This window comes from Arvicola amphibius, chromosome 1, assembly GCF_903992535.2.
Source record: "Arvicola amphibius chromosome 1, mArvAmp1.2, whole genome shotgun sequence".
Taxonomy (NCBI): Eukaryota; Metazoa; Chordata; class Mammalia; order Rodentia; family Cricetidae; genus Arvicola; species Arvicola amphibius.
The window spans coordinates 13410953-13530073 of NC_052047.1; the positions used below are offsets into that span (position 1 = coordinate 13410953).

Consider the following 119121-nt stretch of genomic DNA (forward strand, 5'->3'; position numbering starts at 1 on the left):
AGACAAACAACAGTGACTTGAGAAGATCGTACCAACCAATTTCCCTAAAATTGAAAGTCGTAGCCATCCAAGCTCTAAGTTACAGTGCATGCCACCCCTGCCTCTTAGAGGAGACACAGGGAAAGCCCTCCTGGGATGGCCGTCCTAGCCCAGGTTTGGCCGGAATCCCAGGGCCCCATTATCTAATTGTACATAGTTCCGGGTGCTTTAGCTTCCTCTGAAGAAAATACTGTGAAAAGGAGTGAGGCTTGACAAGGTACTGACTTGGCTGTAACTCAATTAAGTTTTCCTGAGTGTGGCAGACACTGGACTCACCTGCAGGAACCTGCGAAGGGAGAGTGGATGGCCTCTCTGAAAGGTGTTTGAATACAGTCCATGAATAGAGTTGTGTGAGAATTCTGAGCACTTGTGAGCAAACCCCAAGCCTTGTGACCTCTGTTCCTTCTAACCATGGCTTTGTTCTTGGAATGTGCTTTCAGGCCCCTCAGGTGCAGCAGGACAGGGCTTCCATCAGATAAGCCACTATCTCACTTTGCTTTCTCGAAAGTGTTTCCAGGCACAGCCTGTCCCTGTTGTAGGAGGATGCTTATTTGTTCCCGGCTGCTCAGCCCTGAAATAATCACGCAAAAACCATATTATTTGCAATACTGTTTGGCCAATAGCTTAAGTGTATTTCTAGCTAACTCACATATCTTAATTTAACCCATCTCTATTAATCTGTGTATCACCACGAGGCTGTGGCTTACCAGGTAAAGTTTCGGTGTCTGTCTCTGGTGGGGCTACCTGGCTTCTCTCTGACCCTGCCTTTTTTCTCCCAGCATTCAGTTTAGTTTTCCCCACCTAACTCTACTCTTTTGCCCTATCACAGGCCAAGACAGTTTGGTTATTAACCAATGATATTCACAGCATACAGAGGGGAATCCCACATCATGTCCCTAAGTTTGTATACAGGTTGAAGTCATGTGAACTTTGCTCAGATGACCTTGGTGACCCTCAGACCATCAGAAATTGTCTGATGCTCTGAGTAGAGCTGGCAACTGCATGAGACTTTAGTCTGCCTCATTTTCAGGCTCTATTCTCCCAGGTCCCCCTGCCTCTGGAGCTGTGATTAAAGAAAGTGACTATCTTTTCAACTCTACTGAGAAACAAACGAGATTTTTCTAGAAGAGGATGAATTGCCTTGCGCTTGTGGCCTGGAGTCAGCTGGGGCCTAGACTTGGGAGAGTTCTGGAGACCTTTGTAGGGATGGGACCCCTCCAATACCTGGAAGCAATGTGGTCACGCTGAGCTTGGACTGGACACAGGGACCTTTGTACAATGCTACTCCACACGTCTGTGCCAAGCTTCCCACCAGTGACATCTGGGACAAGTCCCCTGCATGTACCCAACCCGTTCACATTAAGGATGTTCATTTTATGATTTTTTGGTTGAAATTCTCAATGTATATGCCCGATCTGAACTAGTCAAGCATTACGGTAATTTTCTAGTTGTTGCAATTCCCATTATTCATTAACAACCACTGCCCACCCACAGTGTCCTGAAACAATTCTTCATGCGTCACGAATAACCACAAAAGTGTGCTACCCAAACAGGAAGCAGCGACTTAGCCCTTAAAGAATGAGGTGTCAACCTGCAGGAGCCAGCTCGTCATATGTAAATGAGGGGCATCAGAACTACGTTTAATGTGCTAATCTTATACATATAAATACCTGTTCACATCCAGACCATCTGAAATCGCGGTTTCGAAGGCACTCAGATTCTCAGACACTCCGTTCTTCCTGGCCCTACCGGTAATATTCTTTCTGTCATAAATGACTTCATTTTATAAAACATATGGTTTCAAATTTAAGGATTCACCTCAGTAACATTTTAGCTCACTTTAGCTCAGTATTTTTTTGGTTCTTTAAATATTGTTCTATATGTTTTTATGTATTTATATTTTTAAATTTTTTATTTATTTGTCCATGTGGTTTGTTGTTACTCTGATAATTAGTCTAGGTTATATTAGGACTTTACAGTAGTTAACAACTAAAAGCAAATGTAGAACAGTCACAAAAACTCTCGACAAGATGGATTTTTTAAAAAAGATGGATTTTTTTAAAAAGATGCATTTTATTTTTGCTACTTGTATGAGAGTGCTGCTCTTACATGTATGTTGTGTGCCACATGCATGCCTGATGTCCAGGGACGTCAGAAGATAGTGCCGGTTCCCCTGGACCTGGAATTATAGACTGTTGTGAACCACAACATGTGGGTGCTGGGAACCGAACCTGGATCCTCTACAAGAGCATCAAAGGCTCTCAACACCTGAGCCATGTCCTCAGCCTGCACTTTGGTAATTTAAATTTGCATGAAAACTTAAAACATCAGAATGATATTTGTCAGAATACAGTAGAAAATGGAAAACTTTGACCTTATTTTTTCATGTATTTATTGATAAAATAGTCAACATCATTACATAGAGGGGCAGAAAGCTCTCATCCCCAGCCCACGGGGTGCTGTAAAAATCAGATGAAGTTAGCAAATGACAAATGTAGGATTCCAAGAATAGAAGTGACTGATGGTGAGCTTTTAAATTCATGGGGAAATATTCCTAATGGAGATTTAATATTTGTAGTGTGCTTGAATGATGCAGATCCTGAACTAGAAACACACAATACAGCTGGGCGATGGTGGTGTGCACCTTTAATCCCAGCATTCGGGAGTTAGTGGTAAGCAGATCTCTGTGAGTTCAAGGCCAGCCTGGTCCACAGAGTGAGTTCCAGGACAACCAAGGGCTACACAGAGAAACCCTGTCTCCAACAAACAAACAAACAGAAGAAACATGAATTACTCATTTTCTTTTTACATTTACTCATTGTGTGTGTGTGTGTGTGTGTGTGTGTGTCGGGGTTTGCTTGTACCACAGAGCATGTGTGGAGGAAGCCAGGAGCTGATTGTCTTCTTCCACCAAATGTGTTCCAGGGATTGAACTCAGGCTTTCGGGCTTGAGCCATCTCACCAGCACAAAACACATATCATTCTTAAGACAGCTGAGTCAGAATCTGTGTCTCAGGTGTGTAAAATCCTGCAGAATGTCCAAGTCTTTCATCTTTAACTCTGTGGTTCCCATTCCAGCGACTCCTGACCTGGCATTATACTTTGTACACGAGAAGTTTCTGCGTGTCTCTTCTTCCCTTTTATTTTATTTTGTTAGTTTTGTATGTATGTGTGTGTATGTTTTGCCTCAAGGCATTCTTTGTATCACATGCGTGCCTGGTGCCTGGTGAAGCCAGAAGAGGGCATCAGATTCCCTGGAGCTGGGCCACAGTCTCTGGGGAGGGTCTGGGTAGGTGCTGGGAACCTGGTTCTAGGCAAGGGCAGCCCATGCTCTTAATCACAGAATCATCTCTTTAGCCCCTCCACATTCCTTCCTTCCTCCCTCCCTTCCTTCCTTCCTTCCTTCCTTCCTTCCTTCCTTCCTTCCTTCCTTCCTTCCTTCCTCCTTCCTTCCTTCCTTCCTTCCTTCCTTCCTTCCTTCCTTCCTTCCTTCCTTCCTTTTTTCTCTCTTTCTTTTTCGGTTTTTTGAGTCAGGGTTTTTCTCTGTAGCTTTGGAGCCTGTTCTGGAACTTGCTCTATAGACCAGGTTGGGCTCGAGCTTACAGATATCCATCTGCCTCTGCTTCCCAAGTGCTTGCATAAAAGCATACACGCCACTATCTGGCAAAACATTTTATTCTTTTTCAATTCCCTTAAATTTCTTTTTCTTTCTTTTCTTTTTTCTTTTTTTGGTTTTTGTTTGTTTGTTTGTTTTTTGAGACGGGGTTTCCCTATGTAACAGCCCTGGCTGTCCTGGAACTATCCTTGAAGACCAGGCTGGCCTCAAGCTCACAGAGATCTGCCTCTGCCTTTTGGGTGCTGGGCTTAAAGGTGTGTGCCAGCACCACCCGCCTTCCACATTTCTTAACTACTTCTCTAGAGCTGGGCTTGCACACCTGCTGTCAGAAGGCAGACGCAGGAGGGAGGACCACAAGTTCCCTTCAGCCTGAGCTATACAGTGCAACCCAGTCTCAACTAACAACAATAATACATTTGCTTTACTTGTAGCTAAAGTTGGAAAATGAAGGTGATGATTCTGATGGTGTTCCTTATGCTCACAGGCTACTGCGTACCAGTAAGTAGCCTCTTAACGCCCACGGCTGCAAATAGGTTAATACAGACATTCGGAGTCTTTAGTCATTCTAAGTCCCGAGGAAAGGACAAAAGGTCACCCTGAGAGCAAAGCAGCACCTCCACTTTAGGAGTTTCTCTGGACCTATGTGTAAGTAGCTCTTCCGACCGATTTTGAAAGACTTTGCTGGGAAAAGAGAGATGTAGCCCATGGAAACAGGGTGCTCTCCTCAGGTCACAGGGATGGTTCATAATCTTGGCTGCCCTTGGGACTCCCTTGGGAAGCTTCAGAAAGTCCTGACCTCTGGGTACCACTCCCCTAAATCTGACTTCACTGCTCTGGGGTGTGTGCCAAATGTCAGGAGGTTCACAAGCTTCCAGGTGACTCTTCTGGAAGTCGGGCTGAGGACCAATGACAGAGGAAGAGGCACATTGAGTGATTGTCCTGCAGGGGAGAGAGCCTGAGGCAGGCCAATTAGCACCATGTTACTGCAGAAAATAAGAGAGCAAAGGTCACTCAGGGTCACAGGTGTGTCCAAGCAGAAACCTGCGGACCATGCATCTTAGGACAGCTAGGAAGAGAGCCCAGCACATTTGCAGATAAACTGTCAAAGGGCTGTAGTGTTAAATGGCTGGCCGTCCTAAGAGGATTATTTCTTATTCTTGATAAGACACTAGGAAGATTTATGACTGGGACTAAAGTATCTAGGATTTAGTCACTCATTCTGTGAACAGGTATCTTTTGAATAGGTACATGAGAAAGGCCGATCTTGCCCCTGACAGGATTGTTTCCCTAACAAAAGACAGCTCCTGCCTCCAAGGAGTCAAATTGAATTTCCCGGTTCTTGACCATGACTATCTATCATGGATGTCCTCAGTCTCCATGCTTTCTGCCTCTCCTTTTTCACAGGTATCAAGATTCCCTGGCAAGATTATTCTCAGTTATACTTTCTTAAACTGGAAGGTAAAATCCCCCCTTCCTCCCTCACTCCTTCCCTCCCTCTTTAGAAAGACACGATTTAGAGAGAAAATAGTTGGCATTTTCAAAAAAAAGTTGTATTACTATAATTAGATGTTTTTCTCCAAGGTAAGACCTAAACAGTTCCAGGTAAAATCAGGAACGCACTAGGATGGGATGGCTAGGGGTTCTGAGAGCAGTGGCTGCTGGTTGAGAACCCACTGGACAGATCTCCCCAGGGCTGCAGAAGTTACAGGCGGTGAACAACCTCTCTCAGCAGACAGCATGTTCCATTGCCTCTCTTTTGTAAATAGGGGGATAATATAAGCCATTCACAAATTTAGCCAGGAGTCTGAAGAAAGTGTTTAAGGCTATGGAAATGTTAATATTAATCATTACACAGTTATATGTATGTATCCAGTTACACCCCACTCCACAAACAAGTACGATGATCATGTGTCAAAAATCAACTAATAGGGGCTGGAGAGATGATGGCTCAGTCAGCAAAGTGCTTGCCATGGGAAGACCTGAGTTCAATCCCCAGAAACCATAAAAAGCCCTGCTAGGGTGGGGTGCACTTGTTACCCTAGTGCTGGGGAAACAGATTTGTGGGTCCCTGGGGCTCCCTGGTCAGTCAGTCTAGCCTGATTAGACAGCTCCAAGCCAATGAGAGAGTGCGTCTCAAAATGAGGTAGATAGCATTCCTGAGGAGTGACCATTGAGGTTGTGCCCTTCCCCCACAGGAACAGATTAATAAACAGAAGTCAATTGAGTATCTAATTAGTAAGAAAGTAATACAATGTTTTGTTTCATGTCTTTATTTTCTACCAGAGAGTGTTCCCCTCTCAGAAATCATGGCTAGCACACTGGTTTTGTTAGACACATCTATTATGGTATTCAAATCCCTGTTAAGTTGTACATAAAATGTGCCCTTTAGAGAACTTATGCCAATTGGTAAAGTTCTTGAAATTACCTGGTGTGAGTGAGAAAGAAACACGGAACACCCAACAAACCCACTTAGGAGTTTTATTGGGGTGTACAGGCCTGGTGAAGTTCGGTAAGAGAGAGAGAGAGAGAGAGAGAGAGAGAGAGAGGAGGGAGGGAGGGAGGGAGGGAGGGAGGGAGGGAGGGGAGGGGAGGGGAGGAGGGGAGGGAGGGAGGGGAGGGGAGGAGAGAAGAAGAGAAGAGAGAGGACCGAAGATGACGCCTCCAGCTTTTATGGGCTGCCTAGCTCATGCACACAGGGGGCATGGCATGGTTACATCATACCATACTCAGCTGACGGACCTCATGCATGTGCGCAAGGGCTCACGCAGCTGCATCATAGGTAGATAATGCAACCATGCTGCACGTTGGTCACGCGGGGTCCTTTAAGATTCCCGGGGCCATTAGGCACTTCTGCCTGAGGACTTGTCGGCACATGCGTGGCCCTGGAACCCGGAAGTGTCAACCATGTTGTTTGGCTGATCATTACAGTTCTTTTTTTCATTTTTTGTTAAGAAAGCTGACAGCCAACTCTGTATTTATTTAGTGGTTGTGTTTGACACAGATTTTGTCTGTGGACTCTTGATGTTTCTCCTGTTGCTTTACACCTTCTAAGGAAGCTTGGAATAGCATCTTGGCAAGCTCAGGTCTAGGCTTGGGGACAGCTGCCACGTGACTTTCATAGTTTGACTAGAAGAACAGAGAGAAGCATGGTGCATGGGTCTGTAATCCTAGCACTCAGGGAGGCTGAGGCTGGAAGACTGAAGTTCAAGGTCAACCTGGGCTGCCTTCTAGGCCAACTAGAGCCTGGGGTGGCAGATGAGGGCAAACCTTGGTGCTAGAAGACGTTCTCACAGTGCCTAAGGCCTCAGCCCCGCAGAGAGTAGAGGTGAGTGCAATATCCTCAGGTCCCCCACAGTTTTCACTGGGGTTGATATTAGGAGGGTTGTTTGCGTTGTTACCTAGTTACCTCCTAACCCCCTCCTCTTTTCTACCATAGTCCTGGAGCAGTTTGTGTAATTGCTTTCTTAAAAGGGCTTTCTTCAGAACGCAGAAAAATACACTTAAACTAGAGTTTCCTGACAATCCACTGAGCTGTGACTGGTCTCCTCTTTCCTTGCAGTCATGCCAGAGAGTCTGTGAAGCCTTAAAACTCTGTGTAAGTGTTTATTCTCAGATTTTACCATTACAATGCTTGGGGAAATAATGGGAAGGCAGGGTGAGAACCATTTGATGGCTCTATCACCACAGTACTGATATTCTTAGGACTCATATCGTCTTTCTAATAAAATTCTAAACCATCATTTATGAACTAAAATACTCCCTCAAGAAAGGAATTCTTGTACCATTTCTTGAAAATGCTAAAGGCAGTTTTCAACTATATTATCTATCAAAAGGATTTCTTTCTTTTTTTTTTTTTTAAAGAGAACGCTTGCTTAAGATTGTATAATTATGCCGGGCGGTGGTGGCGCACGCCTTTAATCCCAGCACTCGGGAGGCAGAGGCAGGCGGATCTCTGTGAGTTCGAGACCAGCCTGGTCTACAAGAGCTAGTTCCAGGACAGGCTCCAAAGCCACAGAGAAACCCTGTCTCGAAAAACCAAAAAAAAAAAAAGATTGTATAATTATAATTTTAAAAATATCTTTAAAACCATTTTTTCAAAAGTTCCTGTTTGGGACCTGGAGAACTGGCCCAGTGTTTATGTATACAGTGTTTGCCTGCATGTATGACTCCAGGCCAGAAGAGGGCACCAGATCTCATTCCAGATGGTTATGAGCCACCACGTGGTTGCTGGGAATTGAACTTGGGACGTCTGGAAGAGCAGTCAGTGCTCTTAGCCTCTGAGCCATCTCTCCAGTTCCTGGCCCAGTGTTTAAGAGCACTTGCCGCTCTTGCTGAGTTCAGCTCCCAGCACCCACGTGGTGGCCCATGACCACCCCTAACTCCAGGTCCAGATTGGATGCCTTCTTCTGACCATAATCATGGGGACCAGATGTTGGACCCCAGCACCTATATGACAAGCAAGGTGTCCCCACAGACCCGTACCCTCAGCACCGAGGTGGATGGAGACAGGACAATCTCTTACTGGCTTCCAGCCTACACAAGAAAATACAACTCTTGGGCTCCAGAAGCTAGGCAGAGAATATGAATGAAGGACCCCAATGGCCTCTTTGACAGCGTTCATGCATAGAGAAATTAAACATTTAGATTTGAGTACCACATACATGAGAAGTAGACGTTGGTAAGAAGGGAGCAAAACAAAAGAATATGTTTAGAAATCCTTCCTTGTTGAGAAATTCTCTCCACCTACTTCTACCACTTAAAAGTATTACTGCACACAATAGCTGTGTGATTTTTATGTTCATATGCTAGCTATCTGATTTTTAAATAAAAAGTAATTTCTTATGAGTGCATTTTTGTCTTGATTTTTGTGTTGTCAGAGGAGACCCTGAATCAACAGAACAACTCCTATGGTCCCATCATTTCCACCCACAACAGAAACTGACCTCTCCCCAATTGGGAGTCCCCCAACTCCTCTTACCCCTGTTAGGTGGGGAGATTCGATATAGTAAGGTTCCTTAGAGCCCAGAGAAACTCCCTACCCCACACATGGTTTATGCTGCAGCCAGATCACACTACCAGTTTACAGCTCCCGTACCACGATCTCTCCTTCCAGTATGATGCCACAATAAAAAGCTGGACATCTCATTGTTCATTATGTAATTGTTCTGGGCACTTTCCGTCAACTTGACACAAACCCACGCATACATGGAAAGAGGGAATCTAGCTGAGGAATTACCTCCATCAGATTGGCCTATTTCATGTCTGTGGGGTGTTTTCTTGATTGCTAAGTGATAGGGGAGGGCCCAGGCACTGTGGAGGGTGCTGTAGGGATAGATACAGGTGTAGCTGGGTTGTATAAAAAAGCTAGCTGAGCCAGCCAGGGCGAGTCAGCCAGGAAGAAGATTTCCTCTATGGTCTCTGCCTCAGTTCCTGCCTTGAGGTTCCTGCTTGACTTTCTGTCTTGGTGCCAGGCCTCCTTAGCCTTATTTCTCAGGGAAAGGTAAGTGCATTATCCGCTCATTCCACAGCCCCATGATGCAGGACAATCAGACACAATAGGGAGTCAAGTCAAAGCAGGAACTCAGTTTATTACTGTGAGCATCAGCTTATATAGGTTAAGTGATGCCGTGTGATGTGGGGGTACCTCCAGTTAATGAGAGACAGCCAAATCCTCCCTCTGGCTGGAGTTTCCTGTCTCATCCTACTCGGTAGCTTTGAGACTATCCTTCAAACTTGAGCCAGGCTTTTCTCTGCCCTATAGACCTTGAGGTACAGGCCCTGAGATAATTTTGGCCCAACACCTTGGCTTCTCTCAGTGACAGACTGTAATCTGTAAGCTAAATACAGATTCTTCCCCCAAGTTGGCTTTGTTCAGTGTTTTACCAGAGCAACAAAGAGCAAAGTTAAACAATAATATATATCTATCTATATTTGTCTATCTATGTATCTATCCATGTATCTATTTATCCATGTATGTATTATCTCTCTCTCTCTCTCTCTCTCTCTCTCTCTCTATCTATCTATCTCTATCTCCCACCATCTCCAGCTTTTTGAAGAGGAACTAGGAAAATAATGAAGTAACTAGGACATAGTTTTTCTTTCTTTTCTTTTTTCTTTTTTAATCAGAAGACAAGCTCAGAATCAGTGGTTCCATAACAGAAGAAAAGTAGGAATAACAACATGAGGAGGGCCACCTGCAGCCTCTGCTGTAGGATGATGACTCCAGGAACCCCAAACTTCCACATCTATTTCCTTGATGAACATACTTACATATGAAAGTATGCACGTGGATCTCGGGGTCAGTAAGTCCACAGGAAACATAACCCTGGATCACTTGCTCCTCTCATCTTGGACTCTGTGATCCATGTTGCCCTTTCTAGGAACTGTTCTTGATTTTTTCCCCTTCCTCCTCTATTCCCTGGGTATTTACAGTTTGAGTCCTATTAGCCCCACCCTCAGAATGCATCTCCATTCATACCGCTGTAGACACCTTTACCCTTACAACATAGTGTGGACCATGGCAATAACTTCTTACATTATCTCTTGACTTCCTTCATGACTCTGCCCCAGACAATTCTCAACAGAGGAGAGATGTAATCTGTGGACAGCAATATATCTAATATCTCTTGCGGCTTTCCATCCAACTCTGAACAATACGCAGTCTTCTTTCCAAAAATTACTAAGCACTAACTGTATATTTATTAATGCTTACTCTAAAATGTAAGTTAAGCACGGGACTTTGTTTTTTCCTCCACCACATCATCAGTGCTTAGAGCTGAATAAACCAGTAGGCTTTGCTTTGCTAGTGAAGATTAGTTCCGAGGAGCATTCCAAGGCCTGTCTCAGTCAGTGTCACCACAACCATGGTAGCTCTTAATAAGGAAAGCATGTAATTGGGGCTGGCTTACAGTTCAGATGTTTAGTCCGTTTCGGTCATGGCAGGGAGCATGGCAGCACGCAGCCAGTTGTGGTAGCTGGAAGTTCTACATCCGGATCCAAAGGCACTGGCCTGGTTTAGGCACTGGCAAACCAAAGCCCATCTCAGTGACACACTTCCTCCACCAAGGTCACACCTCTACATCCCTCTCAAGAAGTGCCCCTGCCTGATGACCAAGCATTCAAATATATGAGCGTAGGGTAGTCATTTCTATTCAAACTACCACAAGGCTCTAATCTAGTTGCAACAAAATGATGCAATTTGCATATCTGTTCTCCTATCAGCATAATTCCAGATAAGCAACAACCCATTAACTTGTGAGCTGGGACTCTGGACAGCACCTCTTTGAGAATAAAAACAGTTTCAGCAACCAGACTGCCAACATTCCAGAAAGTGTCAACATCACTCTGAAGGGTCAGTTGTTGTGAAGGGCTCGGCAGGGTCCCACTGCTGTGGAATAATCTTCTGTAGACCATGATGCATCACTCTGATTGGTTTAATATAAGGCTGAAAGGAATAGCTAGGCAGAATTTCTGGGCAGAGAGGATGCTGGGAAGGGGGAGATGCCAGCAGACACAGAACAAGCAGGATGGGAAATACAGAGAGGAGGTAATAAAACCATGAGGCAGGAAGTGAATCAACAGAAATGGGCTAGTTTAAGTTATAAGAGCGAGTTAGAAACAAGGCTAGGGCTGAGCTTTCATAATTAATAAGTCTCAGTGTTCTTATTGTGAGCTGGTGACTCCCCCTAAAAATATGACTGCATCCCACGTGAGGGGCTTTCATCATTGTCTTCGGAAAGAACAAGGCTCTGGGTTGACAGGTGATGAGGGTATAGGAAGGAACTGGCTACTTGATACAATCCGTAGTCATGGAGAGCGCTTGGTCAAGGGTATCGTGCTGGGCTCAGAATGGAATGGCAGCAGTAGCCTGGGAGAGGCAGGGGCGTGGGCACTCTTTAGGGTGCTCTGCTACATACAGTTATCTCCGTTTTTAGGACAGATGACTGCTTACTTCTCTTTCAAAAGTCTGTGCCCACTGGGGAACTGCATGAGTTATCTCTGTCCTCAGGACAAATGGTAGAAACTAGCGCCAGCCTTTGCTATCCTGGCCTTAAGGAAATCCCGCAAGCCCCTTTGATTCATTTTATATGTCCAGGTGTTCTGCCTGCATTCACGTCCGTGCACATGTGTGCCTGGTGCCCATGAAGGCCAGAGAGGATGCTGGAGACCCTGGAACTAGAGGGAGAGATTTGTAAGCTGCCATGTGCGTGCCATGAATGGAACTTGGGTCTGCTGGAAAGACAGCACTTAGCCAATCAGCCATCTCCCCAGCTGCCCCTACCCAGCTCCTTCCTAGAACTCGCTGTGTAGCACAGCGACCTACAGCTTGTGGCAAGCCTTCTTGCTTCAATCTCTTATATCTAGGAGCTACTGCACCCTGATGTATCTATTAATAATTGCTAGGAATTTCAGTCTGTATGTAAAAATATCCAGACTATCCTCCAGAATCCGACAGTAAACCCCAATTGCTGAAGACACCCCACACCTGAATCATAGAACATGGGAGAATCAAGTTGGTTCTGACCCGGAAGCCCCATCTTCACTGGCTAGCTTTCAGTGCTGGAATGTGTTGTACACATTACTGGAGGAGAAATGTAATCAATTTCACCCAGCTGTGAACTCAGCAAGCTATTATAATAAATGGCCTGGCAAGCTGTGGCAGTGGCACAAATATCATAGGAGTAACCACTTTTTGGTTGAACTTGAGGCTCCAGCAGATGAAACCCATACCTGGCACTGTTATTGGGCCCAGAAGCCCTAGGAGAGGCCCTGCTCCTCTTACCCTGCCAAGTGGACATAGTATTAAACCAACTCCTAATGAGTTAACATTAAACCCCAGAAAAGCTCAACCCTCAACTCTCATCAGAAAAGCTTCTACTTAACAATGATGGAAATTAATACAGAGACCCACACCGGCCAAGGTGCAGAGAATAGAATCTGGAACACTCAGCCCTACACAGGATGCTTGGATCGCACAACCCCTCTCTAAGACTCAGGATCATCGCATAAAAGGGAGCGAAAAGACTGCGAAAGCTGGGAGTGTCAAGGAGACAGTATAGCTGAACAGAGAAACTCACGGCAGCTTACAACATACACAAGAGGGTTAGTAAAAGCTCTTGTCAGACAAGATCCTAGCATGGAGAAGAGAGGGGAGCAGTAAGTCCCACTCCTAGCTGAGGAACTATTGACAACTTTGAGCTCCTGAGAGAGGGAGAGTCAATTTTCCTCAAGGTATAGCTCCCGATAGGCTTATGGTCTAGTGAGAGCCCCCCCCCAATAGTCAGGCTGATGGTCTAGTGAGAGCCCCCCAATAGGCTGATGATCTAGTGAAAGCCCCACAGGCAGGCTGATGGTCTAGTGAAAGCCCCCAATAGTCAGGCTGATGGTCTAGTGAGAGCCCCCAATAGTCAGGCTGATGGTCTAGTGAGAGCCCCCAATAGTCAGGCTGATGGTCTAGTGAGAGCCCCCAATAGTCAGGCTGATGGTCTAGTGAGAGACCCCCCAGTAGTCAGGCTGATGGTCTAGTGAAAGCCCCATAGGCAGGTTGATGGTCTAGTCCAGGATTTGGTGGGTGGAAAAGTTGGCTAGGTAGAGAAGGAGTTGTGGATCTTGATGGAGTTAGGGGAGGTAGGTAAATATGACCAAAACACATTGTACAGAATTCTCAAGGGACAATTAGAAACAAGAAGAGGGGGGAAAACCTGCCGTTGGCCATGCCAGAGGAGCAGCAAGTTGAAGTTCCAGTCCAGCCAGCAGAAGGGAATCCTGTGATGAGCCAATCTTGTTTAGGCAAGGCCATGGGACTGCAGACCCTGGAATGTCTTTTGCTTCTGCTGTGCCTCTACATGTTTGCTGCAGCTTTCTCTGGTATATTGCACGGTGTGAGTGGACATGGGATATCTCCACTGCCTGTAATATAGTATGTTTATCTCTTGGAAACATCCTGTTCTACTGGACATTTTTACCTGTGGATTGTCAAGAAGACGACCCCTCCCTAAGTTGTACTGTTTAATTTGATAACAATACTGATAGCTTATACATAGTTTTGATGAATAAAAATAAATACGATATGTTTCACAGCCAGGGCCTGCGAGTCTCACCTAAGGAATTGCATGGATTGTCACTCAAGATAGTGACTAACAATTGAGTTCCAGTGGCCCAGCTAATTTAAATTCTTTTAACCTTAACGTCAGGAGATGTGTTCACAGGGCTCAGAGCACATCACAGCTGAAACAAAGCTGTGAAAATAACAAAGTTAGACTAAGATGTTTTTGTTGAATAACTCTGAGCTGAAAAACCCAAGACCGTCTAAAGTTTCAGAAAGGCACATAGTTGAGTGCAGAACTCTTTAAGGTCAGGGAACAAGAACAAAGCTGCCCAATTATTACTGGCTGACGTGCTCTCCTTGCTAGGTTTGGTTGATGACCAAAGGTGATGATCAATTCCTTATACCTATTTCTGTCCTCAATCTTCTGATGTAAAAAACTATTAAGGAATGGATATGCACCCTAAACACTTAAAGTATAGCCGAGTGGTTCTTTTTCACATATAAAAGTTTAGGATTGTGATTTCTTTAAGATTCTTTCTAAGATTACCTTTTAAGATAAGTAATAAAATAATTGGTCCTTTCTTTGTAACTGCAAAATGCAGCCTGCCAGTAAGGACCTGACAAGAACACCTTGCTTGCCCACACAGTTAATCTATAACGAGCTGCTTGGGTATGAATGTATGTGGGTTCTTGGGATAGTTTGTTTTCACCTGGAATATATATAAAATGTTTAATCATGTGAGGGAGATGAAAACCATGTTTTTACCTATAATCATTCACTTGAGAAATGAAATAGAATCACTTTGACTCTTGTACTGCCTGGAAGATTCTGTTGGGGATAAAAGGTGGAAAAGAAGAGAGAGAGAGAGAGAGAGATCGGAGAGAGATCTATAGCTCTCTGCTTTGAGAGGTCGAATCTCAATAGCTCTCTCGCTCTCACTTGTCTAGCTCGCTTTCCCTTGTCTATCATGCTATGCTCGCTATCAGCGCTCTCCGCTTGCGCTGCTCTCTCTCTGTCTCTCTCGCTCTCACTCTCCTCTCTCCTCTCTCTCTCTCTCTCTCTCTATACTCGACTTCTCTCTATCGCTCTCGAGAGAGAATTCCTATCAAAGCCCTGTGTTGCTGGGAGACTGGCCCCAGACAGTGGTAAAAACCCAAACCCCAAGCTTCACTCTACATTGCCTCTTCCACTCTAGCAACTGCTTCCACTAGTCTCTCTCAATTTTTCAGAACCCTGGCCACTGGCTCTCCTGGTAAGACTGCTCCTGACAGAGAGAACTGTGGCGGTGTGAAAGAACGCCCCACAGACATGTGCATTTGAATGCTTAGTCACCAGGGAGCGGCACAGGATTAGAAGGACTGGGGGAGTGGTCATACGAGTGGCCCAGGGTCTCTCTGGGTCTGGATCAGGATGTAGCTCCATCTGCTGCTTTAGCGTCATGTGTGCTGCCATGCTCCCCGTCATGATGACAAAGCACTAAACCCCTCAAATTCTAAGCCAGTTCCCAATTAAATACTTTGTTTTGTAAGAGCTGCCTCGGTTATGGTGGCTCTTTACAGCAACAGGATAGTGACTAAGACGTCTCTTTAGCATTTCATTTACTTCTTATGAGGAACTAAATACTTCATTAAAATCGAAACAAAGGGAACCACGACAGGGATTAAGTGAACATAATATCTATTTTTATTATGAAAACATTAGACTTTGACACATTGCTTCATTTGCTTTTTAAAAATCTATTATCTGACTTACACCTATTCAGCAAAAATGCCAATAAATTATATAAATCATAGTTTGGGTATTTTTAAAACTAAGAACATGTTTTATGATAATCAAACAAAGCTAAATCCTGGCTGTGTGAACTGTTGACTATAATCTGTTTCCATCTTGAGCTTAGACAGAAAGAAAAGCAGCCAAGTTAATCCACTGTTGCAGTTTCTCCGAACACCTCTCCACGCTGGGGCACAGTCTTTCCTTTCTTCCGAAGGCAGAAAGTGGCCCTGTTGGATGGCAAACACTCCCTCTAAACTGCCCCACCCTGCTATTCTGAAAGGCACACTAGGGGTGGGTGGGTGATGGCACACACGACCCCTGAGCCCAGGCTATTTTGTCTTTAAGTAGAGTCCTTTTTTACAAGGAAATAATAAGGTGAGAACTCAAATGCTGATTTAGAAATAATTGGTTCCCATTCAATACACATTAAATCAAATGTGTTAAGACTGAAGTCACAGATTCTGAAAGCAACCAGTGAACCAATAAGGCCAACTGCATTGCCACCACGCCTAATGAGCCAATAAGGCTGCCTATATCGCCACCACGCACCTTCAAATAGTCTATTTTTGGAGCCTGATGCTCTTTGCAAATTATATTTTGGGAGAGTTCAGATGAACATAAATAAAACTTCCACATGAGGTTAGAGTTTTAAAGTTTCTCACATGGAAGGCATATTAAAAACAAACAATAATTTTATTAGTTAATTCTTTCTGCCTGGTTCTAAATCTTTGTTTTTTGTGGAGGCGGCAAACCAAAGCACTGTCTTAAGACTTGTTCAAAGCAATGACGTAATCTCTATCACTCCTAGATGTCCTGGTCCTGGTCACCATCGTCAGTTTCATCGTCATCATCATCTTGGTCTCCAGATTCATCTTCCTCTTCAACCTAAGGGGAAAATACAGATTTGTTCATATACACACATAATACATACAAATAATATGTGCCTGTTTAACACATATTAATTACTAATACTACTAGTCTGTCATAGTAGATCAGATTTCTTTGACTTCATAATGCTCAGGCTCCCTGTCATTTGTAACATGAATGGGTAATGCTAGTCAGCTAACTTTCACAATAAATGGCCACACTTTCCTATCTATGAGTCTGAACCCGCTGTGGTGAAATAATGATCACAGAACTCACCCGATGGTGGTCTTATCACCGAGGAGCAATGAAATCAACTATTTTCTAGGCTCAAGGTCTTCAAATACTTCAAAGAGAATTTGATTTTTCTCAGACCAACTCACTGAACAGTGAGAAAAACAGGTAATACTGTGTTCTCAACCCCACATTTCTAAGGCTAACATAGGACACAACTTTCCCATGAAGCATTACACTTAGGAACACACTTTACAAACACAGAACCCTTGTGGAAATATTTCAGGCTTACTGGGTGACCGAGGATCTTGAGTTTACTCTTCAGTGACAGAATTTTCTGATCCTGATCGGCCAACAGTACCAAGAGATCATCTTGTTCTTTCTTAGAATCTGTCACTTCTATGTCTAACTTGTCTTTCTCCATTTGTAGGATGGCGATGGTGCTGTTAGATGAATCCAGTTGCATTTTAATGGCAGTTTTCTCCTCAGACAGAGCTTTAATTTCATTCTAGAAGAAAAGCGGCAAGCAGTGATCTAAAGTCAGCACTCATTTCACTCATTTCCAAAGCTCACAATAGTTTCTGTCAATGACAAATCGTGGGTGATGGTTTAGGTGGGAGATACAGGTCACTAGTGGTGGGTCTTGAAGGTGACTATCTGCTTCTGGTTTGCCTGGAGCTGTCATTCTCTGATCTGCTAATGTTTGGCGACCTCACATTTCAGTCACCATGCTGTGAGGAGCCTTTGCACTCCCAGCTGTTAAGGACCGCGACATGTGAACCATGACCCAAGATGAACCTCAGCACCTCAAAGTTCTTCTCTCAGGATGTTTGCTCACAGGAAGGTGAGGGTAACTAGCATGTGACAACTGATCAACCTGAAGCTTGTTGTGGGAACTGAAGGTACATAAGTCTTAAAACATACACCCAGGGAATCTGCCAGCCTACTTAGCAAAGAAAGCCACAATGAACAAATAGAACGTCTAAACCTTAGCCATCCTCGCCCAAACCCTGAGATAACATTGTACAGAAGCTAGGTGGCACCAGAATTAGAAATCAAAACTCAAAGAAAAGTCCCATTTCATTCTGAGAATTAAATGGAAAGAATAGTTTCAAATAAAACCACAACATAAATAACTTAAACACAATCTAAAGAGTCTATTTCATCTTTCTCTTTCAAGATTTATGAATGTCCCGATTCTTTTCTTCATGTTACCTATTCTGACATGTCTGCCAGTATTTCTCAGCCCTAAGGAAGTCTGTATGTCATTCTGTTTTCTGAGGTAGTCTCATTGTGCATGCCTGGTTGGCCCGGAACTTATGGCCCTCTGCCTTGCCTCTGCCTCAGTACTAAGTAGGATTAAGGCTGTGCGCCAATATGTCTGGCTATATGTGGTTTTAGTATTACCCAAATTTGCTGCCTTCATTTTGGTGTGACTAAACACTGATGTTGGTAAGAAAACCTGCTGCGTGGTGGCAGCACAAACCTTTTAATCCCAGCACTTGGGAGGCAGAGGCAGGTGAATCTCTGCATTCAAGGGCAGTCTTGTCACTGAGAGAGTTCCAGAACAGTCAGGGCTACACAGAGAAACCATAGCTTGGAAAACAAAACAAAACAAGACAAAACCCTAGTTTCCAGTTTTCTTTCTAAGGCTATGAGGCTCAGACATGAAATGAAATAGCCAGGTTTTCCAGAATTTATCTCATATTATGTACGATAAATAGCAGTATTACCAAAACCAACCTTTAACTCTTTCGTCTCCTGCAGCAAGGCGGACAGCCTTCCTTCTACATCAGTAGTTCTAGCAGTGGTCACATTCTCACTCTCTCCCTCCACTGGGGCTGACTTTGCCTGAAAACACAAGTTTGAAAAAAAAAAGTCTCTTTAAGCTACAAAAGATACATATCTTGTGTGTATATCTTCTTGCTGTTTTGAAGGTTTATTTCAAATGACAGAAAACAAAGTTCCTTGTGTTTTTTTATACAAAAGCAACGAAATGGTCTGTGACCGACAAGCTGCCCCACTGTGGATAACATTAACCAAATCAGAGAGCAAGGAAGGCAAGTATCAAGGTCAGCCCAGCAAAGCACGACTGTTAACACCCCTGGCTGAGTCCACAACTGTCACCCAGGTGTGAAACCCACCCAAATGCCATTAGCTGGTGAGATACAAGCATTTTAAATGTTATATGAACCAAGACATTTTAGTGCCCATCTTTTCTCCATAAATACCAGAGAGTGGGTGTTGATTAAACAAATGCCTAGAAATGGGAAAGTGGCTTTGGAATAGGGTAATGAATGGGATTTTGGATGCACATCAGACAAAGCCTAAGTCACTTCGAAGAAATTGTTGATAGAAATATGAAGAGTAAAGGCAATTCTGAAAAGGATTTATTATTTTTAGCTTTGTGCACATACATTAGAGGTTGTTGGTAGAAGTATAAAAGCTAAATGTGCTTCTGGTGACGTCACAGAGAGAAATGGAAAGTACGTTATTGAGAATTAGAGGAAAGATAATCCCTGTTACGAGCAGCAAAGAACTTGGCAGGATTGTGACCTAGTATTTTGGGAGAACAGAGATCAATTGACCATTCAGTCTGTTGGTCCACATATCTGTGTTGGAATGTGTCTTGAACACTGCCCCAGCTGGGATCTAGCTCAGCCATCGCTATGCAAGGCACATGTGAGTAACTGAAACCTTACACAGCTGACACCCTAAACAAAGGACCACTGTGCAGTCCAGTCTCTGCAGCTAACAGGAGAATGTAGTGAGAGAAGAGAAATTACAAATGATCATGTAAGAATGAAGACTTAGAATTTTCAGACTACCCAGATTGCAAAATATGAGAAAGTATGTTCTGGAGAAAGGATGGGGGAGGGGGGAGTTGTGATCTCCTTTAAGTAAGTGATTACACGCGTGGGTGCAATCAACCCACTCGGCAGACACTGGAGATACTTGTGGGGGCTTTGCTGGGTGGTGGTTTGCCTCTGGTGAAGTGCATGGGATTCCGATAATTTTATAGCAGTAGGGAAGCTGTCAGCTTGATGAACAGTGATGGAAATGGATGCTACACCAGTAAAATAAACCATTCAGTAACTTAATGAATCCGTACAGTAATAAAAAGAAAACAGAAAAAGAAAGAGAGGAATAGAGAAAGGGAGGGAGGGAGGGAGGGAGGGAGGGAGGGAGAGAGAGAAAGAGAGAGAGAGAGAAAGAAAGAAAGAGGCTACCCTGAAGTCTCTGTCGCGGGAACTCTGGCTACTGGGTCATAAAGGTTGTGGCAGAGAAAGCAGCTTTGGAAGAGAGACAAAGATGACTCACCAAGGCCTCTGCTCTCTGTAGCAGCTCACGATTTTCTGCCTGGAGTCTGGAGATCTCCAGAGACTGTGAGTGTAGCTGGGCCTTCAGCGCTGTCAGTTCCTGAGAACAAGAAGAGCAGGACTGTGACAAAACAGAAAACGTCATTTACAGAGAAATCCTTCCCTGACCCCATCCTCAAAAAATGGTGATGTCCAAATTTTAAAATTTAATTCTAGAGAGCTACTCTTTATGTTAGGTTAAAGATGGAAAATGAAACACATTTGTTTATCTCTGTTGCCTTTTGAGACACTGTATGTTCTCCCCATGCCACCCCACCTCCAAAGAAAATCATAAAGGGAGGAACAGGGAAGAAAGGAAATCAGACAGGCAGATAGGCATAAAGACAGAAAATGAGCCTGGAGAATTTCAGAAGGAAATACACTGGGAAACTTGAAGGTTACCTTGACCACAAGAAAGCAAAGTTGGCCCCTGATTTACAAGGAATCTGTCATCTCCTGGTGCCGTTAGATGTCTTAAGAACAGTGAAAATGGGGCTTAACTGGGGGCTGGTTCAAAGTCTATTCATGAGAAAGCCATCAGATCCTGCCAGTGCTCATGTGTCTCACTACTTCTGGCTGAGGCCTATAGACTTAGCATTTGCAACTGCAGAGCTGGACAGCTCTAGGTTAGGGGCCACCAAACATGACAGCAGCAGTGCTACCATGAAAATGAGACAAGAAATTAGAGTTTATGTTGTTTAACTTTCTAATGTTTATTGCCCTCCTCCACCCAAGTACAATGCTAGAGAAGCAATTGAAATGGTAGCTCCCATGCAGTGGTGCTCCGTGCCCCTCAGGAGACGGGGCAGAGTCTGGAGATGTGTCTGCTGCTGAGCTACAGCACGTGATTAGTGATCGTCCTCTGTTCTGCCTCCTATGTCTATCCTGTACACACACACCTCTTCTGTAATTGCTTCCTACTACCAATTATCAAAATAATGGGCAGACAGTGATATTATGGATTGTTTCATTGTGTATATGATATGAGTGTGTGTGTGTGGGGGGGGATGCCGCCTTTAGCGCCTGTGTGGAGGCCAGAGGCACTGGGTATCCTCCTCTTGCTCTCCATTTATTTTCTGGCAGTCTCTCACTGAACCTGGAGCATGCTGTCATTCTGTTTTGTGTTTTGGCTAGACTGGCCCTCCCCCTAGCTAGGATTCCCCTGTCCTACAGGCACGTTACACCATGCCTGCCTTTCTCTTAAGTGGGTGCCGGGGATTCAAACTCAAGTTCTCATGCTTGTGTAGCAAACATTTTACCTACTGACTCATCTCCCCTGTTCCTATGCAGCAGCTTGTGAAATATAATAATTAAAACCCTATGTTGCTAAGCTGGGCAGTGGTGGCGCATGCCTTTAATCCCAGCACTTGGGAGGCAGAAGCAGAGGCAGGTGGATCTCTGAGTTCGAGGCCAGTCTGGTCCATAAGAGCTAGGTCCAGAACAGGCTCAAGGGCTACATCAAAACCCTGTCTTGAATCCTCCCCAAAACAAAACAAAACAAAACAAAAAAACCCAACAAAAAAATCCCTATGTTGCTATTAAACCCTATACAGCCATCATTTAAAAAATTGTGTATATGCTGGGCATGATGGTACACACCTTTAATTCCAGCACTTGGGAGGAAAAGGCAGGAGGATCTCTGTGAGCTTGAGGCCAGCCTGGTCTGAATAGTGAGCTATAGGACAGCCATGGCTACATAGAGAGACCCTGCCTTAAAACAACAACTAAACCCAAAAGCCACTGCACACACGTACTTATGCATGCAGGCATGCATACACTTACAAAGCCACTGCACACACGTACTTATGCATGCAGGCATGCATACACTTACAAAGGAAAACTGGGGAAAGTGAAAAAAGTAAAAGGCAATTTAAAAAAATATTCTATCAAAGTTTCATTGGGAAGTATAACTAAACTTTTTATTTGGAATTTCCAAAGTAAAGTGACATATTAATAACTTAATTTGTTCTAATTTAATATTTTAGTATTAGCAAACTCAGTAAAACCAAAATAGTACATTTACCTTGCCTACACAAGCAATACTGTGAACAAATGCTGGAGACCTAAAGACTGTAAATGACAACTGATTTGAAGATAAGGTCTGGGTAATTGGAGAGATGGCTCAGTAGCTGAGAGCACTCGCTGTTCTTGTAGAGCATTTGAGATTGGCTCCCAGCACCCACATGGTAGCTCCAGTTCCAGGGGATTGGATGCCCTCTTTGGGCCTCTGTGAACACTGCATGTATGTGGCACACATATGTTCACGCTCATGCATTTATGCAGGTAAAACATTGGTGCACATAACCTAAGCTCTGAGAAGTGTGAGATGCTGGTGACGTAAAGCACCTCAGGTCACCCCGCTCAGGCAGCTGTATCTGCGAGCGAGGCCAGCTGACCAGTGGAAGAGACAGTAGGCCGCACGGCAGCACAGCTTGACTTCTGGTCCTTTCTCTTTCCAAATAAGCATGCATTCCTTTATAACACAGAGAGAAAGAACAGAAAAGAGGGAGCAAAGAAGGAAACTTGGACGAGAAGCTGGGTTAGCCAGATGACTCAGTAGCTGACTTCCTGAAACCAAGCCTAGGACCCTCGTGGTAGAGGGAGAGAACCAACTCCTTCAAGCTGTCCTGACTTCCAGATGTGCATGTGCACACATTTATAGCGGAAAATAAATAAACGTAAAAAATTTAAAACCAGGGCTGGAGAGATGGCTCAGAGGTTAAGAGCACTGTCTGTTCTTCCAGAGGTCCTGAGTTCAATTCCCAGCAACCACATGGTGGCTCACAGCCATCTGTAATGAGATCTGGTGCCCTCTTCTGGCCAGCAAGGATACAGACAGACAGAACATTGTATACATAATAAATAAATAAATCTTTAAAAAAAAAATTTAAAACCAACCAATAAAGATGAAACAACATTCCTGTCAAGGTAAACATGCCTTCTGGGTTTTCAAAGCTGTCTGAATTACCAAATTTTATTACTCCTGGCAATGGAGTTCTAGAACAACACAACTGCAGGGTTGTACTCTACTGGAACTAAAATAAGACAGAACTGGGCTCAAACTAGAAAATTACCTGTTTTAATTCTATGACTTGCTCGGGATCTCTGGGTGAAGCTGCTGCTGACGCCTGTTCATTCCCAGCAGACACTTGTGAAGATCTCTACAATCAGCAGAGGAACAAACTGTGAACTAAGTTAGATCTGAAGAGAAAGGAAAGCCAAAGCAGAAGGACACACACAGCCAAGTCTCACAAAAGCTCACTAAAAGATTTCACATGAAGATTTAAAATTTTGTATGTAAGATTCTATTTCAGCACAGTGCTTGCTGACTGTCTATAGCTTCCCTCAGCTTCAGAAGTTACACTTACACCAAGTGAGTCATTACATCTAAACAAGTACCTGAAGTAGTAAGGGGTAAAAGCATAAAAAAAGATATTTCCTGAACTACTTCCTCATTAGCAAGAGCTATCTTGTTTTAAGTGTGAGAAGTCCGTGAGATGGCTCAGCATGCAAAGGTACTTGTCATCGAGCCTGACAATAAGACTTTGACTCCTGAGACCTACACAGTCAAAGGAGAGAATCAACTCCTGAAAACTGTCCCTTGAGTGCCCTTGCCTGAACACACACACACACACACACACACACACACACACACACACACACACATACATAGTCTCTAAACCACACCATCATTTTTAAAGAAATAATCCCCATCACTTACAAAAGAAAGAAAAAAAAGCAAGCCTTTAATCCTAGCAGAAGTAGTGGGTTCTGCCTGGTCTAGACAGCAAGTTCCAGAAAAAGCAGGGCTACACAGAGACGCTGTCTCCAGAGTAAATGAGCTTGTGCAGTGGCCCTCATGTTAATCTCAGCATCCAGGAGGCAGAGGCAGGAAGACCTCTGTGAACTCAAGGCTAACATGGCCTACACACAGTGAGTTTAGAAGCATCAAGCCAGGTTTGGAGACACACGTCTGTGATTCCAGCCCTTGGAAGGTGAAGGCAGGAGGATCAGGAATTCAAGATTAAGAACAGGGCTCGGAATGGTGGTACGTAATTTTCAATCTAGCTCTCAGGATTCCTGTGAGTTCGAGGCCGGCGTGGCCTATATAATGAGTTCCAGACCAGTCAGCGCTCCACAGTGAGCTCTGTCTCAAAACAAAACAAACACATAAACCCAAAAGCAAACAAAATGATGAGAATTACTCTTGATCTCATTTACATCTCTTTTTCAACATCTACTCACCAAATTTTCTATCAAAGAGTCCTTTTCGGCTAGTTGGCTTTGTAAGAGCCCCTGCTGACTTTTTAGCTCTTCCACTTCTTCCCTTAGCCGACTGACTTCTTCTGGCTGGATGCCATTCACCTGAGCCCCGTCACCGTGGGAACCTTGATGGTGATTGTCTTTTCCTGTTAAAGAGTCACAACATTGCTATCAAACAAGCTTTCTGTCGTTGGGACTAAAGACTGTAAATAAGATCACACAAGACTCCAGTGGATGTCTTTTTAGCCCAGGAAACCGGCAGGGCAATCACAGGTGTGCTTCCCTCTTGCCAAGTAAAGGAGGGTTTACAAGGTCAGGTCCAGACTCTAGCAGCACCCAAATGCCCATGTACAGCCACAGACAATAGCGACTTATACGAAAACCACCCTTTGAAAATGAGAGATGTGACTTCTTACCTATCTGCCTGGTACTGAACTAGAACTTTATAGAGAGAGGGTATTTCATTTAATTTTCAGCTGACACAAACACTGTTATTTCAACTTTGGAATTGAAGCACTGAAATACTCTATCAACCAATCTCAAATAGCCTATGGCTTAGGCTCACCTGGGGAGCTTGTAATCATGAGTCAAAACTGTGTCACCAGAGTCAACAGTCACTGGGTCAGACAATCAAGCAGGAAGCTAAAGATTGGACTTCAAACTGGAAAGATCTGGTCTTAGTTATTTTGTTTTTTCGAGATAGGGTCTCTCTGTCTTTAAGGGTCTTTCTGCATTAAGTTCTAACTTGAGAGTTCGTCACCGTGGTTACGGTTCAGGAACAACAGGTCCACAGAGACTCTATCTGTCCAGCTGAGTACAGAGTGACCTGGACACCTTCACTCACCCAGCTGGACTTTAAGGAGATTATACTGATCCTTGTGCTGCTGAATCTGAGATGCCTGCTGTGTGACTGCAGTCTGAAGCTGTTCGTTTTGACATTTCAATGTAGAAACTTGCTGCTTCAATTCTTCCAGCTGTAGGTCCTGTGAAACAAAATATAATCAGATATTCTCATTTCATACTAATTAACACTATGTACACAAATAAAATATACAAGCTTTTTAAGAAAAAAGACCAGTATGTTAGAACACCCAATGTTTCCAAAATCAACCAATAATTAAGCATTAGGACTTGAATACAAGTGCAAACCCAATCATCATCCAGAGGTTTCAAGCAAGGCTCCACTGGGGAGACCATGGCACAGCTTGCAATTTCACCGCTAGTATCTAAGAAAACCAAATGGAAAAAAACAAAGAAAAAACCAAAGCGCTCTCTCGCTGGGTCGCCTTCAGTCGCTGTCGCTCCAGCTTTTCCATCTCAGCCAACCGCTTTGCTTCCTCCCTCGCGTGCCACACATTCTCCCCACGCAGCGCAAGACTGACCCAGCCGTGCGCCTGCGCGCACCTGACTCGGTCCTCAAGCCGCAACGGCTCCATGGACCCTTCAGGTGTCCACCCCTCGGTGCGTCAGACCCCGACTTGGCCATCACCACTGCCACACCGGTCACCGGTCCCGGAGAGGCAGAGGTGGACCTATAGGGGGCGTGTGGGCCTCGCCCGCCACGCCGCTGCTACCTCCCTCAGCCACGGGTCCCGAAGCGACCGTCCCGTGGGTTCCGCACCTGTCAGCCACAGCCGCGGCCAAGGGCCAAGATGGAGCCCCAAGATGGGGCTGGAGAGTAAGTACCTGCCTGAACTCATGGCTGAGAAGGACTCCCTTGACCTGTCTTTCACTCACACCATGCAGCTCTTGCCCATAGAAATTGAGAAGATTCAGAAGGGAGAGTCAAAAAGAGACGACGAGGAGAATTATTTGGATTTGTTTTCTCATAAGTACATGAAACTGAAAAAAACAGGTACTGATACCCGTCAAGCAGGATCCAAAGTTCAATTTTGTGGAGAAGATTCTTGGGCCACAAGGAAATACAATCAAAAGACTCCAGAAAGAGATTGGTGCAAAGACCTCTGGTTCAGTGAGAGACAAAGCCAAGGAAGAAGAGCTTCACAAGGACAGAGACCCCAAACACGCCCATGTAAATGTGGATCTGCATGTCTTTGCTGAAGTCTCTGGGCCCCCCTGTGAGGCTTACTGCTCTTATGGCCCATGCCATGGAGGAAGTCAAGTAATTTCTAGTACCAGATATAATGGATGATGTCTTTCAGGAGCAGTTTCTAGAATTGTCCTACTTGAATGGAGTTCCTGAACCCTCTCGTGGTTGTGGGGTACCAGCGAGAGGACAGGGAGCTGCCTCACCTCCTCCACCTGTTCCCAGAGGTCGTGGTGTTGAGCCACCTCGAGGGGCCCCATTACCAGAGGTACCACTTGACTCAAGGAGTGCCACCCCACCCACTATGAGAGGTGCCCAACAACAAGAGCTCGGACAGCAGGCATCCAGAGAACACCTTTACCTCCAGCACCTGCAGCAGAAACCTAGGAAGGCTGTGGAGATGATGCTACAGATACAGGACAGAATGAGGAAGATAGGAAGGTCATTACAGCCAGAGCTGGGGAGTCACAATCGTATGACTGTGGACGTGGGGAGCTTCAAGATTCTTATGAAGCTTATGGACAAGATGACTGGAATGGGACCAGGCCATCACTTGAAGGACCCCCGGGTAGGCCAGTGAAGGGATGGATCGTACAGAGAACACCCATATGGATATTATTAAAAACAAACAGGAGGGGAAAACATCAGTTATGAGGAAAGTTGTTGCTGATTTCTTGTATCCCAGGATTCCTGTTGCTTTACCCACAACAGACCAGTAACTGTTTTCTTCGTGGTCCCATTCTTTCCCCCACCTTCCTCCATTCTTGACTCTGCATTCTGGCTTCTGTATGTAGTATTTTAAAATGAGTTAAAATAGATTTAGGATATCGAATTAATTTTTTAAGTGTGTAAATGCTCTTTTCTTTGTTGTTTAATTATAAACAGTGTACCTTTTATGATAAAAGAAAGTCGAGTAAAAACACACACACAAACATGTTAGTTTCAAAAGTGGCATTGCTTGCTTAAAGGTTCTGAAGCAAAGGTTTGTTAACTTTTTCTTAGTTTTGATTTGAGGCACCCCGTAAAGTCATCGTTGCAGAATCCCAAACTAGGTTACATTTCAAAATTCTGGCTGCTTACGATGTAAAATCACAATGTTGACGGCAGTAGGTGCCACCATGTAAAAGTGAGCTCAGACAGCTCTAAAAGTGTTTCCTTTAAAAGCACATGGTGCTTGAATCTTAAGGTTAAATTTTAATACGAAAGATTCTCATGAAATAAATAGTTGATGCAATTTTTAACATTAACTGACTTAAAACAACAACAAAATTAGGGTTGTAAAATTGACTTTTTCATTATGTGGGTTTTGAAACCTAGCCCCCCACATACAGTGTTGAGAGATACTTAATGGAGGAGGGGTGGAGACTGACTAAGAATGATGGGGGAGAGGAGCTGGCACCTAAATGGAATTTGATGGAGTACTTTTTAGCCACAATCTTTTCAGTAATAGTACTGATAATCAAATTTTCAGTATTTAAAATGTTGGAGGATTTTGTCCATCTGAGATTCTGCACTCCATGAAAAACTCACTTGGACACTGGGGTCAAAAGCTGATGATGTGATGATGTGCATTAAACTGACCTTTGCCAATTCTGAGCTGTTCCCAAGGAAGTCAAATATGTCTCAACACTAGCATGATAAAAAAAGGCACACTGCAGCTGAATGAAAATGGAATCGAAATCCACTTTGTACATAAGTTAAAGTCCTAATGGATTTGTACCGTCCTCCCATTTTGTTCTCAGAAGATTAAATGCTACATGTGTTAAGTCTGCGTAAATAGGTAGCTTAAACATGTCAAAATATCTGCAGCAGTTTGTCAATAAAGTTGAGTCCTTTTTTAAATAAAAACAACAACAACAAAAAAAAAAAACCCAAAACTCATTTTGAGGTCATGAACTAGGTAAGAAATGTATAGCAAACTACTTCAGAAACTTAGCAAATGAAGACATACATACGCGTCTGTATTATTAACTTGATAATGGATGTGTGAGGATACGTACATGGGCATGTGTGGAAGTCAGAGGAGAACGTAAAAAAGTCGGTTCTGTCTTTCCAGCATGACAGAAGGATCCCACACTTCTGATCTCTTTGGACATCTGCACTCATGTGCACATAACCCCCCTACTCATAATTTAAAATAATAAAAAGAAAAGAAATGGGGCACAAGCAGGTTTGAGCTCATGTTTTCTAAACTTGTCATAGTCAGTTCACATATGTTTGTAGAACACTTAGATAACTAATTTTCTATACTTACACTTATTTTCTTACTAATTTCTTACTACTATACAATTTTCACAATCATTTTTTTTTTTTTTGGTTTTTCAAGACAGGGTTTCTCTGCAGCTTTAGAGCCTGTCCTGAAAGTAGCTCTTGTAGACCAGGCTGGTCTCAAACTCACAGAGATCCGCCTGCCTCTGCCTCCCAAGTGCTGGGATTAAAGGTGTGCACCACCACCGCCCGGCCACAATCATATTTTTAAAAAACTATTTGTGTGTGCATCTATGTGCCTGTGCATGCACGTGTGCCTGTGTGTGTGTGTGCGTGCGCGTGTGCACGAGCATGTGTGTAGGCCACAATAGGCCCTCTATCATACTACACTTATTCTAGTGACACAGTCTCTCCCTGACTAGGGCTCATGTTTTCTTGACTAGGCTGAAAGCCAGCAAGTCCCAGTAATCCTTTTGATTTTGTTCTGCTCAAAGCTGGGGTTACAGGAGCACTAGGCACCTCGTCTGTTATGTGGGTGCTGACATCCCAGCCCTGGTCTTCTTGACTCATCTTTCCAGCTGTACAGCTACAATCTTAATGCTCACTTAATCAAGCAGATGTTATATAAATCACACCAAATTTTTATTTATTTTTTTCCATGGTATTTATTGAGCTCTACATTTTTCTCTGCTCCCCTCCCTGTCTCTTCCCTCCCCTCTTCAATCCTCACCCAAGGTCCCCACGCTCCCAATTTACTCAGGAGATCTTGTCTTTTTATACTTTCTACTCCCCGTGTAGATTATCATATCAAATGTTTTTAACACTGAAGTTAATTTCCACTTTTCACAATGATAAATTTTATTATGTAAGTATATCTGCTCATTTGACAGTTTTTTTGGGAATTTCCTTAGGATGAATTTTTAAATGTCATTCCAAGAATATAAACATTTTTATAGTTCTAGATGTTTATTAAGTCTAGCAGTATTTAAGTGGTGAGAATGTATAAAATGTTAATTTTATAAGTTAGTAATTATATCAAAAGACTCTTCTCTTTCTAAATCAACTGTATTAGTTCCAAATGTAAGCTATACACCACATTCCAAATATTTATCTTGTATTCTTCCAAAAATATTATACTCATAAACAAAAAATGACTGTATTTGAACTAAGACATAGATTGAAAATCCGTATGTAACTGGGATAGTTTGATGACTCAAATTTCGAGCAAAGATTGATTCTAGTTTATTGATTTGGTTGAACACTGAAAGGGTGAGAGCAAACACTTAAGCATACAACTCTATTATAACTCACAAATTTTCAATCTCAATATATATTGTGAGGAAGAAAAAACACATCATAGAGGTAAGAAGTAACCCTACCCACATGTGCTGTCACACTTCTTTCAATGACATTGGAATTGTAATGCCATCGTAATCTAATTTTCCAGATAATACTATAATCATTTACTATATATCATGATAAGAAATGAAATGACATTTTAAAGGGCATAACAGAGGCTTAAAGTGAGCAACAGAACGTGAGAAAGGACACCGACTAGCATTCTGAACGGGGTGAAATAGTGTTCTGATCGTCACCCACTCTGTGCTGCCTGTTTAATAGGACCACACTCGGCTGCCCACCACAGAAACCTGGGGATCACACTACCATTTCTGCAATTTAACACCTGCAGAGAAACATGACCAAGTCCTGCTAGGTTTTAACTTCAGTTTCCACACTTCTCAAGTCTGTCCCTGCCACGCCAGAGAGTATGAACTTTCCACTGTCACTAAGGCAGATGCACTCACATTCTGTTCTACAATTACTAAGGATTGCTGGGGGAATTTACTAAGTCACAGATTCCCCATTTATCCCAAAGCGAATATAGTTAGTCACTACTTACAGGGATGTTGTGAAGACGAAATGAAACAGTATTTAAAATAGATGCCGAGTTCACAGAATGCAGCAAACATCAACATCACTGCTATCACCAGTGTTCCAACTTCCTTCCTGGACTCCCTCCCTCTGCTAGCTTTCACCCTCAAACTTCTCCTTCACACAGCCAGGAGCCACAGCAGACTCACTGCGCTGTGCGCCATCTCCTGCCTCTCTTCTAGAACTATCTACACCCACGTTCCTCCAGAGCTCATCCCCACCCTTTATTAACTCCAGCACTAGGTTTAATCTGCTGTAGCATATATGCCACAATAATACAGACATGTGTTTTTCACCTGGAAATGACAAGAGAATCCATTTGATCCACATTTGGATCCATAACATCCTGCACAGTGCCTAGCACGTAGTAAGTGCTCAATTTAATGAACAGACGCTTTAAAAAATAATGAAGTTTACTCTCTGCATCCCTACCCCACTTGAAATGCTGGTACTTACTTGCTCACGAATCATATTTTTATAGTGAGTCACAATGTTGTCATGCTGTTCTAATGTTTTCTTTACCTCCTCTTCTTTCTTATCTTCTTCACTGGACTTATAAATAGCCTTAGTAATAACACCTGTAAAAGAAAACTTACTTAAACTCTGTACTGAATGGCTTTCTTGTGGTTTCTGCAGACTGAATTCAGAGCCCCACAAGAGTTAAGTACACTCTCTTTATAGCTAAATTTTAAGCATTGTAAACACAACTTAATTTTAAGGATCTAATGAGTAAACTAGTCCAACTCATGGTGGCCATGCAATACTTTCCAATCTTACAGAATCCAGTCTTTCCATGTGCTGCAGATGAACTTCCTGGCAACACACACACACACACACACACACACACACACACACACACACACGCGCATGCACACACAATGGCTTTGGGTCAGTGCAACCCTCACAGCTTACCTTCAAGTTCTTTCACCAGCTTTGTAAACTCATGATCAAATATCATGTATTCTGGACTCGGGAAGTTTGGCTGGGGTTTCTGGGATGCTCTGGAGTATAGCTCGTGTTTGCTAATAAATCCTAGTTTCTCTATGAAATTCTCTTTGCCAATCCTCTTCTCTATTAGTTGCTTTAGTTTCTCTCTACATAAATAAATATATGAGATGCTTAAAAAACTGCAAAGTCATAAGCTTGGTTTATTTATACTTTAGCAAAAAAAAAGTATCATTATCTCTGAATGATTAGAGGGCCATTATGCTCTTACTTACTTCATGTAGTTTTCTAGTGAATTATCATTGAAATAAATAGAAATGCCCAAAAGAAGGGCACATAAGCCTTGGACCAACTGTTCTTCCTCTCCGAGATTTTCTGCAATTTGTCCTGTAAGCTGACATCTTTGTTAAGGAGTTAATGATTTATAGTAATCTGAACTTAATACATAAAATTAAGATTCTCTACAAGAAATTATATATATATATATATATACATATGACACATACATACAGAGAGACAGAGACAGAGAGACAGAAGAAAGAGAGCAAGAGAGAGCGAGAACTTAAGCATGCATCATTATATATCCATAACATTTTCAAGTTTCAACAGAAGTTGAAGATGTAAGTTACTTACATGTACGACACCAAAACATAAAGGATACGAATGGAACGTTGGCTGAATTGTGAAGAAAGTGTGTTACTGCAATGGGACAGTTGCTCAGCCAGGTACAAAGCAACATTAATAACCCAACTCTTGTCTGTATTTTGCTTCCCTGCAAAATAAATTGCCAGAAACCACTTTGTATTTATTATTTTTTCAAATTCACAGTTGGCTTAAGATCCCTTCTCTTTCGTGAAAAAAGAACTGAAGCATTGTGAGATGTGTAAGGGAGTCAGGCTTAAAAACTGAACGAAAGAATACATTTTTGTGTCTACCACAAGCTGCACTTCCCCAAATAAACACAATGCAGAAATTAGAATTAATTTATATGCACCAATAGAAGTGGTTATTTAAAATAGCAGTGGTGGGTGGGCTGGGAATATTGTTCAGTTGGTACAGTGCTTGTCTAACATGTATGAAGCCCTGGTTCCATCCTCAGCATTGAGCAAACCCAGGTATGGTGGTACATGCCTGTAATCTTAGCACTTGGGAGATAAAGACAGGAGAATCACAAGCTCAAAGTCACCCTGGACTGCACAGTGAGTTCAAGGCCAGCCTGAGTTACCCGAGGATCTGTATAAATAAATAAATCGTAGTAGCAAAAGATGTTATAGTACGAACAAAATTATAATTTGGGAGCTTTAAAACACCAATCCCAAGACAAACAATCAAAAATAAATGTTTCACATACAGTTGAGTGGGTAAAGAGGTGGGAAGGATCTAGGAAGCCAGGGGAAGGAAAACATAATCAAAACATATTGGATGAAGCAATTTTTATTGCAAAATAAATAAAACAAAAAATAAATGTTCCAAATTAATATTTTAATTTTTTTTTAAATAAGCAAAATAGAAGAGATTTTATTGAGAAGTATAAGTGCAAGGTAGGCAGATCTACTGGAAGAGAACCTCAGTCAGAATTTTAAAAGCAAATTCTGATTAAAAAAATTAATTCTTCCTTCTTGAAAAAAAAAACAATGAAAAAAAGACACAAAAAAGTCATTTAGTCAAATTCCAAAAGAACGTATTACTCTCAATAAAAAAATGAAACCCCACACTGCAAACCTAGTGACAGCAGGCCAGAAGAGACATCTCAGACAGAACTAAGGAAGTGCGCTCACTAGCACCAAGAATGTCTTGAACATACTGACTGCCCTGCTGCCAAGATCAGGTAAATAATATTAAAAATCAGGTGTCCAACAAGAACACGGTTTTTGAAATTTAAATACAACATACATAAATCTCCACATATTTATAGCCTTATTTTTCTTTTTAAAGAACAAAATCTGAAATAAAATAATCAAAGTCAGAATAATAATGATTCATTTGGGGGAATTTTCAGAAATATACAAATTATAATTATTCAAAGAAATGAGGCAAGAAATAAATTAACTATCACTATGCTTTTCAAATGTGTGTTTTTTTTTTTTTTTTTTTTAAAAAAAAACATTTATGTTGGGCTGTGGTGGCACACTCCTTTAATCCCAGCACTCGGAAGGTGGATCTCTGACTTTGAGGCCAGCCTGGTCTATAGAGCTAGTTCCAGGACAGGCTCCAAAGCTACATAGAGAAACCCTGTTTTGAAAAAGCCAAAACCAAATCAAACCAAACCACATTTACTTATTTATACGTATGTGGGACACATGTCAGTGTGTGTGTGTGTGTGTGTGTGTGTGTGTGTAGGTCAGAGGACAGTTTGCTTCTCTTCTATCATGTGGGACCCAGCGACTGAACTCAGATCTTCAGGCTTTGTAGCAAGGGCTTACATCGTCTGAGCTATCTCTCTAGCCCCTCTTCAAATCCACCCAGATTATTCTAATTTCATAATCCTTGAGGTCTTGGTTTATTTATAATCTATTTTCAGGTGTTTTTAACATTGATTAATTTCAAACTACTTTAAATGATCTTCCAAGGAGGTATCAAAATGGATTTAGGTGGTTTTTTTTGTTGCTGTTGTTTTTTGTGACAGGGTTTCTCTGTATCTTTGGAACCTGCCCTGGAACTCGCTCTGTAAACTGGCTGGCCTCACACTCACAGAGATCTGCCTGTCTCTGCCTCCTGAACACCGGGATTAAATGTGTGTACCACATTGGCAAGGATAAATTTAGTTTTTAGGGCTGGAGAGATGGTTCAGTGGTTAAGAGCATTGTCTGCTCTTCCAAAGGTCCTGAGTTTAATTCCCAGCAACCACATGGTGGCTCACAACCATCTGATCTGTAATGAGGTCTGGTGCTCTCTTCTGGCCTGAAGGCATACAAGTAGACAGAATACTGTATACATAATAAATAAATATTAAAAAAGTCTTTACATGATGTGCTATTTTTCCTTCCTTACTTCCTTTCCTTCCTTCACACTGTAGCTTCCTGTTATTCACAGAAATTGGCCAGCTGAAAACATCTTTCTCAATTGAGTACATCGCTGTTTTGCCTAGCTCCTTGATTATAATTCCTTATAGTATTTATTGGGTTGACAACAGATTCATCTACACTGCATATAGAGAAGAATAACTCAAAAATACCAAAAGACAGATTTCTTCCTTTTTTCCCTCCTTTTAGTGCTGGAGAGTGACCTCAGGCCCTTATCCATGCAAAGGATGGGCTCTAATACTGATCTATACCTTAGGTCCTTGAAGAACTTTACTTTTGTAGAACTAAATAATCTGATTTTTAACATCATATGGAAAAATAAACTAGTGGAAATAATTAAGATGAAAGGTAGTATGAGGTGATACTAGGTCACGGAGAAAAATGAACAGAACCGAAGTCCAGAAATGGACTTGTACAAATGAGAATTTGTGTGTGGAGAAAGTACCACACAGCCATCAGTGTGTTCTAGATAGGCTAAAATACTGGATCAGCTAGATAGCTGCCTAGGAAAACCCCAGTGGGGACTAGCAAGATAGTTCAGGAGGTAGTAGTGCATACTGCCAAGCCTGACAACTTAAGTTCAACCCCCAGACTGCACGGTAGAAAGAGAGAACCTATTCCTGAAAGTTGTTTGTTATGGAATATTAATTGAAGATGTGTGACATTTGTTCCTGTGAAACATTTGTTTAATAATGATGCAAAGATGTGTTGTATTTTTTAAAAAATTTTTTTTTTAATTTTATGTGAATTGGTATTTTGCCATGGGTCCCCTTAGAACTGGAGTTACAGACAGTTGTGAACCACACCATGTAGGAGCTGGGAATTGAACCTCTGAAAGAGCAGTCAGTGCTCTTAGCCCCTGAGCCATCTCTCCAGCCCATGTGTTGTATGTATTCTTTTGTGTTGGATTTGTTTAACTCTGTGAAACTGTGTTACTTTGCCTGTCTAAAAAACCTGATTGGTCTAATAAAGAGCTGAACTGCAAATAACCAGGCAAGAGAGGGATAGACTAGGCTGGCAGGCAGAGAGAACAAACAAGAGGAGAAATCTGGGAGGAAAGATCAAGGAGCCAGAAAAGGAGGAGGATGACAGCAGGGACCAGCTGTCCAGCTACACAGCCAGCCAGAGTCAAAAGTAAAGAAAGGTATAATAGAATAGAGGAAGATAAAAGTCCAGAGGCAAAAGGTAGCTGGAATAATTTAAGTTAAAAGCTGGCTAGAAACAAGCCAAACTAACACTGGGCATTTCTAAGTAAGAATAAGCCTCTGTGTGATTTATCTGGGAGCTGGGTGGCAGCCCCCAAAGAGTAAAGAGTATGAGTAAGAAAAAACAAACAAACAAACAAACAAAACAAAACCTAACAGTTGTCCTCTGACCTCTGTACCAAGGCTAGAGAGCTGGCTCAGTGGTTAAAAGCACTTGTCAAAAGGAAAATGATATATGTTTGTGTGCATAAGCTATATCAAAAGATAACAAGCTCCTTAACTAGGTAGAGATTAGAAAATACAAAACAAGTACACACCTCTTGCCGGAGTCTACAGAATGTGAGCCATGGAGATGTGAAAATAAAAGGAGACTGAAGGTATTATTCTGGGCATTCTGAGGACTCAGCCATTAAAAACCATAGATTTGAAAGGATGAAAGAAAAGCCATAAACACACACACACACACACACACACGTTTTTCGTTTCTTATGAAAGAGAGAGAAAGGGAGAAGGTGGAGGAGGGGAATGAGAAGAGGAGGCGGAGACGTGTGTGTGTGTGTGTGTGTGTGTGTGTGTGTGTGTATGAACACACATGTACCAATGTGGTACACGGGTGTATAGAGGATGCTAAGATTCTTCCATGACTCTCTCCACATTCTCTTTTGAGTCAAGTGAGCCTGTCACTGGACCTGTAGCTCACCTTTTTGGCTACCCTTGGTGCGGGAGAATTGTCTGTATTTTGTCAATCATGTTTTAAATAAATGCTGACTGGCCAGGCAGGAAGTATAGGCGGGTCAACCAGACAGGAAGTAGAGGTGGGGTGATGAGAACAGGAGAATTCTAGGAAGGAGGAAACCCATTCCTCACAAGTCCAGCTGAGACCACCGAAGAAGTTAAGATGTGACCTACCCAGCTGAGAAAGGTACCGAGCCATGTGGCTAACATAGATAAGAATAATGGGTTAATATAAGCTACAAGAGCTAATAAGTAGCCTTGTAATGGGCCAATCAGTTTATAATCTTATAAACCTATGGAGTCCTCTGTGTGATTTTCTCTGGGACTAAATGGCTAGGGAACTGGGCAGGGCAGAAACCCAACAAGCCGGCCCCTCATGTTACATACCCTAGTTGGCTTGGGAGTCCCTGGGATCCACCTGCCTTTGACCCTGAGTGCTGGGGTTACAGGTGCACACCACCACACCTAGTTTCATGTCAGTACTGGAGATGAAAACGTAGGCCTCTTGTTTGTGAGGTAAGCACTTCACTCACCGAGCCATCTCAACAGCCCTTGTTTCTGTTTGAGACAGGGTCTGCATGTGCATCTCTGGCTGCTCTGAACCCGTTATTCATACCAGGTTGGCCTCACATATACACTGATCCTCCTGAGTCTGCCTCCACAGTGCTGAGCTTTAAGTTGTGTACCACCACACTCAGGAACAAATAAAATTTAAAGTTAACTCAAATAATCTTTAATATCAGCTATTATGCTTTTATAACTACGCTTTCTAAATAAAAACCCTGCTTATGCCTATTATGTTCATTCAAGTTAAACATTTTTGTATTGTTTACATTAACAAAAAGCTGTCACTTAAAATTTTTAAGTTTTTTTTTCTCATGAAAATAAGGTTCTAGAAGTTGGACATAGTAGGTCTACCTATAACCCTAGCACTGGGGAGGTAGAGGCAGGTTAGGTGTTCAAGGTCAACCTCAGTCACATAGTGAGTTCAAGGCTAGCTTGTGTTAAATGAGAGCTTGTCTCAAAACCATTCAAAACAAGTAGTTCTAGTGTCTTATGATCAGAATAATTTTTAGCGGTAGCTTCTAAGAACAAAGAATGAGAGTATTGATAAAATTACAAAAATAACTCTACAATTTGTGGTGAATGGTTAAAAAAAACAAGCCAATCAATTGAAAACATAATGTCTGTCTTTTAAATGATTGACATTTATACTACAAGACACATCCTAAATCAAAAATCCTGGGGCTGGAGGTGTGGCTCACTGGTAGAGCACTTGCCTAGCACATAGAAAGCCCTGAGTTTGATCCCCAGAACCACACAGGAAAACAGAGAAGCAGTACCTGCTGGCAGAAGTTGTCAAGTATGGGTGTATGAGTGTAGCTCCATGTTACACCACACTCACACGAAAGGGTAACTAGCTGGACCTCAGCTATTGCTGGTCGCACTGTATGACTAAAATACATGACTAGACAAGGATGTTAAGATATAAAAACTAAACCAAACTGAACATAAATAACACTCTCCCCCAGCATAGTAAAACCAATATGGTACCTGTAGCCTATAGATTATATGCAGAATAATCCGTAATACTACATTTAAAATTATAATTACAAAAATTTTATTATTGCACATTTTAGAAAGTCACGCATTTCTCCTTTACCTACTGATTAAAAGGCAGACTTTTATCCCTAAACTTGACTTTCTTTAAATTATTTTTAAGGGAAATAAAGAGACAAGCTTGGGGGAACCAAAATTGAGGAATCAGAGGACAGTGCAAGCAACCCTGGAAGAAGCCCAGGCCATAGGTTTAGTAGTCCCCATAGTCTTAGTAACCAGTCCAAGAGGGAATGGAGGAAACTAGAGCCACTTGTGACAGACAAACTTGCCAACACACGTAAGGTGAGTAGAACAGAACTTCAAACAAGCTGTTAAAAACCAACTGCAAAACCCAAGACAAGAAGCCCGTCAGAAGAAAAGGCCTCATCTTATCAAGTATACATACCCGTCTGTCGATCTTATCACCCTGCAAATTATACATCAAACATTATTCATAAACATTGCTTTAAATTACCTAAGTACAGAAAAATCCCTCAACTATGCTCTTAGTCTCTGCAATCTAAGCTGACAGATACTTAGTGGCAACAAAGCTCTAATCTTTGATAAACTTGGCACATAAGGTTAATTTCAGAGCCTTGTGATTACTTACAGGGGGTTAGACATCACCACTGTAAGTCTTCGTGTTACATAGACATTACAATTACAAAGGTAAGGTGTGCCTGTGGCCCATGACAGAGTTTTCACAACTTGACAACAGTTGTTTTCAACAGTGACGGTGAGCATCCAGCATTAAGTAAGTAAAGATTTGAAAATTTTAGTTTCTTTTTTAAATCATGAAGAGACAAGCGATGAATTGGCCACTGAAGTAAACCAATTCAAACAGCATTCAACTCTCTTCCCATTAGTTAATTTCTCCCCTAACTTCTATGAATAATGGTATTATTTCTTTAATAAAAATGCTCAAAAAAGGCCTGTGAACTGGGGGGATATAGCTCAATGGTAGGGGGTGTTTAGTAAGCATGAAGAAAAGAGTCTACTGCCCAGCAACAGCAACAACAAAAAGTTCAAAACAAAGAAACTGCAATGTGTGATGAAATTCCACAGTGCAGGCCACTGCAGTGCTGTGGGAACACGGAAGGGACCCTCCACTGCTAGACCAAGTAGAAAGAACAAGGGTTCATCCATAATTTAAGTCCTTCAGGACTTTGGCTTTAAAGTATGCTGAAGTATGTCTTCAACTGTTCAGAAGCAAGGCTAAGTGCACGTGGGCAAACCATGGAGTAAGAGAGGCACAGGCGCCCTGGCAAGCACCTTTCGCTTGTCCTCCACGACAGGCTGAAGGAACACACAGCCGTACCTGTGCTCATCTGTGTCTTGCTAGGCATATGAGAACTCAAACCCTGGAAATACACACTGCACATACTGTATATGGAATGGACTGCTACTGGGCTATTTTATTTGGGGGAGGGGAGAATCAACTGCTTCAGGAGAAAAGAGGGAGGCATATAACTATGATTTGCAGTTATTTTACTTTCTTTCCTTAACTGATCTGAACTCGCTGAGAAGAGAAAAAAGAAAGGGAAGAATCCCAGATAATTTAAGAAGAAAAGTAAAACTCAAAACAGCCCCGTGCCAAGAACTTGCGTTCTGTCATGCTGAAGCCCATATATCCACTTGGTAGAACTACTCCTGTACAAATAGTCTTCAGAGAGTGCTTTCTCTCCTTCTCCACCCCCGGTCACAGACATGACAACTCTGCGGCACCTCTCAGGAGCCGGTGGCCCTCACCTGGGAAAGGATGTTGGTACACTGCTGCAGCAGGGAAACCGGAGGGTTGCCAATGCTTGTGGCCAGCTGGACCCTGAGCAGCTGCTCCTTCTGGGTGGCGTTCCCCTGCAGCGCATGGGCGAGGGCCACAGCAGCACACCAGTTTGAAAGAGAATCTGTAGAAAACAGACCTCCGCAGAGCAGCTGACCAGCTGAGACCGAGTTACCTGTTGCTGCAAACAGATGGGAATGTTAGGCCCTGCGGAGTAACCCCACACTCACAAGCGTCGGAAGAACGTTTCCTACACCGGAACAGTACAAACACTACTGTGCACTATCTAAGACTTCAAACACAAAGGGACAGATGACAGAAAGGCGTCCCCTAAAAGGGTAGCTGCACAAAGAAATATAAGAACACGGCAGGCACCAGTCCGATGGTAACAACACAGAAAACTACCTTTATGGAAAACATCATTTCTAAAACAATCGGCACATTATTTCACTACCTCTAGCATTTTACTTTCATTTACAGAAAACATCTCTATGATAATATCCTTTACAAAAATTATTTTGGTAAAATACAATTAAATAGACTTAAATTTTTGTCTACCTCCTATATTTATGTAATTAAAATGAACTCACTAAAGTTTCCAATTATTTGTGTGAAATTGCTCTTACTATGAAAACAGCCATTTAAACACATCTCAAGTAAACTGAATACTGGAGAATCCATAAGTAATGGCTATACTCTGTTGTAGAATAGACCAAAATGTTGAGTGTTTCTAAGTGGGAGGATTTATCTTCATAGCACTGATTTGCTGGTGTTTATTACACACTAGGATTTGGGGTCACGGCTCTACCTGTGTAACTGCGTGTGTGTAATCTTCACAATTTTTCTAAAGGCATCATACCCATGTATGGACGAGTACCACATCCTCTCACATCTTAAGAAAGAGAGAGAAGTAGAAATTCTGCAATGCAGATCCAGGTGCAGTCTGACTTAGCTCTCCTCCAATCCAATCTAAGGCTTTCATCCGAGTTACTAGTACTTATGGCTAAAACATAAGCAAAGATTCAAATACAAGCTTGGAAAAAAAAAACTTTACTTGCCATCAATAGTGGAGGGTAGAAGTGTTGCCACGATTTCCCCTTGTCCTTTCTGGTTTTTATATAAAAAGCACTGGAAACAGTAGAGAACAGCACAGCGTAACACAAATGGCTGCCTTTCATTCACCATGGACATGAGAAGTACAACAATTGCTGGTCTGACAAGAGTGTAAAGAAAAGAATGAAACAGAGCATTAGAACCCAAATACATCAACTACCAGTCATTTTGTTGCTTGAAGTCCATAACCAGGACTCAAGTAACAGATATTTCCATCTTCATTTCAGAAAGAAGGGAGCTGAGGCTAAGAAAGTCCTGTGATTTGTGTCAACTGAAAGGCTGACAGCTGAACAAGTATTAGGTACCAATAGCATACAGTATTAATCACCAATATCCTTAAACAGAAGCATACAGTCTTAATTACCAACATCCTTATACAGAAGCATACAGTCTTAATTACCAATATCCTTAAACAGAAGCATAGTCTTAATTACCAATATCTTTATATTATTGGGCCATTCCACAACACACACTGACCTTTAAGCAGAGTAAGATGGGCACATAAGATCTACTAGCACCCAAACCTAAGTCTGACTTCCTCACAGGGACCTGGCATTTCCTGATTCTTACCTTGGGGGATTTGAAGGTGCATTCACAGAAGCAAAGTAGTCTTGGTTGACTTGGCATCCTCGGATAACTTCAGATACAGTATTTATGGTCTGTCAAGAATGAAAACAAAAGAACACTATGGAAAGTAAGTTAAGAGGGAAAAATCTATTTTCTAAGAAAATGTTACATCTTGCTTTTTTAAGTGTCAAAATTCAGACATGAAAAGATCAGTTAGAACATGATCATGCTGAAATGTTCTCTGGAGATCCTCCCAGGATGCTGGACACGGACACACGCCTGGAATCTCAGCACTGGGAGGCAAGAGGAAGGAAGAGCACAAGTTGAAGGCCAGCCCCATTTCCACAGCATGTCTGTGGGCTCCATGAGACCAGATCACAACTAAAACTAAAACCAAACAGAAGATTTGATTGCATGCAATTCGAAGCCTCATGGAATCTCAAATAATAATGTGCTGTAATAGGTGAGACTTATCCCCAGTCCCAACAAATCAGAGAAATGCTTAAAAATAAGATCAATGGACACACTTAAAATACAACAAACATAATGAACGTTCAATTTAAAGATTAAGTCGAAAACAACCTCCAAGAAAAGATAATGAAAAGAAAAACTATATTTCAGAGCAGTGTTGCACATAATAAACACGTCATCATTATCAACTAAAAATTCCTTTTAAAGATATCCGTAGGTTAAAAAATTTACAAATTTGTTAACAAAGTTCCAGGAGAACAGAAAAGATGTTATCAAGGAAGAGCAGCCACTGTCCTAGGTGAAGAAAGCGTGCCCACAGGAGGAAAGGGTCATCACTGCTGGGATGGGGACCAAACCCACAGTTAGCATCCGTAGTTTTCAGAAAACTAGAATTAAAGAAAAGATCCAAAAATAAAAAAGCAGACTGTAACGTCAGCACTCAAGAAGCTGAGGCAGGAGCACTATCTGGAGTTCATGGCTGGCCTAGGTAAGAGTGATATCCTGTCTCACAAATGTTTTATCTCTACATAAATCCTACTAACTTTAACATACATTTCAAAAAACAATCCTGGCATGACAGAAAGAAGCAAAATAAGAGAGCTGTGGGATTGGGGTAGCAGTTGGAGACAAGATGGACTTAAAGCAGAGAGAAAAGATGTGGGGCTCCCCTCTGTATGCTGTGAATACCACTGATTAATAAAGAAGCTGCTTTGGGCCTATAGAAAGGGTAGAATAGAGCTAGGCAGGGAAAACTAAACTGAATGCTGGGAGAAAGAAGGTGGAGTCAGAGAGATACCATGTAGCTGCCAGAGGGGGAAAGACGCGAGCTGCTAGCTGGAACCTTACTGGTAGGCCATGAACCTCATAAAATATAAAATAATGGAAATGGATTCATTCTAGATATAAGAGCTAGCCAATAAGAAACTAGAGGTAATGGGCCCAAGCAGTGATTTAATTAATACAGTTACTGAGTGATTATTTCAGGTCTGAATGAGTGAGTGGCCTCCTACAACAAACTGGCACACCAACATAGTCAACTATAACCATGTAAAACCTGAGAAAGCTTAAAAAAGAATTCTAGACATAAAAGAACAGAGTTAAGCACAGCTTCTTGGTAGCCAGCAATTATTTTTTTCAGATGGACTCTGATGGCAGCAAGTTTGAGAGAGGTCTTTCTGACTCAGCATTGGCAGCAAAAACTGTGCGGCTCCTTTAAGAAGGCTTCCTGGTTTGCCAGCACGAATGGCTCGCTATTTCGGGAGGTCCAGCTACAGAGCATTTAAGTGGGATCTATGAGCAAAGTGCTACAATTTGCTTAATGGCAACACAGACCTGTCGTGTGCCTAAAAATGGGGCAATGTACATGACTCTCAGAGGTAGCGAACATGCCTCTGCCATGCTGTACTAGGCAGAGCAAGCAGACAGGGCAGTGTTGGCCCTAGCCATGCCTGCTTAGCATTAAAAAAAAAAAAAGAGTGCTTTTGGTCAGAAAATAATTACAGATATACAGATACACAATAAAGACAGATTCAGATTAAAAAAAAAAGACCTCTAAATAGGTCACAGTGTTGGATAAATGTATGTAGGCTTGGGAGAGAGAAGAAAAAGAGTATAGGGAATTATAAAAAGAAGTAAATAGTATTTTTAAAAAAATAAAGCAAAGTTTTAAAAGAGTGACAGAGTACAGACAGTCACAGATTAAAAGGAATAAAGAAAAATAAGCCAAATAAAGATGGAAAATACACAGAGAGTCTGGATTTTGAATACTACTGTGTTTTCTTTGAATTTTTTGACTGTTGTGCTAAGTACAGAGAGACATTTCATTGTACAGGCTGCTAGGCTAAACCAACATATCTGTTTTAGAGGGATCTTGACTTCAAAATTTGGGTCTAAGGATAAGTTGTTTGGAAAAGAGGTTCTTCTTTTGTTTCCACAGAAGATGAGAACCTGTGGATTTCTTCCAGACTAGTGTGGTTTGATGGACCAAGAACCCCCCCAAAAGGTCGCTCTGAACACCTCCAAAAATTACTTCACCCAACAAAAAGCAGGAAGCAGTTTGGAGAGAACTATGTCCAAAATCCCAAAAATTGTTTATAAATGTTTGTTTATACTTAAAGGAGGATATGCTAGAGATATGAATACTTGTATTGGTATGAATCATGGTCAACTGACACAAATTTACAGTCAATGTTGTTATATGTATATGTCTGCTCTTAATTAAGGTATTGTGTTTATGCAGCTCATTTAAAAATATAATGTATCATTAAAAATGCAGAATAGTCTTCTATAATAGTCAAATTTTTAGTCATACTAGTTAGGTTTTCTAGATATAAAGAGATATATTTCAGTTATATAGGTATTCTTCAAATCTTTCAGAGACCTTCAGAATATAGCATTTAAAACATTTTAATAACTTAGGTCTTTTCATAACATTGAGATTCATCTGCTCCTGGCAGCATGAATCTACTTCAAGAGGAGGATGGGCATTGAAGAGGCTCCTTAAGTCGTTGGTTAGTCGTCTGGGCAAGAAACTCTTGCATGGACTTCTTGGTGTTATGCTGTGTGAACTGGACATGCAGGACCCAGAGACAAGTGACTGTTGAAGGTGAGACAGTCCTTTGGGGTTCCTGTTTCATGAAGGAGACTGCCAGACATTCTGCAGGACACAGAAGAAAGTGACTGACAAACTACCAATATAGGTGGAACTGTCTTTGAAATTTCCTGCTTCATGGAAAAGTCTGCCAGATACCATGGGCCTGTAGGCTTAAGATGGAAGTCCCAATGATACAGAAGAACTTTTAGGTGACTGTCCAGGAAGTGAGATGTCTGTCAATTTTAGAGTTTTGGAAGTTGCTTACAATGCACTTCCTGTTTACTTAGGTATTATTATATCCTTCTGGAGTCTTTGATGGAATTGAAGAATAGGCAGTTATAGTTTTCCTTAGTTTGACAAAAGATAAAGTAGATATAACATTGTAACTGTAATTCTTGCTTGTTACCTGTTTTGTTATACGTAATTTTACTATGTTAAAGTAAAAACTTTCCTTTTTATCTAGACAGAAAAGGGGAGGTGAGGTGGGGTTCCCCTCTGTATGCTGTGAATACCACTGGTAAATAAAAAAGCTGCTTTGGGCCTATAGAAAGGGCAGAATAGAGTTAGGAAGGAAAAACTAAACTGAATGCTGGGAGAAAGAAGGCAGAGTCAGCAAAAAGCCATGTAGCCCTGCCTGAGACAGATGCCAGATGGAACCTTGCCGGTAAACCACAGCCATGTGGTGATACACAGATTAATAGAAATGGGTTAATTTAAGATATAAGAATGAGCTAGAGCTGGGTGGTGGTGGCACATGCCTTTAATCTCAGCACTCGGGAGGCAGAGGCAGGTGGATCTCTATGAGTTCAAGGCCAGTCTGGTCTACAAGAGCTAGTTCCAGGACAGGCTCCAAAGCTACAGAGAAACCCTGCCTTGAAAAACCAAAACAACAACAACAACAACAACAACAACAAAAAACCAAAAACAAACAACAACAACAACCCAAACACTGACACACTGACAAAGCTGCCCAGGCCACTGAGGGTCACTGAACACCTGAAAGACGCCACTTTAGAGAAGCAATGTTTGGAGGGGGGAAAGATATTTATGCTGCACTTGGGAAGCAGAGGCAGGTGGATCTCCATGAGTTTGAGGCCAGCCTGGTCTACAGAGTGAGTTCCAGGACTAGCTCCGTAGCTACACAAATAAACCCTGTCTCAAAAAACAACCCCCCCCCTCAAAAAAATTAATGGAAAACATTTCCAGATGATCAGTGTGGTGGTTTGAACAGGAATGGCCCCCACAGACTCACATGTTTAAATGTTGGCATACAGGGAATGGCACTATTAGGAGTTGTGGCCTCGTTGGAGGACGTGTGTCACTGTGAAGGAGGGCTTTTGTACACGGATACTACACATTTGTTTCTCAGCTACTCAGCCCCGAATAATCACACAGAAACTATATTAATTACAATACTGTTTAGTGTATTTCTAGCTAGCTACAGAGAAAAATCCTGCCTAAAAAATAAAACAACAACAACAATAACAAAAAAGAGTTGAGAGCTGCTATGGTCATAGTGTCTCTGCATAGCAATAGAAACCCTAACTACGACAATCAGCTAAGTTTAACATTGTACATTATGGAACCTGAAGAAAAGAATATGCCTTTTGAAACTAACACTGCCATTATCATGTAGTATGTGAGGAAGCTATCATAAAAATGGTTAGCTGTTACCACGTTTCCTTCAATTAGTGTCTAATTCCTAGGATTCCCAACAGTGGCCTCTGTCTTTCCCTCGTTTACCTCGGTCAGGATATCAGCAGGAATTCCCGTAGCCATCAGAATGGTGCAAAGCTGCTGCAGTAACCCACACTGGAACATGGCCTTCTGACAGCTGCTGGTCGCACCAGGGGGGTTGGTAGGAGACACTAGTACTCGGACAAGCTGTGAACAAGATAAAATTTGGCTTTTAAAGATCTGCAGCAGGGCATGGTATTGCATACCGGGGAGGTGGAGGCAGGAGGAGACCCTGTCTCAAAAAATCATTTGTAGAGGCGTGAGACAAAGCTGACCCACGCGGATAGAACCATCTGTTGGGGTATTCCCTAATATGCTCACCATAGCTAAGCATGGCCCCTTTCTCCTATGGCAACAGTGTTAGTACTCTGCTATTTGCTTAATGCTGTCCCTTTCAGGTGATTTGAACTCTCACAGAACAGTATCTGCTTCAGTCATTTCTGGACTGAAACAACAAACACAGTATTTACAAATAAGACATATACAATATAAAATTGAATTCAGGTACAAGGTGGCAGACTCCTAGCAGAGAAAGTGGGAACTATCTAATGACAGAGTGGGTCTGAAACAGACGGCCTGAGTTCCATGACTTTCTCTAACCCTGGAGATAAAGAGGCTAAAACTAACAGCTGGAGGCCTGACAGAGACTCATGCACCAGGTGGGGCTGGTTTCATTATTAAATCCCTACAGTTTCATGCTTACTCTGAATCTTAACACTAAGTTTCAGAAACAAACCATTATTTAGGCCCAATTACATCTTCAAAATAACTAAATAATGGCTTATATTTTTACAAACTAGTCATATGATTTATATGAAAAAACGTTTTATACCTATTATAATATATATATGAGAAAACTAACTTAACAAAAGTGCCAGACAAATGTCATCCATGACTTTATTGCAGATATGCTGAAGAATTCAACTAAAACACTAACATCACTACAGACAGGACTATCACAGATTCTGTTTCCCTGATAAAGATGACTTTCTGGAGAGGGGCAGAGAGGCGATGAGATAATTAATGAAAAAAAAAATCTGAAAGTGGTGTTTTGCTAGGTGTAGTGAGTGGCACATCTTAAATCTCAGCACTCAGGGGACAGTCAGGCCAGGGCCACATAGTAAGAACCTATCAATAAAGAGCAAGCGAGAAGGAGAGAGAGGGGGGGGGGGGGGGAGGAGGAGAGGGGAGGGAGGGGAGAGCGAGCACCAGCCTTCCAGTTTTCAAAGGTTTAGGATTATAACTGTAACAATGAATATAATGAAACAGTTCCGTCAGTGCACAGCTATTCTAACGAAAACAATGGTGCACTTTCAGATGAGCAAACCTAAATAAAACTGGAGAGACACTGCAGATGCTCTAAAAAGACCAACTGCAGCTGCAAAGTCATGAACTCAACTACTCCTTCCCTGAGGTGGAGAAAATATTATGATGAACGAATCTCAGGTCCTTTGCCTTGAAGTCCATGGTCTTCACTAAGCATGTGACAGGGACATTTCAGTGAGGGAGGCAAGGCAGGTTTATCCACTTGTTTTATTTTTTGAGACAGGGTTTCTCTGTGTAGCCCTGGCTGTCCTGAACTCTCAAAGATCCACTCGCCTCTGCCTTCCTAGTGCTGGGATTAAAGGTGTGTGCCACCGCCCAGCTGTTGATCTACTTTTTTAAAGTTAAAAAACAAAATAAAACCCTATAACAAACCTGCATATAGATGTACTTTATAATACAGAGCATAAAATATACATATATATGTAGTTCATAATATATAGAACTATACTGCATTTCTCTGTTTACATGAACATGTACTTCAACTTTTTAGGCAGTAATATACTTGTCTTGGAACTCTGTAGACTAGGCTGGCTTTGAACTCAGAGATCCCCTTGAGCCTGCCTCCCAAGTACTGCGATTAAAGATGTGCACCACCACACCTAGCCAGTAATACAATTTTTAAACTAATCTTTCTTTAAAATAATTCTAAAATTTTCTTTTCTTTTGGTGTTAAGTAAGTTGGAAATAGGACTGAGATTCAGAGAGAGAGAGTGTTAAGATAAAATGTTCTTCAAGAGAAAGCTAACTCTTGTTTTTTGTTTTAATTTTTTTATTGGCACTGAGGACCCAACCCAGAGCCTTGTGCTTCCTAGTCAAGTACTCTACCTCTGAGCTAAATCCCCAAACCCTATTTTAAAAATTTTATTGTGTGTGTGCGTGTGTGTGGGGGAACTATATGAATGAATGAACAGGCCATGTGTTTGTTGGTGTGTGAAGAGGCCAGAAGAGGGCATCAGATCCCCGAAACTTGGAGTTCCCAGCAAATGTGTGCTCCCTAATATAAATGCTGGAACCAAGTCTGGGTCCTCTGGAAGAGCAGCGAATGTTTTTAACCACCGAGCCATCTCTTCAGTCCCTCAAAAAATTCTTTACATGGTCCTCTATGTCATAACACAGCTATACCGCTCCAGGTCCAAAGGACACAGAGACATCTGCATATCAGTCAGTGGTCACTTCAACACCATGCACAAGTTAAGTTAGGGAACCAACTTGAGTGTCCAACAGCAGATGATTACAAATTTGGAATATATACAAAACAGATTTCTCTCAACCATAAAGTGTGAAGGTGTGGTAACCAAGAGATAGTTCAGTGGTTAAGAGCACTTACTGCTCTTGCAGAGGACACAAGTTTGATTCTCAGCCCCTAAATCTGTGGTGACTCAAAATTCCCTGTTAACTCCAGCTTCAGGGTCTACAACACTCTATTTTGGCCTTCATGGGCACCCATACACAAGTGGCATACATATTCTCACACACACAGATATAAATAAAAATAAAATAAACTTTAAAAAAAAATGGTATTTATTTGTAGGAAAGTTAATCCAACTAGAGATACCCATGCTAAATGAATAAGCCTGTCATAGAAAAGAGAAACGTCAAACATTTTTTGTCATTTGTGGTTTTTGGACTTCTTTTTTAAAAATTTTTTAATGTGTAGCCCAGGCTGGCCTCGAACTCATGATCCTCCTGCCTCTGCCTCCTTCAGCAACTCCTACCGGTGTGTGCCGCCACAACCTGCGGTTTTTAGACTTTTTCATAAGCACTATCTATAGAACTGAGGAGATAACAACAGGGGAAAGGGTATGGCAGAGAGTAGGAGGGCACAGGACAAGCACGTGGTCAGCATAGAATATATACTTTTAGCTGACAGGGGAAAGGCTCCTGATAACCTGAGTTATAAATTACCCTGTGTGGGACTCACATGGTAGAAAAGACTGTTTCTCTCAAGTTGTCCTGACCTCCACACACAAGATGCAATAACATGCTCAGTCAGATACACTAATATGTTAATGAAAACGCTCTTGTATAACATATTACTGTACGTAATGAGTACATGAATCTAAAAAAAAAAAAAAAGATTTTACATCTCCCCTAAAACCAACTAAAAATCCTGTATTTGCAAATGGGAGTGATTTTCTTTTCACTGAAAAATATTCCTGACAAAATTTGATCACAGTGATGTCTAAAGACAACATACCTGCAGCATTAAATGTAGATTGGTCACTTTCTGTGCTGACCAACCAGAATTTTCATCTCCAACTTCAAACCAAGGTTTCATACGTTGAATATACGAGCCTTCTTTAAAAAAGTTTTGATTGGAATTGTTGTTTTTTAACAAGTTCTGAAGCAAAATCAAACAATCTTCTACTACTATACCTGGGGAAGAATGAAAAATGGCAGCATTAAGGCTAATGACATCTGAAGGAACTCAATCTAATGTTCTAAAGTGTGTATATCCATGGTCAGTACGGTACAGCAGCAGCCTGTTCTGACCCCGGCCTTCTGCCTGCCTCTGTGCGTTTTCTCAGCCCATAGCAACTTGTCTGTCCAACCCCCTACAGAAGCCATCTACCACATTCACACACAAGCTTAAATACCAAGTGCTCAGTACTGGGCAAGACTCAAGAACTAGTTAGAGCGTCACACACAACCTTCTAGAGACTTGTTCTTTCCACTACATTATAATCCACAACACAGAAGTTTATCAATGTCCTATATACCTCTGCATTCTTGGCAAGGACAAGAAAAAGACTTCAGATGTATATTAAATATTAACCATTTATTGACTGATTCCATCCCACTTTATATGATCTCTGAGACCATCTGACACTTGTCCCTGCCTATCCCTGGTGTTTTCCTCATCTGGCTGCTCAGGCTACTTCTCATGGCTCCTGTCTGCCACACCCTTCTATTTCTCTGCTTACAAATATCACTCTTGTGTGCAATTTCACCCACTCTATGGCCCCTGTTATTATCTCAGTGAAGACCTTCCCATTGACCTCTACCAAGTGTTAGAACAACCATGAGTTCCTGGTTCCTCTGTGAAGTACAGAGTGTTCAAGATGCTCACTGTTCTAGGCCTTAGTACACGCACACCTTTGGTCCTGCTAGATAAATGTACAGTGGGGTAAATGCACTTGCTGACAAGCCTGGTGACCTGAGTTCAACCCCCAGGACCCACGTGGTAGGAGAGGCACTCTTGCAAGCTGTCCTCTGATTCCCACACATGTGCTGTGACAGACAACGCACTAAATAAAGTAGATGTGAAAAACAATCTAAGCAACTGCCTCTTAGAGCAGGCTTATAGTCAGAGAACCAGGACAATCGGCACCTCCAGCTGCTCTCCTCCCGAGTTCCCTCACTGTCACCATCCATCAGTGTGAAGCAGTTACAAAGGATGCTCAAATGCTGGCAAAGTGCTGAAGATCACAGTTCACTCTTCACGCTGAAAAACTGAGTCTTGACAAATGTAGAATCTGAGAAGGTACCATTACAGTACCAAACACAACAGTCTCATCACAAAAACTGCCCTATATCCCCTTTCCCCCATCCAAATCCCAGAAGACTGCCTCTACAGCCTTTCCCAGAAAGCTGTTAAACTGGAATCACTCAACAGCATGCACTTAAGGTTCCCGACACCTTTCTGTAGCTTGACAACTTTTATTGCTGAGTAAGATCTAATTTTCTGAACCCATTAGCATTTATCCATTCACCCACTCAAGGACACCCTGATTACTTCCATGTTTTAGAAGTGGAAATAAAAAGCTTCTATGAACATCAAGTGTAGTTTTTCTGTGGATATAAGTTTTAATGTAATATGTATAAGTATGAAGCAGCATTACCATTAGATCACACAGCAAGATTGTGTTTAGCTTTGTAAGAAACTGTTACTGTCTTTCACACTGGCTGCACCCCTTTGAATTTCTATCAGCAATGCATTTCTGCTTTCTATACCCTCAAGAGCATCTAGCAGAATTAGAATTTTGGACTTTCATCACTGCAATTCTTTGCAATCGCCTAATGACATGATGCTGAGTGTTTATTTGTATGTTACTGCAAACTCCAATCTCTTCTTCAATGAAGAATCTGTTCAGATATTTTGACTGGTTTTAAATCTGCATTTCTTTTCACCATTATGTTTTTAAGTCCTCTTTCAGATACAAGTTTTAGTACTACTTTATCCCCACCCATGCTGTTACTGAATTCGCTTAATAGAGTCTTTTGTAGAACACAACTTTGCAATTTTGTTTTGTTTTTATGGTTTTTCAAGATAGGATTTCTCTGTGTAGCAGTCCTGGAACTCACTCTATAGAGGAGGCTGGGTTCGAACTCAGAGATCAGCCCGCCTCTGCCTCCCAAGTGCTGACATTAAAGACATGCAGCACTGTGTATGACTTGCACCTTTTCAGGTTTTTTAAAAAGATTTATTTATATAATTTATTTAGTATATAGTGTTTTGCCTGCATATACACCTGCACGTCAGAAGAGAGCACCAGATCTCATTGTAGCTGATTGTGAGCCACCATGTGGTTTTTGGAAACTGAACTCAGGACCTCTAGAAGAGCAGTTAATGCTCATAATCTCTGAACCATCTCTCCAGCCCCACACCTTTTCAGTTTTAATAAAGTCCCATTCATCAGTTTTTCCTCTTAAGGATCATGGTTTTGGTACTGTATCAGGGTCTGCTCTTTGTTTGACCACGCTATCTGCAATGATTATTTGCATGCATCACCCATGTCTGGCTCATTTAAACTATTTAAACTCAAAGGAAAGCAAATTTGGCTCCAGAATGTTCTATTTTGCTATTTTATGGTTTCCCTGAGACCTTCAAGTCTTCAACCAAATAATTTTCTCCCTTTTTAGAGATTTATTTTCTAACCTGTCTTCAGGACACACAGCTATAACCTTAGCACCTGGAGGCCAAGGCAAAATTACCAATAACTGAAGGGCAGTTTGAGTTGATAAGATATGAGTAAGATACTGATTAGAAATGTTTGAGATCAAGGTTGCTCCTGTCATAAGTTCCCCCATACTGTAAAGAACAGTACTGTGCCTTGACCAGAGAGACTTCATTTTAAAGCAGCCTTTGACTCAATTTTGAGGCTGGAAGGCCATTCTGCACGCAGGAGGACAGATGAACAATACCCTCTTTTTAGCTCCACCCGTAAGGCACAGCAGGAAGGGTCCCCATACATTTACTGGGGTGAACTGAGATGTATGGGGCACATGGCATATTAAGATCATATTAGGAAAACAAAGTCCAAGAACTCGTTAGGCGCTAGTGAGCTGGATGGCTCAGTGGGTACTAGCCTGGAGCCTGCCTTTACCCCTGGGTCCCACCTAAAGCTGCAAGAAGAGAAACTACTCCATAAAGTTGTCTTCTAACCTCCACACACAGATGCAGCCCCTCCTCCCCACTACCCACTGTACCACACACACATTTTTTCTTTAAGATTTATTTATTTATCATGTATGTTGTTCCGCCTGCACATATACCTGCACTGCAGGCCAGAGGAAGACACCGATCTCATTATAGGTGGTTGTGAGCTACCATGTAGTTGTTGGGAATTGAACTCAAGACCTTTGGAAAAGCAGCCAGTGCTCTTAACCTGAGCCATCTCTTCAGCCCCACACACGAAAAACTTTTAAAGAACTTAAGAACTCATCAGACACACCAAACCAAGGGAAGAGTCCAACTCCCTCGTATGATTCCCCATAAAGCAGTGGACACTCAGTACCAGGACAGGGATAATCCCACTCATCTGTCATCTGACCATCCAGTACGTGCCTCAAAGATGAACAGACAGAGAACTTCCAACTATCCCAGGGGCTTCAAGTCTACTTGGTCCCCGCTAATGTACTTGACAAACAAGCATTTGCTTGTTGTCCTGTCTGAAACCACTGTCCATTCATCTGCCCTTTTGTGCCTCTAGGGCCATCCTTCACCTTGCTCCTCCAGCTCAACTGACCCTGCATTCCACTCCAATGTTAACACCAGCAGCTGCAACCTGTAGCACGAATAGTAAGAACCCAGAGACAGATACTTGGGTCCAACCTGAAGGTCTGAAAAGAAAAGCAGCCAGCCACTGGCTCTTACCTCTACTTCAGACCAAAATGGCGATCCTGCCTCCACAAATCCTCAGACTGAGACTGATCTGAGACCTGACTCTTCCTGTTTTATACTCCTCTCTAGTACTGGGATTAAAGGCGTGCACCACCCTGCCCAGCCTCTATAGCTAACTAGCGTGGCTATGGGATTAAAGGTGTGTGCCACTGCTGCCTGGTCTGTAAGGCTGACCAGTGTGGCTGTTTTACTCTCTGATCTCTGGGCAAGCTTTATTTATTAAAATACAAATGAATTGCCTGCCACTACAGCAACTTCTCCGGTATTTTTGAGAAGCTCAGTTTAGTTCATTACATACTCATACAGACTCCATTGTTCTATCAGCTTCCCTGACTTCTGAAGACTCTTAACCCTGCTGTAGCCCCTTAGCTCTATGTAGTCCATATCTACACATATAATGATATACTTACTGAGGGATATATTCTTAGTTATTAAGATGTCAATAAAGAACTTGTGTTGGCAAAGTGGGAGTATCTGCAAGTTGCTGCTTCTGAAACCACGATGCCGTGGGAGCTGACTGTTCCTCAAGGAATTCTGACACCGCAGAAGACGCGAATGTGCTCTTCTGTGTTTTGCACAGCGCACTCACAATGCAGATAGACTCTTGTCTTTCCTCCCCACCTAGCTTAGATGTTCACAGAGCTACACTTCTTCTGTCTAAGCGATAACTTGCTGAGGGCTCCTGTCTCACTGACCATCCAGGCCTGTGTCCCAGAAAGGCTGAAATCATGTAGTCAAGCACATGTCCTGCTGTGAAACCATGGTGACCACCCCAAAAGAGTGAGTACCACGCTGCCTTCACAGCCTCTCCCTCTTACCTCCGTCACTGTTCCCCTCCTCTGTAATAATGTCCAGTAGCCTCTCAAAAGCATTTTCAAAAGCAACGATCTTCTGGATTGCTCCGTTGCCCCTTGTTAGCGCCTGCAGCAGTAAGACACCCTATGGGAAAGAAAGATGGCGTTTGCTTGAGCATGAACTTTACTGGGCACCTAAAATTACTTTAAAATCACAGAATCCTATAATAAACAGGATTTTACAAATCCAACTGTTTCACTCTATATATATGCAGAAAGATGTAGAGGGCAGAGAGAGTTTAACAATCTGCTTCTCTGAAGGTCACAGATCACAGAGGGATGGGGCCTTGGTAACCGTTCCCATCTAAGAGGTCTCTTTTTACCATATCTGGTAAAAACACAATGACTGCATACTCATCCATCACCATGTAGTTTCCATAAGCAGAGAGTGATCATTCTCAGACTTACTCTTCTTAAAATAACAATACAAATGACCAAATACCATCACATTCTAACAGAACTTCTACAGAGTTCAGGAATTCTTGCAAATACCTGGTCCCTGATTCTCACAGTTTGATTTTAAATCAACAGAAAAAGAAATGAAAATTCATGCCTCATGAATAGTATGCCCTCCAAAAAGTTTACAGAAGGTACTTGTGGTATGGCTTTTTGTCCCACAGCCTTTGTGCCCATCCTTTCTGAACTGGGGTGGGGAGAACAGCTGTCCTGCCACCAATGAGGCAGTAATCCAGGAATGCACTGTCAATTTTACAAGGACAGCCACGGTGTGGGCTTCAAGAAGCATGTCCATGGGCACTCAGAAAAATCCATAATTCGTCATGGAGGAGATGGGGCTCCAGGTGTTTGTGGGGACTCCAGATGCGCACATGGGGACTCGAGATTTATTTACTGATAAGAGCTCAACAAAGCTATCTGGGCCAAGGTAAAGGAATGTTCCACAGTATATAATGGTAACTTATGACCCTGTTAACACAATTCAAAATCTACAGTCAATATGGATGAGACTCCATTGCTGCTGAATGTCAAATAGAGCTGTGTAGCTGGCACACAAAGGAAAGGTTAAATTAAATAAGTCTTTGCCCTTTTATCTTTTTCCAGCTTATTAAGCTGCATAAGTTTATACATTTTGTCATTTACCATTAAAAAAACCTTATGTTACTGCTTCTTACTCATTTCTGTCTATGGATATGGGTGTTTTGCCTGCATATATACCTTATACTACTTGCATGCATTATGGTGGTCATAAGAGGGCATAGGACCCCTAGGAACTGGAATCACAGACAAATTATGAGCTGACATGTGTGTGCTGGGAACTGAATTCAGGTTCTCTGGAAGAGCAGTCACTATTCTGACTGATGAGCCATCTCTCCAGCCCTATTATTTCAGTATTACACTGCAAGTACTTATGAGTTCGTAGGTGGCCACATGGTTAAAGAGACAATAAATATCTCACGGGAAAAAGCACAGCTTCTACCTCAGAGGAAAAGGTTTGGCCCCATAGGGACCTCAAGCAAACAGGTTATCTGAGTCTCATGATAGCAGATGAGCAGTTGGCTATTACTGACGGGCAGCTAAGCTTCCGTACAAATTTGAGAATACCCACATCTTGTTGGACTCATTCTACATCTTTTCCTGGTTTTCAAATTTCAACACTAACATGAAAGAAAGTTAAAAAAGAATTTAGATGTCCAATTCTCCTGCCAACTTAATGCTGCCAAGTTGAATTAACTTGCCAAAAGACGAACACTAGTGCACACAAGATAGAGAAGAACTCTGAGTGTTAAAGTTGGGCACTAAAATAGCTGTTCTACGTACTAAGATGTCGTAATGTTAAGCCGCAAAATATACAATCCCATGCTTCCAGGATACTTATGTGAAAAACAGAACAATATCCTGAATCCTCTGTTGTAGATGGAGCGGCGGGCTGCGTCCCACCACCCGGCTAGCTTTACACCCGAAATAACAAAACACAAACTATACTCATTTAAACACTGCCTGGCCCATTAGTTTTAGTCTTTTATTGTCTAATTTTCACATCTTGCTTTAACCCATATTTAGTAATCTGTGTAGCACCACAAGGTGGTCGCTTACCAGGAGAGATCTTAACCTGCATCCATCTCAGAGAGGAGAAGCATGGCAACTGCTTATGGCGACTGCCTGAAGCATCTGCCTCACTGCCTTTTACCCAGCATTCTGTTCTGTCTACTCCGCCTACCTAATTTTCTATCCTCTTAAAGGGCCAAGGCAGTTTCTTTATTAATCAATGAAAGTAACACATAGACAGATGACTCTCCTCCATCACTCTGTCATGTTATTGTTTTAAATATCAAAGAGTCTTACTATGCAGGTGTGGCTTCTGTGGAACTCTCTGTATACATTAGATTGGCCTTAAACTCACAGAGATCCTCCTGCCTCTGTCTCCAAAGTGCTTGGGGCTAAAGGCATATTCTATCACACACAGATGCCATAGAATCTGAAAGACTGAAAGTAGGAAAACAACATCTACAGAGTTTACCATTTTAAAATCTCAATATTTATTAGTAGATTGTTTTCCTCTTATGCTAAATAGGTCAATTGAAACCAAGAAAATACAGGTATAAAACATAATACCAAGACATTAGATGCTACAACAAAAATAAAACAATTTCCATTAAAAAAAAATAACAGAAGTCAACAAAGACAATTATCTTACCTGTTGCAAATAAAAACCAAAGCCAAGAGTAAGAAAAAAGGCCAAAAGTCAGAGAAAAATAGACTTAAACCGTGATAAGGGTGGTGCCACAGAGGATACTGGGTAGAAAAGATTTGTGGAGGTTTGAAAGAAAATGGCCCCCATAGGGAGTGGTACCATTAGGAGGTGTGGCTTTGCTGGAGTAGGTGTGGCTTTGCTGGAGTAGATGTAGCTTGGAAGTGTGTCACTGTGGAAGGCAGACTTTGAGGTCTCACAGATGCTAAAGCCACACCATGTGACACAGTTGCTTCTCCTGCTTGCAGGTCGAGATAGATGATTTGCAGCTCCTCCTCCAGCACTATGTCTGCCTACACGCCACCATGAAGATAATGGACTAAACCTCCGACACTGTAAGCCAGTCCCAGTTAAATGTTTTCCTTTATAAGAGCTGCACTGGGCCTTGAGAGGAGATGGCTCAGGGGCTAAGAGTACTGGCAATTCTTCCAGAGGTCCTGAGTTCAACTCCCAGGAACCACATGGTGGCTCACAACCATCTATAATGAGACCTGGTGCCATCTTCTGGCATGCAGGTATACATGCAGGCAGAACACTATACATAATAAATAAATAAATTAAAAAAAAAAAGAATTGCTCATTTGACACAATTGGTCATGGTGTCTCTTCATAGCAACAGAAACTCTAAGAACAAAGCACCTGATAAAGTTACATAAAAATGTAAGTTTTATTTTGTACAATGAATATATGCTTGAAGAAGGAATTAAGGCTGTAAAAGAAAAATCAAGGTAGGCATATGTTAAAAACCAATTTTATATCTGAAAATCAAAACAAATTCTGATGACATCAACAAAGACTTAGGGAAGAAGAATTTCTTCATTTGATGATTCAAACAGCTTCTTATTTAAACTGGGGGCTGAAAAGAAACCTTGAGTTTAAGGTATACAGTTGTAGTTTATTTAACTTAAAAACTACTTATGTGACTAAGTATGTACGTGCCTGCTTGTCTATGTATGTACCACATCATACAAGTGCCTGTGGAGGCCATAAGACAGAATATGACTCATTGGAACCAGAGTAATAGGTATGATGAGCTTACTGATGTGGGGACTGGGAACCAAACCCTGGTCCTCTCTAACAGAAGCAAATATTCTTAACTGTTGAGCCATAGCTCTAGTCCCTATAGGCATATTTTAATTACGGAAAAAATCCCAAATTATTCCTGATAGATGCTCATTTAAATAATACAGTTTAAAAAATAAGATGTAATGTAGGTGCAGAGATTTATGTCTGTAATGCTAACACGCAGGAGGGAAGCTCAAATTTTAAGCCCAGCTTGGGCTAAAGAGTGAGATTCTGTGTCAAGACAAACAAACAAATTAAAAAACTGTAAAACTATTTAAATATTGATGAATAAAGATTTATTTTTTGTAAGTTTTATTATAGCATTTTATTATCTATAATACTGCTTTGCCATTCATATTACAAAATTTGTCTTTATTTTATGTGTGTGAGTGCATGTGTACCATGTACAAGAGTGGTGCCTGCAGAGGTGCCGAATGCCCTGGAACTGGGGTTACAGATGCATGTGAGCTGCCAACTGGTGCCAGGAACTAAAGCTGAATCCTATCCAAGAGTAGCAAGTGCTCTTAACTGAGCCATCTCTAGCCCCACTACAACAAAATTTTAAATGCTAAGCTTAAAAAATACACACACACACACACACACACACACAAAATCTATATCTATCTATCTATCTATCTATCTATCTATCTATCTATCTATCTATCTATCTGTCTATCAATCACATATTACATGGACCACAAGACAAGGGTTGGGTTTGGTTTAGTCCTGTTTCTGCTTTGCGTTAACCCGTTAGAAAATCATATGCAAATATTGAAGTACACACTAGAATGGAAGATGACCGCACAGCAGTCACACTCTGAAGTTAAAGAGATTCTCAGTGAACATCCTTTGGACACATATTCAGTGAAATAAGAATGGGGAAGTCAAGTGCAACATTTTGTAAACTTACATCATTTAATGTCTCAGAAGACAATTTCTGAGGTGAAATTCTTTATTTTTTTAAAAAAAGATTTATTTATTTATTATGTATACAGTGTTCTGCCTGCATGTAAGCCTGCAGGCCAGAAGAGGGCAACAGATCTCACTGAAGATGGTTGTGAGCCACAATGTAGTTGCTGGCGATTCAATTCAGGACCTCTGGAAGAGTAGTCAGTTCTTTTTAACCTCTGAGCCATCTCTTTGAGGTGGAATTCTACATCAATATTTAGAAAGCTTAAATATTACACAGAGAAACCCTGTCTCGAAAAGCCAAAAGGAAAGCTTAAACATATGGAAGTAGTAAATTTGAAGAGCAAATGGTTTATCTAACTCTAAATACTTGCTAGGCAGAAGACAAGAAAACAATACAAGTTTAAAAGGTCTAAACGATTGACCATCATCCCACCTTTCCTAAACTAACTTTTCTTAACTTAAAAAAAAAAAGATTTCATTCACAAAGAGAGAAAGTAAGCATCATGTGGGCTCCCCCACCCCAAATTGAACTTACATCATTACGTATAATTTCTCTGGAATCTGCCAGTAAGTCCATAAGTCTGGAAACACCTAGAACACAAGAACAACCATGAGGAACATACAGGCAGACTAAAAACGCAAACAGTGATTTAGATCACAATTTATTAAGGCATCACTTCACTCACTTCTAGAAAACGATCCTCATCTTCTTACTCAAAATTATACAGGCCAAGTCACTTACCCATGGGACTGACCAGGATAATCTGCTGCACAGGAGGCCCTAGTTGTTTTAAAAGAGAAGTCAAGAGTCTCACGCCAGGCCAGCGGACATGGAAATCAAATTCCTGCAATGGAAGAATGCCAGCTGTTTAACAACTGTAATCCCTATTTTCAAGAAAAACATTATTTTATTATTAATATTTATTAATAGTGCAATGAGAAGCTACAAGTAAAAAATAGAATTTCAGTGGACTTTACAAATGAATTTTAAGAAATAAAAAGCAGTATGAGTTAGTGTTAATTGATTAAATCAACTAAAATGTTAATGATAAAATACTTTGTAAAACTAGAAATAAGATGCATATTATTTTAATAAATTACATATTTCCCATAGCATGCACAAGGATCTCTCACATGCATTCAAAAAGCATGATACAACAAACTTTACTCCTTTGAAAGTATGTACATATTACATCCTCAGTAACATCCACAAAGCCAACAAAAGCAGCTTATTAACATGACAGGTCAGTGTTCCCTATTTACCTCCAACAAAGATAACAGGAGAGTGACATTTTCTGGCTGCTTAATGAAAATTTCTGTAAACTGGCTTCCCAAATCCTCACTCTGTTTTGTAGAATTTTCTTCTGTAATATTCAAAGAACAAAGTAGTTCAACATGATGCTGTGTTAAAGTATCCTTCCACTGAAGAGTTAAACAGAAATGGTCATTTTTCTGGAATATTAACAATTCAACAGTATGGCTGGTATTAGTTATACAATCATGAGTGAAAACTTTATTTGTGAACTCACTTTCAAGGCCAGTTAGATTTCATATTTCCTCAAAGACACCAGGTTAGACTTTTATTAGGATAAGGGAATTGTTTAAGGTGGTAGAAATATTCTGTCTTGAATATGGTTCTACCATTTTTTTCTTCAGTGCTGGGGTTTGGACCCAGGGCTTTGTTTATGGTGGCAAGCACTTAACCACAGTGCCACATCCCATCAAACACTACCGATTCTTTTGTCTAAACTTACAAGACTATACAACTTCTAGAAGCAAATTTTATTTTACATAAATTATATCTCTAAATCAATAAATCTCAAAACAGTATTCATTGCTGATTTTTATTTGTTAGTGTAATTTAATTATAAAATTAAACCAATCATCTTCAGAGCATCCAGTATTGTTTTCATATAGAACCAAGAACAGTATTTAGCAGAATTTAACACTGAATTTCTTTACAATATTAAGTACTAAAATGACTAACATTTTAAGGACCTATAATCCCAGCACGTATGAAGCTGAGGCAGGATGATGGCCTTGAGTGTGTCATAGCAACTGAATAAAACTAGAAAGAAAGTAAGTACTAGGAGTGGGATGCTGTGATAACACCAGCCATAGGCTTTGTGCCTTGGACTGGTTTTGTTAGAGGACTGTGGAATACTTCGGAACTTTAGGTTGGAAAGATCATCCAATTCTTAATAAGCCTTCATTCTTGCGGGAGCCTTGAAAGAAACCAACGCTGAAAGAAATGCAAACAGTGAGGCCTGTGTGGTTTCAAAGACTCTTAAAACAGTTTGTGACATTTTGGATTAAGAATCTATAGGGGCAAGAGATGCTCAGCAGCTAAGGGCATGGTTGCTGCTACAGAGGACCTGGATTCCATCCCCAGCACCCACATGGTGGCTTAGGACTATTCATAACTCCAGATCCCACGTTCCAGGGGATCCAAAGTCCTATGCTCACCCCTGTGAGCATCAGGCAAAATATTCATTCAGATATAATAAACATATCTCTTCCCCAAAGAGGAATCTATGTGTATTGATCCATTGGGCTGAAGAATCAGCTATGATTAACAAGAGATCAGAACCACTGTGCTTCACTGGGGCAATGGGATGCTGGTCTGCCGGGGCTGAAAGATCAGCTGTGATTGATAGAGATCAGCTTCACTGAGGCAAAGTCTGCTTCACTGGGACAACAGGAAAGTCTTTCCTTAGGGTCAGTGCTGGGAAGCTGTGGCCCAAGCCTGTATCTCACGATGACAGTAGAATGCAGCAAGGTCTAAGAGTCCCACCACGGTACTGGATTTGAAGGCATGAAAGATGAAAGATAGGAGTGGAGGGTTGAGGGAAGGTGTCACAGAGAACAGCTTAGGTCTGACACTCAGTCCACTGTGGCTGGCACTGTGTCCTGAGCAGGTGGTCCCAGGCTGTATTTAAGAAGCTAAGCATGAGCAGGAGCCAGCAAGCAGGACTCATCCCTAGTTTCTGCTTCAACTTCCCACCTCGACTTCCTTCAGTGATAAACTGTGACTCAGAAGGGAAAGCCAAATAAGTCCTTTCCTCCCCTAAGTGCTTTTGATTGTGGTGTTGTTACAGCAACAAAATAAACATATACAAAAGCCTAAATCATTTAAAAAAAGTTGATAAAAACTGATCTAATCAAATTCCAGTAGTCCTGAACTAGAAGTAACTGAATACCCTCTTAAAGTTGCATACTGGGGCTGTAGAGATGGCTCAGTGGTTAAAAACACTGGCTGCTCTTCCAGAGGACGCAGGCTCAATTCCCAGCACCCATATGTTGGCTCATAACTGCCTGTAACTCCAGTTCTAGGAGATCCTATGTCCTCTTCTGGCCTCAATAGGCACTAGGCATGTAAGTGGTATACAGACAAGCATGTAGACAAAACACTCATAAAATAAATAAAAACAAACTAAATAAATAAATATACATAAAATAAATAAGAACAAACTAAAGAAGTAAACTAGTCAAAGAAGGGAAAAAGTACCGATTTCAAGGACTCATCCTATAAAATATTTTTTGCTAATTTAAAAAGATGTATTTACCTTTTAACTTACATGCATGAGCATTCTGCCTGCATCTGCACCATGTGCGTGCTTAATGCCTTAAAACTATTGTAATGGATGGCTGTTAACCACCATAAGGGCTGGGAACCAAATTTGGGTCCTCCACAAAAGCAACAAATGCTCTTAACCCCTGAGCATCTATCTCTCCAGCCTGTGAGTTGCTTCTTCAAATACTGAACCATTTCTATGTAGGTAATTATAAACAATTAACCTATACTTTGAGCCTTGGTGAGCTTTTCAAAATATAGGATAGTGGGGCATTGTAACATGCATATGCTGAAAGCAAGAGCCTAGAGACACGTTTCTGACAAAAGAGTTGAACAGCTTCTCAGCGCTTATAATCCTGGTAGGAATTTTGTGGGGCCTCAGAGTGAAACAGGCTGGCCTTGAACTCAGAGATCCACCTGCCTCTGCCTCCTGAGTGCTGGGATCAAAGGAGTACACTACCACTGTCTTAAGCACTCTTAAATATTCCAGGACCACCTGCCCAGAAGTGGCACCACCACAATGGCTGGGCCCTCCCACAACAATTACCAGAACCATATCAATCACCTGTATTCTTGCCTACAGGCCAACCTTATGCAGCCATTTTCTAAATTAAGTTCATTCTTTCTAGATATGCCTAGGTTTATATCAACTTGACAAAACCAACCAGGACAACCATCAAGCTTTAAAAAAAAAAAAAAAAATCACAGCCCTAAGGCAGTACATCCAGGATTTATTTTTTTAAAGCATTTTATTTTAAATATTTTATTTATTTTGTGTGCATTGATGTTTTGCCTGCATGTATGTCAATATGAGGACACTAGATCTCCTGGAACTGGAGTTACAGGCTGTTGTGAGCTGCCATGTGGGTGCTGGGAATTGAACAAGGTCCTCTGGAAGAGCAGCCTGTGCTCTTAACAACAGAATCATCTTTCTAGGTCCAAGATTTATTTATTTTTATTTTATATGTATGGGTGTTTTCCCTGCTTGTATGCCTGAGTACCAAATGTATGCAGTGCCTGCAAAGACCAGAAAAGGGTATATATCCTCTGGGACAGGAGTTACAGAAGGTCAGGAGCCACCATCTGAGTGCTGGGAAAAGGAGCCTAGGGCCCTTTGGAAGAGCAGCCAGGGTTTTTAACCACTGACCCATCTCTCTGACCCCAGCACTTGCAAACTTTAATGAATGCCTCAAACTAGCTAAGCAATAGTACACAAAGCTTTTAGTGGTAAAGTAAAATTGTTAAAATTATTAAGTTAATTATATCTAAAGTTGTAAATTAAAACCACAGCCATAAGTAATTTTATCTAGCTTGGCATGGTGGTACACACTCAATCCCGACAATCTGGGAGGCAGAGGCAGGTGGATCTCTGTGAGTTCAAGGCCAGCCTGGTCTACATAGTAAGTTCCAGGTTAGCCAGAGCTATGTAGAAAAAGACCTTGTCTCAATAAGACAAAACAAAATTATTTCTATTATACATACAATGAGACAAATCATCTTGGCACACTGGCATACTTATATCACAGATGATTTTATCTCTCTAATTGTAGTTTATATATGATGTGCAACACTTTCTCTAACCTGTAAAAATAGGTGATCCATTAATGTAAATGGGAAAAATGTGATCTATTGTTAAAGCAAAGATAAACCTAAAACAGAAGAGTAAAATCAAAGACTAGATCTTAAGTCCATTTGTGTGTGTATATACATACCCCATATAAAATATATACATATATCCCACCATTTTCCAGATCTATTTATGCAATTAGCTTTTAACTAAACATACAGATATGTTGGTTCTTAAAATATATTTATATGGGTATGTTTTCCAGAAGTATAAACTGTTTAAAAAGCACTGTGGGACCTTTCAATGGAATTCCACACCAAGTTCACAATCTATACTCTAGAGAGAAAAATTGCCGCGTAGAAGGAGGTGATCTAAGGTAGAGCACGGTGGCATATGCCTGTAATCTCAGCACTCAGAAACAGAGACAGGAGGATCACTGCAAGTTCTGCAAGTTCTAAGTCAGGCTGACATACAAAATGAGTTCCAGAACAGCTGGGACCACATTACAAGACCCTATCTCAAAAATGTAAGACCCCCGCCTCCAGTCCCCTGAAAAAGAGAAGAAAAAGAGATATTCTAACTAAAGTAGTCCTAAGTAACAAAGCTAGAACATCAGGTAATCTTTTACAAATGTGGCCCAACAGTTAAGCAGGTATGCCTATTTTTAAATGCTTATCTGAATTTTCTATCAACCAATTATGTAAATTACACAATTCTAAGTTCTAGTTAGAATGTAAAATTGGCCACACTTTATTCAACTGAAAAATCCATGGATTATTTAAAAACAAGACAGGGCAGTGAGAGAGAAGACACTGCTTGTTAGCCATGTCACAGTGTATGAGGACAGTGGCAGGCGTTGGTTTGGTTACTCTGAGGGAAGAGAAACAACACTACCTGAGGCTGCTATGAGGCTTAAGTAAGATACTGACATGAAAGGACTCTGCACACTTTAAAGCTCTACACAAATATAAGAAAACAACAGTAGAAACAACAGCTCCTGATCTGTACCATTCCAAAGAAACAGTCAGACAAGAGTCATGGCAGTGTTCCGGGATTCTCTGATTTCAAGCAACAGACTTAAATGCCGTAAAAAGTAGAAATAGCATTTTAGTATGTTAGTTTTCTGTTAGGTATTGGCAACTGTTATTTTAAATCTAGTTTAGATAATATTTCATTCATTCTAAAAAGTATTTAGGAATATTAGTTAAACAAAATAAGAAAATTATTTTAATTACAAAGAAAAAAATTATGGTTAAAAGTTACTGGAAGTCAAACAGATCACAAGAAGATAAGTATCAGTGAACTCTAGAAACCGATGTAGAAGGTCAGTACCTGGAGCACAGCTGTGCACATGGCACTTTAAAGGGACAACATCAATATACGTGTATTCTCTGAACTGAGTGCTTCCCAGCTTACTCAGTTAAGTAGATATGTATGCATCTATGTGTATACATATTCAAATATTGCTTATAAATAATTTTCTTTCCAGAAAGTGTATACAAAACAAATTTTTTAAAAAAAATATTTATTTATTTATTATGTATACAGTGTTCTGTCTATGTGTATGCCTGAAGGCCAGAAGAGGGCACCAGATCTCATTACAGATGGTTGTAAGCCACCATGTGGTTGCTGGGAATTGGACTTAGGACCTTTGGAAGAGCAGGCAGTGCTCTTAACCACTGAGCCATCTCTCCAGCCCCTACAAAACAAATTTAAATAAAAGGAATCTGGGGAAATTTTTTATTTTATTAAAAGATACACTAGAATTGTTTCATGACATGGACAGCAGATTATTAAATATTCCTGTTTAATAACAGATCTGACACACTGAAATCAATGCCAGAGTTTTTAAAAGCCAGAAGAAACAGCATTTGACAGTGTCCTTTTATATTACCAGGTCTTAAGTCTAAAGCATCATGCATATGAAAATGCAAACCTTTACCTTCAACATCATCTGAAAAGGTAGATGAAAATAAATAAATGAGAAGCACATGACAAGGAAAGCTATTCATATCTATCTGTGTAAACACAGGAGCAGATCAAGTAAGCAGTGTGGTTCTTGGAAAACGAGATTCCATCATTTACGGCAAACAGCTGAGGAACATCCAAGACACATGGAACACACTATATTTTTAGGGCTATGAGACAGATTTATCACTAACGGGTTATAAAATATTCCCAAAATAAAGAACTCTAAATAGTTTTTAGGTCACTGGAGAATTACTTTGCAGTAAAGCATTAAAAAGAAGGAACTGAGAATATAACTCAAGAACACATTTCTTAATATCTAGTTTTTAAAAATTTACTCACTTAACTGAAGAAAAAGTCCCTAAAAATTACTCTGCTACCGTTTATCCAAAGTTGTTTTCCTATTTTATCAAATACTTTTGAATGACAAATTAAAAATAAAGAACACAGAAGCAGGCACTATGGCACATGCCTAAAATCCTAGCATCCAGGAAGCTGGCACACAAAGACTGGGTATGCAGGACCAGCTTGAGCTTTGTGGTGAGTTCATGCCTCAATAACACAGTGAAAATGTCTCAAAAAATGCAAGTAAGTAAAACGTAGTAATCCCAAATACACACAAGAGAAAAACACCTCCCATACTGAATATCTAAGAAATGGAGGGGTTTTAAGCCATTTTTTAACAAGTGTGCTGAGTGGCTGGGCATGGTTTGGCATGCCTTTAATCCCAGCATGTGAGAGGCAGAGGCAGGAAAATCTATGAGTTTGGAGTCAACCTGGTTTACAAAGTGAGTTCCAGGACAGCAGGACTACATAGACGCTTGCTGCAAACAACAAAAGGTATGTTGCATTTAATTTTCTCATCTGATAAACACTAGGAGAAGTAAGTACCTTTTCTTCAAGAAATAGTTTTGTGGAGCCAGGTGGTGGTGGCGCATGCCTTTAATCCCAGCACTCGGGAGGCAGAGGCAGGCGGATCTCTGAGTTCGAGGCCAGCCTGGTCTATAAGAGCTAGTTCCAGGACAGGCTCTAGAAACTACAGGGAAACCCTGTCTCAAAAAAAAAAAAAAAAAATTTTTGTGTGTATGTTTAAGTGGCTATGTGATCAATTTATTTTTCTACAGAAAATAAATTATGTTTACTAAATATTTTTGCCCCTTAAAAGTTAATAAACTTCTAAGCAAGGTATACCACAGAGAAATAAAATTATAAAAAAAGTGTACTTCATTCTATGGGACCATGACCACCCAACACGTCCCTCCAAACACTCACACTACCAGTACTCTGTGGGTTAACAAGCACATGCTTTTCTGCTCAACTGTTAACAAAATATGCACAAGGTCAATATTTATTTACAATTTTTGTTTTGTTATCTATCAGCATAAATTAGAATTATAAAACACATGAGTATGTCTGTTTTTTCCTCTAAAATACTGGAAACCCCCACTAATGTCTTACTGTAACCAAAGACTGGCTGTGTGGAATGTTTCTGCAGTAGCACTAGGAAATGTTACTCACTGAGGAAATTTTCACTACACAACAAAGGTACAGACATCCAACCAAGCCTCTCACGAAATAACAAAGAAAAAATAATTTTAAAAAACCTTCCTAAATTTAATAAATGGTTGCTCTTTACAATTAACAAAGTCTTAGGAAAATAACGGTTTAAGTATTAGGAGATGACTTCCCTAACTTGGCTTCTAACCCTTAACAGGCACAAGGGTAATAACACATACAGATATTAACCAACAATCAAAGAGATTATTGAACTCTGCGAGGCTAATAAGTATAGTGCTTAATTACAACACAAAGAGAAAACACTTAGGTTTAGGACCTGCAGTGTGGTGGCTCACCACGCCTGTAACACCAGCACTCACAAAGTAGAGGCAAGAGCATCTTGGGGTCAGCCTGGTCTATATATGATATCTAGGACAACCAGAGCTACACAGTGAGACCCCTGTCTAAAAAAACAACAACAACAAAACCCAAACACACAAAACAAAAAAAACAACAACAAAAGAAAGAGAACAGATCTGGGGGAGGTGAGTGAGGTGAAAGAGAATCTACTAAAACACCTTATTTCAAATGTCACAGTAAAATGAAGAATAAGCATTTAAAAGAAGGAAGGGGTGTAGGTGAGAAGTGGTGGAGCCTGTAATCCTAATGTTCTGGAAGCTCAGGAAGGAGAATGAACTTGGCTTAGCCCAGGCTGCATAGTCCCCTGATTTCAGGACAGAAACTCGCTCCACTTGTCATAATGCTCAGATCACATCACTGAGCTCTTATCCTCTCCACCGTAATGGCTCCGGATCACACACTGAGCTTCATCCTAGACACTGCTTGGGACTAAGGGTAGATCTTACTGTACTGACTAAGAGTAACTTAAAAAAGAAAACACCTATGAACAGTGAACAAGTTTATAAAATAATACACTCAACTTTAAAGCAAAATTGGCATAACCTAGTTTGACACATAGAAGCACAGTAAAATAACTGGAGACTTACCTACTTCTTCCTCTTCATCATCATTAGATATTATAATTATAGAGTGTGTCCAAAGCATAAGCTATTATTTCAGAATCCGAACTGAAAAAGAGAAATTATTATACTTACATGACTGCTGGTTGGATTTAAACTGCTGTGTTCAATTCTAGGTAGTTCCTCCAGAAGATCAACAAAATATTCATTCTTATCTACAAATCTAATCTAAGAAAGTGGTAGGAAAAAGGAATATGTACAGCTGAGATGTGGCTCCCACCTGTAACCTCAGTACTCATGAGGCAGAGGGAAGAGGATGGCTGTAAGTTACAGACCATGCTGGGGTTTACATAGTGAGACCTTTCTACATCATCATCATCTTCCATCAGACAATAAAATAGAGACTACATAAAGATTGATTGAGAATTATAAAAATTAGGGGGCTGGAGAGATGGCTCAGCGGCTAAGTGCAATGACTGCCTCTTCCAAATATCCTGAGTTCAATTCCTAGCAACCATATGGTGGCTCAAAACCAACTGTAATGAGATCTGGTGCCATCTTCTGGCCTGAAAGAACACATGCAGGTAGAACACTGTATACATAATAAATCTTTTTGTTGTGTTTTTTAAAAATATTTATTTATTATGTATACAATATATGTTCTGTCTGTGTGTATGCCTGCAGGCCAGTAGAGGGCACCAGAACCCATCACAGATGGCTGTGAGCCACCATGTGGTTGCTGGGAATTGAACTCAGACCTTTGGAAGAGCAAGGCAACGCTCTTAACCTCTGAGCCATCTCTCCAGCCCGTTTTTTTTTTTTTTTTTTTTTTTTTTTTTTCGAGACAGGGTTTTCGCTGTAGTTTTAGAGCCTGTCCTGGAACTTGCTCTTGTATACCAGGCTGGCCTCGAGCTCACAGAGATCCGTCTCCCTCTGCCTCCCAAGTGCTGGGATTAAAGGCATGTGCCACCACTGCCCGGCGTAAAAACAAATCGTTTTAAAAATTGTAAAAACTGCTGGGCAGTGGTAGCACATACCTTAAATCCCAGCACTTGGGAAGCAGAGAGCCAGCGGATTGAGTTCCAGGACAGACAGGTTATATAGAAAAACCCTGTCTTGAAAAAACCGAAACAACCAAAAAGAAAAACAAACAAACAACAGAAAGAACAGAATTGTAAAACTGAGAAATCAACACTTGTCTAGTTAAAAAATAACACACATAAGACACAGCAATGAAAAAGTATCTTAAAATAATATGTGCTGGTGGTTGTGGTGCAACGCCTCTAGTCCAAGCACTTGGAGGCAGAGCAGGTGAGTTTGAGGCCAGCGTGGTCTACAGAATAAGTTCCAGGGTAGCCAGGGATGTTACAACAGAGAAATCCTGCCTTTAAAACAAACAAACAAACAACCAAACAGACAGACAAACATCTCTCCCCCCACCCCGAAAAGAATATGTGACAGAATCCTAACACGGTGTCAAGTAGGAAAAAAAAAAACCCTAAGTTTAAAAAATGGACAGACAAAAGGGCTAGAGAGATAGTTTCAGAAGTTAAGATCATTGGTTGTTCTTCTAGATGAACGCTAGTTCAATTCCCAGCACCCATATGGTAGCACTCAAACTGTCCATAATTCCAGTCCCCAGGGGATCTAATGTCCTCTTCTGACCTCCATGGGCACCAGGCATGCCCATGATGCACAGAGACACGTACAGGCAAACACCCATATCCATAAAAAACTTTAAAAAAAACTAGATAGGATAATTCATTTAGCAACCATGAGTGTATATTTATGTGTATGTGTGCATGTGTTTATTTTTTTAGATGATACAGGGAATTCTTGTTTATAAATTTGATGAAACAATTGAGCCATATAGCTTAAATGCATTCAAAGACAAACATTGAACTAAGTGATTATGAGAAAAAGGTTTTAGGCTTGAGCCACCTGTTCCAATAGAAAGGGAAGGACTAATTCACCTACCGTGGAAGAAATGAACTAGGCTGCTGCATTCAGCTTTAATCCCCACTTATCTCTGCACAACTTCTTTTTTAAGACTCATCTAAAGGAACAATGTATGAAGTTAACTGTTTGACATTCCCAATCTAGAACGGTCCTGCATCCCACTGCTCCCCACCCCCACCCCCAGCAAAGACTTCTATGTTTGACATTTGCCATGTTGGAAATGACCCTCTAGCTAGGGCAAATACACTGGAGTTAGGATCAGAAGTGCATGTATTTATTAAAACAATCATATATTTATAAAGTAAACCAAACTTTAAAACTAGTGAGCAGAGAGCCAGTTAATTTTATGTACATGTCATTCATATATATGTAAAATAGTGTTGTCTGTAGTCCAACTTCTTCTATATTTTGTCTCCTCAAAAATAAATCCTTGCAGTAAATATGCAAATTTATATAATCAAGAAACACAAGATTTTATACTTGCTGACAAATTTCAAAATCTGTCAGATTTTCCCTCTTATGGAGGATTGTGTAAGAGCATCCAGAGAAAGAATGTCCCAAAGGTCCAAAGAGTCCCACGTGAGGAAAGACAAAGAGAACGTAGATGACAGCGCAGGTTATCAGAGATGGGAGTACTGAAGAAAAAAGGATTTTACACAATTATTCATGACTCTGTTTCTGAGAAATTTTGAAACACATCTTATAAGAGACAAATGAGAATCCCGAACCATAAGAGACTTTCTTTAACACGACCGGGGCTGCCCCTAAAAGCTCACAACTCAGGACTGGGTCTTCAACTCAGTGGTAGGACATCTGTGCAGCATGTGAAGGCCCTGACTTTAATCCCCAAGAAACCTGTGCTGGGGAGGGTGGCTCAGTGGGTAAAGGCCATTTCCTATGTGAACACGAGGACTTGAATCTGAATCCCCAGCACCCACATACACATCTATATGGTTTGTGTGTGCATGTGATCCAGTGTTGGAATAGAGACAAGTGGATCCTAGAGCTGATCATTTAAGTAATTCCAATGATAAGAATAAATAAAGTATTTGAATAGAATTTCCTAAAAAGGGTCTAAGATTTGTACTTGGAAAATACAAAATAGCCGGGTAGTGATGATATACTAGAGGGAGCAGATAGGTAGATCTCTGAGTTCAAGGCCAGCCTGGTCTACAGAGCAACCTCTAGAACAGTCAGGGCTTTACAGGGAAAATCTGCCTTAAAAAACAACAACAACAACAACAACACAACAACACACACACACACACCAATTAAAAAAATAAATTTGATTTTGGATTTCACACTACATTGAATTGGGTAAAACACGATAAAAGCATAGGTTACAAAGATATCAGAGGCAAAAAATACAGTTTAAAAAGGTGGTAGTATTTTTAGATGATGTCTAAAGCTCTCTGATGCAGCTCTCAGAAGTCAGAGGCTTAATGAGTCCACCCCTTACATGGGGGCAACTTATGTCCTCATTTCTGATGACTACAGTATGAGTGACCTGAGAGTAAGTAGCAGGAGTTGTACTGGCTGTCTCCTTGCTCCCTTGGACCACATGCTCCAGAGACATTCCAGAACCGTCTTCTATCAGAGTGCACTCAAGCAGGCTAAAGAAAGCAACATGGAGGAGTGCTGAGGACTCTGGGCAGCAGCCATGTGACTGAACCCTCCAGCACATCAAGCTGACTGCAGTAATCTGCTGATATTTCTACTACACTAAGAGGCCTTCAGTCAACTTATCTAAGTCACCCTCAATCCCCACCCAGAAACTCTGAAACAATAAATTTTGAAAAGAACTTTTTCATATCTGTAACACAGCAAAAAGCCAGGAAAATGATTTTAAGGGATGATAACTGAGGGGTTTGAAAACATGCTGTCTTTCTTTGGCTTACAGGGATGAATTCAGCAGGGAGCTTCTGGTTTTTAACACAAGAAAGGGTACTTTTGACTGGGATAAATTCAGAAGAAAACATAGCTGAAGTGGGTAGATAGGCAGGAGTGGGAGGACCAGGCAAGACTGTGGCCCTGAGATCTCCCCTGTCTCCTCCCTGCAGCAAAGAGCCATGTCAGCTTTTATGTGGGTGTTGGGAACATGTACAACAACAATTGTCTCCCCAGTCCTGATTCTGAATTTGAGGTCCTAAGTGGGATCGTCAGTGGAGTAGAAATGTGTGACAACAACTAACGCTCTATAGACATTTTGTCAGAGGCAAGATATAAAAACTATCTATGCACAAGCAATTAAAACAGAAAAATACAGACAAAATGTCCTAAAAACAAATAGGGCTGTTATCACTCTCTAAAAGACAATGCCAGATTTATAACCACTCTTGTGCATTTACTGTCCTAAAGGAAAAAGACTATTTAACTCACATACTGTAGCATATATTTCTGCAAATGAGTATCAGTATATCCATTTACCCAATACAATCAAAATCTTAAAGCCATTATAATTTACAAACATTAGCCACTCCCCGCCTTTTTTCCAAGACGGGATCACATGTAGCCTAGACTGGCCTAGAACTTGCTAGGAAGCTACGATGACCTTAAATCCTAACCCTCCTACCTGCACTTCTTAATGATTTGATTACAATGTGCTGCAACTACCACGTCTGGTTATTCTATCCTACTTTTATGTCTCAAACTGATGCTTAGCACTGTGCTTGTCCCTAGTATCCAATAAATGTTTACTGAAAAGAGAACCAGAGTAAGAAATGTAGTAGACTTAATGTTACTCATCTTCTGGAATGATGAATGGTTAACTACAGGAACAAATTAAAAGTTTCAAAAAAAAAAATTAGAAGAAAAAAAACCCAATACAAAACTTACCGATCCGTTGCAACACATGGATAAGATGTTCCATAGCTTGGATTCCCACTTCCACGGTATTTCTACTCAGAAAAACAGAAAGTGTTATTACTAATTATTACCAATGCACAACTGAAAAAAAAAAAAAAACCATAGTAATTTGGGGCTGTAGAGATGGCTCAGTAGTTCAGGGCACTGGGTAACGTCTTCCAAGTACCTGGGTTTGAATCCCAGCACCCACATAGCAGCTCACAACTTTCTGTAACTCCTCCACCCTCTTCAGGCCTCTGTTAGCACTACACATGCAAGTGATGCATACATTCCTGCAGACAAACAGCCATACACGGGGTGGGGAGGAAATAGTTTAGTGTTACAAACCTTAGATAATGACTTAAGAGCACGCACAGCATTCCTTCGGTCATCCAGTAAAGTAGATGAAGCTACTCGGTCACAGAGCTTTTGAATCTATCAATAAAAAATAAAACAGCATTACAAGAAAAAAAGGAAATCCAAGGTTCATACTTCCCAAAATTATAGCAGTTAATTCTGGAGAAAATCAGCAAATGGGACACTGAGGAAGTGGTTTTTCCCAGTCTATTTATTTAGATAGTATTATCAAATTACAGCGGTTTTCCTCTCCCTCAATACAAGAGACTTGAAAGTGGGAGGGGCAAGTGAGAAGGCACACAAGGAAGTCAAGGCAGCTGAGGAATGAAGAGAAGTCATTGGTGGGATTGGAGCTCTGTAACGTGCTTCTCAGGATGACTGCAACCAAGAGGGGTCAAATCCAGCAGGTTATGGTGCATTATTAACATGTCACTGTGCTACCCTCCATTGTGCAACTATGCACTGTGCTAAGAAAATGCAAAATGTGGACAGAAAGTTTTAACTTTTAAAAGCGTTTTAAAATTATTTTTTAATTTATCTGTATGAGTATTTGGTGTGCATGTGTGTCTGTGCACCACTCACCCACCTGGTACCCTAGGGAGACCTGAAGCAGGCATCAGATCTCCTGGAACTGGAGCTACAGACAGCTGTGAGCCGCCTTGTGAGTGCTGAGAATCAAACTTTGATTCCCTGGAAGAGTAGGAAGTGTCCTTAACTCCAAGCCATCTCTCCAGCCCCCAATTTTAAAGTTCTAAATAAGACAGAATATTTCTATTTTAAATAATTCGCAGGAATTAAATTCAAACTGAGCTTAAAAATAAACATCAGAGCACTAGATACAATGGAAAATGTTAAACAATTGTCTACTAAGTGAGGAAAAGTCAAATACATTGCGGTTATATTATTTGGTGAACCCAGTTGTAGCTGTTTCAAAAGAATCAACCGTACTGACATAAAAAAGAGCATCATGCAATAAAAAAAAAAGCCATAGAAGTAGTGGTAAATAACCCACAGAAGCAAAAGTATGTATGTAAGACAAATTCATTTTGTATGTACACATGTATATGTATGCATGCATGTGTATTTGTGTCAAAGTTAAGAGGATATGATCTGTGGAAAACCACTCTCTTCTTCCACCCTGTGGGTCTGAGGAATTGAACTAAGGGTCTTTAGGTTTGGTGGCAAGTGTCTTTACCAACAGAAACCAATCCTGCCTACCCACAAACATGTATTTTTAAATTGTACTGAAAAATTAGATATTCAAAATGACAAATATCCCATCCAAACCCCCAAATCCTGAAAAAAAATGTATCATTATAGAACTACAGAGCTTCTACAGAAAGCAGAGCAGACAACCTTTGCGAAGTTCAATTCATAATGGAAGTTTCAGACGTTTTGTTCCTGGGCTAGTGAGATACTTGATCAGGTAAAGGTGTCTGTCGATAAGCTTGCTGGTCTGAGAATTAACCCCACAAGTTGTCCCTGATTTCCACATGCACATCATGGCACATGCATACAAACATGCACATACACAGCTAAATAAAACACAAATTTAAAAACTGTTTTTTACATTGCATAAAATAGAATGTTAACTATCTTCAAGCTAGTGTTCTTCAAAAAAAGATAGAAATGTACTTTCATATGACATTTTTTAATTTTTCAAAGCTAGCTTAAAATTTCGCATATAATAAAGTCAGATAACTTTCAAATACTAGATATGCTATTATTCCTTATGTTGAAATAGAATATTTTTATGTCTTCAAATTTTAAATACTAAGTGATCTTTTTTCATTGTGTTTTTGTTTTCTGAAACAGGATTTCTCTGTGTAAGTCCTGGCTGTTCCGGAACTCACTTTGTAGACCATGCTGATCTAGAACTCACAAAGATCCACCTGCCTCTGCCTCCCAAGTGCCAGGATTAAAAGCAAGTGCCACCATCGACCAACAAAACTAAGTAATCTCAAGAATGCATCTTGTTTAGATACTTCCACTTATAGGTAATGAAGTGGACTTGGAACTCTACTTAGGACACATTGCATCCTTATCGGTTCCCTCATCTACACACTCACTAAAACATATCTGCAGCCACAAATCAATGACTGCAGTGCTTTCTTGCTCGTCTGAGGACAGTTGAGGACAGTGCAGAGCAGTAAAAAACAGACCTCCCAGACTCCACATCCAGACCTTTTCAGTGTAAATAAAATTCGTTCTATGCTCGGTGTAGTATTATAATTGTTGTGTTTTGTATTTGCTATTGGTGGTTTCTCTGTAACACACGCCTCCTGGGTGCTGTGTTTGAAGGCTTTTCCTATGCACAGGAAGGTGTCCGAAAGAAAAAATTAGGTTCCATTCAGCATGAGGTACTGCTGGCCTTGAGTTAAATAAAGACATGTTTTAAATGAAGCATCTTTAAAGAAAAACAATGGGGGGGCCGGGCGGTGGTGGCCGCCACGCCTTTAATCCCAGCACTCGGGAGGCAGAGGCAGAGGCGGATCTCTGTGAGTTCGAGGCCAGCCTGGCCTCCAAACAGGCTCCAAAGCCACAGAGAAACCCTGTCTCGAAAAACCCAAAAAAAAAAAAAAAAAAAAAAAAAACAAAAAAACAATGGGGCTATTTTGGTTGAGTGATTTTTGTTTCAATTTTCTTTAAACAAGATCTCACTCTGTAGCCCTGACTGGCCTTGAACTCACAGAGATCACTGCCTCTGCCTCTGAGTCCTGGGATTAGAGATGTCACTAGACCCTGGCTAAAACAAGGTTTTGTATGGACTGGTGTGACAAAATATGACCAGTGGCTCAAAGGAAGCTGACCTTGGGTTTTCCTTCAGAGGAGTACTTGAGGATGCATGCCAATTCTATGTCCATGGTGGCTTGCTAGAACACAACTGACCCAACAGGGACAGTTAAGCAAAGGATATGAAGCCAGCCATCAGTGTTAGATATGCAGAGTAAAAAGGAGGGTTTAATTGAGATTTCTTCATATTTTTTTTCTTATTGACTAGTGAAACAAAATAAATCTTGTAATAATTAAAATCAATGTATAGTCTACAATTGATGTCTTATGTTATGTCCCATTTCAGGAATAATCTCTTTTTTTCCCTTTTCTTTCTCCCCAATAAATATGTATATACAAAGGGATAGCTTTTCAAAAGTGAAACAATTACTCTAAGATTTGCTTTTTAAAATATGTAATAATAGATATTGGATACTTATTATCATCATCAATCTACTCAATGAAAATGATGGTTTGCCCCCCCCAAACAGAATATTTATCTCAGGATCAGGTGTGTGTGCACTTACACTAAGGATTGAGTCGACATGCTGAGCCTGTGCTTTCCCAGAGCTTGGGTTTGTGTTACTCATAGAATGAGGTATTTAACAGCAGTGGTTTAGCTTCTGTGAGCAAGGCTTGTAGGTAGACAGGCTTAAAGAAGAAAGAAGTTTCCCTTTGTCTAGTAAAAGTACAAGCTAGTTGGCAGCAGGGAACTTTGCCCCTCAGAGCCCTGAAGGGTCTAGCCATCACCTCCAGTACTATGCTAATTTGAACTGATGAGGTTTCTTTATTACTATCAAGTTCAAATTCCAGGCTGAGGACAAGTGGAAAGAGGAACGATAAAACACAGAGCTTCATTTAAAAACATGACCTTGAAGTTATAATTTGTTGAGCAGAATGTGATCACACTTGATACCATATTTCGAGGGAGTCTCAAAGTGCTCTGTGTGGGTAGCCATGCACAGATGCCATCAGGAAAGATGAGCAGCTGAGCACAATTACACAGCAGTGAAAAACACTTGGAGTCTTTGAGTTACAAAGTTCGAAATAGAAATTAAGCATATTTAATGCTACAAAAATAAAAAATGTAGACCTGTGTCTGAACAAAAATGGTCAAATCTTTATAGGATTTGAGTATGAGTAATGTGTTTTCTTTCATTTGGTTGTAGCTGTCAAAAGAGAGGCAGCATGACAACTTCCTTCTGGGAGGATGAGTCACAGTCACCCTGAATATGAGCAGCAGGTGATAAGGTCCTCCAACAGTGAAGGAAGAATTGCAAAGGTGAAGTGTTCAAATGTTAGCTGCTTGGGTCTCAAGTAGAGACAAACGGCAAACACTGAATGCTAGCATTGTGAACACGTCCTCCTGTGGTTCCTGAAGCTGTTTTCTCCTTTCAGCAATCAGCCGTGGTGGCTGGAGAGTCCCTACAGGTTCTCATTCAGCTCAGGCTAGCCTTGAACTCCTAAGTGCTGTGCTACCAAGTGTGCTACCTACAGAGTGCTGTGATGGAGTCTGCACCTACTACAGTTCAACCATGAGTGGTCCTCAAGCACTAAGTACTTCAAAAGAGAGAAATAGTCCTCGTCGGGAATCTTAATAGTGATGTCTTGTACTGAAATGACAGTTAAATACCCATAAATAATTCTTTCTTCCTTTAAATTTTTAAAAATAATTTGTGATTTTTGTACATTGGTGTTTGTCTGCATGTATGTCTGTGTGAGGGTGTCAGACACCCCCACCCCGGAACAGGAGTTATAGACAGTTTGTGAGCTGCCATGTGGGTGCTGGGAATGGATACCAGTCCTCTGTAGGAGAAGCAAGGACTTAGAGGCACTGAGTTATCTCTCCTCTAGCTCCACACTTTATTTATTGTTACTGCATGTGCAAGTATGTTTGTCAGAGGACAACTTGCAAGGCTCAGCCCCCTCCTTCCACCACTGTGAGACCCACTATTATGTATATCATCAGGATAACAATACTAACCCACAACTGTAGGCTATATCCTGACTCAGAGATGTATAAATGCTACTTAACCTGTATTGGTAAAATATGGTGAGCTGGATAGTTTTATGCCAACTAAACAAACTAAAGTCATCTGAGACAAAGGAACCTTAATTAAGAAAATGCCTCCATAGATCCACTGTAGGCAAGCCCATAGGGCATTTTCTTTATTAGTGACTGATGAGGGAAGGCCCAACCATTGTGGTGGTGCCATCCCTAGTGGTCCTGGTTCTATAAGAAAGCAGGCTAACAGCCATGGCGATAAAGTTCAGGAAGCAGCACTCCTTTATGGCCTCTGCATCAGTCCTGCCTCCAGTTCATGGCCCTGACTTCTTAAAGTAACTAGATGCACTTGTGCAAGCCAAATAAACACTTTCCTCCCCAGCTTGCTTTGGTCATGGTGTTTCTTCGCAGCAACAGAAAACTAAGACGCATGGTCACTGCAGTATTTACCGCATGCTAGATGGATCCTTAAATGCTTTTAAACTTACTTATCTTCATAAGTCCCAATTAAGACTGTCACTAGTCCACAATCCACCTCTTAGAGACAAAGTCATGGGCCCGCAGCTAGCAAACACAGAACATGAGTGAGTGGGGGCAGGAGGAAAGCAAAAGTTTTTGCAGACCATCTAAAACTGGCTCCCCGGCCTACATCCATGGCATTTCTGGCTACTGCTGAATGCCAGTTACCATCATTTAGCCTGGAGAGGTTGCCAGGGCTTCAGCTCTGGCCTCTGGGCTCTCCTCTGCCTTGCCAGCCTCGCTGGTGCTTTCACCTGCAATGAAGGTTTGTGGCTCTTATACGAAACAACAAAATGCTATACAATGGCAAGGATTTGTTTTTATTTTATGTGCACTGGTGTTTTACCTGCATGTAAGTCTGTGTGAGGGTGTCAGATTCCCTGGAACTGGAGATACAGACAGTTGGTGAACTGCCAGTGGGTGCCGGGAATTGAAAACACAGCTCCTCTGGAAGAGCAGCCAATGCTGTTAACTGTCTGAGCCATCTCTCCAGCCCCCCAAAAGTTTTAAAGAGAAAAACAATTTGAGTAAAATCTAACCCAGATGAGAAGATTTAATGCTTAATTAGTACAGGTTTATCTCTGGAAAGAGAGCTAACTAAATGCAGGAGATAGTCAAACAGAAGTAATGGTCACTGGTATTATTTGTATATGCACACACACAGCCAAGGTGTGGTGGCACACATCTGTGATCCAGCTACTCAGAACGCTGCAGCAGGAGGACTGAGTCGAGACCAGATGGGCTACAGACTGAAGGCCCCACCTCAAAAATAAAAAGTCTCATCAATAAAGCACTTGAATCATGAAATTAGCATGGGTGATTATTAGAATACCTTTTTGTTAATAATTGCACTTGAGACTCACAATTCCATTCAGCAAGTAACATGAAATAACCCACTAACAGGCAACTGAGACTACTCAGAACTGTAACTGAATGACCTGCTTATTAAAACTAAAAATGGGGGGGGGGCTTGTAATGTCATTTATTAATGCACAAATGAGACTAATCCCCCTCCCAAAAACAGCAATGGGGATAGCTGTGAGTAGGAAAGAAAACAGAAGGACATGAAAATGAAAGGCTGCCTGGAAAGATGGCTCAATGAGGAGGGAGCCTCGCCTCGACAAGCCGACAAAGCTGCCCTCCATACCTGTGCCATGGCACGCATGCTCCCCATAATAAAAAAAAATTTAAAAAAACAACAGAAACGAAAAGTTGTCAAAAGGCAAAAGGAGTACAGGGTCACATAAAAGTAGGATGAAGGTTAACTTAAATTTGCAAGACAGTGACATCACAGACTGAGAAATAGCTCATTTTAAATTAGAGCACTTGCTGCTCTTGCAGAGAGGTCCCAGCATCCACATGGTGATTCACAGCCATCTCTAATTCCAGTTTCAGGGGATCTGTCACCCTCTTTTGGCCTTCTTGGGCATCAGGCACACAGGCAATGCAATACCATACATCTTGGCAAAACATCGTCATACATATAAAAACAAATAAATATTTAAAAAAATCTTTAAAAAAACCCTCTATGTTCACTAACTTAACAAGACTTGTTTAACCACCTAGTAACAAGTTACTTTAATGCTTTCTGAAAGTTGAAACAGAGTTTGTACCTTCCTAAAAAAGAACTCCCAAGGAAGACTCTTCTTGGTAGGACTAAAATACTTCATGTGAACCACACAGTTAACTTATTTATTTATTTATTTATTTATTTGGTTTTTTCGAGACAGGGTTTCCCTGTAGTTTCTAGAGCCTGTCCTGGAACTAGCTCTTGTAGAACGGCTGGCCACAGTTACTTGTTAATAACGTAGTAATAGTATAAAAATGTTATGGTTAATCACTACAAGAGCAGGGATTTGTTTCCAATGCAGCTCTGTAACTTTGAAGATGAGAAAAATGAAAAAGGTAAGTTTTTCTCTTCTGATGACCTCAACTACAACACAGTCCATTTCTATCACAATCACACTGGAATCTGCAGACACACACACTTTATGTATTGTCCTTGCTTTCCCCACAAGTGAACTATTCCTAAAAGGAAAAAACCTTTTAACAAGACTATCATGAAATTTGTCTACCCAACAGCCTGTCTTAAATAACAGCATCTTTAAAAATCTAACAGTACAGGGCAAGAGAGATTGCTCAATGGTTAAGAGAGTCCCAGCACCAACATGGAAGTTCATAACTGTCTGAAACTCCAGTTCCAGGGATCCAAGACCTCTCTGGCCTCCATGGGCACTAGGCACACACACGTTTATAGGCAAAACAAACCCACACATATAAGTTTTCAAATTAAAGTTGATTAATACTTTATACAAGGAATGTGACAGTACTTCTCTGATATAAAAAAAAGATAACTTCCCCCATGACATTCGGAACAGCCAAAGAGTCAGCATAACATTTTTGTATAGCCGGTGCGGTGGTGGCACAATGCCTTTATCCCAGCACCTGAAGGCAGAAGCAGGCAGATCTCTGTGATTTGAAGCCAGATGTCTATAAAGAACACGTTCCAGGACAGGCTCCAAAGCTAAAAAGAAACCCTTCTCAAAAAACCAAACAAAACAAAATTTTCTGTACAGAGAATTTCCAGGCCAGGAATGGTAGTTTACGATCCCAGCATTAGAGCTGAAGCACTAGAATTCTAAGTTCAAGGCCAGCTTAGGTTACAAAACGAGACTCCGTCTCAAAAAACAAGCAAACAAACACAAGCCTCTAAAAATGAACTGTGTGTTCTCTAGGAGATAATCCAGTTCAGGATGAGTGTAATTACTTACCCCAAATCATACAGCTTCAACACTTATTCTTTAGGTACAGAGCAGCAGATCATGGAAGATTCTTGAAAAACAGGAACTAGATAAGCATATTATATACTTAGATCCCAGGTATAGACCTACTAGGACAATTTCCTTTGTACATTTCCCAGAATACTAGTAGATACACGAAGTTTACTGAAGCCACAATCAATATGTGGTGCACACTCAGGGACTAGACAGAAAACTATGAAAAAGCACCCTTTATAGCTCCATATAAGAAGGGTTTTCCTGTTTCATTTGTGACCATCAGACAATACACTTCTTTGGTAACAAACTGTTTTCTAGGACAATCACAAGGCTGTAAATAACATTCTCTGGACGCATCTTGGTAACGTTAGGGGCACGTAAATTTTAAGTGATTCTTTTTTTAAAGGCGCCTAAACCAATTTATGTAATTAAACTTCAAATCTAATACAACAAGTCAAAAAGGACACTTTTCCTGAACATAAAAGTCATCAGAGGCAAACTACTCTCTTGTCTCTGACATTGTTATTGCAAAGTCAAGCCAAGCGAGAAAACATTCCAATTAAGGCACCGACCTAGTTACTAGCGTAGAATATGTAGCAGCAACTCCAAGAGGAGTTTCAGAGCATACACCTTACACTAACACTATGATGTGCCTAATCACACACTCATCAAACCAAACTGAAAACTAAAACCTTTTTTAGTGTGTGTGTGTGTGTGTGACGAGAGAGAGGAGAGAGAGAGAGAGAGAGAGAGAGAGAGACAGACAGACATGCGTGGTGTGATCACACAGGTGTGCGTGCAGAGAGGTCAGAGGACAACTCTGTCAAGCAGGTTCTTTTCCCACCTTTCTGTGGTTCTGGAGACCTGAAGGCTGCCAGGCTTGCATGGCAAGTGACTTATCTGCTGAGCTAACCGGCCAATTCAAAACTGTGAATTTACGATCACGTTCGTCACTTAAGAATTTAATAAAAGAACGTACACCTGCATCTAGCTTGCTAGTCTTTCTGTTTTGAGTCAGTTCATTATCAACCCCCAAAGAGACGCCTACAGCAGAGCAGGAATTCTTAGCTTTCGGCTGTCAGCCACTTTCATGGCTCAGGATCTAACTTGAAAACAGAAGCATTCCAATGATTTATCATCAAATATATCACATCTCTATGGAATTTCAAGAACCCACCTTTTAAAAATGACAGGAGATGTAAAACTAAGAACGTGTGAGCAAGAGGTTACAGTCATCAGACATAGTGACTTTCTCTACCTCGAGCGGGGGAGGGGGGCATATTAAAAGGTAGTAGACTCTAAAATACAGAGTGGAAAATTAGAGACTAAAAATATCCCCTATTCCACAAACGTGCTCATGATCTGTGATACAAACACAGATCTTCACTACTTGGCTGGTTCTGAAGAACAAGTCCAAGTCCAAAGTCACTCTCAGCTGAGGCTAGGCATGGCACACACACATCCGGCAATACAGCGCTTCCACATTTAGAAGACACTCAGCATGGGCTCAATTTCTAGCACCCAAATCACCGCAGCCCCCATTCCCTTACACCCCACAAAAAAGGAAGAAAAAAGTATAGGCAGGAAACAGCTAACGCAAGCAGTATATTAGAAAACTCTCTAAGTAAAAGGTCTGATACAAGAGATTTTAGTTCAACTGGGGTCTCTAAAATAATAAAATGTCATTTATTTCTTTAAACCTAATATTTGAAAGTTGCTGACTGTAATGTCTGTTGTTTATTTGAAATAGTACTCTAAGTAATTCATTAGAAATGTTTGTTTTATGGAGAGGAATTGGGGATTTAGCTCAGTGAAGGCTGGAAAAAAATTTTATAGTGCTTATATTACTAGGGAAAAACCTGAAATACACCTGACCCTTGAACAAAAAAAGACACTGCAAAGGACGATAATATATGTGATAGGAAGACAGGGGCTGGGACGCATAGCAATGGTGGGAAGAACAAGACCTGTTTCCCAAGTTATAGAGCAATGGTTGTTTTGTGATGAAAGACATTATTTTGCAGTTTCTTGACAAAGAAGTTAGGGGTGCACACTAGAGAAAAAAATTAATGACAGAATCTGAAGAACAAAAAAAGAGGATTCAGATAAAAGAGACTTTCCACTGGGAAAAGCTATGAAAAGAAAGATGGAAAACCATTCTGAAGAAGATACAAGTCCATTTCAGAGATGGAGAATCTACATAATATACATGATGATACACAAGTTATGCAGTTCAAAGCCTTTTCAAGTCAAACATCTAGGGCAATCAAATATCTCCAATTAAAGCACTAATAATACTACACCGTGCACTCCTCTGATGCTCTATAAATCCTGAACTAGACACCCATGGGTCTTTGCTGTACTTCCTCAGAGAATCAGGGCCAGTTTTGAGCACACTGTAACTCAGTAAACTCACTCTCCTTAGAAAGCAAACACTTTTCCAGTTTGCGTGCACACGGAGTTGAGCAGCAACAAGACTCGTCGCTGTCTCTCCAGCTCACATCTCCTCATGGTGACACTGGGCATCATCTGAAATTGATCATCTACGCACCGCACGGAAGGGTTCCAGTCCAGCTCTACAGAGTGGACTGTCAAATAAGGAAGCTTGACCTATATATCCAGCAGGAGCCCGTCCAGCTTACATTCCTCTACTATCAATCACTTTTCCCAAGAGTCACTGTGACAAGGCCGAAGGGAATTCCCACTCTACACCTGCCCTTCCCTGAGCATCTCCTATGGGCCTCACTTTCGTTCTCATTCAAGAACTCATTATAATCCCCAGGAGCCAGCACTTCTCCATTTTACTTAGAAAGTGTCAGCCTTCCCTCATCTGTCAACTCAATCAATGGTGGAAGCCTGGATTCAAATCAGGGTCTAACTTCAAGCAAGCTCTTAATTTGTGTGTCTGAGACACACAGACACCGGACAACATAGAAAGGCTGAAGAGATGGGCTGTGCCTATGGCAATCTTCAGGAGTCCCTGGTTTCTAGTAACAGCAGTCTTGTTGCCATGTGGGAAGGGACAAGGGAAACCAATATTGGGGCGGATAGAAAAAGAAAGAGGAGATCTGACTTTCAAATGCAGCAAAGAGCCCTGCAGGCTTCAGCCAGTTCTAACCGTGCTGAGTCTAGCTCGGTGGCAGACGTTAGCCTTGTATGTGGTAAGGGCCCCAGATTCAATCCTCAGAGCTCCTCCATCTCCCCCAAAAGTACTAACAGAACTCGTGGGTTTAACATCATGTAAATTTCCAAAATCACCAATTAAGAACTGAAAACAGGGATCAGCACAAAAGTCTAGGCTACAGAAGGCTTACTTCTCACTCTAAGACTCTGGTCAAGTTACTTCATATCTCTCTTCATTAGTAAAGACCCTATCCTATCTTCCAGGGTAGCTTTATGTATCCTTCCGGACCCCCAAACAAAGGTATCACAGCTACCCAAAGTTGATCTTTAAAATGTTGCACGGCGGTCATTTAAACTGATGTCAGTCTCTTTCTTTTTATAATGCCATTCACAGTAATCCTCAATGGACTATGCAAACTTACAGTAAGTGTATCCAAACATAAAACCAAACACTGGCTTTCCGTGTCTTAGTAATTAAAAACTTACAAATTGTGTCACCAGGAGAGCAGTAAAGTCCCTAGAGTGGTTAGAGCGCAGATCACTACAGCGTGCAAGACAAGTATTGCCACATGACACATTTGGGTGAACCTTACAAGTGGAGTCTGAACCACACCAACCCTAGGCAAACGTCTGTCCGTACAGCCGCTGGGGCGGGAGCAGGTGACTTTGTGCCCCCAAGAATATCGTTTTATTCTTAGCCACACGCCCTCGGCCAACAGCTGGGATCTAAGCTCCTTCCAGCCCTCCAGAGCCCGGCAGCAGCCGGCACCGAGGCCGGCCGACAGTTAAGGGAAAGAGGGGAGGGCCGCGGTCCGTCGGCGAACCGGGTCCCCGAAAACCCTCCTGTCAACCGCGGCCCAGGCGGCCCGCCGCGTGGGGAGCTCGCGCGTCCGAGCAGGGAAAGGAAGGCGAAGGGAGCGGCGTGGACGCCCCGTTCTGCCAGCCCGGACCCAGCCCGGACCCAGCCGGCCCCGGGCGCTGCGCTCAACCGTCTCGGCTTCTGTGTGCTGGGGTCCGGCACTCTGGCCCCCCATCAACCCCGCGGAGGAAATTCATCTCGTCGCTCGGCCGCCGGCGTCCCCAGCCCCTCAGCCAAAGAAAACACGGCCGCCCCCGCCCCCGAAGGGCCTAGCCCCCCGAGCCGGCGCTTCGAACGCCCCGGCCTCCGCCACCGCCGCCTCCTCCTCAGCAGCCGCTCCGGCCCCCAGAGCCCGGAAACAACCACCGCCGCCAGTCTCCCTGCGCATGCGCGGGGGACGTGGCGTTACGTGGCGGCTCGAAGGGCGAAGGCAAAAGGGGAGAGGAGGGAGCCCTGGCCCGCAGACCACGCCCACTGCCCCCACCGGACACGCCCCCTCCTCCGCCCTTCGCCGCTCGCTGTCGCTGGCCGTGGTCACCCACGTGGTCGCAGCCCAGCCCAGTAGGCTCGGGAGGATCTGATTAGACTGCGCGCTTCGGCTGCTGCTAGGTGTTTTGTCGCCGAGTGGGACGGACTGCAAGCTGTCAGATCTGAGGGCTTATTTTGTTGAGTCGAAAGTGAAATTATCCTTTGGTCAGCGTGACAGGTAAGGGCGGGTCCGGGCCTCTGGAGGATTCGTTTGGTTCTTTTGGTAAGCGGCAAGGAGCGCTGTGGCCTTTTGATCCTCCCTAAATTGCATTTCTTCACAGGGCTTGTTTGGTGGTAACGGGGGTGCTAGAGACCCCTCATTCCACTACCACTGGAGGGCGCGTTTTTAAAATTCTTGGTCCTCAACCCCCGAAAAGGAATTCCTACATCTAAATACCCGGTAACTCCGCTCATTTTTAAGTGTGAGAGGGAACCCCCATCGAACCCTGCGTTTACACCTCACTCTAGTAAGAAATTAGAGATAAATTGTTCCGAAGTATCCAGTAGCATAATGTTGTTGGTGGTGGTGTTTTTTTTTTCCATTAATTCTCGATTCCTGTATTTTCACTGTTATTTTAACATGCAAAATGTCATTTCCAAATCGGTATAGTTGTTCTTTCCAGATGAGGCTCCTGTGCTTCTGGAATAGTCTTGTAAATGTCTCGACACTGAAAGGTAGTCTAGTGAGCCAACTGACTCATGCATCTCTCGGTCTCAATTCCCCGTGGGTCTCAGATGTGATGTTTAAGATTAAACTCGTCTTTCCTAGCCTTCCTCAAAAAAAAAAAAAAAAATCAGTATGCTTCCACCGCATGCCCTAGTATGCCCAGTAGGACCCCTACCCAAATAATTCCCTAAACCAGGAGGAAGCTGGACTTGGGCTTTCCACCTTCACCTGTCCAATGTCAGTGTATAGTTTTTATGTAGAGACGAGTTCTCAAATCCTTCCTCTCCTCGTATACTCTGCTTGTCGGTGTTTCTTATTCTCTCATTTCATTCCGAGGTTCCAGCAGTAGCTTCCTAACTAGTGTGTCTACATTCAGTCCTGGCTTCCCTCAGCCCACCCGTGGGTGAGCCCAAGAAGAAATATGTCAGTTGTCTTCTCTGTAGAATGAAATCCAAACTCCTTAGTTTGGCAAACAAACCTGTTGGCATTATAGCTCCTGTCTCCCTCACATACTCGACATTTTTCTCTTGCCTCAGTGTGCCCTTTGCTTCTTTGTGAGGCTGAGCCCTGCCAGGTCCTTAAGCCTCAACTCCAGCATCTCAGCAGAGAGTACCTTGACATCAAGACGCATATCCGTGTGCAGTGGCTCTGCAGGACCTGGTGACACCGTTTGTATATCAGCTGCCTGCTCTTCTTTACCAATCATACAGGGTGATTTTGATGGATAGGTGAATAAATGGTTGAATAAGTTCGTGTGACTGGCATACCAAGGGAGAAGGTCTGTTCTGCCTGTGGCTTACAGAACACGTACCACAAAGGCCATGGTGAGGGTTCATTTTAGTCCAAGGTCTTAAGCCTGGACACAGGGCATGAGGTACCACTGCCAGTACTGTGTGCTGAGTATTGTCCTCTGCTTGACATTTTGCCTTAGACATTTTCCATGGAGGCATTTTGTTGCAGCCTAAAAAAAGTAACCATTAAATTCTCAGCAGTTAGCAAGTAAAGCCTGTAGAGAACCTCACCTAACAGTCTCCCTGTTTCCCTGGGCCTGACCTCGCCTCCTCCCCAAGCCTCACTTTGTCCTACCTTAAAGGGCTGAGGCGCTGGTATGATTGGAAGGGGCTTAGAGACAACTCTTTCTGCTATTCGGTAACGGAACACAGGACCTCGACATTCAAAATTGTTTTAAGGAACAAGCCTTGTTAAAAATACCTTGTTTTAAACTGCGGTGGATATAGTTGTCACAACCTAGAATACTCCTCTCATCTGACCTGTTTTATTTCCTAGCAGTGTGCCTAGGGCAGGAGTACTGTGGGCAGGAAGGACCGAAGGACAGACGGTTGGGTTCCAAAGTGAAGCAGGGAAACTTTCCCGTGCTCCCCAGCCTCAGTCTCACTTCTGTTCTCAAGTCTCACTACTTGGGGTCTAAAGAGGCAGCAGAGAAGGTGTAAGCTGTTACTTATGCCCCAGGTCGGATCTGAGGGAGCCGAAGCAGGGAGCAGCCGTGAAGCGGTCTCCTCATTTAAGAAGAGGGTTCCGTATTAATCCAGCGGAGCTGGTACTTTTAGAAGAGAGTTAGGGACAGTGACTTATTCCTGCTTGTACTTGACATATGGCAGAATTCGCCATGGTAGTTGCTTAAGAACCACTTGTTCACTACTAAAGCAAGAGCAAACACGAGGGAGCTGTGACTGACTTACACTCAGGTGCTTCTGACTCTGGGATTCAGGAAGAGAATGGCGTGGTTCAGTAAAATTTCTGCAGTCTAAAACTTTGAGTGGATGAGGCTAATTTTCCATTTCCTAAACAAAACCTGACCAAGAGCATCTACTAAAATTCATTATTTTGAAATCCATTTTTTTATTGTTGTTAAAAAACCAATTCCTTCAGTGGTTGAGCTTGCAAACTCAGCAAAAACAATGAAACATCATTGCACAAGATTGTTATATAGCTTGGAGGGGCAGGTGGCAGACAGTTGCCTATGCCTTAGAATGCTGTGTCTCGACCTTCCTAATGCTGTGGCCCTTTAATACAGTTCCTCATGTGGTGGTGACTCCCAACCATAAAATTACTTTTGTTGCTACTTCATAACTGCAATTTTGCTGCTTTTATGAATTGTAATGTAAATGAGTGATATGCAGGAGATCTGTCTGATAATGCAACCCCTGCAAAAAGCAAAAACGGGCATTCCACCCCCAGAGGGGTCACCACCCACAGGTTGAGAATCACTGCCTTAGAGAATGAGTAGACATGATCAGCTGTGTTTGAAACACATCATGTTCAGGATTTTAAAGCCCTTTGAGACTCTGGAAAAGCAGTGTCTCAACACACCCTTAATATTCGTTACTGTCCAATTAACCAAGCCACATACAACAAAGTATAAATTGGTAATGAAGCAAGACCCAAGTTCACAACTAATCAATAACAGTGTCAAGTACTTGTACCCTTTATTTGCTAGGCTCTGTTCAAAGGGCTTTGTATAAAGAATCCTACCAGGTGGTGGCATATGCTTTTAATCCTAGCAGGCGGATCTCTGTGAGTTCCAGGACAGCCTAGTCTATAGAGTGAGTTCTAGGACAGCCAGGGCTGTTAAACAGAGAAACCCTGTCTCGAAGACTTTCTCCCCCGAAAAAGGATCCTCCTGGCTGTCGCTGTAGCTTGGTGTTAGAAGCACGCTTAGAGCTGGAAGCCCAGCTCAGGCAAGTGTAGATCAAACTAGTACAGCACTGTCGACTCTGCTTGAAGCCCTGGGTTTGATCCCTGTGATCACATCAACTGGAGGAGGTGAAGGTGGAGCTGGAGGTTTGGGGGATCAGAAATTCAGAGTACACAGCAAGTTAAGTGGCACCCTGACAGAAAAAAAAATCCCACAAACAAACAAGCAAATTTTCCTACATAGACAGAAAGCTTGCTTAGCATCTGTGTGGCTCTGGATTCATCCCTCAGTACCATAATAATAATGATAATTTTTTTTAGTTTGTATTTTGTTTGTTTGAATGTTTGTTGTGTTTTCTGAGGCAGGGTTTCACTCAGGTTAGCCTTGAGTCCACATCCCGAGTGCTGGAATTACAGATGTAGATCCGGTAATAATTGGCTCAGTCTTCACAGCAGCGACCTGATGACAGATAGTGTTGTTAGCTCTGCTTTAGAGATGGAAAAAATAAGAGCATCGGCCTTGACCAGTGGTGTCCTGCTGGGGCTTGGCAGAGACGTTAATTTGACCAGCGGTGTCCTGTAGAATTGGCAGAGATGAACAGGAGCTGGCATCTGGCTCCAAAGCCTGCACGCCTGTGTGCTTTTACGCTGTCCCTCTGGAGTCAACACAGTGGCCGGCTGTCCACATGGCCTTCCATAATCTGACTTGGATTTTGTAGCTGTATTTTTCCTTTTTTCGGAAGCTGGCTTCTTCATTCGCCTAGAGTCGTGTCACCTAGAGGCATGTGTCACCCCCCTTGCCCTCTTTAAGTTTGCTCAGATGTCACACAGGGCTCTGCTGCCTCCCTCTGCTAGGCTCAAGCTTTCTCCATCACTTCTGTAAGGTGTAGCCTGCCAAGAGAAGGACATGAGCTTAGCCTTTGTAAGCAGAGGAAATGCGCATGGCAGGATTCATGAAATATAGTATGCGCTGTGTATATTTCATCTTCTTTTTGTCTGATTCTCTCTGACTCCTCGAATTCTAACCCCATTAGAGCAAAGATTTCATTCCTTTTGTAAGTTGTTTTACCCCAGTGTGTAGCATAGTATCTGACCCATAGGAACATCTAATAACTTTAATCCCCCAAAGAGGAGATTCCCACTTGTGGACTTGATGGACTTTTGTGGAGAGAAGATTCAGTAGTTTACCGGGCATGGCATGGCAGCCATACTAATTCAGGATTCTTGCTCTCTCTCTCTCTCTCTCTCTCTCTCTCTCTCTCTCTCTCTCTCTCTCTTCTTTCTTTTTTTATCATAACTTTTTTTAAAAAAATTTGTTTATGGGACTGGAGAGATGGCTCAGCGGTTAAGAGCACTGGCTGCTCTTCCAGAGGACCCAGGTTCAGTTTCCATCCACATGGTAGCTTACAGCCTCTATAGCTCCAGTTTCAGGGTCTCTGATGACCTCACACAGACATACGTGCAGGTAAAACGCCAATGCACATGAAGCAGAAATAAATAAAATCACTTTAATTTTTATTTATGCATATGGGTATTTTGTTTGCATGTATGTCTGTGCACCACATATGCGCAGTGCTTTTGGGGGCCAGAAGAGGGCGTTGGATCCTCTGGAACTAGAGTCAGAGGAAGCCTGGGTGCAGGGTATCAAATCCTAGTCCTCTGCAAGAGCATCCAAGGCTCTTAACCACTGGACCATCGCTCCAGCCCCTATTTATTTATTTTTCTTTTTGAGACAGGCTATAGTACAGCCCAGGCTGGTGTTGAACTTACTACCTAGCTGACTTTGGCTTTGAATTCCTAATCCCTTCCTTTTCCTTCCAAATGCAGGGATTTCAGGTGTATACTATTATGCCTGGCTTGAAGATTTTATTAATATTGTAAATTTTGCTTATAGCTATGTTAGTGGCCTTTGATGATTAAATGGATAGTTAATCTTTATCAGATTTAAATATAAACATGTGTAGAAAGAAGGGCTTACCTGTTTAGCATCAAATCTCAGTTCAGTTTCTCTGTGTCCAATACATCTTACTTTAAGACCTACTATAATTTAGGCTGGAGAGATGGCACAGCGATTAGGAACACTTATTATTCTTATAGAGGACCCAAGTTTCATCTCCAGCACCTACATGGCAGCCCACAGTCTTTTGTAACTCTAGTTCTGGGACATTGGACATCCTCTTCTGGCTTCTGCTGGCACAAGGCACACACATGGTGCACAGACACACAGGCAGGCAAAACACCCATATACATAAAATAATTAAAATTAAAAAAAAGATTTCAGTTGCTCCAGACAGCTGGGCTTTTCCTTTCTCTGCCTTTGTGTAGAGCAGGGCTGCTCGCTGTCATGTTGAGTCTTCCCACGGTAGTGACATCTTCCTGGAACTGTTTTCACTGATAAGCCCAGAGATATGATTTACTCAGCTTCGGGGTCCTTCTTAATCCATCAAGTTGACAGTCAAGTTTGATCATCAGAGGCTGTAATCCTGGCACTTAGGGGATGGAGGTAGGAGGATCAGGAGTTCAGAGCCAGTGTATGCTAGACAGTAAATGTGAAGCCAGCCTGCAATATATGATTCTGTTGCAAAACAAAAACAAAAAAACAATAAGTGTCATGCATAGGTAACCTAAAATATGCAGAAGGGTGTCTATGAAAGTTTCCTACCACTTTTTGATCACCCAGGCAGTTAACATAAGCAATTGTATATTCATGCACAATTCATGCATATACAGTTGTGTGTGTGTGTGTGTGTGTGTGTGTGTGTAAGTATAATAATGTTTTTGTTGATAATACAATCAACCCACTATTCTCTATTTTTTCTTCCTCTTTGATGACCTGGAGAGTAAATTCAGAGTACCACCTCTTCTGTAAAATTGCTCACCACCCCTGAGACGGCCTTATTCGTCTCTATTTAACGTAGCTGTAGCTTGATGATTGTTCTAGATCAGTCTAAAGGAAGTGTCCTCATTTGCTCTCAATATGAGGCACTTTCTTTTGTCTTCGAGATGGGGTCTCATGTATCCCAGGCTGGCCTCAAAGTCACAGTGTAGTATGAGGATAACTTTGAACTTCTGATCCTCCTGCATTCACCTCCCATGTGCTGGGGTTTCAGTTGTGTGCCACTATGGCATTCCTTATTTATGCAGTGCTAGGGACTGGGCACGGAACCTTGTGTGTGCCAGGCAAGTGTTCTACCAGCTGCTCCAGCTCCAGAAAGCAAGCCCCTCAAGGCCCTCTCCAAAGTATTGTTAAACTCTGGGAATCCTGTTAGAGAAAGGGACAAGCAAAAGGTCAGGGTTCATTCACAACCTTCTCCAACTGACTGGATTTTTAATGCTTCCTGTTTTGGTTTAAACAAAAAAGATTCAGAGGCAAAAATGTTGGACAGTCACCCTTATCAGGAGATGTGAAATGTGACCTAGGCCAGGACTTGGAATAGCTGGGATACAGTGCATGCCCTCAAGTCCAAGCTTCTTTCTCCCCCTCTCTAAAAAGGAAATGGAGTTGTTCCCTCCTTGCTGAGGTTTGTTAGATAATAGTGCTTGCAACACAGTGAGGGCCCAGCTCAGCCTTGGTGTGTCTTGTCATTTTTTTTTTAAAGATTTATTTATTTATTATTATATACAATGTTCTGCCTGCACATATGTTTGCAGGCCAGAAGAGGGCACTAGATCTCATCACAGGTGGTTGTGAACCACCATTTGGTTTCTGGGAATTGAACCCAGGACCTCTAGAAGAACAGGCAATGCTCTTAACCTCTGAGCCATCTCTCCAACCCCCTTGTCATTTTCTTAAGAACTGAACTTGCAAAGATCTTGCCCCGTAATAGAACCAACTCAACTCTATTGGGTCCCATTACTAAGAAATCTGCTCCTTCAGATGTGGCTTAATCTGGGACATCAAGACATTTCCGGGGGGTTGGTTCAATTCCCAGCAACCACATGGTGGCTCACAACCATCTGTAATAAGGTCTGGTGCCCTCTTCTGGCCTGCAAGCATACACACAGATAGAATATTGTATACACAACAAATAAATAAATATTTAAAAAAAGACATTTCCCTTAGGATGTGGGCTTTCAGTATTTCTGATTAGGGTTAGGGTTAGGGTTTCAGAGTTTAGGTTTAGGGTTTCTTCGTTTTTGCTCCACAGAAGGGCAAGGTGGCTGCAGGACATCTAGTCCTATAATCTCCCAGGTTCAAGTTCATCAAGAAAGATTCAAATCTACTGGTAATCTCAGCCAGAGTCTCCCTCGTGCTCCTTGAATCTAGTTGGATTACGTGACCATGTGTTGTCATTTCCTGTAGTCCTGGGTTTGAGATGTTCTGATTCACTTAGAATCACCTGTCCTTATAAAGCAGGGAGTGGCAGTTCAAAGCTCATTCTAAAATGCATAGAAAATGGATGTCCCTTATTTCTCTTAAGCTGGAGTTCTGGCCTATAGTAAGCTTATCAGTATAAGAAAATCAGTGGGGGTTGGAGAGATGGTTTAGAGGTTGAGAGCACTGCCTGCTCTTCCAAGAGGTCCTGAGTTCAGTTCCCAGCAACCACATGGTGGCTCAAAACCATCTGTAATGAGATCTGGTGCCCTCTTCTGGCCTGCAGGCATACATGCAAGCAGAGTACTGTCTACATGATAGATAGATAGATAGATAGATAGATAGATAGATAGATAGATAGATAGATAGATAGACAGACAGATAAAAGAAAACTAGTGGATATTCTCATAGCCCTCAGTGAACGGAACCATTGGCTAGTTCTTTTTTTTTTTAAAAAAAAACATTTATTATTTGTTTGCTTGTTTATTTGGGAGGCATGGGGAGCATGTGTGCCACAAAAAGTGTATGTTGTGTTCAGAGGACTCCTTTGGGGGAGCTGCTTCTCTCCTCCCATCATGTGTTCCTAGGGGTGGAACTCAAGTTGTCGTGCTTGGCAGCAAGCGCTTTTGCTGAGCCCCTTGCCAGGTTTTAAAATCTTCATCATCCTGTTATTATTACGAATGTTATTAGTTATGTGTGTGGGTGTTTTGCCTGCAGGTGTGTCAGACCTCCAGGATTTGGTGTTGCAGGAGGTTGTGAGCCGCCAGGCAGGTGCTGGGAATCGAACTCAGGTTCTCGCGAAGAGCAGCAGGAACAAGCACCTAGTTTTTTGTTTTTTGTTTTTTTTTTTTTAAAGATTTATTTATTTATTATGTATACAGCCTTTCTTCCATGTATGCCTGCAAGCAGAAGAGGGCCCAGATGGTTGTGAGCCACCATGTGGTTGCTGGGAATTGAACTCAGGACCTCTGGAAGAGCAGCCAGTGCTCTTAACCTCTGAGCCATCTCTCCAGCCCCCACACTAGTTGTTTTTAGGATACCTTTCCAGCAAAGCCACAGGCACATGCTGGCCTCAGCTCTGGGGCTTTGCAGAAGGTTCAGCAGATGATATTGCCATTTAATGAGAGGAATTTGTGTTGCGTTTTCTATCTGCAAGAAGCTCTAGACCTTTTTAAAAAATGTGTCTTCCTGGTGATGTTTCTAAGTTTAAGAAAATACAGTAAATAGAAGTGCTTGCTTGTAGGAAATCTAAATTAGGAATCCCAAGCTATATTTTTATAAAACTATTGAAGAATGAGTTTAGGGGATCCAAGCCTAGCACTTTAGCTTTTGTGGGGCATTTGACCATCACCTCCCCACCCCCATTGCCTTCTCTCTTTCCATACAGCTGTCTGAACAGGCAGGTCCTAAGCAGTTAAGACCTGGGATTAGCATCTTTATTGTCCCATTCCACAGCTAGACCAAGCCTTTGAAGTTCTCATTGGCTGATGCCAAGATTCCATGGAAGTATATGATGATTTATTATGGAGTCACAGCCTCTTCTCCAGCAAGTCTGGCTTACAGGGCAAGTTGCCAGTGGCCCATGTGAGGATGTGCCAGACTGAATACCAAGGCTGTCTGTCTCTTGAGAACAGAATATGGTCTATCAAGGTAGTCTGTGCTTCTGGGACCAGAAGCTTCTTAAACTAGCCAGCCTACACCTTCAAAGTTCCCTCCCTCTCCTCAATTCCAGGTTTTGATTTTTAAAATTTTAATCCACACCCCAGAGAGAGAGAGAGAGAGAGAGAGGGAGGGAGGGAGGGAGGGAGGGAGGGAGGGAGAGAGAGAGAGACTACTAGGGATCAGACTTAGAGTTGAAATCATGCTAACTAAGCTTTCTGTTTCCCACTCACCTATATTCCCACCTGCCAATTCTAACTCTTTAATGGAGTTGATTATGGGGTGTCAATGCCTTATGACTAGTGACCACACCCTCCGAGAGTTCAGCTGAATAGCTCACAGGTATTAGATGGAGAATCTGGAACTGTCATAGACAGGTACATGGAAGGCAGAAGAGGTTGGGTGTAGACATTACTCTCTGCCAACTACTCTGGAGGCCCTGGATAGTGGCATAAGAGGTGGAACAGCAAGGAGAACCTAAGCAACGGGAGGCAGAAGCTTGCCTTTGGCCTCTCTTCTCTGTGGCTGGGCACTAGCATATTGCTCGTGTCCATTCTGTGGCTCTACATGGGATTCAGCAGAGCATGTTGGTTTATAATCAAAGGAATTGTGCTTTGGATTATATTTCTAGCCTCAAGGTAGATATGGTGGTTGGCATGAGAATGGTCCCCGTAGGCTCATATTTGAATGCTTAGTCCCTAGGTAAGCACCATATGAAAGGATTAGAAGGATTAGGAGGTGCGGCCTTGTTGGAGGAAGTGTGTCACGGGGAGGGGGGGTGAAGCCCATGCCATGCTTTGTTGTCCTATGGCTCAGGAAGTTACTCTCAGCCACTGCTCTAGGGCTTGTCTGCATGCCACCACATCACTGCTGTGATGATGATGGACTAAGCTTCTGTAACTGTAAGCAAGTCCCTAATTAAATGCTTTCTTTTATAAGAGTTGCCTTGGTCATAGTGTCTCTGCACAGCAATAGAACATTAACTGAGACAGTAGGTAAAGAGCTATACGAGCCCCTAACTTACCCTCCTCACCCCCTTCTCTCCACCTACCACAGTCTCTCTGAGGCAGGGCCACAAAATCTGTGACACCCAAAGAGATCCAGAGATAAGTCCTAGAAAATCTACCAAGTCTTTCGTATCTACTGTAAAATACCTGGGATCCAGGCTGACCAGATTGCTTAGGAGGTAAAGGTGATTGCCACCTGATGATACAGACTTGGTGACCTGAGTTCCATCCCCTATACCTGTCTGAAGATGGAAGGAGAGAACCGTCTCCACAGAGTTTTCCTCCTAATTCTACATGTATATGGTGTCATGTGTGTACACACACACATACATCCCACATTCCCACACACAATTGGAAAAAAAACCAGCCAGGTGGTGGTGACATACACACTTTAATCCTAGCACTTGGGAGGCAGAGGCAGGCAGATCTCTGAGTTTGAGGCCAGCCTGGTCTACAGAGTGAGTTCCAGGACATCATGGGCTACAGAGAGAAGTCCAGTCTCAAAAAAAAAAAAAAAAAAGGCCAGGTATGGTTGGTACATGCCTTCAGTCCCAGCATTCAGAAAGTAGAGGCAGAAGGATATAGGCCATCCAGAGCTAAGTGCTGTCTCAAAAGAAGCACCATCCAAGATCTCAGGTTTTGCAGGGGCCATTCTCCTTCCCGAAAGGCTGCTAACTAGGTCTGGGCCTAGAATCTGGGCCAGAGCAAATGACAATACTGGTATTTTGGTACTAATTTGATGGTATGGCAGGTGTCGGGATCTTTCTTTTTAAAAAGTTCAGAATCCACACCATTTTAAACAAAGCAGGGCAGAGACATGTTTCACGCATTTCATTTGAGTCTATATTAGCTCTTAACCACTGAGTCATCGTCCCAGACCCTGGCTAAGCATCATCGGGTGGAGGGGATCCAAAGTAATTTTCTCAAGTCCATAGTTCCAGAGGGGCAGGAATGCACTGAAAACCGAAATCTGTCTAGGTTTGGAAAGAAAATGTGCCTAAAGCCCTGACCTCAGCCTGTGGCATAGGAGAAGGATATCCACGCCGTCTCAGATGAGGGACATGGGCGAGGACCCACCCACAGCAGGGCATGTGTGACAGGTTGATCTGCTCTTCCGCCTGGAACTTTCAGAAACTCAGCCCCTACTCAGCTCTGGCAAGAGCTCCCTAATGCAGCAGTTTGGGCTTTCTTTTGCCATCTGGGAAGAATGGTCCTTCCTGTTCTCCAGCCTAGCCTTCCATCTCCCAGTGAGCCATTTTGTTCCTAGAACTTGTTTCACAGAGTCCTTGCCCACCCTCCGTGTGGAGGTAGACAGTCGGAAGAGCTGATTGGATAAAGGTCGGAGGGCTTCAAGGTGGGACTGGAAGAAGGGGAAAGAATGGGGAAAGCCATGAAACTGAATGAAATTGCTGACTATTAGCTGCAGCCCGAGTCACCCACATAAATACAGTGACCTCCCCTCCCGTGCTTAAAATAGCTCTGTCCCAGAACACTGAAAACCAGATGTGCCTGGTTTTTTGAATTATTGATTCAGCAAGCATTGGGATCTCTCTCTGTCCTCTGTACCAAGCCATGGTTCTCTCCCATGTATTGCTCCTTTCAGACTTTGGAATGCCTATTCCTGTTTCACAGAATGAGGCCTGCCTGTAGTGTGGAACAGAGCAGAAAAGCACGATTTCTTCCAAACCTGGACCTTTTTTGTTGCAATCCTGCCACTTTAGAGCTGTGGCCTTGAGAAGATCACCATCCTCCATAAGGCTTGGAAGGTGGCTTAAGAAGCACTGGCTGCTCTTGCAGAGGACCCAGGTTCAATTCCCAGCACCCACATGGCAGCTCACACCTGTAATTCTAGTTCCAAGGCTTCTGAAAGTCCCACACAGACATACACACAGGCAAAACACCAAAGAATATAAAATTAAGTTAAACTTAAAAAGATAGAAACCAGGGAGGGTGTTACACATAGTAGACCAGTGACCTACCGCTGAGCTACACCTGTAGGCCAGACTGCTGAGCTTTGCTGCTTCCACTGTGGTCCCTGTGCACCGCAGCAGAACTGCAGCCTGCTTTAGGTCAGGTACCCGGAGATGGACAGTGCAGGATGCAGTCCCAGGATACCATGTGGGCTCCAAGTTTTGTCTGCCTGGCAGGACGCCCCGTATGGCTTTGTGGCTGCCTGGTAATTCTTCTATTCCCAGCACATCCTTATTCTGGGCAGGAAAAAGGGTAAAAGTGAGGAAGCAAGAGAATTTACCAACCAAGGCTTCTCTCCCTGTCCATTCACCCTTCTAACCTTTATTTTTTTATATTTATTTATTTGTTTATTTATTATGTATACAATATTCTGTCTGTGTGTATGCCTGTACACCAGAAGAGGGCACCAGACCCCATTACAGATGGTTGTGAGCCACCATGTGGTTGCTGGGAATTGAACTCAGGACCTTTGGAAGAGCAGGCAATGCGCTTAACCTCTGAGCCATCTCTCCTAATTAGTGAACTAACGTCAGAACCACAGAGAGACTGCAAGAGCTACATTCAGAATTCCTCTATTCCCTTCACCCAGACCCTTCAAATGGAAGCATTCTTAATCACTTCATTCCCTGCAAATATATACATTTCCTCCTGAACCATCCCTCAGGAACTTATTGACATGCTCCCAAAGACTTCGTCAGCCGATTTCTGAAGATGAAACTCACTCTTTCTTCCTTCCTTCCTTCCTTCCTTCCTTCCTTCCTTCCTTCCTTTTTTCTTTCTTTCTTTCTTTTTTTTCTGTGACAGGGTTTCTCTGTGTAACAGCCCTGGTTGTCCTGGAACTCCCTTTGTGACCCAGGTTTGCCTCGAACTCACAGAGATCCACCTGCCTCTGCCTCCTGAGTGCTGGGATTAAAGGTGTGTGCCACCACTGTCTGGTGAAACGGTTTTCTTGAATAACCCAGTGCTGTGATCAATGCCAGGGAATTAGCTGTAATGCTTTGCCATTATCTTCTCTACAGACCTTTATTTATTTATTTTTTCTGTAGTTTTGCTAAATACCTTTAATGTTCTTGTTGTTTTGGTCCTGAACTAAATGTTTCATTTAAATCTTCTGTTTCTTTAGTTGTCCTTAATCAAGAATGATTTCTTAATGGGTGGCGGCGGCACATACCTTTAATTCCAGCACTTGGGAGGCAGAGGCAGTTGGATCTCTCTGAGTTCAAGGCCAGCCTGGGCTACAAAGAGAGTTCCAGGACAGCCAGGGCTGTTACACAGAGAAATCCTCTCTCAAACAAAAACACAAAGCAAAACAATAACAACAAACATCAAAAGAATAATTTTTCTTAGAAAGAGAAGAAGAATTTCTTGCAGGGATGAGGGGTGGGGGCCCATTGGTTTAGAAGACTTGCTGCTCTTTGGGGGACCTATGTTTTGTTCCCAGTACCTTGGTGGCAGGACACAGCCATCTATAACTCCATTTCCAGGGAACCCAGTGCCTTCTTCTGACCTCCATGGCATTGGGCATACAAGTGGTACATGTACATGTATTCAGGCAAACACTGTACACATAAAATAAGAATGATTCCTTGGGCCGGTGAGATGGCACGAAGGTTAATTAACAAGAGTTTCTCTTCTTCCTGAGGACCAGGGTTCAGATCCCAGCAGCTATGTCAGGTGACTTCCAGACACCACTTGTAACTCCAGCCCCTGCACATACACATATACAACTAATTAAAAATAAAATCTTTTTTAAAAAGATGTATTATGTATACAAATATTTATTATATGTGTTTATATATGTTCTGTATGCATGTGTGCCTGCAGGCCAGAAGAGGGCACCAGATCTCATTACAGATGGTTGTGAACCACCATGTGATTGCTGGGAATTGAATTCAGGACCTCTGGAAAAGCAAGTGGTGCTCTTAACCTCTGAGCCATCTTTCTAGCCCCCCCAAAAATAAAATCTTGAAGAAAATAAAAGAATAGTTTCTCTTTTTCCCTGCCTTTCGTGGTCTTGACATGGAGTGTCCAGTATAGGCTGTCGTAGAATGTTCCTCCACTTTGCTTTGTCTCTTCTTGTTCGGCATCATGTTCAGAGAGTCTCCACAATTGCAGTTCTCAGTGCATCCCACAGAAGATTCAACACATCTAATTTCTCCATTATTACTGATGGTGTATTTTTTGGTTTTGTTTTGTTTTGAGAGAGTATCACGTAGCTCAGGCTGTTTTTGAACTTGCCAGATAGCTAAAGACGACCTTGAACTCCTGCCTCCACCTCCTAGGTGCTGGTTTTTTAATAAGCTGCATTGGTGTGTGGGTGAGCATGCTTACATATCCTATTTCTTTCCAAACCTTTACCTGGGGGTGGCGTGTGTGTGTGTGTGTGTCTGTCTGTCTGTCTGTATGTCTCTCTCAGTGTGTGTCTGTGTGTATGTCCGTCTGCATGTGCATGTGTATATTGTTTTGTTTTTATGGTGCTTGGAATAGAACCTAGGGCTTTGTACATTCTAGGCAAGTGCTCTTTGAGCAAAACACCCAGCACCATGAGTAGGCTCTTTCCTTCTTCTCTGATGATTCTCTGTCTCCCATGTGGGAAAGCTTTCCAAGAAGCAGTCTTTTGACTTCCGCCCATTTTGCTAAGAATCGTATCCAATTTTAGTTGGGAGAATGACTGAGACATGTATTGCTTTGTTGCTGTGTTTTAGTATGTGCATCTTAATAGAAAAAAGAAAATGGACCCAATGCTGCCAGTCGTGGTGAGTACTTTAATCTCAGCAACTGGGAGGCAGAGGCAGGAAGAGCAGTGTGAGTCAAGGTCAGCCTGGTGTATGTAGAGAGTTCTAGGACAGCTAGGACTATACAAAGAGATCCTGTCTCAAACAAAACAACCAATAACAACAATACTCCAAACCAGCTAGATGGAAATAACATGTTCCGATAAAAACTAGGCTCAGAGTTCTTCATATTTGAATCTTTTCCCCTCCCTCTCTGGCCCAGACAGCTGATCTGTTTCGAGTTCGGGATTATTGCTTACTCCCCCGAGGATCATAGTCTGGAAAGACCTTGAAAGGGAAAATGGTCAGAGAATAATGGCACTCACTCAGCTTTATAAATAAACACAGTCAGTGTTATTCTTTGTAGTTTTATAAAACATTTAGCAAAGAAAGGGGGAACTGTAAAAATGTTTTCCTCTCCTGACAGTTCCAAGAGTTGGGATTTTAAAATTGCCTTGCAGCTGAGTTAGTTTGAACGAGCATGAACATTTAATGATGATTGACAAGAGAATCTCACTTCACTTAACTGAAACTTTTACACTGAATGTCACGAAATGATAATATCAGTACATGACAGAAATAAAGTACAGTACTACGAAGGGAACAAACCAGGTTTGAATTACATATATGGAATGATCACAGTTGTTTAAAATAAATATATATCTCTCCAGCCCTAGTCTGGGCTCTTTAGTGAGACCTAGGACACCACTGCTATGTAGAGAGGTTTGGGGTCAGGCATGGTGGCGCTTGCCTTCAATCCTAGAACTGATTGTTCTAGGCAGAGTGGCAGAGGCAGTGTGTGTTCAAGGCCAGTGTGTTCAAGGCCAGTCTACACTAAGAACTTACCTAAAACAAACAAAAAACTAATAATAAATAATAAAAGGCAAGAACAGCGAAAGTAATATCTTTATGGGAAGATCCTGGGTGATTTTTCTTTATACTGTTAATAATTTCTGGCTTTGTTTTTCCTTTTGAGATAGGGTCTCACTGTGCAGCTGGCTGACCTTGAACTCACAGTTATCTGTCTGCCTTTGTGCCTGGCCCCTTCTGCTTTATTTTTACTTTTTTAATAATCACAAATAACAGACTCATAAAACATATCCATCAGAAACAGCTGTGAAAGAGAAGCATCTTTGGAGTCCTGCCAAGTCTGCTAATTGACTTTCGAGGCGAGCCAGAGACTTTGAATGTGGCTGGTGCCTGAGCCCAAATGTCATCCCTTCAACTTTGATGCCCTCTCGCTCCTTCCTTCTGGTCTTCCTTCCCTGTGCTCATCTTATCGTTTCCTTTAGCTGTCGGGTAGACGGCTGGATCAAGAGACAAGACAAGATTAAGAAAGAGAGGGCTGGAGAGATGGCTCAGAGATTAAGAGCACTGGCTGCTCTTCCAGAGGTCCTGAGTTCCCAGCAACCACATGGTGGCTCACAACCATCAGTACTGAGATCTGACGCCCTCCTCTGGAGTGCGGGCATACATCAAGACAGAATGTTGTATACATAATAAATAAATAAATCTTAAAAAAAAACCAAAAAAGATTAAGAAAGAAACAGTTTGATTTATTAGGAAGAACTGTAACCCCAAAGAGATGGGGTTTCAAACTCTGGCTTTATTGTATTTATTCAACAACAGTGGGCTGAGAGCTGTAATGATTAAAACAGACAAAATTACTGCCTTTATGAAAGTTATATTTTAGAGTAGGAAAACCGTGTGACTTAAGAGGTCCTGGAAAGACACCTGGATCAAAAAACATCTGCCCTGTCACCTGTCACCTCATGAAAGATGATGTCATTTGGAACTTAGCCTTTTGGGTAAATGACCCTCTTTGACAGTGCAAGTATCCCTGGAGAGAGTACCGGTCCTTTGAGGTTGTATGAACCTGTTGTGTTTCGCAAGAGCTCGGAGAGAGCCATGGAGGAACAAACTTTTTTTTAAAAGATTTTATTTATTTATTATGTAGACAGTGTTCTGCCTGCATGTATCCCTGCATGCCAGAAGAGGGCACCAGATCTCATTACAGATGGTAGCGAGGCACCATGTGGTTGCGGGGGAATTGAACTCAGGAACTCTGGAAGAGCAGCCAGCCAGTGCTCTTAACTTCTGAGCCATCTCTTCAGCACCCAGAAGCAACCATCTTAAGTGAAGAGAGGCCCTGTAGGTACTAATGATCCAGGAAGAGTGAACCGGAGTGGGTTCCAGAGAAGGCTGCCGAGGCTCCTGCAGGAAGACATGGCTCAGGAAAGGAATGGCATAGCAGTGCAGTAAGATTGGTAAAACTCAGAATGAACCCCGTCCTTAAAGGATTAGCTTGTCTTGGTGGGAGACTGAGCTCATCAGCTCTCTCCTTCTGAAGGTCAAGTGTCTGGAGAGATCATCTTATAATCTGGGCATTCCTGAGGGACGCGTCTGCGGCCTTCTGTGGCCTTCAGTCACAGCAGCAACTGTTTCTAGAGTGCTCCTCTCCCTTAGAACATGTACAGGAATGAGTAAGTCAGTAGCAGCTCCCTGCGGGATACATACAGGCCTAACTCACGGTTGACTTCTTAAATCGTATATAACCTCTAGTTCACATTGAAAGATATAATTTTAATTGAGACAATATCTCACTTTGCAGCTCTTTTTTTTGCATGGAATTTGCTATGTATGGCAGCAGGCCTCAAATTCAGAGTTTCACCTGCCTCTGCCACCAAATGCTGGAAGTAAAGGCACCATCCTTAGCTAAGGTTCTTTTCCTTACTTATATGTATGTGTGAGTGATTGCAGCGTGTGTATGGATGCCTTCAGGAGCCAGAAAAAGGCAATGGGTCCCTTGGATGGTTACAAGCCACCTGCTGTGGGTGCTGGGAATCAAATTCAGGTCCCCCTGGAAAAACAGCAAATACTCCTAACCGCTGGACCATCCTTCCAACCTCTTTGTCTTCTCAAACAACCGTTTCACTGTCAGAGACCTCCGAGCTCCTTTTGTGACAGAGGCTTTGCCAACTCCCACGTGCATCTCACTTCCAGCTACCCCTCCATCCTGGCCTCCTGAAACTTCTCACTTGAGAAGGAGCTCTGTGAGGACTTGGGGATCTGACCTGTTTGCCTGTCGGGTCAGAGAAGGGGTGACTGGGCGATACACGGCCATCTTCAGGGATGTAGTCAAGGGCACTCATGGCAGCATTTCTGTTGTGCAGTGTGTACAGTACGTGCCCGCATGCGTGTGTGAGTGCTGCATGCCTGTCTGGGTCAGGTTTCATAGTTTCTTGCCTGAGCCAGTGCTCTCTGTGTGATCCACTTTCTCTGGACCTTTGGCCTCACTGCCATTAAAAGCTGCAATTGCCTTGTCTATGTAGACTCCAGGGCAAACTCAGCAAAGACTCACAGCTCAGCTCTCAGCTCAGGCTCGTCTTCCTGGCAATCTTAGTCCAATCGATAGCCCGGCTCCTATTTCCTGTGTTAGTTTTTGGCTTAGTTTATAAATGTAAGGATGTGGGAGGGTTATGAATCTGCTATGTCTTCTGTGAAAGCGTTCCGGAATCATCTGTTTTATGTGAGCACAGTTCCAGTTAGCATCATTTCTAATTGCTCCTGACCACTGTGCCAAGCTATTTATGTAGACTGTCTCCCTCAGCTTGCCTGCTTTCACCTAGTTCATTCATTTCTTTGTTTTGTGTTTGGAGACGGCCTCACACTGTGGTCCAGCCTGGATCGGAATTCCTTTGTAGGCCTTAAGCTTGCGCCAGTCCTCAAGCTTCAGCTTCCTAAATGTAAGACACTAAGCCTGGCTTCATCTTTGACTTGCGAGTTTTCTGGGAGCTGAGGATCAAACACGGGGCCTCATACGTTCTACTGAGCTGCACCTGTGGCCCCTAGACCTTTTCGTAGGGGAGGAACCTATTGGAGGAGGGAAATTAAGTGATTGTGCCAGGTGACACAAGCACCGAAGGATGAGGTTTGATAGGCGGTTTCTCTATCTGGCCCGCCCCCTTCCCTCTTGTTTTTCCACTTCAACCTCTAGTCATTCTGCTGCCTTCACTCGCCTGCCCAGCTAAACTATGGTTCATCTTTGTGAAACGGAGAACTAGGCAGCAGGCTCAGCGGTTCACCTCGTCTTAGAATTCCCCCAGTTGTTTCTAGAGCCCCAACAAAGCTCGCTGATCTTAGCAGAACTCTTGAGAATAAGGAGAGACTGGCTTCCTACTGTCTTGGTTCTCAGGTGGTTCTCCAGCAGCCTGAAACTCAGCCCAGACCAACCTTTCTGGGCTGGTATTTATGTACACTATTTTTTTTTTTGCTTTGTGTGTGTGTGTGTGTGTGTGTGTGTGTGTGTGTGTGTGTTTGACAAGGTTTCTCTGAACAACCCTGACTTTGCTGGAACTCACGCTGTAGACTGGCCTTGAACTCACAGAGATTCACCTGCCTCTGGCTCCTGAGTGATGGTATTAAAGGTGTGTGCCACACACACTCTGTCTTACTGAGAAGTAGCAGGTCGTGCCTCACACTTAACCCTGTGCCTGTATATGCTGAGATGTTCGATAAAACTTTGCTTTACTGCCCATTCAGATAACCTCAACCACTTTTAGTTTATATCTAGCCATAAAATTGAAGCCAGGGGCCACTGATTTTTTTTTTCTCAAGTTCAAATCCAGGGCAAAGTGATGGAGTTGCAGGGTATTGTGACTAATAGGCTGGCAACCTGTGGAACAAGGCACTGAAAATGAAATGAATGGAAGAGAAACGTCCACATTTTAAATAAAAATGGAACAACACAACTGGGTGTGGTGGTGCACACACCTTTAGTCCCAGTCCTCGGGAGGCAGAGTCGGTCAGATCTCTGTGTGTTTGAGCTCACCCTGGTCTACAGAGGGAGTTGCAGGGCAGCCAGAGCCACATGGAGAAACCCTGCCTCAAAAACATCAGCGACAACAACAAGAAGAAGAAACAATACATTTGAACTTTATAGAAATGATTCTTGTAGTCTCTTCCTGTATTGGCCCGAGCATGCTTAATCTTACATGATCCTGGAAGCTAAACAGGCCTTGCTTAGTTAGTGCTTAGATGAGAGAATATCCCAGTGGAGGGAACAAGCTGGGCATAATATGAAATCACTTTATTCTCTACATGCATTACCTTCCTTTGTCATTTGTCTCTCCAATGACTGTTGCTCTCCTGTGTTGGCCTCTGGGAGGCACTGCTTCCCTGTAAATGTGGACCACAATGTGTGCTTCTCATTATCCACAGGGCTGGGCTCTGGCTGCTAGATTTGTACCCCAGCAACCGTGAAGTGAATGATGTCATCGTTGGTCAACTGGTTTATAAGCAAGGTTCTTTACCTTCCTCTGTGGCTCACTCTGGACCTTCTCTAGTTGGCTGTTATCGGACTCAGTGTGGACTGGGCTTGTTAGCCCCAGAATGCAGGGATGATCCACCAGCCCTGCTGCTAGGGGCTGGAGTAAAGTAAAACGGTCATCCTCTTCAGCCAGGTCCGGAGAGGGGAAGGGTAGTGTTCACATTGGCTTTTCTGTTGTCATAAGTACCGTGACCAAAGGCTGATCACTGAGGAAACCCGGAAGCAGGAACTGAAATACAAACCATGGGGTACCCAGCTCTGTGCACTGATCTTTCTCCCTGACTTGCTCAGCTCCTGCCTATCTTCTATAGCCCATGCCCACCTGCCCTGGGATGGTATTGTCTCTTTTGGGCTGAGCCCTCCTACATGGATTAGCAATTAAGCAAATGCCCCGCAGACATGCTCACAGGCTAGTCTGATGGAAGTAACAGAGCCCTGGCATGCTACATACGCACTTGACTTTACTATGAAATAAGTTTGTATTTATGCATATACTAGCTGGAAAGCAGCCAGTAGTCATAGTAAAATCCAATTAGCTAATTTGCTAAATTAGGATGTTTACACTTTTATTTCCCAGATTAACATTTAGTATAGGATTACAGATCTTCTTTCACTCAACTCACTTGTACCCAGGATAAACTCTGTAAAGTGGGGAAAATGTAGTTTTTAGTTTGATACCTGTTTGACAGGACTGAGGACCAATCAGCATTTTTGTTTTGTTTTTTTTGAGCAGAGTTTCTCTGTAGCTTTGAAGCCTGACCTTGGAACTAGCTTTTGTAGACCAGTTCCAATCAGCATTTTAAAATATTGATTCACTAAACCTTAAGGTTGTAGTGAAACTAAGCGTTAATGCTCCTTTATAGAGAAAATATGAATGACTTCCCACTGATTGGTCTCATAACTGTATATGCTTTCTTTGCTATAGCCCGTGTGTAGGTGTTGTTTCTTCTGAGGACCAGTCTTGTGTCATTGTGTATACCTGTCTTTTATTACATCTTTCTCCCATTAATAGTTCCACTTAGTTACTTGGTTTTTTAGTAAGTCTTTGTTTGTGTATGTGTGTGTACATGTTAGTGTTGGTGTTTACTCACGCCGGAGGTAGGCTTATGGTGTCTTTTAGCTGTTGCTTTCTACCCATTTATTTTAAATTTTAGTTATGTGTCTGAGTGTTTTGTCTGCATGAAACTGGAGCTACACATGGTTTGGGGCTACCACGTAGGTGCTGGGAATCAAACCCTAGCTCTTTGAAGAAACAGCTGTCTCTCCTCTTTTTATTTTTTGAAACCGAGTCTCTCAAGAAATCATAAGCTCATAGATTAGGTAGACTAGCTGGCCGACGTCTGCTACCCCGAGGCTGGGTTGCTGGAGGAGGCTCTGAGGTCCTGAACCCAGGTCTTCACACTTGCCCGCCAGGAGCTCTCCCTGCTCTGGGGAAAGGACCTGCTCCCCAGCCCGGTTTACCTCTGCTGTTCAGATCTTTCACTCCCCACTGGCATGTGTACTGGTTCTTGTCACTCTCGTTTGCTCTTTGTGACCTATGTGGACTTTTAGATGTCATCTTAGACGTGTGCTAGACCCTGAACATTGCTTGTATTGTAATATAATCCTCATAACCACCCTGAGACAGCCACTATTACCTCATCATTTGGCAGCAAGTGGCAGAATTTGAGGTTGAGACCCAGTTCAGCTCGAACCCACAACAGTATATAAATACATATAATCATGTCCAATGCCCAAGTGCGTTAGAATAGCTGAAATCCAAGTGTAAGTAGGCTCTTTGAGTTGACCAAGACTTACCTGTTGAAATAATAAATAAAAAGAAAGTGAAGCGATAGCGGATACCTGTTGGCAGGCCCTGCCAAGGTGTGCCACTAAGCAAACACGCCACGTGCACCAAGTAGTGCAAGAAGTTTATTGGGGGAGGGCAAGAGTGGAAGGCATATTGGAGTGGGGACAAGAGCGAGACAGATGAAGCAAGAGAGAAAAGAGGCAAAAGAGGAAAGAAGAGGCAATGAGGAGAAAGAGGCAAGGGAGACAAGAGAGGTAAAAGGGCAAAGATGGTGGGCGAGCCGTGCCTGGCGAGCTGCACTGTTAAAGGGTACACAGGTCGGCGACAAGTGATGACGTAACTGCTGCTGCTGCTGTGGTGGCAGAAACCAACACCTGAGAGGAGAGAGACAGAGAATGAAGATGAATTCAGGTGACCACGGAGGCTAGGGGTGCCAGGTCTCCCTAGAGATGAAGTAACAGAAGTTGGGAATCATTCTTGGGTCCTCTGCAAGAGCAGTGCTTGTGTGCTCTTAACCACCTAGCCATCTCTCCAGCCCCTCACTTGTGAATTTTCTTAAAAATGTATTTATGTGGCCAGGCATGGTGTTCTATATCTTTAATCCTAGCACTTGGGAAGCAGAGCTCTTAGTTAGAGGCCAGCCTATTCAACCCAGTGAATTCAAAGACAGCCAGGGAAACAGAGAGAGACTTAAAAAAAATAAAAGGTATTTATTCTGTATGTGGGGTGGGGGGGGGAGAAGGGAGGAAGGGAGGGAGAATGTGTGTTTTGCTTTCACGTATGTTTGTGCACTATGTGTGTCCGGCTCAGGTGGAGCTCAGAAGAGGGTATCAGAGCCCCTGGAATTGAAGTTTGGGGATGGTTGTAAGTCATTGGTGGGTGCTGGGAACCGAACCTGGCTCTGCTGCAAGTGCTTTAACCTCGGAGTCAACTCTCTAGCCTCACCAGTGAATTTTATCTTATTACTTAAACTTCCTAAGCCAGTTTCCTCTAGTGTAAAATAGAAATGATATACTGATAACTCAAATTGCTCTGGGATTGAAAAACAAGAAACTGGCATTGCTTCCTCTTCCCAGCGCTGCTCCTGGGCACAGTAACTGACAGTTGCTTTGCTGTTTTGCCATCTGCAAACAGCATTTTCTTGTCTGGACAAGGGAAAGCTTTACTCGATTCCCTTCCTCTGTGGCATTTGGTATTTCCTGAAAACAAGACACCAGGTAGGGTGGTCCACACCATTACTCCCAACACTCAGACGTGTAAGAAGTACTAAATTTGAGACTTTTCTATCAAATACTATACAATTTGTACTTGGGATAAGGTCTTCAAATCTTTTTATCTTCCCCCATCTTGTAAGACTTCCTGGCGAATGTTTTAATCCCTCCACCTGGTAAGACTTGTGCACTCCAAGGCCCGCTGCAGCATTCCAGGAATTTGGTGGCCTGGAGCTGTGATCCCCTGCCCCCCAACTTGGACCCAACAGGGAAAATACTCAGCTGAGTTAGAGTAAAAACCAAATGCACTTCCTGTGTGTGTGTGTTTGCTCTTCCTAATCACACTCTCTTGATAAGGAATGAAATTTGCCTTGTCTAGACACTTCAGTTGGAGTGGTGGTCTCTTTGTAACTTGAACTTATTTCTAACTGAGGCAGGAGAGTCTCTGTATTCAGTGAAGGCCGGCTTGAACTACATAGTGAGTTCAGGTCAGCCAGGGCTCCATTGTGAGACTCTGTCTCAAAAATGAAACAAGCAAATACTGTAGCCTAAAGGGGTTTAGAAATTTGGGAAACCTGCTTTGGCCTCCAGAGTGCTGGAATTACAGGCATGGGGACTTGCCTTCAAGAGATCCTGGGAGTGGCCTAGGAAGAACCGCTCCCCCATCCACTTCTGGAGGGTGTGTGCTCAGCCCTCACGCTAGGAAGGACTGCTCCGACCCACACCACACTCCGTTCTGGGGGAGACGCAGCAGTGAACAAGGCACAGGAAAATGCGGGGAAGGAACAAAGGCAACTTCTTGTGCTCCGGCTGCAGGCCTGGCTCCTGCTGAGATGGTAAAACAGTGAACTGCCCTCTGGCCTCCCTCTGGGGTCCTGTGCCTTCCCTAGGCCGAAGGCTCAGCCCAGGCTTTTGTGGGTGTTCCCGTCCCCAAGTGAGCGATTTGCCTTTCTGAGCAAGTTTTCTAATGAGGGGAAAGTCAGGCAATTAAGTTAATCTGGGACTCTGATGGCCGGAAATTATCCCCCCAGGGTATTTTCTCTTTAAACTTGGCTGCCAGTTTAACTCTTGGGGCAGGCCAAGAGGTCAAAAGACTAATAAAACTTTCACAGAAATTGTATAAAGGATTATTTGCTGTGTCAAGGTGAAAAAAAATAGCAGTTAGGAGAAGGGTTTCCCTGAGATATACAGGACCACTGTCTCAAAAAGGATGAGACGTAGGTTAAAATTACCTTTTAATTAAGCTCACAAAGAAAGTGAAATGGCCTTCAGTGGAGAAGCAAAAAGAGACCGTAGTAAAGCGGGGGTGTGGTCACTTGACTGCTGGGGCTGAGTGCCTTCCTTCCTAGCTTGTGTGAGAGACACCCCCCACCAGCTGCAGCCCCAGCCACACACACCCCGCCCCCCCCCCCCCCCCCCCCCAAAAAAGTGTCCAAATTTGCTTGACCTTTCTTACTTCCTGACCCTGTTCATCCTCCTTTGCTTTGATTGCTTGTCTGGACTTTTAGTGTTGATTTAGTTTTTTGAGACAGCCTCCCTGTGTAGCTCTGGCTGGCTTGAAACCCGCTTTGCAGAGTCCTCTACTCCCACCTGGCTTCCCGCCTCAGCATCCTTGTACTAGGGCTGGAATAACAGATGTTCGCCACCACACCCGGCTTGTACACCCGGCTTGTACTACCTGTTTTTTTTTTAATATTTATTTATTTATTGTGCATACAGTACAAATACACACACATATACGTGTGTGTGTGTGTGTGTGTGTGTGTGTGTGTGTGTATGCCTGCAGGCCAGAAGATGGTACCAGATCTCATTACAGATGGTTGTGAGCTACCATGTGGTTGCTGGGAATTGAACTCAGGACCTCTGGAAGAGCAGTCATTGCTCTTAACCACTCAACCATATCTCCAGTCCCTTGTACTACCTGTTTTAAACCCAGTTGGACTGATGTTTTCAGTTCCTGGATGTTCTTTTTTTTTTTTTTTTCTTTTTCTTTTTCTTTTTTTTTTTTTTTATGTGCATTGGTGTTTTGCCATTGGTGTTGGGTCCCGTGGAGCTGGAATTACAGATACTTGTGAGCTGCCATGTGGGTATTGGGAACTGAACCTGGGTCCTCAGGAAGAACAGCCAGTGCTCTTAACCACTGAACCATCTCTCCAACACCCCCTGGACATCTTGAGTGCCTGTTGTCTCTGTGCTCTTCACTTGAGCCTCTTTCCATTCCCAAAGCTGGTTCGTACCCATCCTTCAACTTCGCCCACCGCTTTCAATGTCTATTTGCTGTCTACTTGGGCCTCTGTCTGTTTTACAGCCCCATACATCTTAGTTCTTGGCCCTTTGTGAACACTTAAGAAACACTCACTGGAGAGGGAGGGAGGGAGGGAGGGAGGGAGGGAGGGAGGGAGGGAGGGAGGGAGAGAGAGAGAGAGAGAGAGAGAGAGAGAGAGAGAGAGAGAGAGAGAGAGAGAGAGAGAGAGAGAGACTCCTTGAATGGAGGAGGAATTTGGGAAGGGAAGAGCCAATGGCAGTTGCATAGTTGCAAAGGTGATTGCTATTGGCCCGAGGACTTCGGTGGTGTCTTCTGTGTGTCATTCCTCTGTCTGCTTTTGGTGATATTGTCTCTGTGCTTGCAGGTCCCCTGACTCTGAAGCCCAGTGACAATGACCGCTAAACGAACCTTACAAGCACATTCATGTTTGTTTAAAAAGTCATCTCATAGAGCAGAATGGAGGAGGAGACTCTGGCACTTTGTCTCCCCACCTGAAGATACAGTCAGGCAGGAGTGTGAACAGATGATAGCCCGTGGGTGCCCACTTTCTTCCTTCCTGGGGCCGACTTAGTTTGGCTACAGAGGACTGGGTAACTTGATGAATGACATTCGGCTAAGTGTGTTTTAAATGTTGCTACATTCTCTTCCTGTGAATTCTGTTCTGATGGGTGTATCAGCCAAAGTAGCTCTCACTGCTGACAGTGATGGAACCATGCCAGACTGGTTCTTTTAACCCCTCTGGTCGAGAACAAGACCACTACATCAGTTTAAAGCCAAATTTGAAGCAAGCTTTAATTAAATTCTGGCCAGGTGGATGGGTTGGCCAGGTCCATCTCTGAGTTTCTAGAAAATAACCCTGAGTCATAGTTTACAGTGGCTTTAAGTATTTCCCATCAGGTCCAATCAGGGGTAAGCATACATCTTACCTACATATTGCCTACATCCAATCAGGGCAAACATACATCATGCCTACATATTGTCTACATCCAATCACGGGCAAACATACATCATGACATATTTCCTGCCTGTGAACCTCCCGCCCACATGTGATCAAGCACATTTAGTGCAGATGGGTCAAACAAACTTGTTTAGGAGAGTACAAACATGTGACTTCTTATTGCCCATAAACAATTCTCCAGCATCTCAGGAACTGTCTGTCCTTGGGCAAGGGACTTGCAGATGAGAGCATTTTTGTTTCATGGATCTCTAAGGCATATTAATTAAAACTTGAAGTGTAACTTTGGCTCACATAGTTGTGCACTCTGCTTTTAGCCTTCTGAGGTTGACCAGTTGCTCTTCCTCTCTTTGTCTATGTAATTTTTCATTTATTGTAGTAATGGTTTGAGTTTACTTTGGAGTATTTGGAAGTTTCCTCTAGGTCCCTTGGCTTGCCTCTGTTGTCTGATGCAGTCCTGATGACAGATTCCTGGTGTGCGGTCCTGGCAGGGGCATTTAGAACACATTGCTGTGGCCTCCATACTAGTACTTGGGGCTTACTCTCATAGCGAGATCTATATGAAGAGTCCAGATTCACTGTGTACAAAGACTTACAGGAATAGTTGTAGAGGAAGGAGATCCTTTCATGGTCCCTATCCCTTTAGGTTCTGTGCATGGGAATTATGAATTTTGACAAAAGGCAGATTAGCAAGAGAAAAGACAAAATGTAGTCATATTTATTAGCATATTTATAGGAGCTCACATAGAAAGCCAAGTGATTGGGGCTCCTACACCATCCTCACAGGGGAGATGGAGAAGAGCAGTTACAGGAAAATGAATGACCTAAATGGCTCTGAGAAGGATGAAAGGAGTCAGGGCAGGTGTATGGCAGTGTCTGCTGGGATACGCAGTGGAGGCTTGTCTCTGATGATGGGTCCATCTTCCCTGCTTTTTTAATAATTGAGCTATTTTGGGAGCTTCTGCTTTTAGATAGATTTCAGGAACTGAAATGCCTCTTGCTGAAATAGTTTTAATGCTACCTTTTCATATTTTAGACCTTGTAAAGGTCTGCTTTGTATTCTGTAAACCATTCTAGTGGAGAGAAAACAGTACACAACTGTGCTCCAATATTAAACAGGCTTTAAAAATATTTACTATTCTTAGTGTGTATGTGTGTGTGTGTGCTCACATGTGCATGTGCTCAACACGTGTGATTGTGTGAGGTGCTTGGGGAGGCCAGAAGAGGTCTAGCCATATGGGTGCCAGGAGCCAACTCAGGTCCTTCACAAGAATGGTACGTACACCATCTTAACTGCTGAGCCATCTCCCTAGTCCCCCTGCACGCTATATCAGTGTTTTTATTTGAGCCAAGAAGCCTTTAAACAAGTTACTAAAATATACTTGAAAACAAAACAAAAAACAAACCCCCAAGCCAATAACAACAACTAAAAAATATTGTCATGTTAATTACTAGGTCCAATTGACACTGAAATTTCAAGTATAGACGATGCTTACTCAGCAAGTTTTCTCTTGTCAAATTAAAGAGATAAGAAATACTTTATTCATTTATTTATTTATTTATTTATTTATTTGGCAGTACGAGGGAATGAACAAGGGCCTCATATATGCTAGGCCAGCATTCTACCACTGAGCTACATCCTTAGTGGCAAGAAAAAAGGTTGTGTGTGTGTCAGATTGTTTTAAATTGTAAACGTGCTTCTGTTTACTGGGTCCTTTGTGTGTGTGTGTGTGTGTGAATGTGTGTGTGTGAATGTGTGTGAATGTGTGTGTGTGTGAATGTGTGTATGTGTGTGTGTGTGTCCCCGCATGTCTGTTGAGTCTGTGTTTATTTTACAGGAAGAGGCCTGTTTGTGAAGAGTGATGCTGGGTATCGAACCTCAGGCAAGCTAGGGAAATGGAAATGCTTTAGGGCCGAGCCACATCCTCACCCTTAACCACCCCCCATCCCCCCACCCCCACTTTTATACCAAAAAGACACGGTCTTTTTCTCTCAACCAGTATTTGCTGCACCAGGCACTGTTCTGTTGGAAGTTTTAGGCTTGCTTTTGTAATGTGTGAAAGGTTGGAAGGAAACTCAGTACTGAGACCTTTCTGTGTGTAGGTGTCAGGTTCAAGGTCTCAGCAGAGCAGGAAAGGCTGACTTTAGAGACTTCTCAGCTGAGGAAATGTCCCTTGTGGTTGTTTACAGGATGCTCGCCTGCTCCCTGTCTGCCTTGCCCACCACATGCATTATCTAATTTGCCACTTGATCTTGGCCCAGGAGGCCGAGAAGTGACATAATTTAATTCTTTTTTTTTAAGATTTATTTTTTTGTGCACTGGTGTCTTTCCCGCTTGTGTTTCTGTGTTAGGGTGTTGGATCCCCTGGAACTGAAGTTATACAGACAGTTGTGAGCTCCGTGAGAGTGCTGGGAATTGAATGTGGGTCCTCGGGAAGAGCAGCCAGTGCTCTTAACCACTGAACCATCTCTCCAGCCCTGTAATAATTTAATTCTTACAATTCAACCAAGAACTAGTGTTATTTCTGCTTTCTACAAAAGAAAATGTGTTATATAACTGTTCTTTTATTGATGAAAAATAGATTTCCTGTTTCTTATGTGGAATTAAGCATGTCAGAGATCCTTGACTACTGCAGCTTTTGTTTATGTTGATTTCTTTGATATTTAGTAGATAAATTCGAGATGACTTTTTCTATATTTGTTGTGGTTATAACGAGGGTGGGTGGCAGTCACATGAAAACTTGGAAGGAAATGAAAGTGACAGCATTTGTATTCAGTGGCATAATTATCTAATTATGGTAAATATAGTTTTGTTCCTGTTTTCCACATTTTCATACTGAGCACGTATTCTTAAATGAAAATAAGAATTTATGAATAAAGAATTGCTATAGATTATGGTAATATAGCCTCATAACCAAGGAAACTATCCAAGGAATCCTATTTAAAAGAAATAACTGTGAAGAGAATACATATGTCAGTGTGAACTATGACACAGCCAGAAAAAACCCAAAATGTATTAGTTTCAATATCAATATGCCATGCTATATAAACTAATGAGAATCAAATATTTTAATCATTTTATAAGAAACATATACAAGTTTAATGTAAAAAAAAAAAAAGGCTGGCGGGGCAGTCTAATTTACAGTGATAGGGGATCTCGAGTCTGAAGGCCAGGCAGAAGCAGGGAGTGGAAATGGCAAAGGGCTTAGAGTAAAATGCTTACTAATGTTTGGTTTTGAACAGCTTGCCCAGGCTTCTCTAGGATCCTGTTTCCTCCTCTACATAACGGAAATGATTGCCACTGTGCTGAGGCTGTTAACTAACAGCCAACTGGAGGGGGCTGTAATGGGGCAGAAATGGAGCTTGAGGCGGAACGCAGAACCGCAGAGAGCCCTTGAGAGCTTTAGTCCAAGGTGAAGCAAACAGAGGAAGGGGACATGGTGGGGGATGTCCTGTTTTGAAGCTGGGTTGTATTAAGGCGTGTTTATATGCTGATGGATAAGGTAGTGGGAAGAGGACTCGCCGTGTTTGAAGGAGAGCTGTAGGAGCAAGGTGGAAGAGCTGAGGGGGTGGGGTTTGCTGTAGATGGAGAAGAACCTGGTGGGACCAAGTGTGGGAACAGAAGCTGGGGTAAGTTGGTACTGGCAGGGTTTGAAAGTACTCCTCTTTCTTTGGTCCTGTTGTGGACATGTATCAAGTCCCTCCCCTTAACAAGGAACATGACCAAAGACGTGACCTGAGGGAGGTTCAGAAACTGTGAAACAGGAAGTTACTGAGAAGATTAGGAGGGTAAATTGAGGGAAATGTATTGTAACGTTGTGGTGTTTGTGGAGCCTGGAAGTCAGTAGGCTAGAGTATCAAGTGAGGTCAGGTGGCATGCAGTCAGTCTGTCTGTCTTCAGACATAGTCACTGGGCTAAAGTCAGAGTGTCAGCAGGGAGGCTTCCTTCTGAAAGCTGTGGGGAACCCAGTGTCTTCGACTTTGCCAGCTTCTAGAGGCCACCTGCATTTCTTGGCTCATAGTCTGTTCTTCCATCTTCAAAGCCAGCAGTGAAATGTTGTTCTGTTCTCCACTGGCTGCTTCCTTCATTGCCCAGGCATCTCCCAACACTACGGCACTTGCCTCCTCAAGGTTCGAATTTAACGTTGCCTGCAAATGCTCTAGCCCTCGTCAAAGGAAGGTACTTTAGGTAGACAGATTAGGGACGTCTTTGGGTGTAGGGGGGGCAGGGATTATTCTATCTTCCACAGTTACTGAAGTTGAATGTGTTTTCATATAGTTGGCCTTTAAAAAATTCTTTTAGCATGGTGGCACAGGCCTTTAATCCCAGCACTCGGTAGACAGAGGCAGGCGAATGAATCAATAATTCAAGAGCAGTTTGGCCTACAAAACAAGTTCAAGGACAGCCAGGACTGTTGCACAGAGAAACCCTGTCTCAAAAAAAAAAAAAAAAAAAGGGAAACAAGAAAAAAAGAAAACAAATATTTTTCTTATGCTAACTGACATGAGTATGTTAAAGTTTAAAAAATTTTTTATTATTGAAAATGTCAAACATACCTGGAGTGGCTGGGCGGTGGCGGCGCACGCCTTTAATCCCAGCACTCGGGAGGCAGAGGCAGGCGGATCTCTGAGTTCGAGGCCAGTCTGGTCTACAAGAGCTAGTTCCAGGACAGGCTCTAAAACTACAGGGAAACCCTGTCTCGAAAAACCAACCCCCCCCCCCCAAAAAAAACTCTGGAGTGTTTGTGCACACCTTTAATCCTAGCACTCGCAGAAGGCAGAAGCTGGTGGATCTCTGTGAGTTTCAGACCACCTTGGTCTATATAGTAATTTACAGGCCAGCCAGGGCCAGATAGTAGGACCTTGTCTCAAAAAAAGCTCAAGTCGGATAACTGTAGTGAGAAGAATGTTCTGAATCCTTCCCCAGTTTAAGTAACTGTAGACCCTGGCTAGCCTCGTTTGCTCATGCGTTACTCACTTTTGCATTTGTTATTTCAAAGCAAACGTTAGGTATATAATTTCACCTACAGGTTTTTTGTTTGTTTTGAGACAGAGTTTCATGTATCCCAGGCTGGCTTTTAACTTGGCATCCAGACAAGGATGACCTTGAAACTTCTGATCCTTCTGTCTGTCTCCACCTCCTGAGTGCTGACACATTTGCAACCACACCTATCTCATTTATGAGTATTTTGCCAAAATCTCTGCATTTCATGATTTGTGCTTTCCCAGGTAGCTTTCTCTGCTTTGTTGTGACACACACACAGAGGTCCAACTTGTTTACCCTTTAGAGTGGATGAAAGATAAATTCTGAATGTCTCTTTCTTCCTCCCATTTTTGTGATTGACCCCAGGCTCCCAGCATGCTTGCAGGTGTTCGACCACCAAACTACATCCCCAGCCCCTGCTTTTGTACTGATGACGAAGATGCAGGAGCTGCCAGCTTCTAATTGCTTAAGCGAGTCTGTCTGGGCACCTGCCGCCTGGAAAATGCTGACTTTATATCCATGCTACCCAGTGTGTACGTGAACTAGGAGCTGTACAAAAGGGTGACATTTAGAAAGTCAGCAGGCTGCCCGCTGGTGCCCTTAGTCCCGACTTAGTCCTCTTTCCTTGGCATCACTGATGACTGGAAACACTGCTTGCAGGCTGGCTGCTGAAATGATTTTTCCAGGGCCACCAGGTGCTGATGGAAAATACAAATGAACACAACAGGGAAGAACATAGCCCACTTCCTCACACTTAGCCTGCTCTGCGGTGGTCTTTCTATGGTCCCCAGGCAGTGGGCACTCAGAGCCTTTGCTGTCCACAGTCTATGCTCCCTCGGGTTGTTGGCAGGCACAGACATATGAGAGTTGCTGGCTTCTCCATGAAAAAACGCATGTGACAAGGACTAAATAAGACTAGGTGGTCCAGGCTGGGCGGACAGCGCATGCCTGCAACCCCACTCAGGATGCAGGAAAGCAGGGCTATAGGGAGAGATGATGGCTCAGTGGGTAAAATGCTTGCTGCTTCAAGAGTTTGAGACCCAAGTTTGGATCATTAGCACCTGAGCAAA

The 119121-nt window shown here is 42.4% G+C and overlaps 1 protein-coding gene and 1 pseudogene across 1 annotated transcript; one reads left to right on the top strand and one right to left on the bottom strand.

Moving 5' to 3' along the window:
* Positions 1 to 15364: 15364 nt before the first annotated feature.
* Uso1 (USO1 vesicle transport factor) lies at positions 15365 to 86274 on the bottom strand. Its single transcript, XM_038335309.1, is given in 28 exon segments — positions 15365 to 16362; positions 16868 to 17083; positions 18319 to 18426; positions 19897 to 19995; positions 23009 to 23095; positions 24180 to 24343; positions 25042 to 25180; positions 30841 to 30962; positions 31297 to 31478; positions 31605 to 31723; positions 31991 to 32101; positions 38298 to 38318; positions 39641 to 39852; positions 40730 to 40884; positions 41355 to 41443; positions 46159 to 46299; positions 49676 to 49854; positions 54421 to 54541; positions 59676 to 59731; positions 59883 to 59985; positions 60404 to 60504; positions 66224 to 66235; positions 68754 to 68787; positions 68789 to 68834; positions 73517 to 73573; positions 73575 to 73582; positions 73878 to 73964; positions 86072 to 86274. Coding segments are annotated over 28 exon segments (2895 nt in total). The 5' UTR covers positions 86117 to 86274; the 3' UTR covers positions 15365 to 16281.
* Positions 25393 to 26866, top strand: LOC119818486 (annotated as a pseudogene).
* Positions 86275 to 119121: the final 32847 nt, after the last annotated feature.